Genomic DNA, 144,179 nt, shown 5'->3' on the forward strand with positions numbered 1-144,179 from the left:
GATTCCCTGACGGAGAGAACTCCAGCCTCGCCACTTTGAGGCTTCCTCTCCACCAGGCCTTGGCCTGGAAAACCACAGACTCTGAGCACATATGATTTTGTCTGCCACAGTACAAGACCTGCGCAAACGGGCAGTTTCTGACTACCCAGGCCTCATCCCGGGGTACCCCCAGCTCCCCTTAAGTGCCTGTCTGAGGAGGCTTAAGGCTTCCCAGAGGATTTACTATTTATTATAGCCAACACCTGAGGATCCCCTGTGGCTCAGTGGTTAAGAATCTGCCTGCAATGCAGAAGTGGGTTCCATCCCTCGGTAGGGAAGATCCCCTGAAGGAGGAAATGGCAACCCACTCCAGCATTCTTGCCTGGAGAATACCTTGGACAGAGGAGCCTGGCGGGCTACAGTCCGGGGTCACAAAGAGTCAGACACAATTGAGTACATACATAGCCAATACCTGACGTGGGCCCTGATTGCTGTTTCTGAGGGCATTTACAAAAAGGCCTTACAGCTGTGAATTCTTTCTCTGAAGCCTTGAGATGTGTCTCCCACAACCCAGGATTGGCTTCCTAAAGGACTCGAAAGCCATTTGAAATATCATCAGGAGGTTGAGGGCATCTGTCTCCTGCTTCCCCTGTAGCTCAGTTGGTAAAGAATCTGCCTGCAATTCTTAAGAATAATCCTTGTTTATTTTTCTTAAAGAAAAATTATTCTTATTCTTCCTTGGTAGTCCCTTATCAATTCCCTTGAGTATCAGAGGTACTCAAGACCTCTCTGGGAATGATCTGATTGCTGAAATGTTATTACCATGGCCCACGTGCAGGCTGGTTCTCTCTGTTCTAGCTCATGTGAGTATGTTTCTCAGTCATGTCCGACTCTTTGTGACCCCCATGAACTATATAGCCTGTCACGCTCCTCTGTCCATGGGATTCTCCAGGGAAGAATATTGGACTGGGTACCCAGTCCCTTCTCCAGGGGATATCTTCCTGACCCAGGGATCGAACTCAGGTCTCCTGCATTGCAGGCGGATTCTTTACCATCCATGCAACCAGGGAAGTCCACTCCAGCCCATTGATTTTAGATTAAATTGGCTCAAAGCTCACAGAATTCAACACCCTTTCCAATGTGTCACTTCCTTTCTCTGAGGACTTCCATCGTCATGACTCTCTCTGCCTTCTGAGATCCTGCTTCTTGACACATGTCTTTCCTTTCACCACGGAAGCATTTTATCTGCCCCCCTCCCCTCCGCGTTAATGGAGAGTTGTGAATCCTGGCAGCAGTAACATCAGTGCAAACTGCTGTTAAAAACCCATGTTAGAGACCCTGGGTTGGATCCCTGGTCAGGGAACTAGATCCCACATGCAGCAACTAAGAGTTTGAATGCCATACCTAAGACTTAGTGCAGCCAAATAAGTAAACATTAAAAAAAAAAAAAAAAAAGAATATTTTCTTAGCTGTTTTAAGTCTACCACCACTGAGGATCCCTCACATTTTTCTTCCACAAAGAGTCCAGGCTTACAAATTCCTTACCCCTCCTCACCCCACAGCCTTTCTAGGGCTAAGAAGTTCGGCCCCAGGATCCTCTGGGGTCTTGTTAGAAACACAGATTGCTGGCCCCACCCTGGTGTTTCTGATCTACTAGATGACTTCCCCAATGGCTCAACAAGTAAAAAATCCACCTGCAAAGCAGGAGACATGGGAGATGCGGGTTCTATCCCTGGGTTGGGAAGATCCCCGGGAAAAGGGCATGACAACCCACTCCAGTATTCCTGCCTGGGAAATCCCAGGGACAGAGGAGCCTGGCAGGCTGCAGTCCATGGGGCTGCAAAGAGTCAGACAGGACTGTGACTGAGCAAGACAGATCTGAGGTGGGCACCGAGAGTCCTGAGCCCCCAGGTAGTATTGATGCTGGTCTAGAGACCACTCTGAGAAACCCAGCTTTAGAACAACAAATTCCTTCCCAGTCTTAAAGAGAGCAGCACCTCCATCTCCCCTGCCTCCGCCCACCCCACCCTTCTCTTCATCCTGGCATCAGCAAATCTGCAACCTCAGGTGCGGGGAGGGGGGGAGTGCTTGCATTTTACTGCGAGCACTTATCAGCACCTTTCCCCCAATAAGCACAGTTTCCTTTCTAAGAGGCATGAGGTGCCAGGTTTAAAGAAAATGAGCCTTGTTTTTCCCCCACTGTGTTGCCTCATCATTGTAATTGTCAATATTACTGCTATCTGAATTTATGATGCAATTACTTTGTAGAAAACACTACGCTGAGTACTTTGCATGCATTTTATTCTTCAATCCCGTTGGGAGCTAATTCTCCACAAATCTTTCACATTTCTCCATATTAGGCATCATCAGTCAATTTGCTCAGATTTATTTCCATTCTGGGAGAGCAGAGATCAAGAGTATCCTCCCCCGGGGGACACCCCAGGGATGATGAGGACCACACCCTCCCTGCCCCAGGGAAGACTTGCGGACCTCTCAGGATAATTAATAGAATAGTTCTCTCCGGAGGACAGAGGGCGCGGGTTTGCCAGCAGCCTCTGAATAGGCTGTAGCTCAAACAGTAAAGAATCTGCCTGCAGTGTGGAAGACTTGGGTTCGAGCCCTGGGTTGGGAAGATCCCCTGGAGGAGGGAATGGCTACCCACTCCAGTATTCTTGCCTGGAGAATCCCCAGGGACAGAAGAGCCTGGTGGGTTACAGTCCATGGGGTCGCAAAGAGTCAGACAAGCCTGAGCAACTTTCACTTTCCTGGAGAAGTCTGGGGATTTCCAAAGATGCGTATTCCTGAGCTGTGATGCAGGACCACGGTGCGTCCACATGCACTGACCGCCTCATCGCACCAGTGGGATGTGAGGGTCAAGGGGCTCATGTTGCCTGCTCCGCGGTGAGTGACACACTCTTCAAATCCATGTGAGTACACTGTCCCTGTACCGCCAAATCTAGAGGCATTTGCCAAGCCTATCTAGCAGCTGTCACCCACCACTCCAGAGGAACTACCTGACTCCCTTCTTGGCAAATCTCTAAGACTGTTCTATTATTTCCATTCTTTGGAAGAGAAGAGCTAAAGCTTTATGCAGTTTAATAATATGTCCAATAGTAAGTGACAATGCCAGCTGATAAGTGACAGTGACAAGATCTGATCCCATGTCTGCCTGACTCAAATCTACTTTCTTTGCAATTATACATTTCTAGTGGCAATTCTGAGACCTTAAAAACAAAACAAAACAAAGAATCAGAAGTTCTCATTATTGTATTAAAGCTCTAAGTAACCTCACAGGAAGAAAACAAAATTTTCCACTGTCAGTGTACCCAAGGGATCCCCAACATACCTACCAGTGACAGTTGCTCCTGGACAATCTTCCTTGAAGCCAGGGAGGGGGAAGGGTCAACTCAATGTTTCTGACATCCCCTTTCAAAAAAAATATCTATTTTTATTTATTTGGCCACATTGGGTCTTAGTTGCAGCACACAGGCTCTCTTAGTAGCAGCATGTGACCCCCTAGTTGTGGCATGTGGGATCTAGCTCCCTGACCAGGGATTGAACCCAGTCCCCAGAATCTTAGCCACTGGACCATCAGGGACATCCCTGAGATCCTCATAAAGTCTGCTTTTCCTCCATTTCTCTTAGTAATTTATAGTATTTGTACATCTACATATCCATTTTCAGTCAGGTTTACTGAGGTATAACTTACATACAGTAACGTTCCTCAGTTGTAACTGTGTCGTGATCCCATCCCATGTTATGACACGTGTGGAGTCATGTGACCACCACCATGCTTGTGATGTAGGAATTTCCATCATCCTAAAATGCTTTCTTGTGCCCTGTTTTCAGGAATCCCGGTGTCCCTTCCTGATTCTTGGCAACCACTGATCTGCGTTATGTCTGTTTATTCCTCTTTTCTAGACTTTCATATAAATGGAGTTATAAAGCACGTAGTCATTCCTGTCTGACTTCCTTCCCTCAGCCCAGAGCTCTTGAGGTACATCCATGTGGTTACCTGGAACACTACTTCATTCTTTTTCTTTTTTTTGCTGAACAGTAAACTTTGTATGAATACACCTCAATGTGTTTGTCTTTTCAACAACTGATGGAAATCTGGGATGTGCTCAGTGCTTTGGGCTAATATGAATAAAGTTGCTATTAACATTTGAGTACACATCTTGTTAGAATATACATTTTCTCCCATCTCCTAGGGGCCATCTCCTGGAGGTTCCCATGTGTTCCCAGGATAAAGCCCAGCTCCTAGCATGGCACTGATACTTTTCAAGAACATTTCTCTGTCTTTCCCACTGTATATCTCTAAATATTTTCTGACACAAATTTGTATCTATGCACCCAAACAGTGCTAAGAGCTGGGGATAAATATGAACAGAGAAGATTCCAGTCTTTACAGAGCATCTAGTGGGTAAAATTGACTATAAACAAACCAAAATATAAAATAATTGCAGGGAATTCCCTGGTGGTCCAGTGGTTAGGACTCTGTACATCCACTGTGGAGGGCCCAGGTTCAATTCCTATTTGGGGAAGTAAGATACAAGATACCACAAGTCACATGGTGCAACCAAAAAAAAAAAAAAAAGATTGCTACCATGAGTGCTACAGAGAGATAAGATGACACTACTAGCTGCCATATGGCACTGGAAAACTTGGCTGGAGGTGAGAAGGTCACAGAACAACAGGCTGGGAGATCAACTGGGTCAGGCACATGAGCACAGATGCCATCAAGGTTAATGATGGGCTAGGGAAGAGGGACTCGGTGAGCCCAGAGTCAAAGCCTTTCATGAATCAGGTGGATTCCCAACAGGACAGTAGATGATAAAGCCTGATGTCATTAACTCCTAAGAAATTCTGGTTCCTGAAGGAGAAAAATAAATCATGTGAATATAGCAAAAGGAAGCAAGGAAGATGCTTATCTCTTGGTCTTAAGGTGCACAGGTTTAAGAACCCAGGATTACACAGGACGAAGGACTAAGAGTTGCTATGATTGCTACGGATCAGAAATGAGTAACATAGTCTCTGTCCTGAAGGGGCTGTTAACTCCCAAAGACTTGGGAGGAGAGGGGTGGAGAGGAGATGAAGTTCAGAGTGAGTGTCTTGTGCTAGTCAACAGCTGGAGAAGCTGGGCTACTAATGATAACAGAAGTAAATAGGTGAGAAATGGGAGGACAGATAGTGAAAATTGTAGTTTGGGTCCTGAATATATGGTTCCCTGGCTTCTAGCTTCTGCTCACTTGTGATTGCTCTGAGCTTCAGAAGCTTGAAAGGGATGCTTGACCAGGCATAGCAATGTGCTTGTCCACATACTCAGGCCTTTGCAAAGCCGTTCTGACTCAGTAATTTCCCTGTCTCTGACCCCCCATTCATGATACAAGTCAAATTTCACTTCCTCTTTGAGCTCCCCAGTCACCATTTGTACCTACCCACACCCTAAGTGAAAAAGAGCAGATACTGAATCAGCCGGATTCTCACGGCTTCCTGTTCAGAGTCTAATTTTAGTTCATACCCTCATGTAATTATTTGTTTACATTTCTGTTTACCCTTACTCTCATAATAGCTCCTTCAGGACAGAGATGATGTTACTCATTTCTGATCTATCGCAATCACAGCAATTCATGGAGTGTCAGTCCCATGCCCATCTTACCAACACAAGCTGATAGAAAGCATTAGAAATTCAACTCCATTGGTCTGTTACCTGTTTTGTGAGACCATGTTTTCTCTTATTTATTGTACTTATCTTGCTCAAGTTTCACAGCGTGCTCTTTCCATTAGTACTTTGAGCATAGCTAACAAATCCATGTCATCTTGTTCATCCAGTTTAGAATCCGGTGTGCTGTGTGAGTCTACATCCTGATAAATCCAAGTGTCCACACTCGGTGGCTTGTTCTTTCAATGAAGTTTCTCGCCTCCATTGTCTTGGTCACTTCAACTGCCCTTCTTCACCCAAGTGAGTATAGACTCCCTTTGTTTCAGAATTCAGAAAGCATTCCTTGCTTCACCCTGCTTGTATTTCTTAATGTCTTCACTAGGGCTTAAAATCAGCTTGGAACATTGACTGAAAACGGTTTTGGTTGTCACTGCGTGAATGAGCGGAAAATATCACTCTATATGTGGTCTTAATATTCAAGAGATTTTAGCTGCAAAGTAGACTAGATTTATGATCACTGTTGTGTTGCTTGCCACCTTTAACATATATATCCATTTATTTAGAGAGTACTGACAAATGACAAGGTGTAGACAGATTACCTGTTTCTGGATACATAAAGAGTGTGGAAATTAGAACACAGTCATGGTTAGGACAATGCAAAACACCCAAATCTACTTTAGCACAGATTCATGAATAAGATATCTGGTGAAGAGTATGCATATAGAGCATGACAAAAAAGTGTTAGTCACTCAGTTGAGTCTGACTCTTTTGTGAACCCTTGGACTGTAGCCTGCTAGGCTCCTCTGTCCATGGAACTCTCTAGGCAAGAATACTGGAGTGTGTTGCCATTTCCTACTCCAGGGAATCTTACTGATCCAGCGCTTGAACCCTGGTCTCCTGCATTGCAGGCAGATTCTTTATCGTCTGAGCCACCAGGAAATACCCATTATATAGCATATTGCTTTAAAAAAAATTTTTATTTATCTGGTTTTACCAGGTCTTAGTTTCGGCATGTGAAATCCAGTTCCCTGACCAGGGATCGAACCCGGGCCCCCTGCATTGGGAACATGAGTCTTAGCCACTGGACACCGGGGAAGTCCCAGCATATTGCTTTATAAATGATATAGATTGCTTTTGAAAATAATGAGATCTCATCAGAATGCTCCCTAAAGATGTTCACAACTTCACCTCAAAAAGGATGACTATTAACTTACATGGAAAAAAAGATTCTGATTTAAGGACCTTGAAAGGGCAAGATTATCCCGGATCATCTAGATGTGCCCACTCTAATCACATGGGTCCTCTCCAAGCTGTGGTCACAGGGAGGTGTGAGTGCAGAAGAGAGACCCCGAGAGACGGCAGTGGGAGACTCAAGTCACACTTGCCGACCTGGAAGACAAAGGCCATGAACTAGGGGATGCAGGCGCCCTCAGCAGATTGGAAGAAGCAGAGAACCAGATTCTCCCCCGGAGCCTCCAGGCAGGAGCAGGGCCTTGCTGACACCTTGGTTTTAGCTCCGTAAGATTCCAACTCTGTTGGAAGCCACAGAGTTCATAGTAATTTGACACCTCAGCCATTGGAAACCAAAACAAGACAGTATTGTAAGGCGGATGGAATGGCTTTCCAGAAAGAAAAACCAACCAACCAACCCAGTGAAACCTGGGCTGAGAGTTGTATATAATTTAGATGGAAATGGGGAATGTGACTGGAGAGCATGAATTATCTTTGATCATTATTTTCCAGACAGGCCTGATGATCACTTAAAACAGAGAAAAAGACTGCACAATATCCACCAAGCTGTTCACAGTATTGCTTCAATGGTGGGATTATGGGTAGAGCAGTCCCCCCTTATCCGAAGTTTCACTTTCTGGAGTTTCAGTAACCCACAGTCAACTTCAGCCTGGAATACTAAATGGAAAATTCCAGAAATAAACAATTCATAAGTTTTAAATTGCATACCATTCTCAGTAGTGTTGTCTGGGGAGTGTGTAATTTCCTCGGTTCTGTCTTGCCACAGAAAAAATTTGAAGTGACAGACGGACCAGTGTTATAGCTCAGTTTTATTGGCAGGTAAAGAAAATACATCCTCGAGGCGTGAGGGTGGGCAGACCCAAAAGAGGGGAAGAGAAGAGAAGTCCCAGGCTCAGTTTTGGTTCTTCTTTTTATATGTTTTTTTCTCCTCCCTCTGAGCCTGCCCTATGTAAATTGGGCTAGCCAGGAGTGCTGTTTGTTCTACCTGAGGTCCTCACTCCAGTCCTTGGACCTTCCTTTGTTCTATTTTTGTGGGCTTTTCCCCTCTTTGTCTTTTAGCCACCGCCATTTTGGACTCCTTTCTCCTATTCTAACTACCTAACATTCCCCCCTCGGAGAAGGCAATGGCACCCCACTCCAGTGCTCTTGCCTGGAAAATCCCATGGACAGAGGAGCCTGGTAGGCTGCAGTCCATCGGGTCGCTCCGAGTCAGACATGACTGAGAGACTTCACTTTCACTTTTCACTTTCACACATTGGAGAAGGAAATGGCAACCCACTCCAGTATTCTTGCCTTGAGAATCCCAGGGACGGGGGAGCCTGGTGGGCTGACGTCTATGGGGTCGCACAGGGTCGGACACGACTGAAGTGACTTAGCAGCAGCAGCAACATTCCCCCCTCAAGAGACGGGAGGCCCAATTCTTTGGGAATAAGGGCATAGAAGTCTTTCTGGCTACTTCCTGCTGAACTGGGATGGAGAGGGGCATTGGGCCTCCCCCTCTTGCTAGTCTTAAGCCTCAGAGTCCTTATAGCAGTGTCCATCTAAGGGTGAGTGATATTTTCTGTGGTTGGCTGTAGTTTTATATATTCTTGTTGAACTGGCACTGCATGTTGTAGCTTGTTGACCTGGGCCGAGGCAAAACAGATTAGACAGTTGAAAATATATGGAGCAATCATAAACAGCATCAATATGGTGATAACAGGAATTAGTAGGGGTATTAGTCAACTCCAAATTCCCCTCTCCAGGAGAAGGATTCCCCCAAAGAGAGACTGTAGCCACCCCAAGAACTCTCCAGCTCATTCTTTGAGATCCTGTAGGATCTGAATGTTTTCCTTGAGGACCGTGAGACTTTCTTAGCTGGAGGTATTTACCCAGAAACATCACGTCTCATTCAAGGTGGCTCAAGCCCCTCCTTATTCAGGGATCAGGAGATCTATCTCCTGTCTGTTTTAGAGTACAACCCCTGCCAAGCTGTGTTGGCTTCTTAGCACTATTCTGAGAAATCTTATCCCCAGAAACTTAATTTTGGGGGTGTTCATTAGAATGACACTCATTTGCAGTCCTAAATAAATATCTGAGATCTCCCAGGGGCTCACAGGTGTATTGAGTGTCCTCTTCTGTTTCCTTCCATGGCTTGACTCATGAGTAGTGAATCCAGGAGTCATGTGCTGGGGTAAAAAGTATTACAGGGTAGGGGCCCTCACATGTGGCGTGGAGTTGACCCATGACTTTGGGGACCCATCCTTCCAGACTTTAATTAGGACTTGAGTCCCTGGAGCATATAGTGGTGGTTCTTTAGAATCTTTTGGGTCCTGGTTGACACCTCAAAGCATATATCTTGTTGGAATTGTCCAATGGCCATGGTATAAGACTGGAGGGTCTGAGCCTCTGGATCTAGGAAGAGGTTATTGACATAAACAAAAGGTCTCCCATATAGCATCTCATAAGGGCTAAAGCCAACCTGTTCCTTAGGGGCAATACAGGTGTGGAGGACAGCTATTGGTAAAGCCTCCTTCCATCCCAGTGAGGCCTCCTGGGTTATCTTTTTTATTTGCCGATTTTAATAACTGGCTGGCTCTTTCTACTTTTCCTGAAGACTGAGGCCTCCAGGCACAATGGAGATGATAAGTAATGCCCAATGCTTTAGAGACCCCTTGGATGACCTTAGAAGTAAATGATGTCCTATTGTCACTTTGTAATGACCTGGGCAGACCAAATCTTGAAATGATTTCATGGAGCAGTTGTTTTTTTGTTTTTGTATTTTTACCACCTCCTCAGCCTTCTCAGTCCAGGTTGGAAAGTCTTATCCATCTTGTGAATATATCTATCATGACTAATAGCTATTTGTACCCTTGAGAAACTGGCATCTGGGTGAAGTCCATCTGCCTGTCCTCTCCTGGGTAAGTCCCACGTCATTGGACAGGTTGGGCTAGCTGGGGTCTTTGAACTCCTTGAGGGTTAATTGGGACAAGAGGCAACCACTTGCCTTATAGTCATTTGGAGGCCTGTTCCTCTGAAGGACCTTTCTAGTAATCTTTGGAGGGCTTTCCTCCCCTAAATGAGGGGTGGCATGTAAGGAGTTAACCAACTTCCATTGGAGGTTCCCAGGCAGAAAAAGGAGTCCCTCCTTTTGGAACCACCCTATATGATCTTCTTGATAGCCCTCACTCTTAGCTTTAAGAGTTTCACCTTTAGTATATGAAGGAGTTTCTGGCAGGTTAGTCTGTGGAACTAAGGTGGCAACCCCTATCAGGTCATGGTTCTGTAACGCTGCTCTCTCAGCTGCCTGATCAGCTGCTTGGTTCCCTCGTGCCATTTCTGTGCTCCTTTTTTGGTGCCCTTTACAGCGGGAGACTGAAACCTCAGCGGGCAGATGGACTGCCTCCAAGAGTCTAAGGATTTGATCACCATATTTGATTGGGGACTCTCGGATGGTCAAGTGGCCTCTTTCCTTCCAAATAGCAGCATGTTATGTAGCACCAGAAAGGCATACTTGGAGTCAGTGTAAATGGCTACTTTTTTTCCTTTCCCAGCTCTAAAGCTTGAGTCAGGGCTATGAGCTCAGCTAATTGGGCTGAAGTACCCGGTCTTTAGCTGAGGTCTTTAGCTTTTATGTTCTCAAAATTGGAGGCTATAGCAAGTCCAGCTTTTCTTTTTCCATCAAAGACAAAGCTGCTTCCGTCAGTGTACCAGATTTCCTCAGGATTGGTCAGAGGATCTTCTGACAACCCCTCTTGGGGTTTTGTCCAATGGTCCAAAGTTTCTAGGCAAGAGTGAAAGGGGAGAGAGCCCTTGGGGGTAGGCAGGAGGGTAGCTGGGTTAAGAACCTCACAAGAGGACATATTCAGGCCTGGATTTTCCATCAGCACTACTTGATATCTGAGGATTCTTTAACCAGACATCCATACACGGCCTCTCCCGTTCAGGAGTTGTTTCACTTGGTGGCTGGTAAAAATAGTTTGCCCCCAAAGAGAGTTTTAAAGCATCTTCTATCGGGACTGCAATAGCTGCAAGATTTCAAAGGCAGGGAAAGATCTCTTCCCAATAAGAATAGGACACTCAGGGGCCACCAGAAACTGGTGGGATAATATTTGCCCATCCCAGCAACAAAGAAGTGCTCAAGTGAATCTTTTTGTTAATTGTTTTTCCTGTAGCATGCAAAATAGTACAGGTTTGGGAGGAGAAGGCTCCAGAGTAGGAGGTCAGGACAGAGTAGGTAGCCCCCGTGTCAACAAGAAATTCTCAGACCTACCTGCACATCCAGTTGCACCCTTGGCTCCAGCCCCGTGATGGTTATCTGTGACAGGCGGGCTGGCTGGAGCGGGCCGCTTCAGTCCTGTTGAACCATCCTGAGGGAAGGCTTGGCGCTTGATCTCAAGGCTCTTGGGCCCCAAGGGCAGAGTGCTGCCCAGTGTCCCAACTGATGGCATTTGTAGCAAGCCATTTTAGGAGACTTGTCACTGTTTGGACACTCTTTGGCCCAACGTCCCGCCTGTCTACAAGTTTAGGCATTTGCCTCGTGCTTTGTCCTTCAACGACTCAGGGTTGCTATAGGGCTTCCCTGGAGGGCGGCCAGCATCTGGGCATGCCTTGTCTCTTTCCTTTTCTCCCTTTCCTGGGCCTTGGCCTCCCTCTCCTGTTCTCTGTAATAAAAGGTATTGGTGGCTGTCTGGACCATCTCATCTAAAGAGGCAGCAGGGTTCTGCTGCCGTAGCTGTTGTAACTTTATCCCGATGTCTGAGGTGCACTGGGATAGGAATTTGTCCTTTAAAATCACCTGTCCCCCATGAGTCTAAGTCTAGACTGGTAAACTTTTGGAGGGCCTCTTTTAGCCTTTCCAGAAAGGCCATGGGGTTCTCATTGGACTCCTGAGTTATTGCTGAGACCAGGCGTAGTCCCACAGCTAATAGGCTTCCTTCTATTTCCATGGGTGGACTTCCTGAGGGATGAGTCTTTCTGAAGCTTATTCTACCCAGTACTGTTGCAACCTGAGAGCCGGGCAACCCCAGGTCAGATTGAGATGTAACAACTTCCTGGAGATCGAATCCCCAGGCAGGTTGAGGCATGTCAGGCTCCCGAGAATAGGGTCCCTGGTCAGGTCGAGGCATGTTGACCTCCTGGGACCCCTGAACTGGCAGATCTCCGAGCAGGTCGAGGTGTGACAACCTCCCAGGGACCAGATCCCTAGGCAGGTTGAGGCAGGTTGACCTCCTGGGACCCCAGGCTGGTGGATCCCTGAGCAGGCTGAGATGTAACAACCTCCCAGGGACTGGATCCCTAGGCAGGTCAACCTCCTGGGACCCCCAGGCTGGAGTTGGGCATCGCCAAGGTCTCCAGCAAGACCAGTGCTGGGTAGGATTAAGGGGCTGTAATCTTAACTCATTGCTGGTTTGTCCACCACTGATTGGAATAGATACCATGATGTAAAGCAATCCAAGTCTGTGCCCTGAGACTGGGAACCTGGCAAAACAGCCATAAGCCTATTGCTCTGAGGGAATGTAAGTCACTGATTTCCTCCCCTGGTCCTCCATAAGAGCAGACTAGGGTGTTTCCAATGGTAAACATTTCATTGTTGCAGACCCACTTTAGGTAATAGCAGAAGTAATGACAAAGAAGTGGGTTATCTGGTCCTTTTAGGGATATTAAAGTATTTTAATAATAAGCGGGATGGAGTGATGTTGCCTACAAGGGGGCAGGGTCCTGGTTGTAGGAGTTAGTAAGTGGCTTAAGAACAAATTGATAAGAGGCAACAGACCAGATGGTCCATAAAAGTGGAGTGCAGATTTGATTCAGGGGTATGTTTGTAACTTTAGGAGAAGGGTGGCAAGGGTTTGGGCCCAAACGGCCTGTAGGGCTAACTCCCAAAGTGGCAAACATTATCCTCGGAAGCCCAATTGCCCTTGAAGGGACGCCACCAACAGATGGACTTCTAGCAGGCATTGTGTGCCTGTCACCCGCCCTAGCGGGCTCACTGAGAGATGCTGTTGTTGCACGTGTTGTAGGAAACATGTAAGATGAAGGCCTGAATACCTAGAGAGACTGGATATTATACAGCATTTCTCTCCCAAAGTTCATTTATTTTCTGGCTGTCCCCCCAGAAGATTGTAGAGGCAACACTGTGGGCCCAGACGGGGCTCAGGAAAAGAGCATGAAACGGGAGGGAAGAGGACAGGGCACAACTTTTGAAAGAATAACAGCCCAAGGGCATAAAATAAACTGATTAAAATCAAATGGGTCCAAGATGACAAGTTAAATTCAACTAAACCTTGATCCTCAATCTAAGCTAAATGACATACCCAAAGGTGCCAGGACAGTTCCAGTCACCGTCAAAAGAGGGAGGAGTGGGTGATTCCCCAAATGTTGGAATGATCCTCCCACTCATTAGCATATGAAATCACCCAGCTGGGAAAAAACTAACCACACCACATTCCATGGGCTTTGCGCCCTCCTCTGTGATAGCCCACACCCTGTGGAGTGTGCTTCTCTATGAATCCAAACAAAGCTACCTCTTATCTCCTGCTGTGTCTCTCACAGAAATTTTGCAATGAGACATCAGAGCCTGAGCTTCATTAGGTCCTGAAGCCAGGCACTGGGTTTTGGCGGGGCTCAAGTCCCAGTCGAATACAACTGAGTGACTAAACATAGCACAGAGTCCCTGCCACGTGGGTTTGAGTCCCAATCTTAGGTAAACGGTTTCAAGCATAACTTTCAGAAATGAAAAGATGATGACCTGCCCAATAGTTTGTAAGCAGTGGCATAGATGCAGAGAGGAACTGAAGGACGGGAGGAATAAGCAGTGGGAAAAATGTACTGAGGAATCCCCTTCATAACCTGCTGGAAAATCTGCTAAAAATACCTGACCTATGCTCACAGTTTTCATTGGCCTGGTCCTCAGCACAAACGAGATTAAGGACAGAAGAACCCCCACCCGCTTGGACAACAGCTACTAGAGCACAGAGCCTTCAGAATACACTGGGGAGTAGGCTCTCCAGAGTCCCTCAGTTGCACCCACTGCCATTGGCCTGTCTGCGGGGGGTTCAAGGAAACAAGAAATGAGAGATTGTAAAGGATTTAAGATTTTGTTAGCCATATGTTCTTCCAGCCATAGGAATGAAGGATTCCTACCTGAACAGGAGGTCTCCTGCAATCTGAGACTGGGCCGCATGAGCTTTCTGCTGAGTTTGTTTTTGCTGTTCTGGTTTCCAGCATGCTGGGCTTCTTGTCCCTTCCACTGTGCTGGGATTTCTTTGCGTTCAGCTTCTGCCATGGGAGCTTCACCAAGTCGGGCTTCTGCTGTGCTTGGCCTCCACTTTGCAGGGGCCAAGCCAAGGTTGTTTCAGCCAGGTTAAATCTGAGAAACAGCCCCATATATGTCAGGGGAGTGTGTAATTTCCTTGGTTCCATCCTGCTGCAGCAAAAACTTGAAGTGACGGACGGACCAGTGTTACAGCTCAGTTTTATTGGCAAGTAAAGGAAAATATATCCTTGAGGCGTGAGGGCAAGTCGACCCAAAAGACACAAAGAGAAGTCCCTGGCTCAATTTTGGCTCCTCCTTTTATATGATTTTTCTCCTCCCCCCTGAGCCTGCCCTACGTAAATTGGGCTAGCCACGAGGGCTGTATGTTTTACTTGAGGTCCTTACTCCAGTCTTCAGACCTTCCTTTGTTCTATTTTTGAGGGCTTTTCCCTTCTTTGTCTTTTAGCCACCTCGATTTTGGACTCCTTTTTCCTATTCTAACTACCTAACAGTGTGATGAAATCTTCCTGTCCAGTTTCATCCCCCGACATGGGGTCCCAGCCATAGACATGATCGGCTCCTGACAGTCAACCCAAGGTTTAAGGTCCTCCTACTGACAGAAGGTCAGTAGTAACCTAACACACTGCCTATACCACTGACTTCTCTCCTTTTCATCACATAGGCATTTCATCTTCTCACACTGTCACAAGAAGGGTGAGAACAGTACAATAAAATATTTTGAGCGAGACCACATTCATATAACTTTTAATACAGCATACTTTTCTGTTTTATTGTGAGTTATTATTGTTAATCTCTTACTATGCCTATTGCCATTTCCTACTATGCCAAATTTATAACCTAAACTTTATCATAGGTATGCATGTCTAAGAGAAAAACAGTATCTATGGCGTTTGGTCCTACATATGATTTCAGGCACCCACTGGCAGCTTGGAACATATTCCCCAGAGATGACAGTGGGCACTGTACATATGGATATATATTTCCCCTATCCATTTATTTATATACTTGCTTAGCTTTTTTATTTTTGTACAACAAATATGTATCATTTTGTGTGTTAACAAAATACTTGACAAAAAAAAATGGAAGTGAGCAAAAGAAGAAATTATTTACTGCAAAAAGATTTGGCTCAAAGGTCTTTCATACTGAAAATCATGACCCAAGACCAAGTTTTCCAGTCAGTAATAAATTCTCTTTCTAAATACTCTGAGATGCAACATACACACACACACACACACACATGAATCAAAAATTAGAATTTTAAAAAACCTTCATATAGCACCATGAGCTTTATATTTTCCTAATATTCAAAAGAATATTCTTGATGAAATCAGTGTGGATATTACCAACTGTGATTGTTTTAAAAAACATAGTAATGAGATTTGTCAGCATTTGGAAGTTACAAAATCACATGTGGGTGAAAGGTTCTTTCAGAGTGGGAGACTGATTGACTGAAAAGTTCACTGATATAGTTTCAGTTTCCCCATTCAATCAACCTTTAAAAAGTTATGACTTGTTGAGCTACTGTTGAACCAAAAAGGAAAGTTCATTTACATGAGAAGACTATTAAATACCCTTCCCTTTTCTAATTAAATATCCCTCTGAGATCAGATTTTCTTCAGATACTTCAACCAGAATGACATATCACAAGGGATTACATGCCCAGGATACTGCTAGAATTCAGTTTTCCTCTATTAAACCAGACATTAAAGAAACTGTCAAATATGAAACAATGACATTCTTCTAATTAATTTTATTCCAAAACATGTTTTATGCAAATATTTATTTTAACAGGCAGTGGATTTATTACTGTCATTTTAAAATATTTTAAAAACATCTAGCTATCAATTTCTAAGATAGTAAATATCCACATAAACAAAAGTTTTCAGTAATTTTTAAGGGTGTAAATGGGTTTGGGAGAGGAAGTCTGAGAATGGCTAAATAAAGTCATTAGGAAGTTCTAGAATCTAACAACTTCTGACAGAGAGATGGAAAAATTGTTAGCAAGGAGTCTTGTTTATTTGACACACCTGTTGTCTCAGGAAGGGTTAAGAATATTAGAAGTCAGACTTCCCTCATGGCACAGTGGGTAAGAATCCACCTGCCAATGCAGGCAACATGGGTTCTACGCCTGATCCAGGAAGATTCTACATGCCACGGAGCAACCAAGTCCTTCAGCCACAACAACTGAGCCTGTGCTCTATGGCCAGGGTGGCAACAAGAGAAGCCACCGCAATGAGAAGCCTGTCCACCGCAACTAGAGGGTAGCCCCTAGCTCGCTGCAACTAGCGAAAGCCCACATGCAGCAATGAAGATCCAGTGCACCTGTAAATAAATAAATAAAATCACAATTCTAAGAACAGTTCCAGTTATCCACACAACTTCTAAGGTTTCTAGTTGTTGTGGCAAACTGAACTGTAAATGAATTACTTTAATATAAAAGAGATTTTCCTATCCTATCAGTAATAAAAAGTGCAAAAGTATGAAAGATTTTGATCCCTTGCTTCAGGAGAAGATGGTACTTTATTAAAAGAAGGAGAAAAAAAAAAAAAAAAAGAAGGGAAATTGATACTAGAAGATAAGAGTTTTGGAGCTGTTCTAGAGAAAATAGCCACTAAGAAACTTTGTGATAGGGACTTCCTGGCGGTCCGGTGGTTAGGACGCCCCATCTCCACTGCAGGAGGCATGGGATTGGATCCTGGTTGGGGAACTAAGATCCCATATGCCATACAGCCAAAAAAAAAAAAAGAAGAAATAAACTCTGCAATAAACAGAATTACATATCAAGAAAAGACTGGAATCTCTAACTTGGCTGAAGAGATTTGAAACAAGGGTAATACGTCAGCCAAAATAAAACCTCAAGTTAAGAAACTTCCTCTATTCCTATAGTTTTTATAAAGTATAACATCAGTGTAGATAACCAGAGAAAACATAATTTTTATCCGTGTAAGTTCTTAGCTGCCTTGTCACCACTAGCTGGGCCATGGTCACGGTGACAAATAACAGCCCTTAAACTGACAATCTGTAATACAGAGAGTTCACATATGGAGAACTGGGAATTCATTTCAGGTAATTTAATTTTCCCTCTCTATCCAGCAGGGAAAATGTCTCAGATATTTTCTAGAGTAAATGATCACGTTCCCCTGAAGATGATTCTAGAGGTACAGTATTCTAATGCTAGTTAATTGAGCCGGTGATTCCCTCAGCACTCAGGCTTCACCAGCTACACACAGGAGCTCAATGGACTGTAACACAGTGCTGGCCCGAAAGGGCTACTGAAAAGCTCCATCGCTGCACACCCTTCAGCCGCAAGGATGCTGACTTGATGGTGATCCAGATGGAGGCTGATGGTTGGAACTCACCGATGTCTTTGTACCACTGACCATTTTTTTTTTTTTTATGCTCATTCACTTAAGCCCTGTCACAGCACATCTACTGTCTCATAAGTTAGCAGTTAAAAGAAAATACAAACACTTGTTTTTTAAAAAATTGGGTTAGCGGTCTACTCTCTTTGAGTGAGAATCTATGGATGAAAAAGCATATGATTTAATAATAACTGCATTGCAACAATCATTACGGTGTTGGGTTCCAGATAATTGAGGACACAAATGCAGAAGGTGTTTGTGGATTTTTGGCAATCAGCATCCATTGCCTCTTTGCCATAGAATACTCATTGCCTTTTGAGGACTATCTCATCTCCCATTGAATTTAATCTGGTGGAACTTGTTAGACAGATGTTTCTGCCTTGCCAAGCTGATGGCTTGGCACAGGACCCAAACTTGATGCACCTTCCATGCAACTCAAATCTTGACTAGAGTGCCAGAAACTGAGAATGGTTTCTGATTTATTCTAGAGGCACAAACTAGGAAAAGCTGTTCTCGCTCCCACTTCATTCCTGCCTTTCCCGTTCTCTAGTTACCTGGGCTCCTATCCACATAACTCACTTCTCCAGCCACTGATTCTCTGAATTCCTGATACCGGTCCAGAAAACTTCTTTTTATCAATTAATTGGAGGATAATTGCTTTACAATATTGTATTGGTTTCTGCTGCACATCAACATGAATCAGCCATAGGAATACATTTGTCCCCTCCCTCTTGAACCTCTCTCCCACTTCCCACCCAATCCATCCCTTCTAGGTTGTCACAGAGCACAGGTTTAAATTCCCCGAGTCAAACAGCAAATTCCCACTGGCTGTCTATTTTGCTAAAATAAACAAGCAGCTCCTGTAGCTCAATACCCAAAAAACAAACAACCCATTCAAAAAGTGGACAGAAGATCCAAACACCTTCTAAGAAGACAATACAGATGGCTAATAAACACATGAAAAGATGCTCAACATTGCTTATTATTAGAGAAATGCAAATCTGAACTACAGTGAGGTATCACCTCACACCAGTCAGAATGGCCATCATCAATGGCCATGATGATGTGTGGAGAGAGGGTGTGGAAAAAAGGGAACCCTCTTGTACTGTTGGTGGGAATAGTATGTAATAATATGTAAACTGGGAATTGGTGGGAATAATATGTAAACTGATACAGCCACTATGGAGAACAATCACTACGGAGATTCTTTAAAAAACTAGGAATAAAACTACCATATGACCCAACAATCCCAGAAAACTTCCTTTTTGCTTAAGTTAGTCAGAGCCTAGACATCCAGTTTTTGGCTTGCAACCAAAGAGGCCCCATATAAAGTGTCCACATATGTATTACATTTAAACCTGCTAAGAGGAGTTGTGATTTCTTGCTACCTAAAGAACATTAGTCAAGACTTTCCTGGTGGTCCAGTGGCTAAGATTCTGCGCTCCCAATGCAGGGGACCTGGGTTCGATCCCTTGTCGGGGAACTAGATCCTACATGCTGCAAACTAAGACCCAGTGCAACCAAATAAATAAATAAAAATAAATCTTAAAAAAGTCTTAGTCACGTGCAAGAATGTGCTGGCATAAATCCCTCAAACCTTGGTCAATTCAAATACCCCAAGTATTCATGAGAACAAAGAACTGAAAGAATCATTGCACAACACGTACTCTGCACCAGGCATTGTGTTCAACCCCAGGGCCGATACTGGAAACAGGGAGATAAGAATAAAATGACTGCTTGTCTTCACAGAACATACAATCTAACGAAGCAAACAGACATGCACACAAATAGAACCCATGCAGAGGTCGGAACAAAGGACTGGGCGAGGGGGTGCAGAAGAAACTGCACTTTCCCTCTGCCAAGTAGCTCAAGGAGGAGTCTGGCTTACAATTAATTGGATTTCTCCAACCTGAGAGGGAGAGGAAATGTCTCAGGAAAATTAAAAAGACAGATCATGAAAGACTGGCTTGATTGGGAACAAAGAGAGGGTCCCGGCAGTTAGAAGGCAGAGTGTGGGAGGTGTGACCGTGAGAACAGGAGGTGGGTGAGCTGGTGGGTATGATGCTGGAGCAAGGTTGGGTCTGGGTTTTGGGGAACTGGCTGTGGAGACCCTGGACACGTCCTGGGATTGGAAAGGTAAGCCCACCTTCCAGCAGGAGAGGCAGAGAGTAAATGTCCAGTGATGAAGTGAGTTATTTCACTGCAGCCGTGGTCACTGCTGAAAAGATGAAGCACGCAGCTTGCCGGGGTCACAGGATCTGCCTGAAATTGTCTGTGTGCACGTGACACGTGCCACCCATGTGCACGCACGCATGCGCACACACACGATCCTTGTCTAAGATAATGCTGTCAGGCTGTGAAAAATTGACCACTCTGTGTGGCGAGGAAAGAGCCCTGGGGGGGAGGGAGCCGGGCAAGGTGAAGTGGCAGAAGCCAGGGTCACAGAAGCACAGATCCCCTGTGGGGATGTTGCCTCACGTTCACACAAGCCTCAAATTTAGATACCTAGCTCCAGCTGAGGTTGTGCACACACGTGCAGTGTACATGAGTATTCAAAGCATTGATTTATTAAATAAACATGCCGTAGTTTTTGACTCCCTATTTTATCTTTTGGGGGCTTTCTTCTTCATAGCATCTAGCATTCCACAGTCATTGGGCCCCTCTCACCTCTGCTGGGGGCTGGGAGCTGGTCACACAGGCCTTGTTGGCTGTGGCAGGACTGGACTCCTCTCTCCAGGGCAGTGGGGGCCTCCGAGGGGTTCAGTCCATACCTGAGAATCGCTGTGACCATTTTTCCACATTAATCATCTCTGTTCTCTTTTCACCGTTGCTTGCCAAGGGGAGTATTTTTAGCCTTATGTTACAAATGGGGAAACCAAGGCTAAGAATAGGCTAAATAATTCCCCAGTTCACACTGCTGGAAATGGTCAAGCCAGCAGAATAGTAGAGGCCTGACTCCCAAACTCAAGCCCCCTCCACTGACTGCCTCGTGGCTACTCCACTGCCCGACAGAATTTTAAGAAATCTTGGAATTAGCCTCCAACTAATAAAAATAGATGGAACAAAAAAAAAAAAAGGAAATCTTGGGCACCAAGGAGAGAAGGGCAGCGTTACAGGCTGCACTGCAGCCCCCTCAAATTCAGTATTTGAAGTTCTAACCCTTACTATATGTGATGCGAACATATTTGGAGATGGGGGTCTTTAGTTACAATGAGTGCATAGAGTAGGCCCTTAATAGCATGACCAGGGTCCTCATCAAACGGGGACATTTGCCCTGGATATGTTACAGTGTCTCCGAGTTTACAGTCTACGGCAACTTGACTAGAATGCATATCCTCCTGTTGTGTGAAAATTGTATAAATCTTAATTATGTTGAATTGGTTCATAATGCTTTTCTGGTCAACTATACCCATCTACTTCTCTGTCTGTTGTATTAATTTTTAAGAGTATGATATTGAAACTCCGACTAAAAATCTTGATTTTACATGTTTCTTGTCTTGAGTCATGCGTGCATGCTCAGTCGCTCAGTCGTGTCCAACTCTGCAGCCCCATGGACTGCAGCCCACCAGGCTCCTCTGTCCATGGGGTTTCCCAGGCAAGAATACTGGAGTGGGTTGCCATTTTCTCCCCCAGGGGATCTTCTCAACCCAGGGATTGAACCTCAGTCTTTTGCATCTCCTGCATTGGCAGGCAGATTCTTTACCACTGCACCACCCAGGAAGCCCAATTTACCTATTTAATAAAAATAACTGTAGTATATAGTGGAGCTATATGTAACTTTGTTCTGTATTTTCCAAGTCTCCTGTAAATGTGTTATTGTACTTTCATAATTAAAAAAATTAAAAAAGCTTAAATGAGATATGATACGAGATATGGTCCCTTGTGCATTCCCTCGTCAAACACTAATGGAGCATCCAATATTATGTGGCAGCCAGGATGGGAGAGGAGTTTGGGGGAGAATAGATACATGTACTTGTATGGCTGAGTCTCTTTGCTGTTCAACTGAAACTATCACATAGTTAATCGGCTATACTCCAATACAAAATTAAAAAAAAAAGAGGACGTTTGGATGCAGACATGTACACATGAAGACACAGGTAGAAGGCGGCATCAGAAGCACACAACACTTTGATCTTGACCTTCTAGCCTCCAGAACAGTGAGAAAACCTATTTCTGATGGTTAAGCTGTCCACCTGTGGTGCTTTGTTATGTCGGCCTGGAGCAAAGAAGCCGCCTTGGGAAGTTTGTCACCTTCTTTGCTGCTTCTTTGTGGTTGATTCTGTTCCTTTCCACTGATGCCCCCATTCCTTGCAGATTTCCTGATACAAGCCTCCAGTTGTAGGGTTGTATCTGAGCTTTCTACACCTGGTCATCTTCCGTAAATAAAAATCATTTTCAGGTTAATCTTCAAAACCTTTCCTTCCTATCACATGGTGATGCATAGCAAAAGATGAAGCCATTCAAGTTAATCTTTGCAATCATCAATATTAGCCCTCCAAGCTGAGGTAAAGCCTTTATTCAAAGACATTAAGAATGTTAAGACATAATTAAAGCTCTTAAAGAATGTCAGGCACAAGGAGTTAATCAGAAGACAGATTTCTGAGTAAAGAAAACTTTCAGCATCTTATGAATCATTCTCCAAAACTCATCTAAAAGGCTGAGTCCACGGAAAGAAATATTTTGGCAGATGGATGGGTTGAGAAGCTCTGTGTAAATTTACTCTCATTTACAATCCCATGACTTGTTTGGCTTCACTAATTGAATCAGTTTCTTGTGTATTTTTTTCTCTTAAAAACAAAAAATCCAAAGACAGAACTAACCTAATGTCTTTAGGCACCTGTATTTTGTCTTCTGGAGACTTTTTAGTGTGATAATTCACTCAACCCCTCTGTAATTCTTTATTAAGTTTTATTGTGGTTTAAACTCTCCATCTGTAGACAATGTATTATTTCCCCCTCCTTGCCAGCAGGTCTTATAGTCCCCAGTAATCTGTTTTAGAGCTCCTCCTGGTGGCTTAAAGCTATTATGACACCTCCATCTGTGGCCTCTGCATCCATTTCAGCTCACGGGGATTGCTAAGACCTGCTCACCCAAACAGTAACAGAAGTTCTGTTTGCAATAGACTGCAGCAGAATGACGCTCAGCTTTACAAATTAAGAATAACGACTCAAAGTGTGACTGTCCGCAAAGGACAGGAAAGTTCTGCCGGGGCAGGTTACAATCACTCTAGCAAATGCTGTGACTATAAAATAGATTCTGAGATGGTGACACAGGGAAGGAAATGTGGTGTCTTAGTTGAGTCAGTGATCAGAAGAGAAGATTTAATCAGGGCTTAGGAGAAGCACATTTATTTTGGGCACTAAGTCAGAGAAAATGTTTTCCTGGTGGTTCTTATCAGGAGGACAGGAGCAGTGGACTGAACAATGTCTTTAAAAGTATCTACTGTAAACACAATAATGAATTGCCCAGGGCTGCCTCTTATAGAAAAGATCTCAAGAAAGATCCATCACAGTTCAGTGAGTAACTTTCTGGGTGGGGAGCCTAAGCAACATGGCCACCATAACCAACACTAGGGCACTCTGACCTTGGTCCAGCGATATGAGTAGAGGAAGGGTTAGACTGCGTGTCCTTAGGTATCCTCCACAAAGATAGCTTTTCTCAACGACGTTTGATAAATATTTTTAAAAGGTCTACCAGAATAATACACGCATATGGTAAAGTAGTGTGAATAAAATTCATATTTTGTGGCAAGACATGAAAAATTTAAACATAAAAAATTTCCTCTTCCTTTTGGCTTTCTCTCTCCCCACCACTGTGCACTGTATATCTGCATTATGCATCGAACTTCCCCCCAAGGGCAGAAATACCTGCTCAACCAGCATCAACAAGACAACACCTTAAAGGAGAACATTCCTTCTGGATCTCGTAAGGGACCAGAACTGGATTGTTTTAAACTGTCAATAATGCATCATTTGGTGTATAGCCCTCTGTCTCAGAAAAATCACATAACTGATTCTTGACCTCTTGTGGGTGTAACAGTTTTTGGAGCTTTCTGAGATTCTGTTTCCGAGTTATAATCTCAACTTGGCTCCAATAAAATACTCCATTTATTTCTTAGATTGACTGGTTAATTTTTCATGGACAGTACCAAATAGTAGATAATAGCTTAGACACAAGCAACAATTTCCCCAGATCCTCCCCACCCTTTAGACTCATTCTTCAGAGGCACTTATTATTGGATTGGCTGAAAGTTTGGAAGAACTCAAACAGCTCTTTATCTTGCATGATCTAAATTTCACAGCATTGTGTGTAGGTGTTTTCCCCTTATTCCATGGACCTGTTCAATTGGTAGATCCTGCCCTTCTGGACTTACTATTCAGATGCTGAGCCTAAGGAAATGATTCTTTAATTTTCTTATATTTTCTCTCCTGTTTTCTAGTCTTCTTTGTTCTGCTTCCTGGGGTATTTTCTCAAGTTTATTTACTAACCTTCCATAGTCAATTGATCCTTTGTGCCTCTTTTCTCTCTTTTCTATTTTTACGGGCATATCCTAATCCATTTATTATGCTTTACAAACTGCTTTTACTATTAACATTGAAGTTTTTTCCCAAGAGCTCTTATATTTTTCCTTATTATTCTCTTTGATGGCATACTGTTCTGTTTTTGTGTGGTTATAATATCTCAGTTCTTCCTGAGTATACTAAAAACGCATTTACAAATCTTTCTATAAGTTTTCTGTCTTTATATTTGATTTTTATGCTGCTGGGTTTTCTCCTATTCTAGTGATTCATGATTGACATTCTTATTTAAGAGAAGGCTTAAGGACCCCCAAATGCCAAAATGAGATTAGTTATTTATGCTAGGCAGCCAAAACCCACACTAGAGACTTTAAAACTCTCCAGAAAACATTCATATTTTTAGTAAATAGTCTTCTGGATTTTCCCCCAGTATTAAATGCTAAATTTCCTAAATACTTTGAGTGGTTAGGTAGGCTGGGGAACTAGAGGGTACATCCTCTGTGGTGGTGTTGTTTAGTCACTCAATTGTGTCCTACACTTTGCAACCCCATAAACTGTAGCCTCCCAGGCTCCTCTGTCCATGGACTTCTCCAGGCAAGAATACAGGAGTGGGTAGTCATTTCCTTCTCCAGGGGATCTTCCCAACCCAGGGATCAAACCCGGGTCTCCTGCATCGCAGGTGGACGCTTTACCACTGAGCCACCTGGGAAGCCCATCCTTTGTGTACCAGACCTTTCATCAGTTCCCTGGTTCTCACTCCTGTCCTACGTCAGGCCTTCTCTGAGCCGAGAGACTCATCCAAGCTCCAGGAGGCAGGTGGCTTCCAGCTTTCCTGCAGCATCCTCGGAGGACAGTCCTGACGGCTGCTCCTCTGCTTGTCACCTGACAACATGCTCCCTTCCTTTACATGGTCCACCAGTCTGTTGATATCTCTCATATGCTGTTGATACTTCTCATACTCATTGCTGTTATAAAATATTATCCTAATGTGTTTCTATCATTTTACTTCATTTAGAGGAATAGAAAAGTGCTCAGCTTTTTCCATAAGGACTCAATGGCAGTCAGCTTCAGACTATGCGGTTATATACTCAACTATGTCACCTCAAAACTCAAATGCTGAAACCAGCTAGAAGCAGAACGAATCCTGCTCTGCGCCCTGAGTTTTGGCGCACCATGCTGTACTCTAAACGAGCAAGTGCTCTGCCAAATTAAATATGTTCTGCGGAATGTGATATTTATTGCTTGGCCTTTAAGATATTTATTTTGTGTGTGAAAATAATTTTTACTTATAATGGCTGAAAAATGCACACAAGTTGTAGTGTTGAATCACACAATCTAAGATGAATGCTTAAAGGGAAATTTCACAACAGTTGCTTAAAGTATCTTTTAGAAAATGTTTGAGGATATAGAATGTGTGGTAGCCAACTTCTGAGATGGCTATACTAGATTTCTGTGGCTGTTATTTAAAAAAAATTCCTGAAGGCTTGGTGACTTAAAACAGAAATGTATTTGTTCATAGCTCTGGAGGCCAGATGTCTGAAATCTATCACTGGGTCAAAATCAAGGTGTTGGTGGGGCCACGTGTCCTTTGAAGGCTCTTGGGTAGAACACACTCTTTGCCTCTTCCAGTTTCTAGTGGCTCCTAGCTTACTTTGACTTGGGGCCACATCTTCAACTCTGTCTCTGCTCCATATGTATATGACCTTCTCCTCTGTGTGTCTGTGAAAATGCCATCTACCACTCTCTCACAAGGACATTTGTGATGGCATTTATTTGTGTCATTCACCTGGAATATGCAGACTAATTTTCCCATCTCAGGATTTTTAAAAAAATATTTATTTAATTTGGCGGTATCAGGTCTTAGTTTCAGCATTTGGGGTCTTCACTGTGGTGTGCAGGCTCAGCAGTTGCAGTGTGTGGGCTTAGTTGCCCTGCAGTACATGGGATCCTAGTTCCGTGACCAGGGATCGAACCTGTGTCTCCTGCTTTCCAAGGCAGACTCTTAACCACTGCACCACCAGAGAAATTCCTCAGGATTCTTTACTTAATCACATCTGCAAAGACTCTGCCTTATAAGGTAATGTTCACAGGTTCCAGGAATTAGGACTTGCTAGTTTTTGGACCTGGAGAAGGAAATGGCAAACCACTCCAGTGTTCTTGCCTGGAGAATTCCAGGGACCGGGGAGCCTGGTGGGCTGCCATCTATGGGATCGCACAGAGTCGGACACGACTGAAGTGACTTAGCAGCAGCAGCAGCAGTTTTTGGACCATAAAGAAGGCTGAACACCAAAGAATTGAAGCTTTTGAACTGTGGTGTTGGAGAAGACTCTTGAGAGTCCCTCAGACTGCAAGGAGATCCAATCAGTCCATCCTAAAGGAAATCAGTCCTGAATATTCATTGGAAGGACTGATGCTGAAGCTCCAATACTTTGACCACCTGATGCAAAGAGCTGACTCATTAGAGAAGACTCTGATGCTGGGAAAGATTGAAGGCAGGAGGAAAGGGGGACAACAGAGGACGAGATGGTTGGATGGCATCACTGACTTAATGAACATGAGTTTGAGCAAACTCCAGGAGATAGTGAAGGACAGGGAAGCCCAGCATGCTGCAGTCCATGTGGTCACAAAGAGTCCGACACGACTGAGCAACTGAATAACAACAAATTTTTGGTGAGGAACGAGATTCTGACCCCAGTCACAAGGCATGGTTTCTTTCTGCATGACCAAGCAATTCTCAGACACCAGCTGGATGTCCTGCAAGTCAACTCAATTCTGACACTGTTGACCTAGAGACAGCCTCAGATCCCCCAGGGTAAGGGCTCAGTCCTACAAGATTCTCCCCTCCCCCATCCCACCACTGACCCAACTTCGGAGGCCATTTGCAAATCCAGGTTGTCACCTGTGCTTCTGACCAACTAGTTATAGATTGAGAGTGTGTTAGTTGCTCAGTCGTGTCGGACTCTTTGTGACCCCATGGACTATAGCCTGCCAGGCACCTTTGTCCATGGAATTCTCCAGGCAAGAATCTGGAGTGGGTAGCCATTTCCTCCTCCAGGGGATCTTCCCGACCCAGTGATCAAACATGCGTCTCCTGCCTTAGAGGCAGATTGTTTACTGTTTAGCTACCAGGGAAGCCACTGAGGGTTCCAACAAATCCCTCTTTATTTACTAGGTCACCAGTTTATTATAAAAGGGTTTAACTCATGAACAGCCAAATATAAGAGACAAATAGCCCAAGACATGGAGAAAGGAATGTGGAGCAGTCCACCCTCCCCACAAACCCATGTGATCACCACCTGGAAGCTCTCCCAACCCTGTCCTTTGGGGTTTCTATGGAGGCTTCATGACACAGGTGTGATTGATTAAACCACTGGCCACTGATAACAGTTCAATCTTCTGCCCAACCGTTCCCTGGAGGGTTTGGGGGTTGGTGACTATAAATTCCAACCCTCTAATAACATAATTGCTTCCTCTGGTGACCAGCCCTCATGCGTAGGTTACTTGGGGCTTTCCAAAAGTTATTGCATGAACAGAACAAAAGATACCTTTATGGTACTTCTTAGGAAATTCCAAGGGTTTTAGGAGCTCTGGGCCAGAAATAGGGATGAAGACTAAATGAATGTTCTGATTATAAATCACAGGAGAAGAATGGAGTGACAGAGGATGAGATGGTTGGATGGCATCACCAACTCAATGGACATGAGTTTGAGCAAACCCTGGGAGATATTCAAGGATGGGGAAGCCTGGCGTGCTGCAGTTCATGGGGTCTCAAAGAGACCAACAGGACTGCGTGATGAACAACAATAATAAGTCACAATCCATAAGCAGCATGATTCTTTCTGTTACAACAGTCCCGGTAACGCCCCTCTCCTAGTGCTCACAGCCTTGTTTAGTTCTCTCAGATGTTGTGACCAGTAACATAGAGCACAAGTGATGAGGTCAGGTTATAAAGGACTGCAGCTGCCATCTCAAGTTCTCTGCCCCCACTCCAACCCCTCATCACTCATCATCTGGAGGAGTCCAGCTGCCAGGTCTTAAAAGACAACTAGACAACCCAATGAGAGGCCGTGTGGGGAGGAAACAGGACTTCTAACCCAGCAGCAACTGTGCATCCCAGCTTTAACTACCTGAGTGAGCCTCCTCGGAAATGGACTTCAGATCACTGCATCCCAAGCAGCCAGCTTGACTGCGACTTCACGAGAAAACCTGAGACAGAGCCACCCAATGGCTCCCACATTCCTGACCCTCAGAAGCCATGAGATGATTAATGCTGTTTGAAGTCACTAAACTTTGAGGTTAATTTGTTAAGCAGCAATGGATAATACAGAAAGACTAAATTGGTGTGCAGTTAGGGATTGGTAGAAATCTACTGACACTGTGAGAAGCCTCATAAATATCATTACAGTTTGTATTATTGTCCAAAAATTATATAAAAGATAGAAGAGTTATAGTAGGAAGCTTGTCTTGATAGCATGGGATTTTAAACACCAAAAAGAACAACTGACAATGCTGGAACTGTGCTGTTAGGGGGACCATGCTATGATGATTGTGTTTTCCTGATTTCATTTGGGCTCCTATTTTCTGGAAGGCATCCCTTAAATGAGTATTGATGTCGTTGAGTCACTAAGTCAAGTCCAACTCTTTTGCGACACCATGGACTGTAGCCCACCAGGCTCCTCTGTCCATGGGATTTTCCAGGCAAGAATACTGGAGTGGGCTGCCATTTCCTCCTCCAGGGAATCTTCCTGACCCAGAGATTTGTCTCTTGCATTGGCAGGAGGATTCTTTACCGTTGAGCCAATGAGTACAGATGTAATCTAAAAACTGCAAGTTTAAACAAAAATTAGAAACTATTTTACCTTTTTAATTTGTAAAGAAGAAGACAAGTTAAAACTTAATTTTGAAGGACTGGATTTCTGGTAAGAGTACAAACTAGTGTACTACTTCTCTAGGGAAATTCAGCAAATGTATGAAAAGCTTAAAAATATGCTTTATTATACTTTAATTTTTCTTAATAACCTTAATAATTTGTTAAGATTCAGCTTATAGAACAAATTCAGCAAGAGTGCAGGTTATGAGATCAATATGTCAAAATTAGTTGTATTTCTATATACTTGCAATGAATAATAAAATGAAGCTCAGAAAAAAATCTCATTTAAAATATAAAAAATGAACATACTTAGGAATAAATTTATTAAAAAACTAGAAAACATATACTCTGAAAACTATAATAAAGCAATACAGAAGGAAAATTACTGAAAGAAAATACTAAAAGAGTATCTAAACAATTGGAAAAACATCCATGTTTATGGACTGGAAGATTTACTGTTAAGATGAGAATATTCTTTAAACTGATCTACAGATTCAGTGCAATCTCTATCAGAATTCCAGCTGACATTTTAGAAACTTACAAACTAATTCTAACATGCATATGAAATTGCAAAGGGCCTAGAATAGCCAAAAACAATTATGAAAAAGAAGAAAGAAGGAAAACGCATACTTCCCAATTTCAAAATTAATATAAAGCAATGATAATCAAGACAGTGAGGTAATGACATGAGAAAGGTCAGATATATTGATCAGTAGAAAAGAATTAAGGGTCCAAAATAAACCTATACATCTATAGTCAGCTGATTTTCTATAAGGGTGCCAAGACTATTCAATGAGAAAAGATTACCCTTAAACAATGGTGGTGGGTAATACAATATGTAAAAGAATAAAGTTAGATTTTTACTTTACACCATATCAAAATAAACTCAAAACAGATCAAAGTCCTAAATGTAAGAGCTAAAACTATAAAATGCTTATAATAAAACACAATGGTACACTTATGATTTTGAATTTGGCAAAGGATTCTTAGATATCACAACAAAAGCATAAATAACAAAAGAAAAATTAGGTGAACTGGACTTCATCAAGATTAAAACCATGTCCCTCGAGGACACCATCACGTAAGTAAAATGACAACCCACAGATGAGAGACAATATTTGTAAATTATGTATATAGTAAAGGCCTAGTATCTAGAATATATAAAGAACCCTTATAACTTGATAATGAAAAGGTAAATAACCCACAGAAGATATATAAGTGGCCAATAAGCACAATCCAAAGATGCCTGACATCATTAGCCATCAGGAAAATTCAAGTCAAACATACAGTGAGATGCTGCTGCTGCTGCTGCTAAGTCGCTTTAGTCGTGTCCGACTCTGTGCGACCCCACAGATGGCAGCCCACCAGGCTCCTCTGTCCCTGGGATTCCCCAGGCAAGAACACTGGAGTGGGCTGCCCTTTCCTTCTCCAACAGTGAGATACGTTAAGGGTGGGATGGAGGTGGGGTGGAGGGAGGTCCAAGAGGGAGGGGATGTGTGTGTGTGTGAGTGTGTGTGTGCGTGTGTGTGTGCATGTGCGTGTGCGTGTGTGTGTGTGTGTAGCTGATTCACTCTGTTGTACAGCAGAAACTAACACAACAGTGTAAAGCAATTAATATTCCAAAAAAAGCAGTTATCCTTGGTGGGATTATAAATATTAGAAAATTTCTCTTTCTATACATCAGTACTTTCTACAGTGAGTAGCTATCAATTTTGTATTGAGAAAAATACTTAAATTACTTTGTTTCTGCTATAACACAATCAAAAAATCTCAGAGAATGTGACTGCAGTACTTGAAGAAATTCTCAAAGAAATTTTAAGCAAGAATCCAAACTTTCATAAAGAAATAATCTCAGTACAAGGCTCAGTAAAATGTGTAGTTTTGGATGACACAACCTAGTGTGCCCTTCAAGATGAACTGGCCTGATTAAAAAGAGTGAAATAATGCATATGCAGTAACATGGACAGACCCAGAGATCGTCATACCGACTGGAATAAGTTAGACAGAGAAAGAGACATATTGTATAATATCGCTTAATAGCAGAATCTAAAAAGAAAAGATACAAATGAACTTACTTACAAAATAGATTCACAGATTTAGAGAATGAGCTTAGGGTGACTACGGGGAAGGGATAGTTAGGGAGTTTAGGGTGACATGTGCACACGCCTATATTTAAAAATAATCAATGAGGCCCTACCGTATGGCACAGGGAACTCTGCTCAACGCTGTGTAGCAGACGGAAATGGGAAAAGAATCTGAAAAAGAATAGATACTAATGGAATCACTTTGCTGTCCACCTGAAATCATCACACTATCGTTAATCAACTATACTCAAATATAAAATAAAAAATGTTTACGAAGATTAACTGGCTGGAAAATCCTGGTAAGTAAGATACTTTGTAGAATAGACAGTAAGCTTTAAACCCATTAAATGTTAAACAATATTTATGAAAGTACAACTGTGAACTAGTTTATCTGAATATTTTCTTCTTAGTAGCAATGAAGATTGTTTTAAAGCCACTCCTCAACTGAAACAATAAGCCCCTGCTATCTGTGTCTGGGCACTTTTATCTAAGGGTAAGTGTTAGGTGAAGAGTGAAGGAACTACCGTATCTAGTTCATCCCAAAATGTCACTAAATTAAAAAAAATTTTATTGACATGTAGTTGATTTACATATAGTTGTGTTAATTTCAGGTATATAGCAAACTGATTCAATTATGTGTATATATATATGTATATATTCTTTTTTAGATTTTTTTCCATTATAGGTTATGACAGCAAAAATGTCATTAAGCCTATAAGGATATTCAAAAGAACAAAGAAGAAAACACCGTGTGTTCTTATAAATAGAAATGTAAGGTAGCTATGAGTATGTGGGAGAAGTATAGATATTTATATAAGACTTACTGATAATCTCTCAAACAAACATTGTTTCATCCATATATAGATATATTATTGCTAGCATAAGGGTATAGTTACCTAAAATCACTACCCACATGTCATCAATTTTTTTCTTTTTATTGTTGCCTATTCCAAAAACAGGAAAGTATTTATAGCCTGTAACTGAAAGTTTTTTTTAATATCAGTGTAATAATGCTTTCTTTTGCTCTTAGGTGCCTCAGTTTATACAATAATTTATAAGGTCACCTGACCTATAAGAATATGATTGTGGCATAATTTAAAATATCATATTTTTGTGGATTTAAAATTACATTACACATTTCTCAGTAAGTATATTAAATGTGAATTTTTCCAAATATGTGGAAATGCAGATGGGGCCAGTGAGAACAGAAATCAGGAAGTAATTCTGTTATAACTCAATCAGTTCAGTTCAGTTCAGTCACTCAGTCATGTCCGACTCTTTGTGACCCCACGAATTGCAGCACGCCAGGCCTCCCTGTCCATCACCAACTCCGGGAGTTTACCCAAACTCATGTCCATCGAGTCAGTGATGCCATCCAGCCATCTCATCCTCTGTTGTCCCCTTCTCCTCCTGCCCCCAATCCCTCCCAGCATCAGGGTCTTTTCCAATGAGTCAACTCTACGCATAAGGTGGCCAAAGTATTGGAGTTTCAGCTTCAGCATCAGTCCTTCCAATGAACACCCAGGACTGATTTCCTTTAGGATGGACTGGTTGGATCTCCTTGCAGTCCAAGGGACTCTCAAGAGTCTTCTCCAACACAGTAGTTCAAAAGCATCAATTTTTGGCGCTCAGCTTTCTTCAGAGTCCAACTCTCACATCCATACATGACTACTGGAAAAACCATAGCCTTGACTAGACAGATCTTTGTTGGCAATATAATGTCCCTGCTTTTTATCGGTCATAACTTTCTTTCCAAGGAGTAAGCGTCTTTTAATTTCATGGCTGCAATCACCATCTGCAGTGATTTTGGAGCCCCAAAAAATAAAGTCTGACACTGTTTCCACTGTTTCCCCATCTATTTCCCATGAAGTGATGGGACCAGATGCCATGATCTTAGTTTTCTGAATAGTAATTAGTAAGCCAACTTTTTCACTCTCCTCTTTCACTTTCATCAAGGGGCTTTCTAGTTCCTCTTCACTTTCTACCACAAGGGTGGTGTCACCTGCATATCTGAGGTTGTTGATATTTCTCCTGGCAATCTTGATTCCAGCTTGTGCTTCTTCCAGCCCAGCGTTTCTCATGACGTACTCTGCATAGAAGTTAAATAAGCAGGGTGACAATATACAGCCCTGATGTACTCCTTTTCCTATTTGGAACCAGTCTGTTGTTCCATGTCCAGTTCTAACTACTGCTTCCTGACCTGCATATAGGTTTCTCAAGAGGCAGGTCAGGTGGTCTGGTATTCCCATCTCTTTCAGAATTTTCCACAGTTTATTGTGATCCACGCAGTCAAAGGCTTTGGCATAGTCAATAAAGCAGAAATAGGTGTTTTTCTGGAACTCTCTTGCTTTTTCGATGATCCAGCGGATGTTGGCAAATTGATCTCTGGTTCCTCTGCCTTTTCTAAAACCAGCTTGAACATGTGGAAGTTCATGGTTCACATACTGTTGAAGCCTGGCTTGAAGAATTTTGAGCATTAGTTTACTAGCCTGTGAGTAGTTGCAACTGTGCGGTAGTTGTAGTTAGCATTTATTAAACACCTACAGTGGACCCAGCACTATAGGCACTTTGCTTGTACCATCTCTTTTAATCCACACAATAAGCTAATGCAGTAGGAACCTTAGCTCAGAATTTGTATATCTTGTTTAGCATAACCACACTCTTGGTAAGTTACAGTTAGACTCGAACCAGGTGTGTCCATCTCCAATTCTAGGGGTTTTCCCTAATACCTCAGGGGAATGAAATGAGACCTTTCTGATCATCTTATAGGCCTGGCTAATTCATGGGTATAGCCCTGGCACTAATGTTGGGCAATAAGTTAGACTTTAGCATCAGATACAGGTTTATGCTACTCATTATGTATATAATTTGGGGAAAGTCAAATAAGTATACCCATTTCCTCATCTGAGTATATGGCAGAATACTACTGACTTCACAAAATTACTGTGATGAGTAAATGTAATTACTGTCTATAAAGTCTCAGCACTCCTAAGTAACTGCTGGCTCTTATGATAATGAGAAAATTATCCTTTCGAATCCACAGAATAAGATCCCACCGTGTGGTCATCCTGGGTGTCCAATGAAGAGAAATGAAGTTCTGACTGTGAGCCATCTTTGGAGTTAGAATATCCTGACCAGGAAGTGAGGCCCTGGAGGTTGATTCTGGACTGGCTAAGTCACCTGTGCGTCTCTGGGAATCTCAGGCTTGGACTCTGGGGCATCTGCATGTCACTGAGGACATTCTTGTCTGGTGTAGAAACGAGGGCTTCTTCCTCACAGAGGGGCTGTGTTCTAAGCAAGAACGTGCAGCAATAAGGCAGTCCAGCTGGAGACCCCAAATACCCAAGGTCTCGTGCCCGGAGGTTCACACAGCAGAGTGACCGCATCCAAAAGGTCATTGGGAGCTTTGCTCTGAGCTATAATTTCCTCAGGACTTAAACAAAAACGGACCGCATGTTTCAGTCTGGTCTCAGTGCTGCTGTGGGAAACTGCCAAGACGTTCTGCCTTCATGCTCTGCTGGGAATGGGAAAAGACAAGAGAATGTGCCATGGTTTAACAGTTTCAGTTATAATACGGTACAAAATGCTGTTCTATGTATATCTGTGCTTCACTGAAAAGGGTGGTCAAACGTTTTAGGTTGGTTTTCAACTCAAAGTTTGCTCCTGATGCTGACACAGACAACACTGAAGTAAATCTATGCTTTCTGCCTCATTTCATTTATTCATTTATTCACTTGTTTAACAAAAATATAGGAATCACCAATAATTGTAAACCAGGGCTTTTCCCAAGTGTTGTGGACATAAAGCAGATCCTTGCCCCATAGAAGACAGACACATAAAAAGGAAGATGGAAATCTGAATAAGTTACAACAGCTTTTAAATGGGGCAAAAAAAAGTTCTTTGAGACTGTAGTAGTAATAATTCTCCATGATAAATACAGAACCACAAACAACAGGATTCCTTCAAATGGAAATAACATAGATGTTAGACATACCCCAAAAGACAAATGCCCAGTCCAATAACCCTAGTGTGCGTGTGTGCTCAGTCACGCAGTTGTGTCTGACTCTTTGTGACTCCATGGACAGGAGCCCAGGCTCCTCTGTCCATGGGATTTTTCCAGGCAAGAATACTGGAGTAGGAAGCCATTTCCTCCTCCAGGGTATCTTCCTGACCCAGGGATCGAACCCATGTCTCCTGCATTGGTAGGCAGATTGTTTGTCACTGAGCCACCTGGAAAGACCCAATAACCCTAGAGGAAGATCCTAATAGCATTCTAATAGCATTCCTGCTTGACTTATGAACATCTGAGGTATAGAGAAGTTAACTAGTTTGTACCCAACTGCAGAACATGGATTTTAATCCACATACGTACGACTCTTAACCCCTGTGCTGGACTAAAAATGATTGCTGTTACCACCTTACTTGTGCGTAGTTTGGTTCTTATTTGGAAAAAAGATAATTTATTTGGTGCCCCAGGTATAAAAAATGATTCCTGATCGTAGGACTGTACTGATTACTAACTAATACAGTAGTTTTTAAATTGTTATTTCAGATGGCATTAATATTTAAAGGTAAAATACGGTGGGTACTTTTTAGAGGAATATCTGGCATTTTTGGCAACTTGAAGAGGGTCCTGTTGACCCTCCCTTTTGGAATTTATGCCATTGTGTAATCTCCTCTTCTTGAGGGCTGGTTCTAGTCACTCTCTTCTAACAAGCACAATATAGCAAAAGTGATTTTTGATGTAAATAAATAATTGAATCAATCAGTCAAAGAGGCGACAGCTTCTTCTCACAGTAGAATTCCAACTAATAAGTATTTTAAAAGTGGGAAATAGAGAATCACAGTAGGCAAATACCATAGTAACAAATGTCACAGACAAGAAAACTGCTGGATGCTAAATTGATTTACAAAATTTTGAGCAGAAGTAAGGCCTAGTCTCAAATTATCTCCCCCAAGATATTACCTGTTCAGTGAGAAAGAGAGTAACTACAGTGGAAAATCCAGCAGACATCCACCTAGCCAAGTGCTTAAGTCAAACATAACTGGTGATAAGACATTACTTTGGAATTTTAAAAACAAAATATGAAACTGAAATCATTAAAATAGACTATAATAAAATTAAGGATATTTACTCATCAAGATACTGCAGGAGACTGAAAAGGCAAATCACAAAATAGAAGATATCCACTCATACATGTGACAAAGGTCATGTCAGAATATGTGAAGCACTCCAGAAACCAGCATGAAAGAGACAAACCGTTGAAAAAGCGGAAATCACAATGGCCATGAAACATGAAAATGTTTTTAACCACACTGATAATCAAGGAAACAGCAACTAAAACCAAAATGAAATAATCATGAGCTCACAGCAAACTCTTCAAAATAAATGAAAGAGAGACCTATCAATAACACCTGTGGTCAGGATATGGACCACTGAGAGGTCTCATATTGCTGGTGGAAGTGTAAATTTATATAGCTTCTGTAGAAAACCTGTTGGCATTAGGCTAGTAAAACTGAACAAAGCAAATCTCTAAGACAAAGCAAATCCACTCTTATGTTTACACCCTTCCCATACAACTTCAGAACTGTATGCTGAGACAGGCACTGAAACATATGAATGAACACATTCAAAGGAGAATTATTCATAGTATCCTCAGCTTGGAAGCACTGAGATGTCCACCAACAGCAGGATGGATAAATAATTCATGCAATGGAATATTATGTAGCAACAAAAATGGGATCATTATATACCCTTCAATGTAGAAGAATCTTAAAAACCCATGGTTATGGGGAAGAAGGTAATCTCATACACATATATCACATATCTTGTGATTTTATGTAGGCAAAAACTAAAACATTTTTATTTAGGGATACTCAGTTTGAAGCTAAATTATAAACAAAAGCGAAGGGCAACCAGGGGCCTTCTGGGGTCCAGAGAATATTCTATTTCATAATGTAGGTAGTGGTCACATAACTATTTTATAATAGCTTGTTAAATTAATACATTTATTTATTTAAAAAAGAAAGAATATGATATCCATGTTTTTGGGCAAATGACAATTTCTGAGTGCTACAAAAATATTTAATGATGCAGTGTGTTCAAGTATTTAATTTTTAGAATCATAAATACTTAAGACTTTTCTGAACTTTGATAGTCATTTTTTTTTTTTACCATAAGTGCTATAGACAGAAAGATTCCTCACAAAATTTGTTGACAATGACAATCTGTTTTATCAAATTTTGCAGAAAATGTGGGCCAATTTCTTTTATTATAACCATATGTATTGTGAAACTAAAAGTCAAGATTTTCCTTCATTTACTCCATTTTCAGCAAATGCCTCCAGGCGTAAGTGAGGGCTGAAAAGCGGGGCCCTCCAGGCATAAGCGTCTACCAATCAGACTGTAATGAAAGCTTTCAGAGGCGGTACTGCTTCAGCTGGTCCACTTGATGGCACTAAAGTCACATGGGATGTGCGCTAATCCTCTACAGACATTTGCTGCATTAATGTGTTTTCTATGTGTTTTCATAATCTTAGACCTTGTGAAATCTAAAGGTCTTTTTTGACTTAGAGCTCTGAATATATTCAGTAGGGAAAAAAAGGATTAAAATTTCTTAAAGAATTAAAGTTGGTTTTGAGCATTAAAGAAAGATATATTAAAAGTCTCAGGACAAACAGGGCTTTTCATGTCCTCTTTACTCTTGCCTTTCCCACATCTCCAAATAATGCACCCTAGGAAGATGAAATAAATAATTTTTGGGTGTAAGATTTTAGAAGCAGATCTCATTGGCTCACTGAAGTACCCTTCCCATTGCTCTTAGATGGCATGACAGATATGCATATGCATTATAGCACTTCAAACTGAATTCTTTTGTGAGGAGAATGAAATGGAGATGATTTTGCCCCTGTGGTCAGCTTGGTGCAAGCTGACCACAGGCTGGGGGTTGCAACAACAGACCTTATTTCTCACAGTGCTGTAGGCCGCAGAGTCTGAGATTAAGATGCCGGAAGACCAAGTGTCTGGCGAGGGCCTGCCTCCTGGTTTGCAGGTCCCCTCACACGGCAGAGAGCAGAGAAGGGAAGAAGGCTCTTCTGACTCTTTCTACAAAAGGGCACAAATCCCATTCATGAGGGCTCCATTCATATGACCCATTGACCTGCCCTCCCGCTATGCCATCATGGAGAGGATGAGGATTTCAGCACATGGATCTTGGGGGACACCAACACTGTTTAGGACGCACTGCATAGCAGACACAGGAAGGGGAGGAGCCTCTGCACCCTGGCACTGAAGATGCAGTTTCACAGGCTCACTTCCTTCTCAGAGGAACATCTTTGTTTGGCTCTTAAAGCAGAACAAGGCTTCTTTGCTATGACTCCTCATCTGTAAGCAGTGGGAAGTGGTTCTTTGCTGGTGAAGAGAATTGGGACACTGAAGAAATGGGAGAGGCTACCGCTCCTTTTCCTTGGAGGAGGAAATGGCAACACAGTCTAGTACTCTTGCTTGGAAAATCCCATGGCCAGAGGAGCCTGGCAGGCTGCAGCTGCAGTGATGGGGTCACAGAGTCGGACAAGACTGAACAACTGAGTGCACTGCTCCTTTTGGGTGTCTTTATTGAAAATAGAGTAATTTAAGTGGTCTTGACTTCTAGTTTCACAGTACATATGGCTGTAAAGAAAGAAATTGTCCCACCTTTCTCTGAGTGAAATAATTTTGCTTTATGTGTATCAAGGTACGATACTGCAAAACAATCAGGAAACCTGTGAGTGCTACATGGAGCATCAATAGTGACCCTAAAAGAGAGCTATGGGGATCTCTGTTCTTACATTAACTGTAACTGGTCCTTTCCCTGACTTGTTAAAGTAAAATAGTTCACCTAAGTGCTTTTTTAAAAAAAATCCTGCAAGGAATCCCCCTTCTGTGTGAAGACTTCGAGATGCTGTTTGCCTGTCAACGGCCTCAGGAGATGGTGGGCTCTGTTTCCGGGGAGACAGGAAGCTTCTGGAAAGAAGGAACTGTGCCTTATGTTTATCTCTAGTCCTTGCAGCAGAAACCCAATGACTTAGATGGTTGCTCAATAAACATGACTGTGACAACTGGATTGTCATTATGTTCAATCTAACATCTGATCTTATATTTTCTTCCTTCCTGTAAAGGTCTGGTTGTCTAGTGTGTCTATATATGAATTAAGGTCATCCCAGCCTAAAGGTAGAAAATTTGATAGAAAATGAAATGCTTTGTGTGCATACTTTTAAATCTAAATGCTATACTTTTAAAAATAAAGCACCACTCTGCACTTTCCTTACCACTTCCTTCCTCTTTTGCTGCAAAGTACCAGCAGCTTTGTCCATAATAGTTCAGATAACATTTATTTTCCTCAAGAATTGAAAAAGTTTGTGAGCACACCTTCAGCATTATTTGACAATATTAAGCAATTTTAGTTGTCTATGGGGTTTTAAAATACATCCTGTAAGAAATAAAAGATAAATGTATTTGAATAATAAGAATTTAAAAATAAGTAGGTCTTTTGGACTTAAAAAAAAAAAAAAAACCCAACACAGGCTAAAAAGACACACAAAATCTGATCCTTTTTAATCTTTATAGTTCTTGAGTCATCAAGCATTTGTCAAAATGCCAAAACAATATTATACACAGGCGGGATGTTAAGTATAACCTGAATTCAGGCAGGCAGAGCTCTGTGAGCCAAATTTGTGTCCATGGGCCTATACAAATTCTCTGAAGTATTAGACCAATAGGAAAGGATCACAGGGTATATTTCCTAAAATTTAAAAATATGTACTTTAAAAGCTATGAATAAAAAAATCTTCTGTCTGTTTTTTAAATTAAAGCATAGTTGATTTACAATATTGTGTTATTTTCAGGTGTACAACAAAGTGATTCATATGTATATGTATTCTTTTTCATATTTTCTATCATAAGTTATTACAAGATATTGAATATAGTTCCCCGTGCTGTACAGTAGGCCCTTGTTGTTTATCTATTTTATATATAGTGGTGTATATCTGCTAATCCCAAACTCCTAATTTACCCCTCCCTGCCCCCTGCCCCTTCAATAACCATTGTTTGTTTTCTAGTCTGTGAGTCCGTTTAAATTTTGTAAATAAGCTCATTTGTATTAAAAAAAAAACCACCTATCTTTAATGACAGTTTCTCCTGATGTAGAAAAAAATCTTAACAGGCAATATCAAATATTATCATGTGCTTTACGAATTAAAAAATGTACAATAATTTTATCATATAAGAAAAATTGCTAAGACATGGTTCCTATGGGTCTTTCTGACTTGCTTTAGAAATGCTTTCGTATTTTGATTTTAAATGCTGTCTGTTTCTATATTTTAAAAAAAATCAACACAGAGAGGAGAAAAGGTAGTCATTGTTTGAGTCTATAAACTAATATTTGGTGCAGATAAAAGTCTCTTGTTCTGGACGTGTGCCCTCACTGCCTTAGCATAGTGCCTGAGACACAGTCAGAGCTCGATGACTATTTACGGAAAGAAGGAACCACTGCACATGGTGGGTGCTACTTTCTCTCAAGTCCTTCTGCTTACTTCCACACTAAAGTCGCTGCCCCAGTTCTGGTTTTCATCATCTCTGGTCTGCTTACTGTACTCAGTTCAGTTGCTCAGTCGTGTCCAACACTTTGCAACCCCTTGGACTGCAGCACACCAGGCCTCCCTGTCCCTCACCAACTCTTGGAGTTTACTCAAATTCATGTCCATCGAGTCAGTGATGCCATCCAACCATCTCGTCCTCTGTCATCCCCTTCTCCTCCTGCCTTCAATCTTTCCTAGCATCAGGGTCTTTTCCAATGTACTAGCCTACTAAATTATCTCTTTGGTTGTTGTCCATGTTTTCTCTTATTCATTCTCTACAATATAACTTTGACTTTTCTCCAAAGCAAATTAGGTCATAATAATAGCTAATATTTATTAATCCCTAGTATGTGTCAAACTTCACATGTATCATGTAACTAAACTCATGTAGCAACAATGATAAGAAGGCATTAAGACTCCTGATACTACAGCTGAGTAAACTGAGGCACAGAGAGGTCAAGCGGAGAGGCCGGTCTGGCTCTGGCAGGGCTACCTTTCTGTGACGTTATGCACCTGATGGAAGCGGGTGATTGATGATCTTAGTTTTCCTGGAGCCGGTTCAGTGCAGCACTGAAAGTCTGGTGTCATAAGAAGGTCCTCTGTCCCAGGGCAGCTGAAGCAGTTGGTTACCCTCCACACAGCATAAAAACTTTATACTACTGTACCTCCATCTCTCCCCTCCCAATTCCTGTACTATTTTATCATACATTCTACTTTTCCCTATGTTATAAATCCCATACTACATTTCTAATATTTTTCTTAGTCAATTGTTCTGAAAAGAGATTTAAATAATAGAAAATTCTTTTCTGTTTTCTGTGCTCATCAATTCTTCTTTTAGGGACTTCCCTGGTGGTCCAGTGGCTAAGACTCCATGCTTCAACTGCAGGGAGCACAGGCTTGATCCCTAGCCAGGGAACTAAGATCCCACATGCCAGTGTGACGCGGCCAAAGAGAAATAAATAAAATAAAATAGGACAGCCTGGTTAAAAAAATCCTTTGTGTTGATCTAGATTTCTATCTGGTATTCTTTTCATTTTGCCTAAAGGGTTTCCTTTAATATTTCTTATAGTGTGAGTCTGCTGATGATGCTAATTCAGCTTTTGTGTATCTGCAAAGTCTTTATTTTGACTTTACTCTTGAAAGAAAATTAAAGAGACAAAATTATAGAGTTACAACTTTTCTTTCAAAATTTTAAAGCATTTGATCTACAGAATTCTTTTTTCTCTTATCTACAGAATTCTTGCTTGCATTATTTCCAGTTTTATTGAGATACGACATATAATATTGTATTAGTCCAGTGTGTACATGATTTGCTATATGTATATATGACAAAATGATTACCGCAACAAATTTAGTTACAGACAACCACTTTACAAAGCTACAATTTTTATTTCCTGTAATGAGAACTCATAAGATCTACTCTTCTAGCAACTTTCAAATATTCAGTACTCTATTGGTAACTATAGTTACCATGCTGCATATTATATTCTCAAGCTTTTATTATCATATAATTGAAAATTTATACCTTCTGATCAACTTCACCAGTCACACTTGATCCTCCTTCACCTTTCTCCTCTGGCTATTATGAATTTGTGTTTCTTTTTTCTAACTTTAAGATGCCACATATAAGTGAGATCATACAGCTTTTCTGTTTGATTTTTTCACTTAGCATAATGCCTTTGAGATCCACCCATATTGTCAAAAATAGCAGGAATTTCTTTTTTATGCTCCCAAAATATTTGACATATATGTCAAAATATGTAGACATATACCACATTTTCTTTATCCACTCATCTGTTGATCAACACTCAGATTGTTTTCATGTCTTCGTTATTGTAAATAATGCTGCAACAAACACAGGACTGCAAATATCTTTTTGAGATGATGTTTTTTGTTTTCTTCAGATAAATATTCAGAAGTGGAATTACTGTAGTTATATTTTTAGTTTTTGGAGGAACCTCTACTGGTTTCCATACTTGTTGCACCAGTTTGCTACTGCTACTGCTAAGTCACTTCAGTCGTGTCCAACTCTGTGCGACCCCATCCCTGGGATTCTCCAGGCAAGAACACTGGAGTGGGTTGCCATTTCCTTCTCCAATGCATAATGCATAAAAGTAAAAAGTGAAAGTGAAGTCGCTCAGTCATGTCTGACTCTTCGCGACCCCATGGACTGCAGCCTACCAGGCTCCTCCATCCATGGGATTTTCCAGGCAAGAGTACTGGAGTGGGGTGCCATTGCTTTCTCTGACTCCTTCCCACAAATAGTGCACAAGCGTTCCCTTATTCTACAAATCTTTGCCAACACTTATTTGTTGTCTCTTTGATAATGGCTATTCCGGCAGGTGTGGGGTGATATTTTCATTGTGGTTTTGATTTGCATTTCTCTGATGATTACTGATGTTGAGCATCTTTTCATGTGTCTGTTAACCATCTGTATGTCTTCTCTGGAAAAATATCTATTCAGGTCCTCTGCCCATTTTTAAACTAGCTTTTTTTTTTCTAATGCAGTATATGGGTTCTTTATATATTTTGGGTATTAACATCTTATTAAATGTCTGACTTGCAAATATTTTCTCCCATTCTGTAGGTTGTCTTTTCATTTTGTTGATGGTTTCCTTTGCTGCCCAGAAGCCTTTTAGTTTGATGTAGTCTCACTTTATTTTTACTTATGTTGCCTTTGCTTTTGATGTCAAATCCAAAAAAATCATTGCCAAAATATATGTCTGGAAGCTTACCCCCTGTTTTCTTCTAGGATTTTTATGGCTTCAGGTCTATTGTTCAAATTTTAAGTCATTTTGTGTTGATTTTTTTGTCTAGTATAAGATAAGGGGTCCAGTTTCCCCAGCACCATTTATTGAAGAATTTCCCCATGTATATTCTTGGCTTCTTTGTTGTAAATTAGTTGACCAAATATGCATGGGTTTATTTCAAGGCTCTCTATTCTCCTCTATCGTTCTATTTTTATGCCTATAGCATACTGTTTTATTACAATAGCTTTGTAATATGGCTTGAAATCAGAGTACGATGCCTCCAGATTTGTCCTTTTTCTCAAGATGGCTTTACTGGGGTCTTTTGTGGTTCTACATGTGAAATAAATGTGAAAGTAAATGCCACTGAAATTTTTATAGGGATTGCTTCAACCTGGAGGTACTTTTTGATTAGAAGGATGACATTTCAAATTTTACCTTTGGGGTAAAATTCTTCTATTCTTATAAACAGAAGACAGTTAAATTACTTGGAAACAGGTGAATCCTTTCACGTCTTGATTTTAATGTTTGTCAGGCAGAATTTGAACTGCATTCAGCCTAGGAATAACTTCCCCCACTAGTGAGATGAGACCCTCCCAGGTACTCTTCTCAAAGTCCTATGGATATGAAGTTTTCCAGTCTGGCTGGTGGGAACAGGCACTATTCCTGGCCCACTGCAAGTGCTGGACTCCATTACCTCTGGTCTGTTGGATGGTTCTTTTCTCAGTCCCCGAGAATTCCCTTTTTCGCATGTTCTGATCTGGACTCAGCTGAATATTTAAGGGGAACCCTCTACTGATCTCTCACTGCACAGCATTCTTTTTTTCTAGTATTGTTCTATGAACACTAGCTGCCTTGGTCTCCCCAGCCTTTCAGCCTCATCTCAATCCAGCAAGTCCTCTGGGTTTCCCCCAGACCCCCATCCTGCACCACTGCCCAGAAAGTCTCTCAAGGCAATAAGCTGGGACAACCGTAGGGCTGACCTCACTTGTCTGTTTCTCAGGGAATCACTGTTCTTTGTTGCCTTCCTGGTGTGTTATGAACCAATACTTCATACATATTTGTTTATTGGCTGTTTCAGGTGGAGGATAAGTCCCGTTTCTGCTTCTTCATTGTGGCGGTGTGAGACCAGAATGTGTTGGATAAATGATCATAAAATGTTTGTTCTCCCTTCTTGTGGCTCCACATACTAGCACACAAATTTAGTGACTGTTGACATGTTTTTGAACTTAATTCAAAACTGTTTTCATTTAGTCAGGTTACCAAACTTATGTTTTTTGTTTATATAGACATGATATAAATGAAAGGGCTGAACATGAAATGATTAACTACAAAGCTTAGCTACTTAACAGGAACAAGATAAGCAAGATAGCTCTCGGTTTACTTATTAATGTCCATCTTACTAGTTGCTTTACTGGCATTTTGAAATAACTACTTATAATTATGCAAGAATACTTGAGGTGATCTGTCTAAATGTGATCTAGTTGGGTAATAAAGTAATTCTTTTGAATGGCTAATATCCATTTACATGGACAGAATTATGATCTATGTAATCTAACTTGAGTTCATCCGGTGTTTACTGGATACATTCTATGTGCTAGGCACTGAGCTAAGTCTAGAGACAGAGATGAATAATAAATAGCCTCTGCCCGTCTACCCCCACCCCCCAGGAGCTCAGAGGGAGGCAGAACTGATAAGTGAGTTGACAATGTGGTAAGTACTGCAATTATACTAATTACAGGTTGCTATGACAGCACAGAGGTGGGGCACCTCACACAGCCCAGGCGGGTGTTACGGTTGTGAGTGGGAAGGTGTAGCTGATGCTGTGGTTGACCGTCTCTCTCCTCCTTCCTTCTTGGAAGAGCCCTGATTTGATGATTCGCTCTCCTTCTCCCTGGTGGGGCCAGGAAGTCAGTGCTCATAAGTCTAACTCAGTCACCGTCAATCACTGTACTTCTATGCTCATTTTCAATGATTGTTTCAGATGAGGGTATGTGACACCCCCAGAAAGAAAATGCAAAAGTAATTCTATAGATGGGTCTCAGGACAGGGTTTTCTCCTGATAGAAGGAACTGTGCAAGGAGAAACCTCTCTTCTGGCTTTGATCACAGTTGTGTGACAACATGGGCCTTCCCAGGTGGTGCTAGTGGTAAAGAACCTGCCTGACAATGCAGGAGACTAAGAGATGCTGATTCGATCCCTGGGTGGGGAGGATCCCCTGGAGGAGGGCATGACAACCCACTCCAGTATTCTTGCCTGGAGGATCCCATGGACAGAGGAGCCTGGTGGGCTACAGTCCATAGGGCCGCAATGTGCCGGACACGACTGAAGTGACTTAGCACACACGCACATGAGACCTCATGATACTTGAGTTGTGTCATTCATGTTCTGATTATGAAAGGACAGCCTTTCTGTTCTTCAGAGGACTGAAGAGCAGAAATAAGGAAAGCTGTTGGGTCCTTGTTGACATCATCATGTCGCTAAATTACAAACTTGGAATCTTCTGTCTCTATCTTTTCTTGTTATTTTTTTTCCCTGATGTGGACCATTTTTAAAGTCTTTATTGAATTTGTAATGATATTACTTCTGTTTTTTTTTTTGGTTGGGAGGCATGTAGGATCTTAGCTCCTCAACCAGGGATGGAACCCACACCCCCTGCATTAGAAGAGAAAGTCTTGACCACCCAATCGCTGGGGAATTCCCTCTCGTTGTTGTTATAATGAGACAATAAATCCTTATTATTTAAGCCACTTTCAGTGGCTTAAAATAATAATTCCATTATATGAAGTCAAAAGTACCCTAACAGATATGGAAGGTTACCCAAAGAAGTGATGCTTGGGTAATGCTGTAAAGGACCAAAGATATTCAACCCTGGAGGATGAAGGAGAGGGAGAGGTCACCCCAGGCAGAGGGAAGCGCTTGCTCAAAGGCTTAGAAACACAAAGCAATATGGAGTGCTTGAGAAAGTACAGGCAGTTCTGTACTGGACTCCTGTTCTGGTAATTCAGATTTTCTCACTTGGGTAGAATGTCTTTTGCACATAGTAGAAATCCAATTACTATTTGTTGCCTGATTGCTTTTATAATGTTTTCTTTAATTATATTGAATTCAGTCCAAGAATGTCTATTGATGTGCCAGGAATTTTACAGGCACATATGGTAGAATCTGACTCTTGTCTGTGGCAATATTCATCCCAACTTCCTTTTAAAATGCTAAAAACTAAAAACTACACTTCCCAGACTTTCCTGAGAGGGTTATGATCTATTTCCCATCAGTTAGATACAATCACTAGGACTTTGACTTTAAAGAGCATCCCAGTGAGAGAAGAATGCGAGGCATTGGTGTCGTGGATGTGAAAGTGGCAGAGATGCTGTGTACACAGGTGTGCTCCAGGTCCCCAGGTTTGTAGAAGAGGCAGCAGTCACCTTGGTGGCCCACGTGGGCAGTGTTCTATTGGAGGTTGTTCCCAGAACCTCAGGGGCGAGCGGCGCTGACCAGAATCACCTTGCTCTGGGATTACAGGATTTACAGTCTGTATAGCAACGACTACTTTCCACAGCACTTTTAAAGCACCTCTCTTGTGTGAGGTTAATCGGGCTTCTGTGACACTCATAGGGCTTTAACGTACGTTCTTTTGACAGAAATCGAGGCCCCTGGGAAGCTAAGTGAGACAGAAATAAAACAGTGATTGTTGAGACTAGAATTCAGGCTTTATAACTCCTAATCTAATGCTCTTTCCTCTCAGTGTCATTTGGAGAATGGGCTGTTCTACAGGGACCCCTACTGGAATTACATCTATGCATCACTGAAAACTTGCCATATGGTCAGACCTTTCTAAAAGATATGCTGGACCCATTGACATGTAGGCAAAAAGCTTTGTAGCCCATTACTGATCATCCAAACCATCCCTTCTCACTTGAATAGCATGTTTAATGGAAACCCGTCCCCTAAACGAGAAGTACATCATGTTACTATTACATCCTCCACTACCTTCTTACAGACCATTATGTGGCTCCATCATATAATGGAAACACTTATATTGACAAAGAAAAATGAAAAGCTGCTCTAAAAGTTCAAATACTTAATGTGTGTTTGATGAGAATATACAAAAGCAGTGGTGATAAAGTTTCTAATTGCACACTAATGCAAATTTTCAAGAAAAAAGTGACTTAATTTTTTCATATTGTGCTTTGCTTCCTCAATAAAGAGATATTAAATGCTTCTCCTTCCATTTCTAGAGGTGCTAAAGATAGCTATAATAAATGTTGACAATGGGAAAAAGATGTGAGCAAAATAAAAAGAGAACATGCAGGCTTATGCAATCTGAATTCCGTGGACCAGTCCAAGGCTCTGCCAGCTCCCCACATCAACCTATTCTTACAATGGGGATTGCAGACAGAGATCTTTCAGCTGGAAGATAAACACAGTATTATTTGACCAAACCTTTTCTAGGAAAAGCAGACTAAGATGATGTAAGTGACTTTCTCCTTCCCTACTATGCTATTTATTGGCTTCTCCACCTTCTTCCATTTCCTACCACTCCTCTTTTTCTTCCTCCTCCTCTTTATGTATGAGATTCATGCACAATGAATGAAATAAGACTCTTGCTCAGGGCAGGTTAGGAAATCTGCTGACACTCTAATAGTCACATATGTATGAAAATATGAGAAGTCATGGCAATTTCATTACGGGTGCATAAATTAACTACTTGTCTGTGTCTTCTGGCCTCTGTTACAAGGAACATTTTCAGTGGTGGTGGGGTTGTGAAGGAAAGGGTAGAAATAGTGAACATATATTGAAATTCACCATAGTTCAGTTGCTGTGTTAAGTATGTATTTTCTCATTAAAATTTCACATTAGCTTCTGAGACAGTTACTATTATTATCACTATTATTTGACATATGATCTACATATGATTTGAGTTACAAAATCTTGACTGAGATCAAGATTAGACAGGGGGTTTCAGACTTGTGAAGTCTCCACATCTGTGCTCTTTACCACAAAACTAAATTTATCAAAATGAGGCTGCCTAACAAATTGGTTCTAAATAAATTCAGCAAAGTTTCAGGATACAAAATCAATACACAAAACCCAGCTGCACTTCTATACACTAGTAAGAAGCTATCTGAAAGAGAGAAACAGAAAAAGCAATCCCATTTGTAACAGCATCGAAGGGAATTAAAATATCTAGAAAAAACCTTAACCAATGAGGTGAAAGATCTGTACACTGAGAACTGTAACATACTGATGAAAGAAACTGAAGAAGACGCAAATAAATGGAAAGATATCCCATTTTCTCAGATTGGAAGAATATTGTGAAAATGTTCACACTACCCAAAGTAATATATTAATACAAGTTCAATGTAATTCCTAACAAAATCCCAATGCCATTTTTTTTACAGAAGTAGAAAAAAATTCAAAACCTTAAATAATTAAAGAAATCCTGAGAAAGAACAAAGCAAGTGGCTTTGTTTCTGATTTCAAGTTACATTATACAGCTATAGTAATCAAAACAGTGTGGCAATGGCATAAAAACTGACAAATAGATCAATGGAACAAAATAGAGAACCCAGTAATAAATCCACATGTATGCGGTCAACTAATTTTTGACCAAAATCACACAATAGGGAAAAGATAGACTCTTCAATAAATGGTGCTGGGAAAACTGAATAGCTGTATGAAAAAGAGTAACACTGGACCACTATCTTACACCCTCAAAAAAAGATGAACTTGAAATGGATCAAAGACTTAAATATAAGACCTGAAACCACAAAAATCCTAGAAGAAAACACAGAGAAAAGCCCTTTGACATTGGTCTTGGCAATTATTTCTTGAGTAAGACACAAAAACACAGGCACCAAGAGCTAAAGTACATGGGACTATATAAAACCAAAGAGCCTGTGCACAGTAAAAGGGGAAAAAAATCTATGAATTGAAAGGGCAACCTACCAAATAGGGAAAGGCAATAGATATTAGGATTAATATCCTAAATATAAAAAGAACTCAAGTTACTCAATAGAAAAAAGTACTGGGACACCAGAGAGGAAGGAGAATCTGGACCTCTTATTTCTCCTGCTAATGCCTCCTACTGGCGGATCCAGTGGCAGGCAAGGAGCTTCAGTGATATAGTCCACAGGGGTCACATTCTCCATGAAACATGCACCAAAATAAGAAATCTTCAATAGGAGAGGCTACCTGTCCATGCTGAGGCCTTTCCTCAGTCTTCAAAGAAGATACAGTCAATTTAGTTTCTGAACACTTACTTAGGATAATTAGCCTTGAGTCTCCATAACCAGACAGTTTCTGCAAATACACTTCCATTCTGGAAGCTTCTCTGTATGATCACAAAAAATACTCCTTCCTGGGCACAGGTGTAGACTTGCCTCTTACACATACTCATATCTCTAACCACACCAGATATGAGCCAAGACAAGGATATCTCCTTAGATGTCTGACGACCTGGGAGTTAAGTACCACATTCCTCCTTCCAGATGAATTCCTTTTTTAGAACCAATTCTCCTCCCAAGCGGTAAATTCTGATTCAAACACTCTTCTCCATGTGCTAGACACACCTTGGGCCAAACAGCCAGGACTCACCTAACACAGGACAAGGCATAGGGTCAGACCCAGGTCTGTTCTGTAAATCTATCCACTCACGAAGGCATGAAAACCCCTTTCTAGCACTTTTTCTGTCCCCTCATCTATTCCAATCCTTTCCCCATACACTTGATAAATAAGAAGAATTGGAAACCAGGACATCAGAGCATGTTCAATTTTTGACAGATTACCGAGTTGTTCTCAGTACCCAGATTGGCTTTCCACATCTCAGGGATAATAAATGTTAGTCACCATCCCCCTCTTACACAGCAGATGAACAATTTCAGGAGAAAGGCTTCCCTCACACTGTGCTCCTTCTTCCAGCAAATGTTCACCATTTCAGACATTTCCCTGAGAACCACAGCAGAGCCTCTCTGTAAGAAGGCAGTTCTCCGGGGGTTATTTATCAGACTAGACAGCCACCATTCACTCTGTTTAACTGTGTGGTTATTCAACACTGAAATTTCCTGATCCTTTTTCATGTTGATTGAGCATAGCATAATTAAGAGAGAATAAAAGATAGCTGACTTATCCAATTTATATGTCTACTTTATCTAAACTGCAGTCACAATCATAAGAAAAAACAGAAGATGAAAGATATGTATGTGTTTACAAATATATATAAAGTGGGGGGAAAAAAGAACCAATAATTTGGAGCACCAAGTTTAAAGCTTAACTCATTGTTTCTTTAAGAATCTATCTAACAAAACAGGATAAGTCACAGGATTCAATCACCCTGAGTGAGTTTAGAGTGTGTCTCTGTACTCCACTCCACACTGGGCTTAGATATTGTTTGATTGACTGCCTGTCCTGCGGAGGAAAGATGCTATTAGATTTCATTCCTCTAAAGATATGCTCCTTCTTTATCACAAATTCCAAGGTTGACTTTTACCATGACTTCTGGAGCAACGGTAGAATGTCTCTTAACTTTGATGGTTTCTCTGTGTGAGTGTAATGTAACAAAGAGGATAAACCAGAACTCACCCTGTGTCTGCAGTTGGCTTAGTTTGTCATGGACAAGAATGAGAGAAGAATTCATTGAGTCATTGCCTAAAAATTCCTTCTGGGCCAAGGAAAGGAGAGTTCCTGGCATATTACTTTTTATTTGGGCTTCCCTGGTGGCTCAGAGAGTAAAGAATCTACTTACAAGGCAGGAGGACCTGGGTTCAATCCTGGATCCAGAAGATCCCCTGGAGAAGAGAATGGCAACCCACTCCAGTATTCTTGCCTGGGAAATCCCATGGACAGAGGAGCCTGGCAGGCCATAGTCCAAAGAGCTGGACACAACTGAGTGACTAATACTTTTACCATCTTTTACTTTTTGTTTGTACTTCAGTTCAGTTACTCAGTTGTGTCCAACTCTTTGCGACCCCATTGACTGCAGCATGTCAGACTTCCCTGTCCATCACCAGCGCCCAGAGCTTGCTCAAACTCATGTCCATCGAGTTGGTGATGCCATCCAACCATCTCATCCTCTGTCATCCCCTTCTCCTCCTGCCTTCAATCTTTCCCAGCATCAGGGTCTTTTCTAATGAGTCAGTTCTTCGCATCAGATGGCCAAAATATTGGAGCTTCAGCATTAGTCCTTCCAATGAATATTCAGGACTGATTTCCTATTTCTACTTTTTCTCAGATGACCACATCTCTACCCTGCTGGCCCAGCTTGCCATAGGGACAATGTGGGTGGCAGTAAACATTTGTTTTGGGGTGAATTCTCACCTTCCTCTGCCACACACCCAGAAGTGGTGGTAAATGTGTGTGGAGAATTTTAACATGACCTGAAATCAGTCCCCTGTTTCAGTACCAGAAATAATAGAAAAACGGGCAGGTTAACATTCAGCCCTACGGCATTTTTCGATAAGCAGGGAACTAGTTTCACTGCTTTAGCCAAAAAGTTTTCTAGGAAATACTTTTGATTGGTTTTAAAACTGTGGAAAGTTGAGAAACTAGCTTCTCTCTCAGAACTCTGGAGCTGACCAGCCTCAACTCAGCCACACTCTTGATTTGCGGGATGAGAACGTCCATGTATATAAAGCTTCTGAGATCAACCATTTTCAGGGTAATGGTAGCACAGTTGTTTATATCAATACACAACTCACCCAATTCCAATTAGCACAATAACCGGGCCACAATATGGCTAGCCCAGATAATTTTAACATTCCTATCAAATTAACCTTTAACGAGTGATTTGAGGATGCTGTAATTGGCCTCTATGGCAACCAAGAAAAAGACAACCAAACTGTGACTGACTCAGCTGAGCCCTGTAAGCACTGCAGTAAAGCGCTGCTTAAAATGCCCATTTGCAGAAAGGCACACATGTTGGCAGTTGGCCGTATTAGCCTCGCTCAAGTGCAGAGAATTACATAGCTTCCTTCAAAGTCATTAGGACTGCTAGCTCCTTCTTAATTAAACTAAACCCTAACTCAAGTCACATTCACTTCAGCAGTCTTTGTTTTTCAGTCAATTAAGTCAGGTTTTTAACATCTAAATTTTCCACACATACTCTCTAATGAGTTTCATTTTTACTCTGCTTTTCAAAATTCAGATAGAAAAGGCATTTGCATTGTTATTAATATGCTTTTCAAAAAAGTGCGTTTCAGTTTATTTTGAATGGCCATACATTTTCCCCCAAGTTTGGGTGGAATCTTTCTGCATCTGGATTGTCACATAGACCAAATCAGTGTATGAATCTACTTCCACAGCTGTTCCAAATGTTATCACTACCATCACCATCATTAAACTCCTTACTATGCATTGCACATGTGTAAATAATTTGAGTAAAGTGAACTTATTTTTAACACATAGAAGCATACTCAGAACCCAAGTTTTGTATGTTACTTAAAGACCTAATGTACTATCAGAATGATTTATATTAAGGTTCTTATTTTTTGTAAGACGAGCTACAATGAATCTTACCAATGAGGTATTTGTAAGAATACAGCAATCCTTCTCGTGGATAATATTGTTTGGCTGTATTTTGATTGTGTTATTATTTTTTTTGGAGAAAGAGGCAGAGTTGATGAAATTTATTTTCAGATTATATCATCTGTTCAGGGTTTTCTGTTTCTACACTTTCCATATGAAGTATAACATTGTGAAACCAAATCCCCTGATTCTGCCCCAGCACTGATGATATTTCACCTAAGACACAGGGAAGCTTTTTCTGTCTATTGGGGCTGATGCAGATCATGAATAATAGACTACTTGGTGGTTCTGGAAGGCTGAGGGTTTCTTTCCAATTCTGCTGTTCAGTATGGGTTCTCCCACGTGGAAGGGTGAAGTGGGGCCAGGAATGAAAAGTCCTAAGGCAATGGCATGGAAATTCTCAGCGTTCCCTTAGTCTCCCACATGTTCAAATCTCTCAGAAATTTAGCTTCTGTCATCATCCATTTGACAACCAAGAACACATTTGTATCCAAAACTTTGATAGTTCTGTAATCTTCTCATCAGTTCTCCACTCACCCTCTCCCCAAATCAGCAAACTACCCTCCAGCACCACACCAACCCTGACACTGATCCAAATGGAGACTGTCTTTTCTAGTACTGTAATATATAATGGAATTTGAGTAAATGTACAACCAAAGGACGAAACACTACAGACGCAGAGGTAGAACAGGCTCAATTTCTTTCTTTCTTTTTTTTCCCCTCTTTTGGCCCTGTCACAGTGTGTGTGGAATCTTAGTTCTCCCAACCCACTTCAGGATTCTTGTCTGGAGAATCCCATGGACAGAGGAGCCTGGCGATCTACAGCCCATGGGGTCGCAAGAGTTGGACACCACTTAGTGACCAAATGACAATGATGACCAGGGATTGAATCCATGCCCCCTGAAGTGGAAGCACTTAAGTGGAGTCTTAACCACTAGACCGCCAGGGAAGTCCCCAGGCACTATTTCTTAACAAGGTCAAATCATAGAATTTCCTGTTCACGATCAGAGACTGCCAGACGGCCATGTATCTGTGCTACCCCTTATCTGGGCCTACCCAGGTAAGATGGGCTTTAGAACTCTTGAACCTGAGTTCTCACCTGCAAAGTAGCCTAACCTTGGGGATAAGAAAAGGTCTACTAAGAGTGGTCTGGAAGCAGGACAATATATCCACTCTGAGTGGGTGCATTTTCTAATTTATAAATTGTGCTTTGATGATAATTCTGCAATTCTCAAGGCAGCAAAAATAAATATGGCTTCACTGGAGCTGACTGGCCTCACTGTTCCTGAGATTCCAGTCACCTCCGTGGCGAGGGATTTGAACTTGAGGACTGCCATTCCAGAGATGGTGCTGATGGCAACCCCACCCCCAACCCCACCAGTGGAGCAGAGAGGCCAAAGGGCAAATGGCGAGGGGAGGGGCAATCCCATGTTTGTTTAAGTCATTGATTTTTCATATGACAAACCAGGCCAACTTAGTAAAGCTATTTGAGTATATCAGCAGTGGTTTCCAGAAAGTATTGTTACCACAGATGTTACTGCAAGATAATCAAAAGAACACATCTAATTTGGGGATGTAGAGTACTTATTTCTGTTGCTGATTCTATCATTTGAAGCTTTCAAAGCTGAAAGCTTTCATGATTAAGCACATATTATTCTCCTGGAAGATATTTCTTTTTTGGCAGATAAGATAATGGAACAGATCCACTGTTTGTCAAGAGGAGTTACTATGTCATTAAAAAGCCTTTAACACAATGTTTTCTCTCTTTTCCAGGCTGGTTGAAAAGATTTGAATGCAAAAGCACAGATATAACAATAACAGTACAAAACCTAAATTGTCCATGGAAAAGCTTAAACCAACTTAAAATTTTCCATTTGCCAAATGCTCTTCAAGCAATTTAAATGTAATTCAAAACATGCACTCAGTAGCCACAGATGTGTGTTGCCTCAAAATGTTCTTTGTCTTGGTTGCATACATCCAATTTCTTTCTAAAAATTGTCTCTATTACAGCAGGAGGAAAAAAATACCCAAATTCAATTACAAAATTGATATGATTAAAATCTTTTTTGTGTGTCTTACTCCTGGAAAAGTATTATCTTATCACCACAAAAATCTTTATTTATTTTGTTCTTTAGGACCTATGAACAATGCCAGAAGGGCCTTTTGCAGTGTAGCATGAGTTCATTCAATACAAAGAGTTCTGAATTCATGGAAATGCTCTGAAACACCACTAGCCCTGGGAATAGGGACGGAGGGGCTGCGATTTTTGCTCGTGTGTACAGTCAAGATGGACAGGGAGGCCTGGTGTGCTGCGATTCATGGGGTTGCAGAGTCTGACACGACTGAGCGACTGAACTGAACTGAAGAGTCAAGGCCATCAAAACATAGTGTCTCCTTGAGCATCTTTCAGGAGATAATCTATACTGCTAGGAATCACCACCCCTCCATGTCAGCTTCCTCCAACACTGATGTCTTTTGATGAATTTACAGTTTATTATAGTAACTGCAATAATAATTGACAGTTTATCATAAACTTTAGAAGATGCCTGAATAGGGAAAGTTATGATTTCTGGGACCTTTCAGAGGTGAGTCAAGATTCATGATTGGTATAGACCAAGATACGCTTCTCTAAGACCTCCCTTTGGCATCTCTCATCTAGGCCCTGTGCTCTATGGAATGCTTTAACCAGTGTTCTCCCTAGCAAACTGGGCTGCTGGGTATGTGGGTCACCCTCCCCCCAATCCAGAGAAGGGTCTAGAAAGAGAGCTGGCTCTTTGGGGGTGATTCTCTTCTATAGCTTCTGGGGCCTCAGGAGAGTGAAGGGCCCCTGAAGCATCTAAGGCACCCCCTCCTGGGTCCCCCACCCTGACTTGGAGGAGGGTGGTGACTGAGACCCTGACCTTGGCCTGGGTGGAGACTGGCAGGCTTGGGAGCAAGGGTGTAACTTCTTAGAGCCTCAGGAGCTCAGACTGGTGAGAGGTTAGTAGTATCAACCCTCAGGCCTGTTAATTCAATGAGCTGCTACCTGCAAACACTCAGCCCCAGGCCTGCCCTGCAGGGACCCTCCAGGCCAGGAGCTGCAGTGGAAATGGTGTCTGTTCTGAAGGGAATGTGGGGCATGGGTTGGGGGGCTGGGGTGGGTGGACCCTTGCTGCAAAAATATTTAGCAAAATCCCCATGAAATGTAACAGTGGGCAGTTTCTCCCCTCTCAACTTCTGTGCAACTAACACAATGGTTCAGTTTGACTTGTCAAGGCCAATGCTGGACAAAAATCACCAACTCTAATCCCCGCTAGGTCTCTGTTGGTCTTCCATCCTCACTACAAAGCTCATTAACAATCCGTGTGGGATAAAGATAGAACCCAGAGAATAAAATAAAGTCTTACCTTGTTTTCCCCTCTGTCTCAGTTCAGCTTCATTTGCTCCTGGGATGCTGCATGGAGGCCTTGCCGCCAGGCTCTTCCCTCCGGAATTCCTGGTTCCAAATGGAGGCTATGCCATCTCCACTCAAGATGGCGGCATTGGCATCTGCGGGTTGAGTGCAGCGGGGCTGCACACGGCACCTGGATCCAAGATGGCGTCAGTGAACTGAGTGGAGGGGCCTATGCCAGATGCCGTGATTTGGGGCTGTGAACAGCACAGCTCTGTCTTTCCCTGGAGAACACCACCCCTTCCCCCTCTGACTTCTAAAGCAGCCTCTCCCACAGCCTGCGTGGCGGAAAGCCTGTGCTCTAGCCAGAGAGCTCCCACCTGTTCATCCTTTAATCAAAGAATAAAGCCTTCCTTTGCTTCTAAACCCAGGTTTGGTCTCCTATTTCTGCCAACAGACACCGAGCAGGAGGGCCTTTATTGGGGCCAGTGTGGAAAAGGGCGGGTCACACTGTCTTCCTTTTGGAGCCGGTCTCACATTGGGTAATGGGAGGTTTACAAATGAAGCAGTAGGTTTGCAATTCCTTCTGTCTCTTCCCATGGGATCTCTTCGTAATCTTTGTGCAAACACCCTAGTGGTGTCCCTGACAAAAAAGCTAAATGTTTTTTAGGCGATATCGTTTGTGCAGGACTGACTGCTTGTGGGAAACGAAGCTGGGATCTGTGGGGCACGGTGTCCCTGGAATCCTGGATTTTCTCACAGAAGCTGTGCGACTTCCTTTGATGGAAAAACGTCCTGCCTGAGAAGGCGCTCCTCGGTGACAGTGATGCACATCTCTCAGGTTGCTGTCTGAGTTAATGTGGCCAGAGGAGGCCTGCGATGGCTGGGAAGACCCCCAAGACTGCGTGAGGGTGACAGACCTCTCTCTACTTTGTGTGTTGACTCACAGTGACCTGTATCTTTGATATTATTACTAAAGCTTGACTCTGGATGAGGTCTCTGAATCCACGCGCATCTGTGCTGAGAGTCTGAGCCTGTGTGCTGTCCTGTAGCAAAGTGAGCTCTCTGGACACGTTAGTCGTTTTCTTTTTCTCAGTTGATTTCTTAGTTGATTTACAATGTTGTGTTAGTGCCAGGTATAAGTGGTTCATATATAGAATCTTATTCAGATTCTCTCCCATTATAGGTTGTTACGACACAGTGATTCTTAAATCACTCTGGACACTACAAAGTAAGTACAGTGCTAGATATTTAAATTTTTTCCTCCCAATATTTGTTGAATAAATGGAAAATGAATGAACGAAGACTTAGTCTTCCTATAGTCATAGGAAACACCTGAAGATATGAAAAGAAATGAAACACTGAAGAATGACCTTTCACAGTGGATTTGCAGGGGGAGGGGGGAGACGAGGGTCGGGAAGGTTCTGGAACTCTTCAGACCTAGAGTCTTGTTGTCTTGTATGGATTTACTGGAGCAGTGCAGGGGTGGGGTGGGGAGGGGAGTTTGTTAGCTCTTTTAAAAGATATGCCAAAATGAAATTTTCTGGATTAAAGTTATTATTTTTTACACTTAAAAAGCATGAATTTTATAGCATTTTATATCACAATCTAGGATTAAAGTTAAGGAATAATTTACCTGATTATGCCTTAACCTGAGCCTGCAAAACATTTACTGATTGGCCTGAGTGCAAATGAAATGGTTGGATGGCATCACCTACTCAGTGGACATGAGTTTGAGTAAACTCCAGGAGTTGGCAATGGACAGGGAGGCCTGGCGTGTGGCAGTCCATGGGGTCTCAAAGAGTTGGACATGACTGAGTGACTGAACTCAAGAGTGCAAATAACTTTTAAAAGGAAATTTTGTATAAGAAAACAACTTATTACAGTGATAGAGAGATCTCTTAGAAGAAATTTTAGAACTTAAAAAAGCATGAGTCAGCCAAGACCTACTGAACATATTTTGGAATTACAGATTCCTGGCAGTGTATAATAAGCCAAATCATTGTACCAAGACTCCATCTTAACTTAGAATGGATTCTCCATTCTATGCAGATCAAGATTGGCATCAATGAATGGGATATTGTCAGTCTTATTGGAATAGACTCAGGGGAAAATAAAACTGTCACATCTGTTCTTTTCTAAAGCCCTGTGTACTTTCTACCTGACAGAGGAGAAATGCATGATACTTTCAAGCTTTTAGGCTGCAAGAGAGAGAACCAGCACAGACTTCACTGAGGACTGATTGAAGGTTTAAGATGTTATATTTGGACTTACAAGGAAACAAAGCTAAACAGATTAAGTTCTTTGTAAATTAGACTTAAGCAAAGCAATCAAAACCCTCCCCAAAAGAAAACATCACTGTAAGTTATGTTCACGTCTGTTTTGTTCACCTTCGTATTTTAGCTCTACTGTCTGGCAAAGTACTTGATATATAATTAAGACTCAATAAATATTTGTTGAATTAAAATATGGAATGATCAGCCTAGTTACCTTTCCTCTTTTGTCTTAAACTTAAAATATTTGTGATCATTAGAAACTTTCTACATCCAGTTAATCTTTCTGTCCTTGAGCCCTATTATGTGAGAGCAAAAATGAGAAGGCACATTTGTTTGCTGTTAGTGCTGTATTTGTGAAAATTTCCACAGAGCACACAGGATTCTGGGCTGTGTGGTGGGAGCTACAGGCTAGCGAACTTCAGAGAAAGATATTTAAGGCAAGCAATCTTATAATTATGTTAGCAAAGATTTGTAAATAGAAAAGAGCTACAGCCTGCCAAAGTATTTTTAAGAAGAGACATATTGTCGATTTGTTCCACATTTAACAACTAATATAAACAAGAAAATTCCTGCCTTTTGTCATGAGTCAGACATTCTGTCCTCTAGAATAACAGCAACTTCTTTGGAAAACACATCTGGTTTCTGAGCCCAGCTCTGTCCATCAATAAAACAGATGGTTTTGAAAGAGAGACCAGAAGGCTGGACCATGGATTAAGCTCAGGCATTTTTCCAAGTAGAATTTCCTTCTTGGTAATTGAAAGCTTGAGATCTTCCTTGAATATTGAAACTCTATTTCATGAGTTTATAATGTGGCATGGAATATTAGACTTAGAAATAGGAGTGATGATGAAAACACAGAATTTGTTGTCTAGATTTAAGTCCTTAAGCTCATAATTTTGGCTGCTTAAATCTTATGAAAGCAATGTGCAAGGAAAAATGTCATAAAAATGCACAAGTCAAAATTTACATTCTGACCTCCATCTTTAGGTAAATGGCTTACCATTTCTGGTCTTAGTAGACACCTCTTCAAAGTAAAACTTAGGCAGGTGATTCCCAAGGCTCCTATTAGTCTTAGAATTCTATGACTCAAACACACTCGACAGAATTCTGAAAGGTAAAATCTTTCTGAAAGACTATACATATCCAATATATCAAAAGCCCTAAAAATGATATTGACTCCACAATTCTGCTTTCATAAATACACTCCAAGGAAATAAATGGACACATGTACAAATTTGTATGTAAAAGGCTATTGCAGAGTAATTTACAATAAAAATTGGGGGAAGCAATAAAAATATTCATCCAGAGAAAATTCATATATAAAATGTATGATGGTATATGGTATAAGCTTGAAAAAATGTTTTCTACATCATTCTCAGCAACATTTTCTTCTTACTAAATGGCATGACCAAAAAAACAAAAAACAAAGTACTGTGGATGGCATTTGGGAAATGACTTTCATGGTGAGCAGCCTACGAGTAAAGGTTTGGCTCTGGGCTTTTGGACGTTCTCCACACTTGGGACTTTAGCAGAGGGGCCATCGGGGTAGGACCCTACTCTAGTTGTGACATCTTGGGACTCTGTGTTGAGGCAGGAATATGGGGAAGGAGCTATGATCTCTCATGAGCTTCACTTGCTGGATTGCCATTAATGCTTGGGAGCGGCCTGGGTAAAAGTGGAGGTTCAGGTCGCATGGTATCTAAAAAACTCAGCCTTCAGTCACAGTTTCTGTCAATAACCAGCACCAAAGGATCCAGGTGTGTCTTCTTAGGTGGGCAGAGCAAAGACAATGGTAGGATTCAGACAGGGGTTCAGGAAAGAGGCCTCCCCATTGGAAGCAGGGATCGGGATGGGCAGGATTCAGGAAGGAGGAAGAAGTTGCCAGAGTAGGGGAGGAGCTCAGACAGATGGGTCACTATATTATTTTCTGAGACTGGGACACATGGGGGAGAGAGGTGTGTGGACAACTGACTTCAGAAATCAAGTCTAAAGTCACCTTCTCAGGTCAGGCAAGGGGGGAGGTTACTGAGGGACAACTCAAGCTCAACTCAGAACCTCATTAGCTGTGTCTTCAGTCCTAGTTTAGGCTTAATGGAGAGGGCATCTCCAGGCTGGTTCCCAGTTAGAAGGTGTCAAAGGTAGGGAAGCCTGGTGGGATGGTGGGGTGATGAGAAGGTGTGATGCTGTGATCCTGTAATGTGGTCTCTGTGATCTTTGCTGCTGCCGTCATGATGCTCCAAGCTTGCTAAATTCATAACAGTCAGTCTATTCAGAAGTCAGTCCAAGGACACTAATGGAGCCAAGCAAGACCTGGTGAGATGATGAATTTGCTGGCCCATTTTCAAACACCACCATGTTTCTCAGTCCAATGAGGTTTCTCATTTTACAATTGTTCTTGGACCATCATGTAGCAGCAGTGTGCCTTTGGAGGCATCTACCAAATGGACTTCCTTCAGTAGTCCAGTGATTGCCTAATTTGACAGGCATCTATTGAATACCCTCCATGTGCCACAGACTGGACCATGAGAGCGATGAGTCTCATACAGCCCTTAAGGTGCACACTCTACTCCATAAATGCCTGGGTGACTCTTTCCCTCTGTGTCCCACATGTTCTGTGCAGAACCATCTCTTCATCCACACTTGGCCTCATCTGCAGCTTCCCATGTTCACTGATACAGAGACCCAAGAGATTTCACTATGTGGCCCAGCACAGTAACAAATGCTAGCAATGACATAGCACTTGAGACAGGCTGAGCCGTTTCCTAAGATTTCATGTTATTAAATCACACCATCCCAATGAGGCAAAGTATTCATATTATTCCTACCATTTGCTCAAGGTCACAGGTACCATGTGGGAAGCTGGGATTTGAACCCAGACTGTCCCATTTTAGAGTACAAGCACTGAACAATTACTCCATCTTACCAGTGCGGGGTAAAAGAAGTCTCGACCACTGAGGAATTTGTAACCTGATTGGGGATGACAAAGCTGAATTGCTGAGATTCAACAGTGGTTGACAGAGCACTGAGTATGTGCTTAGACTGTAAAAGTTGTAGAAGCTGAAGAAAGTAAGTTCAGTAGCAGGGAAAGGCTTATTGGAGAGTAACTTGGAAAGCTAATAGGTTTGGGGAGATAAAATTGCAAGGTAGGGTGTCTGGTGGCATGGCAGTCAAGAGCAAGTGGGGGGCACTGCCCAGAGCCCTCTACAGGCCAATATCTGGTACCAGGCACTGGATCCTGGAGGAGGGTGCAGGCAAGTTAAGTTGTGGTTTCTCTTTTCTTGCCCTCAAGGACAAAAATATTTTAGATGAACATCTTTTATTCATGCCGTCCTATTTCTGAAAAGCTAAAAGTAACTTAACAGGGTCTTATCAATTTTAGAGAAGAAAATCTTTTCTGCAGAATTTTCAAAAACCGGTTGGCTTATTTAAATTTTTAAATATTTGAGTTTAAAAAATAGAATTGCTGTCCCTATTACATTCAATATATATTTTTATCTGTATGAAATTATTCCACAGTCAGGACTAAAGTAATTACTACCACTGGGGTTTCCTTATTGAAAACATATTTGAACTTGATCTCTACTTTAAACATCAATAAGAGACACTAAACAGTTGCGTAGGGAAGATAAAGTCTGTTGTGATGATACCAAAGCATTCAGTGTGATTTACTGAGGGAAAAACATACTAATGCTGGTGTTATCAAAGTCAAACAAAAGAAAAAGTAACATCTATAAAGTGATGCTGAAGCTGAAACACCAGTACTTTGGCCAACTGATGAGAAGAGCTGACTCATTGGAAAAGACCCTGATGCTGGGAAAGACTGAAGGCAGGAGGAGAAGGGGATGGCAGAGGATGAGATGGTTGTATGTCATCACTGACTCGATGGACATGAGTTTGAGCAAGCTCTGGCAGTTAGTGAGGGACAGGGAAGCCTGGCATCTTGCAGACTATGGGGTTGCAAAGAGTTGAACATGACTGAGTGACTGAATTGAACTGATCAAGTGTGTCCCACATGCCAGGATTTCTATTAATTTTTCATGCACTGTCTGCTTTCATAGTCAGAAAACCTGAGAAGGGGAGTCATATCTCTCTTGAACAGAGAAGGTTTCAGAAGGTTATTTTCTCCAAATCACATGCGTGGTAGTGAGAGCACAGACTCAAACCCAGCTTTCTGCCTCATGTACCCCACATTCTTAAAAACCACAGTGGGTTGAGTCCCAGATGCAGTCTGGCATGACCCTGATAACACCATGGCTGCCTCCCTGGTCAGCACCCAGCCCCGGGGTTCCCTCTTGCTGTGTAGACATGAGTGTTTCTGGGCAGTCTGTGAAGCCTGCGGTGTGTGGATGAAATAGCTGGCAGACTGGCTGTCACATTCAGAATTCTCCTTGCACTCTTTGCTGTCATCCCTGGACATTTAACAGCTTTGTCAAGGTTACAGACAGGAAACCCAAGGCTTTCCTCTTCAGCCAGAACCCTGCCTTCTCCTCTGTTGGACTTTTCCACTGGATCTAAGTGAAGCTCATTTCAAGATGTGGCCAATAGACAAACAGGTCTATCTGGAAGGACATCACCAATTCCTCTAACTCTTCTAGTAACAGAGACGGGGTCTGTGTGTATTATATAAGAACTGGAAGTGTGGGAAGGAGCCTGATTGGCTCAGCGCTGTGCCTGCGGCCCTGTAAGTCTGCTCCCAGCCACAGGGCTCTGCAAAGTCAGAGCTCCTGGAAATTTTATTGTTTGATTTGGCCACGTGTGTTTCGATACCTCAGAAAAAAAGAGGACAGCTTGGACATGAGAAACTGGAGAGATTGATGGTAAAAGGAAAGAGTGAGTTGAGATGTTCATTAGGCTTCAAAATGAAAGGCTTACCCAGATTAACTCAAGATGCTTTGGCAGTTCTTTTTAAAGAGAACTTCTCCTTACGACCAGACATTGGAGGGGGGGGTGGGAAAAGAATATGCATTTAGTAAAAATATATATTTCAGGGAATTCCCTGGTGATCTAGTGGTTAAACTCGGCACTTCTGTGGCCTGGGTTTAATCCCTGATTGGGGAACTAAGATCCCACAAGCCAGGTGGTGGGGCCAAAAGAAAAGAACTACACACACACACACACACACACACATGTATGTGTGTGTGTGTATATATATATGTATATATATATAATATATGTGTATATATATATATATATATTTCAGTGTACATACACTTCCATTCCTAGGGGTATTTTGAAACTCAGGGCTTTAATTGCCAGGCTACCAGGCTTTAGACCCTGGTGACTCTTTTCTAATTACACCATACAGATTTAAATAGATCAACAATATAATAAATTTTACCTCCTAGTTACTATTTCTATGTATCAATTGCTCCATTTGTCAAATGGAAATAGTAATAGTACCTACTTCATATTTTTTAAGCGTTAAACTGAAAAAGAATCCACATGTACAAGTGCTTAGCACAGTGCCTTATTGATTAGCACTTAGTAAAACAAACCATAAATGAAGTCGTCACAAGTGATATTATATAGAGTGGGTTGCCACGCCCTCTTCCAGGGAAACTTCCCAACCCAGGGATCGAACCTAGGTCTCCTGCATTGCAGGCAGATTCTTTACCAACTGAGCCACCAGGGAAGCCCATATTGTCACCATTAAAAAGTGGATATAAGACATCTGGATCCCTTAATAAATGAGATCTGACTCTAAACCCAGAGTGGCTGTACCCTCGTGTGTCCTTTATGTCTTTTAGACTCTAGGCTTGGGAACCCTGTGGGTCTAGGCAGTGCCCACTGTGATTCTTCTGGCAGCTAACAGCCCTTAGCAGGGGCCCAAAGCACACAAGTTAGCTGAATTTTACATTACAAAGTCTGAGGCACTCTTCTTAGTATTCATCCATCAATGCTCTCAGACAAGTTTTAAAATCTTTTGACTTTACTGCTTGTCTTTTTAAATAACTTTATCTACTGTTATAGAATGGATTGAAACAATCTGATCATAAAATCATCACTGCTAAACAACCTATCTTTTTAAGCATGATAGGATCACCAATGAGGAATGGAGCTGACCTCAGTTTGGGGGCTTTTCCCACACTGTGTCAACTTAATCATGAAGAAACCCACAAAACCTCCCTTATCTCAGGAAAGTGGCCGATGTTAATTGTAAAGGTTTATCTTCTTTTAACTGTCATCTAGGAGAGTAGTTTTACTACCTTATCATAGCTCTATTATGACAAGAAATGGAAAATTCACGCCTGCACATATTGCTTATGAATATGTGGCAGGTCTAGATGCATCTTTTATGAAGATGGAACATTTGGCTTTGCGTTTGGTAGTGTGGAGAAGAACACACCTGGGCCTGCACCCTAGGCGATGTCCAGGTTATTATTACAAGGGTTTCACTAACTCTGAGTAGTTTTCAGGCACCTGGATCCTCATAAATGGCTCAGGCCTCACTGATAGTACTTTATTTCTATGACTTTTAGGAGTTAGAGATAATATGAGCTAGCTGGGTTTATAAAGCATATGGGAAATATATGCAAGTAAAGCCTTAGAAAAGGGCTTCCCTGGTGACTCAATGGTAAAGAAGCTGCCTGCCAATGCAGGAGACTGGGTTTGATCCCTGGGTCTGGAAGATCCCCTGGAGAAGGAAATGGCAACTCATTCCAGTATTCTTGCCTGGGAAATCCCATGGACAGAGGAGTCTGGTGGGCTACAGTCCATGGGGTCACAAGGAGTCAGAAATGACTTAGCAACTAAGCAACAACAAGAACAAAAGCCTTAGAAACCAAAGCTGTTAGTGCTTTCTGTCACTGTTGCCACTCCTGTAAGGGCCAGATCAGATCTTGAGAGCCTGCGATGGCTGCCATCTAGTCCAAGGTCTCCCTTGGAACACATCACTGGTTCACCCTCTGTTGGTCTCAAGTCACCTCTTGGTTTCTGTTGGAATAAATGTTACTCTTCTGTAGCACTCAATGTAGTAATTGATTAACCCATATCAGTCTTCTGTGTTTTTATAAGGAGCTCGTGAAAGTGAAAGTCGCCTCAGTTGTGTCCAACTCTTTGCAACCCAATGGATTGTAGACTGCCAGGCTCTTCTGTCCATGGGATTCTCCAGGCAAGAATACTGGAGTGGGCTGCCATTCCCTTTTACAGAGGATCTTCCTAACCCAGGGATTGAACCTGGGTCTTCTGCATTGCAGGTGGACTCCGTACCATTCGAGCCACCAGGGAAGCACTAAGGAGCTTATAATTATATCTAACATTTATGCTCTCCAAGTATCTCTTTGAAATTTATCTGCGTTCAATCTTGCTCAGGCTTTTCTAATGTTTGAAAGGAATTGGATAGGAAAAGATGACTTGGCTTTTAGTACAAAAGCCACCAGAGAGCTTTTGGAATGTTCTCTTGTGCACTAGTATCTTCTGACACTCACTCAGCAGGTAAACTCACGTGGAAGAGAGCCGTGTCTAATGGGACTGTCTGATTCTATTTATTTTTTGTTATCATCTTGCAGGGCTGTTTTTGGTATGCAGTCTTTTGAGTTGCCAGTCTCCAAAAAACTGGGTAATCCAGTGCAGATAATTTCAAATTTGCCTCAAACACCTAAACAATGACATTTTCTATGTGCCAACTTGGGTGTTTGCTTTTGAGAACATCTAGAAAGCTAAGGAGAAATGCTTCTCTTCTAATCAGTAATTTAAATGTCTTTAGGTTTCATTTGGTTTTATTCTTTAACATTAATTTAAATGTATTTGGGTTTTATTTCATTTTATTGCTATGCATGCAACTTTTACTACTCTGCCAAAAGTATGAATTTTGCACATTTTAATTTAGGTCTTAATGTGTATATGTGTTGTACAAGCCAAATAATAATTTTATGTGTGTTTTTGGCTGAAAACCAGGAAGCAAGCATTTGTCTCAGGAGCCTAGACTATTTTTTGGAGCCCTAAAGAACTTCCCTTAAAAAAAAAAAATTGCCTAGAAGCTTTTGATCTTCTAATGTTATTGATAAGATATTTCATCACCATCCCAATATATTTTTACATACTTGTCATTCAACAGTTTCCAGGTTGGCATGGAGATGCTGAAACTCCCTCCCAGGACTTGCAAGGCTGCACATTCTCTGGCCCTTGCTTCTGCTCAGAACTCCTGGTTGAGTGAGTAAACTCATGCATCTGTCACTGTAGAAATAGAGCATTTGTATTACAATCACAGACAAAAGCTAAAAAGATGAAGTAACCACAGTGAGATATCACCTTATAGCCATTAGGATGGCTGTTATCAAAAGAGCAGAAAATCACAAGTGTTGGCGAGGAGATGGAGAAGTTGGAACCTTTGTGTCCTGCTTGTGGGAATGCTCATGGTGCAGCTATCATGGAAAAGAGGGTGGAGGTTCCTCCAAAAGTTGAAAGTAGCATTACCATATGATCCAGCATCCATTCTGGATATATGTTCAAAAGAACAGAAAGCAGAGACTCAGACATTTGTATACCCATATTCAGAACAGCATCATTCATACTAGGCAGGAGGTGAAAGCAACCCAAGTGTCCACCAGTGGATGAACGGATAAACAAAATGTGGTCAATCCATCCAAGGGAAGATTATTCACCTATACAAGGAAGGCAAATCTGCCACATGCTACTACATGGATGAACCTGGAGGACAATATGTGAAGTGAATAAGCCAGTCACAAAAAGACAAATGCCATTATGATTCCACTTATATGAGCTGCCTAGAACATCACGTTTATAGAAATGGGGAAAGGTTGGTTGCTAGGAGGTGGGGGGAAGGGAGAATGGTGAGTTGTAATAAAGTTTCAGTTTTCGAAGATGAACAACTTTCTGGAGATACATTGCACAGCAATGTAAATATCCACAGCACTACTGAACTGTACACTTAAAGATGGTTTAAATGGTTAAGTTTTATGCCATGTCCATTCTATCATAACATTTAAATAAATAATGCATATTCACATTGAAAAAAGCCTTACAAGATTACCTTATTTGTCCATTATGACCTAACAATTTTATGACTAATAAAGAACGGATATCATAAAGTGTGAAAGAACTCGCTGGGAAAGATCGAGGGCAGGGGGAGAAGGAGGCGACAGAGGATGAGATGGTTGGATGACATCACTGATTCAATGGACATGAGTTTGAGCAAACTCTGAGAGAAAGTGAAGGACAGGGAAGCCTGGCTTGCTGCAGTCCATGGGGTCACAAAGAATCAGACATGACTTAGCGACTGAACAATAAATCATAATAACAGAAGATAAAGTAGAAGATACATGCAAGTTCTTAATATTTTTTCCTGTCTCCAGTGGATCAGTTTTACTTACCTCAGTCTGGAGGCCACCGGTTTTACAGTACGTCCAGAGGCTGATGGTAATGGACACAGAGCCACACCCCCAGCTCCCTGTAAGGAAGGGCACGTGTCACTGTAGGCAGGGTGCTTACTGGACAGTCTGCTGTCAGCCACCCTGGGACCTGCCTGCTATGAGCAGCCACCTCACTGGGGTCACGTCCCTCCTGGGGTGTTGGTGACTGAGTGTGATGGGCGGGGAAAGCATGGCCCTTTCAGCTGGCTGTGGGGCACAGGTGGTCAGTGCCCTCATTCCAGACTTTCTCGCCCTGTGGCTGAGGTTTTGTCTGGCCTGCACTGTGGTTATTTCTTTCTCTGCCTGAGTCTACTTTCACTTCCTTCCTTTCACAGGTATGGATTCCTAATAAAAAATTTGCACCCAAATTCCATCTCAGCATCTGATTTCAGAGAATAGACCTTGCAACACATATCAAGATACTATTAAGGATGGGGGTGGAGGAGGGGTGGAGTGGGAGTTTGGGGTCAGCAGATGGAAACTATTATGTATATTTAGGATGGATAAACAACGAGGGCCTACTGCATAGCACAGGGAATTAAATTCAATATCCTGTGATAGACCATAATGGAAAAGAATATAAAAAGAATATACATATGTGTATAATGGAATCACTTTGCTGTATAGCAAAATTAATATGTTTTTATTATGTTTAATACATTTGATTAACATTGTGAATCAATTATGCTAAAATTAAAAAAATTTAAGTATAATTGATTCACAATTAAATTGATTCACAAAATTAAAAAGATACTATTAAGGTTAATGTAAACTGATTCTTTAATTTCTAAACATGAGTGAACAAGTTTTTAAGTTACTTAGTGAAATGATGAAGTCCATTACATTTGAAGAATAAAACAAGTGGGAGTTCTGAACAGGAAAATTAAGGTCTTTTCTGATTAAGAAATACACACATACACAACACATACACACACAAAAGAACCAAACTAACATTAAAAATAATGTCACAAAATGAATAAGAACCTTTGCTCTGTGAAAGTTGCAGTGTTTGTGCTTCAGGTAAACATTTTTATACAAAGCAAGTATGACCAGACATTAATATTTGTATATTTCTCCCATATTGTAAATGTAGACATGATCAATGGGTTTGAAAGAAGAGCTACCCATACATATCCTAAGATGATTGGAGAAGGAAATGGAAACTCATTCAGGTATTCTTGCCTGGGAAATCCCATGGACAGAGGAGCCTGGTGGGCTACAGTCCACGGGGTCACATAGTCATACACAACTTAGTGACTAAACAACAATCCTAAGATGATAAATAGCTTAATCCATAATCAGGCCAGCTCACAGTTAGAAGGAGAGGAAGATAAAATGTGAGGGAAAGTCCAAGGTGGGAGCTACCAGGCAACTGAATAGTTATCTTTAAATATAGTTTTTGGAGTAATTAGAGCCATATTTCTGATTCTTCTCTCTGCCTCTATGATAGCTTGTGGAATTACAGAATTTCTCTGAGAAATCCCATGCATCTGAGAAATTTTTCCAAACATTACAGTCTCTGCAGATGTGTTTTGTGCTCAAATATAATTTAATTTCTACTTCCCTTTGACTTTATTTATGTGGATCTTATAGGACCTTCCACTTGTAGAACATTCTTAAACATAAACGTATTTAAAACCTTCAAAATCAGAAGTCAGTGGTTTGTGATCATGAAAGAAAGAAGAGATCTAACAACCGAATTAATTATACTTCCATTTGGCTATTGAATGAGCTAAAAACTCAGCCTTCCAGGTTTTTCTAAACTGTGATAATGAGAGCTGATATTTACTCATGCATGTATCATATGTACTTTATTAGGATTATCTCAGTACTTCAAAACAACCTGCAAAGAAGGAATTATTATAAACTCATTTTACAATAAGGAAATACACAGCTTAGAGGATTTAAACAACTTGCCTAAAGATATAGGGGATGGAAGTGAAAGAAACAGGAAGGAAACTAAGTGGCTGGCTGGAATATACATGTGAATGTAACCAGCCAGTTCATCAATTTGCTGTTTAATTTATGGTTTACATTGTATGAATTGGTATTTTAAGTAAATGTTCTGAATTGTGGGATTGTAGTACTTTGGACTGATCAGTCAGTCAGTTCAGTTCAGTCCCTCAGTCGTGTCCGACTCTTTGAGACCCCATGAATCGCAGCACACCAGGCCTCCCTGTCCATCACCAACTCCTGGAGATTACTCAAACTCATGTCCATTGAGTCGGTGATGCCATCTAGCCATCTCATCCTCTGTCATCCCCTTCTTCTCCTGCCCTGAATCCCTTCCAGCATCAGGGTCTTTTCCAATGAGTCAACTCTTCACATGAGGTGGCCAAAGTACTGGAGTTTCAGCTTCAGCATCAGTCCTTCCAATAACTTTAGTTAAAAAAAACTACAAGACACTTAAATTAAAAAATTTTTTTCCATTAAAAATGTTGCAGTCTTATTTAAGGAAGAAAATATCCAAAGCGGTTACAGTGAATAAATTGTTTTTTGGATGAATCACCTAAAGGAGAGAGGGGTGAGGCATCAAATGATCCATCTAATAATCTAATCTCATTTACCAGGGAGTTGATGGTTTTAATTTCCTGAACTTTGAAGTTGACCCAGCTCGTTGCCGGAAACGTCATTGTGGGGCACAGAAATGGCAAATACATGCCATCTGTCCTGCCTGTCCTCCTTGCCACGCCGGTGGCAGACAGTACTAATAGATCACAGCACCCACAGAGCCCAGAGGTGGTCAGGAATCTGTTTCAGCTGAGTCCATAGGAACCAACTGACTGGGAAGACTTTTAGTGAGAACAAAACTGTTTTTGGTCCTCTAGCACTTTGGGGGACTGGAAGAAGGGAGTTCAGAGTGCAGCTCTGGTCTATGGGGCATTTAAAATGAGTGATTTTTTTTTTTTTTTTTTCAAATCTTTGAACAGTCTCAGCTTCCTCTTAAATTTTCTAACCAGGGTTGTGGCATTTAAGGCAGAGAGGTTTTAGGGCAAAAGCTACTCTTTTCACTTCCTTGATTCCTTATTAGGTAACTGGACAGTTAAATAGTATTAACACAATCTCTCTTAGACTGATAAGAGCTTAATATACTGATCTTCTGACTAATACATTTGCAACTTTAAAGGAATCTTTTACCTGCTATTCAGCTTTCATAAACATTTATGTGCCAGACATGTTAGGTGATTTCAGAATAGCTGGCTCTTGGAAACACAATTGCAGTTTTGGTTCCTTTGTGGAACTCTGCAGGCTAACGGGGACAGTTATTTTGAAACAAACTTTTTGGCAAACCTCAGATAACAGCTCACTCAAGGTCCCTGAGCTTGTGGGTAGGCATGGGCTGTGGCTCAGGACTAAATAGAAATAAATGTTCTCAGCAGGGAGCAGTCATTACCAGTTTAATGAACCAGAGTTCTGTTTATAGCTCTGTGAAGGATCATAATGTGTAAATTTAAATAAACCACCATGGCTTTGATTTTAAGTGTTAATATGTAAACTATTAGTCTCTTCCTAAGTTTGAAAGTAAAATATACGAAATTTGAACGTGTCTATCAAGTTTACTGACAGGTGGCAATACCCAATGAAAGACACCAATAGAAATGCAAACAGGGTTCCAAACAAAGACATTGCAGGATCTGAGGTCCACATGGGTTAGTTATGTTCTATCTCCTATAGGGTTGAAAGAAGTGAAAGTGTTAGTTGCTCAGTCATGTCTGACTTTTTGTGACCCCGTGGACTATACCTCTGTCTGGGATTTCCCAGGCAAGTACTGGAGGGGGTTGCCATTCCCTTCTCCAGGTGATCCTCCCGACCCAGGGATTGAACCTGGTTTTCTGCATTGCCGGCAGATTCTTTACTGTCTGAGTCACATGGGGTTATAGGGTTGATGGCTTTCATTAGTAAGTTACATTTAAACATACATTTATATACACTTGCATATGACACATCTTTTAAGTTGTAAACCAAAGCAATGAAAATGTCCTTTGAGATCAACTTCACGGTCTCTTCTCAGAGCTCCTTCTGTAGGACTCTTCATCAATTCCCCTTATTTTCAACATTTTCTATTGACTGTAGACTTCTGCATGTGGGGACATACTGGCCCTGTTCACTGCTGTCTTTTGAGAGCCTAGTTCCGTGCCTGATCCATACCTGGTGCTCATGAAATGTTTGCTGGATAAATGGATGAATGACTTTGAGAAGTATAACCACGGAACAAAGGATCTTGTATCAGGACTTCTTTTCCTGTGCTTAATGAGTTTTTCCTTAACAGCTAGTTTAATTTTTTTAATTAGTAAATTCAATTGTCTGATCTCCAGGTGAGTTCCGCTTGGGATGAACTGAGCCAACCGTCTTGAAATTGGGATCCAAGTACTTTCTGAGGAGGGAAAAGATTTTCCAGGTGGTCCACAGACAAAAACACTTTAAAGGAATCAACATGCAGATCTTTCACTTCCACATATGCTCTTTCTCTTAAAATTAGTTTTCCTGAGAACACACATATAAATCACCTCCACGGTTATGATCATGTTTCTTCACTTTTATTGTAAAAAGGCATGTTTCCCATTCAGTGTGAATCCTACCTAGAGTGGGAGAAGCTCAGGTGACCATAAAACCTACCATCCAAACCTCAGGGGTATTCCTGAGCAAGAAACATAGGCTCTACACATCATTAACTTGGGATAACTAACACTGACAAAGATGTTTTAAAGATAATGCTATTACAATTCCCTTCCCCCCTTCTCTGAATACTTGGCTAAAATGTGCCTCTTAGTGAAAGAGTAGCAGGTAAATTAATAATCACTTGTTGTATATCGGTAAAAAATTTTAAGATATTCTTCCCAGATATTGATCAAGCAAACAAATATAATGAGCGAGCTAGTGGTTTCTAAAATGTTGTTAGAAAAAAAGGAGGATGTAATTGAGTTGTCAGTGGATAGATCAAAAGAGATTTGCAAACACGTTTATAGCAGCATTATACATAATAACTCAGAGTTATTAACCCAAAGCTCCACCAACAGTAGGATAAACTGTGGCAGTGGTACAGAGAAATGCTACGTAGCAGTGAAGAAAAGCAAACTATCACTACACACAACACACGTGCCCCTTGGGCTGCAACCGCAGACCTGCAGGCAAGCTTGGTGGTTGCTCAGCTTCGAGCCTGAAGAAAGAGCCCGGAGAAAACAAGGCGGACAGGAAGGGCTTGTTGAACAGGAGATCTCACCCAGAGTCCTGCAGGGACACCCTCCCACTTACAGCCGATGGCTAGCAGATTGGACGTGGAGCCGTCTTCTCTACTCGGGGAGAAGGAGGCTACCGTTTACGGGCGGAACTGAGGTCAGGAAGACTCAGTTACCAGGGACTAATTAAGCCCTATAATTAAGAGGATTTGGATAGTCATGTGGGTGAAGCCAGGAATCTACAGAGAGTGAGAGGATGGTCATCTGGAGAGATCTGACCGCACAAGGACTTTCACAATTTCAGAGGATACATACTCGAGGATTCCATTTTGATGAAGTTTATCAACAAATAAAACTGATTTATGGCATTAGAGACTAAAATAATGCTGCCTTAAAATAGACAGCTTATGGGAAGTTTGGCCTTTTATACAGTTCATGAGGTTCTCACAGCAAGTATACTGGAGTAGTTTGCCATTCCCTCCTCCAGTGGATGCAATGAACATGAACTTGTGCAAACTCTGGGAGATGGTGAGGGACAGGGAGGCCTGGTGTACTGCGGTTCATGGGGTTGCAAAGAGTTGGAACAATAACAACAACAACAACAAATGTTGCTGTATAATACAGGGAGCTCAACCTGGTGCTCTGTGACAACCTGGGGAGGGGGGGATAGGGTAGCAGGGTAGGAGGGAAGTTCAAGAGGGAGGGGACATATTTATACTTATGGCTGATTCACGTTATTGTTTGGCAGAAATCAACACAACATTGTCAAACAATTGTCCTCAAACAAAAAAGAACAATAGTACTACCTTTGGGGGGAATATAGGCTAGGAGGGGACATAAGAGAGACTTCCAAACAGATGGAAATAGTCTAACCTTGATTTGGGGAGTGGTCACATGGACCTATCTATATTTAAAATCTCCCTGAACTGTACACTTGAGATTTGTAAACTTTATTGAGGTTACATGTTAGCATAAAAGAAGAAACTGATTTATTTAGTCAATAAAGGTGTGCTTATGCACAATTGCTAGGTGCGGCTGATCTAATACTGAAGGTACAGATAGGATAACCATATCCCGTGAGCCTTTCTTTGGCCATAATTACTAACACCAACTTGTACCCCCCTATCGCCAGTTAGCGATCACTATGTAACAAATCCATCTCCAAACTTAGTGGCTTAAAGGAACAATAATTTCCCAAGTGGCACTCGAGGTAAAGAATCCGCCTGCCAATGCAGGAGACTCAGGAGACACAGGTTCGATCCCTGAGTCAGGAAGACCCCCTGGAGGAGGAAATGGCAACCCACTCCAGTATCCTTGCCAAGAAAATCCCATGGACAGAGGAGCCTGGTGGGCTACAGTCCATGGGTTGCAAAGACTCAGACACGACTGAGCGACTAAGCACACATGCAGTTTTAATACACTTCCCGATATCGAAGGTCAGGCACTCATACAGGCTCAGATGGTCGAGTCTTGTACATCTGTTTGTCTTGAGGGCAGCTGTTGGTGGTGTCGACTGGCAGGAGGGCTCAAGAAGACTCTCCTCCCAGACTGCAGCAGGGAGGCTGAGAGAGGAGTCAGTGGGATGACTGCCTGGAGCCCTCCACGTGGCCCCTCTGGAGGGTGTCTCAGGGTGGTAAGACCTCTAACGTGGTGCATGGCCAGTTGGAAGCCACGTGGGCCTTTACAACCTGGCCGTGGGAGTCACATGGCGTCTCTTCTGACTCACTCTGCTCATGTTCAAGTAGGGCAGACATAAACCCCAGCTCCAGTAGGAGGAGTGTCACAGAATTTATAGTCATTTTTTAAAAAGCACAATGCATACTTACAGACAGGATCCAAGGACTTGTCAATTCTCCATTCTGAATATCTTTCTCACATCCTTTCCTCTTCTCCATCTTCACTATGACTTTGTTAGCTCAGATTCTCAGTCTCTTATCTGTACTTCTGGATGATGCCCTTAGTTGATCTCTTGTTCCTAGTTTCTCTACCTTTCATTTGATCTTACTGGATGTTAACTAACGTCCCATTCCGTGTCTGTCAAGCTTTTGCTAAAAAAAAAAATAAATAAAATTCTTAATAAATCTGTCTTTATTTACTAACTAAAATTCAAACTCCTTTGCCTGCCAGTCAAGGCCCTTTGTCACCTATGCTCATCTAACCTCCAAACTTATCTTCCACAGGCTCTTTCATGGGTTTGAACTCTCACCAAACATCTCTTTTCAATTTTCTCTCTCCAGGACCTGCCCTTCACAGACTGAATATAACTCACAGGGTTTATTCTGCGTCTTCATGGGCCTTCTCGCCCCTCGGACCCTACTCTCCCACCCAAATCTCACAGTTCTCTAAGGTCCTGATAAAAAGCTTCCTCTGGCTGGAATAAGAATGCCTGGACTAGAGGGCTTAGTCCAGCCAGTAAACGTTTACGGCAGGCTTCTTTATCAGGCTCTGTTTTAGGTCCTGAAAACACAGGCAGATGAGGTTCCCAGCCTCCGAGTTTATAAATCCTTATTTGGAAGGAATGCTGTCCTTCGATATCTCATGAAAATTCACTGGTTCTTTTCTTGTGCTACCTTTGGAGGTGGTGTAAATGGAGTAACTAAATAGCCAGGTCCTAAAACTGTATGACCTGGGGCCTCAGTTTTCTTTTCTGTAACGTATGATAATAGTCATATCTGTCACATAGTAACCATAGAAACCATGAAGTTCACACATGTGATTAAATTTAAAACACCTAGACTAGAGTTTGGCAAACAGTTAGACCTAAATTAGCTTTAGTAATTATCATCATCATTATCACCACCATCGTCCTTAGTTACATATATTTTTTCCTCTCCTCTCGCCCCATTAGATTACAAACTTATTTTTTTTAGAAGTGGACAACATATCTTATGTATTTATAGTGTTTGAAAGAGTGAGAGCTTTTAAGTCAGGCAAAGATGTTTGAGTCCAGCTCTGCATCTCACTAACTGTTAGACCTTGGGCAAGTTAGCATTCCATACTTAATTTTTTTCATATGTAAATTCTGAATAATAATATCTAAGAGAGAGTTGTCATGGGGATTTAATGTGGTAACATTTGTAAATCATCTGATATTTAGGATGTGACCCCAAATGACAAGGATGGTTAACAATGATAATGATGATAAAATAACTCTGACAATTCCTCAAACTCCCTCTATTTAATATGATATATAATTTAGTATATACTATATATAAGTAATCTTTTATCATTCACTGTAAATAGTAAACATCTTTACATTTCAACCCATATGGTTTTGCCTTATCTTTTATAATCATTACATAGCCTTTCTTTATATATGTGTGTGTGTGTGCATGCTAAGTCGCTTTAGTTGTATCTGACTCTGTGCCATCCTGTGGACTGTAGCTCACAAGGCTCCTCTGTTCATGGGATTCTCCAGGCAAGAATACTGGAGTAGGCTGCCATACTCTCCTCCAGGGGATCTTCCTGACCCAGGGATTGAACCTGCATTTCATGTCTCTTGCATTGGCAGGCAGGTTCTCTACCACTAGTGCCCACTGGGAAGACCTAATATATGTGTACCATAATTTAATCAGCCTCTTACAAATGTGTTTCCAACTTTTCCCATTATATGCCACACTGTAATCAAATGAATTACATACACATGTTTCCACCCTATCTTATTATTTCTTTAAGACAAGTGATTAAAAGTAAAGCTGCTTGGATAAAGGAAATATGCTTATAGGTTTTATGCAAACTGACTGGTTAAATCTACCATTATTCCCCCAGTAGGGACCATCTCTGTTTCAGACATCTTTGAAACATGAGACTTTGATCAAGACTTTACACCTTCCTCAAGATTTATTTTTCATCTATTCTTTTAACCTGTCAATATATCCCCAGTAACCCATGCTTTAAACGAAAAAAAAAAAAAAAGATGTACCTGTTTTTATTTCCTCTGGACTGTGGACTTTTTGAGGGAAAAATCTTTTTTTTCATTTTGGTTGTGTCCCTGAGTCACTGGTCCATTTCACTGGAATCTAGAGTAAACACTTCTCTTTCCTCAGCAATTCTTTGCTGCTTTAAGGTTGATACAGGTCTTAAACAGTCACCTACTTATTTGCTAAAGAGTGGGTGAGAAGAGAGAGAATTTCAAATGCTCAGAAATTAAAATTTACATTTAGAATTTCCTTTCCTTTCAACTGTAACTTCTTCTCTTCTGTTGGTATTTCCCATGCAGATAGATTTAGGGGAGCTGAGCGCTGCACCCACAGCTGCAGAGAAGAACAGAGAAGAGATGAGGAGGGGCAGTCTCAGGGGCTGCCAGGCAAGCACAGAGGTGACTGTCCCATCTCACCTAACCAGGCACTCCTAACCTGAGTCCCGTCAGTGTGCTAGAAAAGAGTTTGAGATCCTATTGTGTGCCAGACATTAATACCAGACTTTTTTTTTTTTAACTTATTTTTATTAGTTGGAGGCTAATCACTTTACAATACCACAGTGGGTCTTGTCATACACTGACATGAATCAGCCATGGATAGTGCCAGACACTAGGCAAAACGCTCAGACCAACCAAGGTGATTTTACAGAAAGCCAGGAAGAATTTTTCCTTACAATAGAACAGAAATGGAATGCAAATTTTAGACAAAACAACCAAAAACACAATCCAGAGAGAGGAAGCTGCTTTAGTAAATCACTGTATCTGAAAATTTAATTCAGACATAAAAGCAAGTTTCCTCCTTTAGTCTCATGATCACATGGTTCCTCCAGGGAGATCTTAAAATTCCTCTGGATGGTCGTTCATAAAGCAGTCTGTGTAAGTGGTAGGGCATAAAAACCAGGTGAGGCACTGACGAGCCAGAAAAGAGGCTGGTTCTATTGATTCTCCTTCAGTTTTAGGAGGGCCTTTGATTTGTGCTTTGAGGGTGTGTCAGTCAGAGTCCTCCAGAGAAACCGAACCAATGGGGTGTGTTGTGTTGTGTGTGTGCGTGTATGTGTGTGTAGAGACAGACAGAGACACATGCACAGAGAGACTGAACTTATTTGAAGGAATTGGCTCATGCAATTGTAGAGGCTGGCAAGTCCAAAATCTGCGGTGAGGCAGGCACCCTGGAGCCCTAGGGAAGTGCTGATGGTGCAGCTGAAGTCCGAAGGCCATCTGGGGGCAGAACTCCTGCTTTATCAGGGGTGTGTTAGCCGCTCAGTCGTGTCTGACTCTTTGTGATCCCATGGACTGTAGCTCTCCAGGCTCCTCTGTCCATGGAATTCTCCAGGCAAGAACACTGGAGTGGGTAGCCATTTCCTTCTCCAGGGATTCTTTCCGACCCAGGGACTGAACCTGGGTCTCCTGCATTGCAGGCAGATTCTTTACCATCTGAACCACTAGAGGACCACAGTCTTCCACCCTTAACACCTTCAACTGATTAGACAAGGCCCACACACTTTATGGAGGGTGATGTGCTTTATTCGGTGTCTACTGATTTAAATGCTAATCACACCTGACCAATACCTTCACAGTACCATCCAAACTGCTGTCTGACCTGAAATTGGGTATCAGGGCCTAACCAGGCTGACACATGAAATTAATCATCATCACAAGGGGTGTAATTTCTTTTCAAGCAGGACTGTCACTGAGTGAAAGCGGAGAAGGATTGGTGCCCTTAGGCCTTCAGGGTGATGAATCTCTGTAGGAAAACAGACCTGCCATGCAGGAGAGTCATTGGCCTCAAGGAGGGCTTGGGCAGAGGGACATCCAGGCTGCATCTGTCCTGAGCAGAGAGAATAACGCTGGCCAGGAAGTAGCAGGGCCTGGAAAGAGGGCAGATGTGGGAGAATGAGCAGGGTGTGAGGAGGAGCACATTCCACTAGGTCTTTACCTGCAGAGAAGAAAAGAACGAGATGCCCTAGGGTGGCTCCAGCAATCAGGAAGTCCCATCCTTACACCCCTGAGTTTCCGAACGCCTTAGCCAAGGACTCCTTCCTGGGATGGCGGCCAGCAGTCAGCACCATCAAGGTGAAGGGTCTCTAACTGAGGGGGCTTCTGAACCAACCAGTTCAACCCTTTGTTTAAGAGAAGTGAGGTCATGGCAGGTCCACCACGGGGCTGCTTGGAGTCTTGGCCTGCTCCTCACACACTGGGGCTCTTTCTTATTGTGGGTGATTTTTATCCACTTGGGGAGCTACAGAATCAGATCTGTCCTGAGGCTTGGATATTGGATCTATTCCTTCCCATACCCATCACCATCAACCAGGATGTCAATGCTGGAGGATCCTTTAGTTTCCTGTTCAGGGGCTCCTTTCCTTAATCTTCAGGACACAGACCCATTATTATTCTGTAAATTTAAATTTTCCAGTTAATTTTTAAACTTCATAAAGGCTAGTTTTAATCAAAGATATTAATAATGAATGTTAAATAGACATGTCTATTTCACATAAGTCCTTGTCTCTTCAAATTATCACTGCCAAAAGGTTGTAACTTTCATGTCTATTGATGTCTGTTATCTTTCTAATACATCACAAAATAAATGTCATGTCACATGAGGCACCAGGAGAAAAGCAAGATATCTATGTATGTGTCTTTTTATCAGTAAAGTAACCTTTCTGAAAAACCGCCACCACTGCCCCCAGCAGATTTTCCTTGACCAAGATTGTATCACACCTTTCAAACCCAGACACACAAACACATAATAAAGTATTAGAACTTTTGGTAAATTGTGTTCTATCCATCAGGTAAAATAACTGAACTGTGAAATAAGCGCTATTTTTTCAGATCCTAAAATTTTCCCTGTTAAGGCCAAGACCTGAGCCCCATTCCACAGCTGAATAAACTGCCAATGATGGGACTTCCTTGGTGGAGCATGGCTTAAAAATTTGCCTTCCAAAGCAGAGGATATGGGTTCAATCCCTGGTCGGGGAACTAAGATCCCACGTGCTGCCAGGCCAACTAAGCCTGCACACCCCAAATACTAAGCCCGTATACCACAACCAGAGAGAAGCCGATGTGCCACAAACTACAGACCCTCCATGCTACAAATAAGGCTTGATGCAGCCAAATAAATAAATATAACACAATTGCCAATGATAAGGCTATGAGTTGAGTGATAAGTGAATGTGAGTCTTGCTTTCTCTAATCCCATTAAGACAAATAGAGGAGCTGGCAAAAGATCAGCTATAAAAAACCTTCAACCACTGCCAGAGTGAAGTTTGCCCTTCCAGGAGAAGGATTCACACTGGCTTCTGCCTTCCCAATAGAGTCTCTTAAGTAAAGTGTTTTATAGGCTTTATCTCCATCAGAATTAAGCTGTTGCCTCAAATGACTCTGGACTCCAATGAAAGCCCTCACACCTTATCAGTTACGTGAGGCTAAGGCAGTAGGATTCACATTTTAGAATGGAATACCAGACCACCTGACCTGCCTCCTGAGAAGTCTGTATGCGGTCAGGAAGCAACAGTTAGAACTGGACATGGAACAACAGACTGGTTCCAAATCAGAAAAGGAGTACGTCTAGGCTGTAAATTGTCACCCTGCTTATTTAACTTGTATGCAGAGTACATCATGAGAAATGCTGGGCTGGATGAAGCATACGCTGGAATCAAGGTTGCCGGGAGAAATATCAATCACCTCAGACATGCAGAAGACACCACCCTTATGGCAGAAAATGAAGAAGAACTAAAGAGCCTCTTGATGAAAGTGAAAGAGGAGAGTGGAAAAGTTGGTTTAAAACTCAACATTCAGAAAACCAAGATCATGGCATCTGGTCCCATCAGTTCATGGCAAATAGATGGGGAAGCAATGGAAACAGTGAGAGACTTTATTTTTGAGGCTCCAAAATCACTGCAGATGGTGACTGCAGCCATGAAATTAAAAGACACTTACTCCTTGGAAGAAAAGTTATGACCAACCTAGACAGCATATTAAAAAATAGAGACACTACTTTGCCAACAAAGGTCCATCTAGTCAAACCTATGGTTTTTCCAGTAGTCATGTATGGATGTGAGAGTTTGACTATAAAGAAAGCTGAGCACCAAAGAATTGATGCTTTTGAATTGTGGTTTTGGAGAAGACTCTTGAGAGTCCCTTGGACAACAAGGAGATCCAACCAGTCCATCCTAAAGGAAATCAGCCCTGGGTGTTCATTGGAAGGACTGATGCTGAAGCTGAAACTCCAGTACTTTGGCCACTTCATGCGAAGAGTTGACTCATTGGAAAAGACCCTGATGCTGGGAGGGATTGGGGACAGGAGGAGAAGGGGACGACAGAGGATGACATGGCTGGATGGCGTCACCGACTCAATGGACATGAGTTTGAGTAAACTCTGGGAGTTGGTGATGGACAGGGAGGCCTGGCATGCTGCGATTCATGGGGTCACAAAGAGTCAGACACAACTGAGCGACTGAACTGAACTGAACTGATTCATCGGAAAGATGATGCTGAAGCTGAAACTCTAGTACTTCTGCCATCTGATGTGAAGAACTGACTCATTTGAAAAGACCCTGATGCTGGGAGGGATTGGGGGCAGGAGGAGGAGGGGACAACAGAGGGTGAGATGGTTGGATGGCATCGCTGACTCGATGGACATGAGTTTGAGTAAATTCTGGGAGCTGGTGATGGACAGGGAGGCCCGGCGTGCTGCAGTCCATGGGGTCACAAAGAATCGGACATGACTGAGCAACTGAACTATCATTCTAAGAGTTGTGTAATCACAATGATTTGCCATGAATGGCCTCCTAAACAGAAATAGAAAGTAAGGTGGCCTGTTTATACTTTCTGTCTGAATTCTCTTAGGCCCACCCTGATATTTTTGGTTCTGATGTACACAGGCTTTGTTTATTTCCGTGGTTATTATGGTCTTAAAATCTCTTTAGACCTTTGATTTACTGATTCCTTATAAATGACAAAAGATACTTATTTCATTCAATCTAGAATATATATAAAAATAAAGATATTCATCGTGCCACAAATGACTGAAAACATACCTCACTGCTGAAGAAACACCTCTGAGAATAGACAGAAACGTCAGAGAAATAGTGCTTCAGGGTTGGTTGCCTCTGGCTGATGGTAATGCTGAGTACATCCCAGACAATGTTGACAAGCCTGATGTGAAGAACTGACTCACTGGAAAAGACCTTGATGCTGGGAAAGGTTGAAGGCAGGAGGAGAAGGGGACAACAGAGGATGAGATGGTTGGATGGCATCACCGACTCGATGGACATGAGTTTGAGTAAATTCTGGGAGTTGGTGATGGACAGGGAGGCCTGGCGTGCTGCAGTCCACGGGGTCACAAAGAGTCAGACACAACTGAGCGACTAAACTGAACTGAACTGAGTGTTTATATAGGGCTTCCCAGGTAGCTGCTAGTGGTAAAGAACCCAGCTGTGAATGCATGAGGGGAAAGAGACATGGTTTCAATCCCTGGAGTAGGAAATGGCAATCCATTTCAGTATTCTTGCCCGGGAAATCCCATGGACAGAGGAGCCTGGAGGGCTACAGTTCCTGGGGTTGCAAAGAGTTGGATACAACAGAGCGACTGAACTGAACTGATGTTCACAGGCAAAAGTCTCAATATACCATCCAGGGAAAGGATGCAGGAGGAGAAGAACCAATGTAGAAACCACTAAAATGTCAGCTATTACAGGAATAAGAGAAAGAATAGGAATCATCAGGAGATCTGGATAAAGGATGTCCAGAGAGGTATGGGGAGATAAGAAGAAAAGTGTTTTGGAGAACACACGCCTAGAACATTCGAGAAGGATTGGCAATCAGCTGTGCTAACGCTACTGCATTAGGGGGAGGATGAAGGCCAGCATTCCCCTAGCCATTGCTTCATGAGAGTGTATTATTAATATTTGTGGCATGTGGTGCTATAATAGATGCTAAGAATACAGAGAAAATCCAAAAACTAACTTACCTTCACATAACTTTCAACATTGTGTGGGAGAGAGATGAAAATGGTTTAAATGCACTAAAGTAAATGGCACAATGAAATTATGTGAGAGGAAGAGGGCAGGGAGAGCAGGAGTCATGATGATTTCTTGGCAAAGGTAAAAGGTAATATTCAGCTACATTTTGCTGTGGAACTTTCATGTGGAGAAGGGAGGTACAGGTGTTACCAGTGAAGGATGCAGGTAAAGGAATGTGTGTGTGGGGGGTGAGGTCGTGGTGCTTAGAGAGGGGGCAGTTAAAGTTATATTGCATATTTCTAGTACTTAAAATCATTCCTTCCTCATAGTATGTCTCCTGTAAATTCTGAATGGAATTCAGAAAGAGGAAGGGTTAAACCCCAATTAGGAAGAGGACTCAAGCCTACCAGAAATACTTGCCAAAAATTTCATGTAGTTTAAAAAAAAATCCACAGAGTCACTATGGTATAATCTTTTAAGAGTCACTCTAAGGAAATAAGATCATATAAATGGAATTTGGAGATTTAAAGTAGTGAACATCTGGCCATTATTTTAGCCCAGTGTTAAAAACACAGTGAATAATTTTGTTGTTGTTGTTTAATAAGTGAAAGGTTGATAGATTCAATTGTCCGACAGCCCGTGACAGGCCACTTGTGAACAACTCTGTCTCTGAACCGATGCGCAGAAGTTTTGGCCTTAATTTAATGTACAAATGACTCAATTCTCCAGACTCAGTTGTAATTGTTCCTGGAACAATTTCTAGGATTGAAAAAACTCTTATGTGGAGCAGATGTTCTAATGAAAGATTTTCGTATCCCTACAAAACTACCTCTCTTCTTCCATAGCAGGGGTTATGTTTCAGGGAGAGTGTGAATGCAGAACGGCTTTAAAAATCAAGCCAGAAAACCTGGAAAGTACCCCTATTGGTTGAGTTATATTTACATAATAGAAACCCCAGGCACATAAAATCTCAGATGCTGTAGTGAAGCTAACAGACTTAAAAATTTTTTTCTTTTGGGTTCTCTTGGATATATATATATATAGGTTTTCATTAATCTCACTCGATATTATCCCAGAAAAATATGACTCCTTAATTTTTTTCAGAAGAAAAAAATGAATAGTGAATATTTTTATGTTGGTTAACCAAAGAGATTTGAAATATGGTATACAATGTTGGTGGCGGGAACAGACATGTGAGGGCAGGATAGAGGTCATCTGGATTAGCAAAAGACAGAGTGGGAAGCAGGGGTTCCGAGCTGTTCTCTCTGCTCTGTCACCAGCGGTTTGCTGTGTGTCTCTTGGGCTAGATGTTGGGAAAGACTGAGGAGGAGAAGAGGGGCAACAGAGGATGACATGGTTAGACAGCATCATTGACTCAATGGACATGAGTTTGAGCAAACTCCAAGAGATAGTGAAGGACAAGGAAGCCTGGTGTGCTGCAGTCCACGGGGTCGCAGAGAGTCAGACACGACATATCGACTGAACAACAACAAAAGGCTATGGATCTGGGGATGGGCTGCACCAGGCCAGTGAGAGCCCTCCATGGTGCTCTTAGAGGTTAGCTTGTACCAAACTGACTAATCAAATGAAATCATCAATCACAGGAAAGGTTAATAGGACAGGAGCAGACAACGTCAATTCTCACCCCGTTCTTGGAGGGGAGCCACCCTGAACAGCTTGCGGGGATCGGGGGAGGCCAGGGCGGTCCACCTTTGAAGTCTGTGGTTTTGCACTTGCCATTGCGTTGGAGGTACAGGCCTGTGGGTGAGAGGGAAGGGTTTACATCTGCGGCCATGAGACCCGTGGGGTCGGGGTTGGTGCTAACACTGCTTCTATGAAGCTTTTGTTCACAGTCCCCTGGGTATTCAAGACAGACCAGGATCCCACATGGCAAATCCTATGGAATAATTTCTGACCCCTGAATTTCACTCACCTAGTTTCGATTTCACTACGAATGGATGGTGGTTCATCATTGAAAAGGAAGGATTTATGTGCACAGAGCAGTTTCAAAAGTGGACTCAGGAGCTGTTATTCTGTAGCATCTTTCTGCCAGTCAGCTCACAGGGCTTCGTAGAAGATGAGAAACTAGACCTTGAAGGTACTTTCTGCCTTGTGCAGAGAGAGAGTTTTCTGATTGATCAGCTTTAGAGCATTCCTGTCATCAGACTGTAAAACTTTGGGCCAACCAGAAGCCTGAGGGGAAACCCTCTGGCAAGACTCTTTATACAGATCTGTGTAGAAAGTTCAGTTCAGTCCAGTCGCTCAGTTGTGTCCGACTCAGCGACCCCATGAATCGCAGCACGCCAGGCCTCTTTGTCCATCACCAACTTCCAGAGTTTACTCAAACTCATGTCCGTCGAGTCAGTGATGCCATCCAGCCATCTCATCCTCTGTCGTCCCCTTCTTCTCCTGCCCTCAACCCCTCCCAGCATCAGGGTCTTTTCCAATGTGTCAACTCTTTGCATGAGGTGGCCAAAGTATTGGAGTTTCAGCTTCACCATCAGTCCTTCAAATGAATATTCAGGACTGATTTCCTTTAGGATGAACTGGTTGGATCTCCTTGCAGTCCAAGGGACTCTCAAGAGTCTCCTCCAACACCACAGTTCAAAAGCATCAATTCTTTGGTGCTCAGCTTTCTTTATAGTCAAACTCTCACATCCATACATGACTACTGGAAAAACCATAGGTTTGACTAGACGGACCTTTGTTGGCAAAGTAATGTCTCTGCTTTTTAATATGCTATCTAGGTTGGTCATAACTTTCCTTCCAAGGAGTAAGCACCTTTTGATTTCATGGCTGCAATCACCATCTGCAGTGATTTTGGAGCCCCAAAAAATAAAGTCTGCCACTGCTTCCACTGTTTCCCCGTCTATTTCCCATGAAGTATGTAGAAAGACAGAAGGTCAAATACGAGGTGCATTCTCCACAGCAGTGCCCAGCCAAGGAAATGAGTGACTGGGGAACTCTGGTGGAGAGAAGCACCTGGAATTGGGTTCTGGGACCCAGGACTAATCCTCTGACATCTGTGTTCTCAAAACACAATGGAATCTTCTTGTTTTCTGGCTGGACTTCCATAGAGACACGTTTCCTCAGAGTTACTTGTAGTTCGGGTGTTAGTTGCTCAGTCATGTCCAACTCTCTGTGACCCCATGAGCTGTACCCTGCCAGGCTCCCCCATCCATGGGATTCTCTAGGCAAGAATACTGGAGTGGGTTGCCATGCCCTCCTCCAGGAGATCTTCCCAGATGAGGGATCGAACCTGGGTCTCCCACATGGCAGGGAGATCCTTCACCATCTGAGCTGCCAGGGGAGCCCAGGTAGGTTTCCCTAAAGGAGCAGGTGGCTGATAATAACTGGATAGATTTTATTTTCTGACCTGATTAATGTGATGTCAGATAATTGGAGGGGTTTCCCTGGCGGCTCAGGGAGTAAAGAACGCCTGCAGTGCAGGAGCCCTGGGTTAGGTGCCCGGGTTGGGAAGATCCCTTGAAGAAAGGAAAGACAAAATAGGCAATTAAAAAAAATATGGCCTTATATGTTCAAGTTTTTTTTTTTTTTTTAAAAGTCTTTATTAAGATAACTGTCAAATGGGGACTTCCCTGGCTGCTCAGTAGTTAGGACTCTGCCCTTCCACTGCAGGGGGCATGGGTCTGCTCAGGGAACTAAGATCCTGTGTGCCTTGCAGAGTGGTCAAAAAGAAGAAAAAAAAAAGTCAAATGACTCAGTGACTGTTGGTAAGAAAAAGCCTTTCAGGTACAAGCCCTTATGCTAGGTGTGAGTGGTGCCTGGGTTTTCTTTTGAATCTCACATGGCTGAAGGTTGGCTTATTTCTGAGAGGAACCAGGCTCCATCTTTAACACAGTTTCTTTTTATTTATTAGTACATCTTTCATCCAAGAAACCAAGAAGATGAACAATGCATTGTTTTAGCTTGGGTTTCCTAGGAAACCGCCCCTGGAATAGAGCTTCGTGTGCAAGAATATGGCAGGGGAGAGCTCCAGGGATCTGTGCAGGATGAAAGAAGGAGGACAGCGACATGGACACCAAACAGGCTGCAGCTGGTGCTGACCCTGGGGAGCTCTGGGGTGGGGACAGTCCTGCAGGGTCGTTCTGGCTTGAGGCAACCACAGGCTCCAGCCACTGGATATGCATTGCCCCTGGGCAGGGGCCATGAACTCAGGTGAGGCAGAGCAATTCCCAAAGAGGGACTTGATTGAGAGCCCAGAAGCTAACACTCTCCACAGCTAGAGCGTGAGGCTGGAGTCATGCAGGGGAGGCAGGCGGTACATCACGGCAGCCAACACTTGGCTCTCAATTTTCTGCAAAGCCTGGTGCAGTTCTTCCCCAAGGGACTCTTCTTTTCCCACCAATATTTTGCTTAGTCTTTTTGTGCAGTATGTGTGTGTGTGTGTGTGTGTATGAGACACATCCAGCTTTTATATATCCATGTCTACTACCATATCACATGATCTGTGGCTGTATCTACCCAAGTGTGCTATGCTGGGGTGCTCACATGTTGTGGGCCTTTCTGGGTGTTCAGAGGCATGCAAAGCCTTCAGCGGGGAGGTGCTTTTGAAATGAGCTTTTAAAGTATCTGATTTAAAGCCTTCTGCCAGGCCTGGGTGTGGCCTTAAGGACCACAGCGTCCCGAGCGTTCACAGCCACAGGACGATGAGCGAGCATTTTCACTCTGAGAGCAGTTTGTGGTGGACCCGTGGTGACTGGACAGGGATGTGGGCTCTCAGACCAGAGAGACACACATCTCATCTCTTGGCTCTGAGGTCTCGGCTGCCTGGAACTGGTGAGTTCTAGAGGCTGTTCTGCGGAGGATGGCACACAGCCTTGATCTAGCCCCTGAATGACCCATTTCCAAATATCTTTCACAGACGAGGCCCTCAGATCTGCCCAGAGCTTTCTGTCAACCCCCCAGCTGCCAAAATTCTTTCTGATTTACTGAGGAAGAGGATGAGGCTCTGTGAGGTTAAACCCACACGTCCAGGGACTGCATGGCTCTCGGCCTGCCAGTCTGTATTGTGTGGTCCCATTTGTTCTGGTGTAATTGTGAGCATCACCCCTTTACATCAACACGAATTTCTTAATTCGGATGATGTGTGATCTGGTTCTTGAGTGGAGGCCTCTTGACACCAAATCTCACAGGCTTCCTCTAAGGCCTTGAAAATGGCCTTAGGGAGGTGGAGCTTGTCCATGGCACGTGGCCTAAACAATCTGGAATGGTCCCATCTACATGCCTAATGTCCTTGGCTCTGCCTGCGTCTCCTGTCTTTCTCCACAAGACAGACCAGGAGTAACTGGCATTGAACATATTTTCCACTAAGGGTTTTTTTTTCCCCCCCTCAAACATATAGGAGTACAAAAATTGGAACCCAAAGACACACTGGTATAAAGCAGAGAGATGCCAGTTTTTACTAGGCTATCATTAATCTAGTATTAATGGTCTAGTAAACCTAGTAAAGGCCCTTTTGCATTCTTTTCTAGACTAAGGCCATTTGGACCTGTGCTGATTTTTTTAAATTAATTTTTTTATTGAACGATAATTGCTTTACAGAATTTTGTTGTTTTCTGTCAAACCTCAACATGAATCAGACATAGATATACATATATCCCCTCCCTTTTGAAAATCCCTCCAATCTCCCTCCCCATCCCATTCCTCTAGGTTGATACAGAGCCCCTATTTGAGTTTCCTGAGCCACACACACACAATTCCCGTTGGCTATCTAATTTACACATGGCAATGTAAGTTTCCATGTTACTCTTTCCATACATCTCACCCTCTCCTCCCCTCTCCCCAAGTCCACAAGTCTATTCTCTATGTCTGTTTCTCCACTGCTGCCCTGTAAATAAATTCTTCAGTGCCATTTTTCTAATTTCTGTATCTGTGCATTAGAATGCTATTTATCTTTCTCTTTCTGACTCACTTCACTCTGCATAACAGATTCTAGATTCATCCACATCATCAGAATTGACCCAAATGTGTTCCTTTTTATGGCCAAGTAATATTCCATTGTGTATATGTACCACAACTTCTTTATTCATTCATCTGTTGATGGATATCTAGGTTGCTTCCATGTTCTAGCTATTGTAAATAGTGATGCAATGAATGATAGGATACATGTGACTTTTTCAATTTTGGTTTCCTGGTGGTATATGCCTAGGGTGGGATTGCTGGGTCACATGGTGGTTTTATTCCTAGTTTTTTAAGGAATCTGCATACCGTCTTCCATAGTGGCTGTATCAATTTACATTCACACCAACAGTGCAAGAGCATTCCCTTTTCTGCACACCCTCTCCAGCATGTATTGTTTGTAGACTTTTTGATGATGGCCATTTTGACCTGTGTGAGGTGATATCTCATTGTGGTTTTGATTTGCATTTCTCTAATAATGAGTGATGTTGAGCATCTTTTCATGTGTTTGTTAACCATCTGTATGTCTTCTTTGCAGAAATGCCTGTTTAGGTCTTTTCCCCACTTTTTGATTGGGTTGTTTGCTTTTCTGGTATTGAGTTGTATGAGATGCTTGTATGTTTTGGAAATTAATCCTTTGTCAATTTTTTCATTTGCTATTATTTTCTCCCATTCTGAGGGTTGTCTTTTCACCTTGCTTATAGTTTCCTTTGCTGTGCAAAAGCTTTTAAGTTTAATCAGGTCCCACTTGTATACTTTTGTTTTTATTTCCCTTACTCTAGGAGGTGGGTCATAGAGGATCTTGCTTTGATTTATGTCATTGAGTGTTCTGCCTATGTTATCCTCTAAGAGTTTTATAGTTTCTGGTCTTATTTTTAGATCTTTAATCCATTTTGAGTTTATTTTTCTGTATGGTGTTAGGAAGTGTTCTAATTTCATTCTTTCACATGTAGTTGTCCAGTTTTCCCAGCACCATTTATTGAAGAGGCTGTCTTTGCCCCATTGTATATTCTTGCCTCCTTTGTCAAAAATAAGGTACCCAGAGGTGCAAGGGTTTATTTCTGGGCTTTCTATCTTGTTCCATTGGTCTATATTTCTACTTTTTATGCCAGTAGCATACTGTCTTGATGACTGTAGTTTTGTAGCATAATCTGAAGTCAGGAAGGTTGATTTCTCCAGCTCCAGTTTTCTTTCTCAAGACTGTTTTGGCTATTCAGGGTCTTTTGTGTTTCCATATGAATTGTGAAATTTTTTGTTCTAGTTCTGTGAAAAATGCCATTGGTAATTTTTTTTTTTTTAATTTTTTTATTAGTTGGAGGCTAATTACTTCACAACATTTCAGTGGGTTTTGTCATACATTGATATGAATCAGCCATAGATTTACACTTATTCCCCATCCCGATCCCCCCTCCCACCTCCCTCTCCACTCGATTCCTCTGGGTCTTCCCAGTGTACCAGGCCCGAGCACTTGTCTCATGCATCCCACCTGGGCTGGTGATCTGTTTCACCATAGATAGTATACATGCTGTTCTTTTGAAACATCCCACCCTCACCTTCTCCCACAGAGTTCAAAAGTCTGTTCTGTATTTCTGTGTCTCTTTTTCTGTTTTGCATATAGGGTTATCGTTACCATCTTTCTAAATTCCATATATATGTGTTAGTATGCTGTAATGTTCTTTATCTTTCTGGCTTACTTCACTCTGTATAAGGGGCTCCAGTTTCATCCATCTCATTAGGACTGGTTCAAATGAATTCTTTCTGACGGCTGAGTAATATTCCATGGTGTATATGTACCACAGCTTCCTTATCCATTCATCTGCTGATGGGCATCTAGGTTGCTTCCATGTCCTGGCTATTATAAACAGTGCTGCGATGAACGTTGGGGTGCACGTGTCTCTTTCAGATCTGGTTTCCTCAGTGTGTATGCCCAGAAGTGGGATTGCTGGGTCATATGGCAGTTCTATTTCCAGTTTTTTAAGGAATCTCCACACTGTTTTCCATAGTAGCTGTACTAGTTTGCATTCCCACCAACAGTGTAAGAGGGTTCCCTTTTCTCCACACCCTCTCCAGCATTTATTGCTTGTAGACTTTTGGATAGCAGCCATCCTGACTGGCGTGTAATGGTACCTCATTGTGGTTTTGATTTGCATTTCTCTAATAATGAGTGATGTTGAGCATCTTTTCATGTGTTTGTTAGCCATCTGTATGTCTTCTTTGGAGAAATGTCTGTTTAGTTCTCTGGCCCATTTTTTGATTGGGTCATTTATTTTTCTGGAATTGAGCTGCAGGAGTTGCTTGTATATTTTTGAGATTAATCCTTTGTCTGGCCATTGGTAATTTAATAGGGATTGCATTGAATCTGTAGATTGCATTTGGTAGTATAGTCATTTTCACAATATTGATTCTTCCTACCCAGGAACATGAAATATCTCTCCATCTGTTTATGTCATCTTTGATTTCTTTCATCAGTGTCTTATAATTTTCTGTGTACAGTTCTTTTGTCTCCTTAGGTGAGATATTTAATTCTTTTTGTTGCAATGGTGTTTTGAGAATTAAAGATATTTAATTCTTTTTGTTCCTGGAATGTGAAGTCAAGTGGGCCTTAGGAAGCATCACTATGAACAAAGCTAGTGGAGGTGATGGAATTCCAGTTGAGCTATTTCAAATCCTGAAAGATGATGCTGTGAAAGTGCTGCACTCAATACGCCAGCAAATTTGGAAAATGCATCAATGGCCACAGGACTGGAAAACGTCAGTTTTCATTCCAATCCCAAAGAAAGGCAATGCCAAAGAATGCTAAAACTACCACACAGTTGCACTCATCTCACACGCTAGTAAAGTAATGCTCAAAATTCTCCAAGCCAGCCTTCAACAGTACGTGAACCGTGACTTCCAGATGTTCAAACTGGTTTTAGAAAAGGCAGAGGAACCAGAGATCAAATTGCCAACATCTGCTGGATCATCAGAAAAGCAAGAGAGTTCCAGAAAAACATCTATTTCTGTTTTATTGACTATGCCGAAGCTGTTGACTCTGTGTATCACAATAAACTGTGGAAAATTCTGAAAGAGATAGGAATACCAGACCACCTGACCTGCCTCTTGAGAAACCTGTATGCAGATCAGGAAGCAACAGTTAGAACTGGACATGAAACAACAGACTGGTTCCAAATAGGAAAAGGAGTATGTCAAGGCTTTATATTGTCTGTCACCCTGCTTATTTAACTTATATGCAGAGTACATGAGAAATGCTGGGTGGGATGAAGCACAAGCCAGAATCAAGATTTCTGGGAGAAATATCAATAACCTCAAATATGCAGACGACACCACCCTTATGGCAGAAAGTGAAGAAAAACTAAAGAGCCTCTTGATGAAAGTGAAAGAGGAGAGTGAAGTTGGCTTAAAGCTCAACACTCAGAAAACTAAGATCATGGCATCTGGTCCCATCACTTCATGGCAAATAGATGAGGAAACAGTCAAACAGTGGCAGACACTTATTTTGGGGGGCTCCAAAATCACTGCATATGGTGACTGCAGCCATGAAATTAAAAGACGTTTACTTCTTGGAAGTAAAGTTATGACCAACCTAGACAGCATAAAAAGCAGAGACATTACTTCGCCAACAAAGGTCAGTCTAGTCAAGGCTATGGTTTTTCCAGTAGTCATGTATGGATGTGAGAGTTTGACTATAAAGAAAGCTGAGCACCAAAGAAGTGATGCTTTTGAATTGTGGTGTTGGAGAAGACTCTTGAGAGTCCCTTGGACTGCAAGGAGATCCGACCAGTCCATCCTAAAGGAAATCAGTCCTGAATATTCATTGGAAGGACTGATGGTGAAGCTGAAACTCTAGTACTTTGGCCACCTGATGCGAAGAGCTGGCTCATTTGAAAAGACCCCAATGCTGGGAAAGATTGAAGGCAGGAGGAGAAGGGGACAACAGAGGATGAGATGGTTGGATGGTATCACCAACTCAATGGACATGAGTTTGAGAAAGTCCAGGAGTTGGTGATGGACAGGGAGGCCTGGTGTACTGCAGTCCATGGGGTTGCAAAGAGTCAGACACAACTGAGTGACTGAACTGAACTGAACTGAATCTTTACTATTGTTTCTTTCATTTCTTTTTTGATTTATTTCTGCTCGGATTGTTATCTTTCCTTCTACTAATTTTGGGTTGTTTTCTTTTTCCAGTTGTTCCAGGTGTAGAGTTAGGTTGTCTATTCAATGTTTTTCTTGTTTCTTGAGGTAGGAGTGTATTGCTGTAAACGTCCCTCTTAGAACTGTTTTTGCTGCATTCCATAGGTTTTGAGTTGTCTTGTTTTCATTGTCATTTTTTTTTCTAGAAATTTTTGGATTTCTCTTTTGATTTTTTCAGTAACCTGTTGGTTATTTAGAAATGTGTTATTTAATCTTCATGTATTTGTGATTCTTACAGTTTTTTTTGTTTTTTTTTTTTGTAATTGGTATCTAGTCTCATAATGTTGTGGTCAGAGAAGATGTCTGATACAATTTCAATTTTCTTAAGTTTACTGAGGTTTGATTTGTGACCCAAGATGTGGTCTATCCTGGAGAATATTCCATGTGCACTTGAGAAGAAGGTATATTCTTCTGCATTTGATGCAATGTCCTGAAGATATCAATGAGATCCATCTCATCTAATGTATCATTTAAGACTTGTGTTTCCTTATTTTGTTTTGATGATCTGTCCATTAGTGTGAGTAGGGTGTTAATGTCTCCTACTATTATTGGGTTACTGTTAATTTCTCCATTTATGTCTGTTAGTGTTTGTCTTATGTATTGAGGTGCTCCTATATTGGGTGCATAGATATTTACAATTGTTATGTCTTCCTCTTGGATTGATCCCTTGATCATTATGTAGTGTCCTTCCTTATCCCTTCTTCTTTATTTTAAGGCTTATTTTGTCTGATATAAGGATTACTACTCCAGCTTTCTTTTGCTTCCCATTTGCATGGAAAACAAATATGTGGGGAGGAAAGGAAAGAAAGAAAGAATAGATATGCAAAGTTACATAGACATAGATGAAGAAGATTTATATATATTAAAGATTAACTGCAAGGGAAAAAGAAGAGTAGGAAAGGCAAACCAAGGAATAAATGTAGAAAAAAATACAATAGGTTTAAAAAATTAAAAGTTAAAATTATAAAGAAGAGAAAAGAAAAAAAAATGGAAGAAGAAAGAAAAAAAAAAAAGAAAGAAAAAACTCCCCAGAACTGCAAAAGCCCAGCATAGATGCAGATGTGTATAACAACAATAAAAAGTATGACTGAATATACACATATACATATACACCCATAAGCAAAATCAAAACAGTCCAGCAAAAATAAAGTACAACAGATTGACCCGGCTAACAAAGGAAACCAAAAATTATATTTACCAGAACAAAACTAACTAAAGCACAAACTGGAAACAAAACTAAAGCAAGGTGCCAAATGGGGAATAAAGCAATGAAAGTAAAACTAACAAATATGTGGAGAGGAAAGGAAAGAAAGAAAAGAAAGAAAAAATAGATATGCAAAGTTAAATAGAGGTAGATGAAGAAGATTTATACACATTAAGGATTAACTGCAAGATGAAAAGAGCAGTAGGAAAGGCAAACAAAGGAATAAATGTAGAAAAAATATAATAGGTTAAAAAAATTAAAAGTTAAAATTATAAAAAAGAGAAAATAGAAAACAAAGAAGAAAGAAAAAAGGAAAACTCCCCAGAAGTGCAAAAGCCCAACGTAGAGGCAGAGGTTTAAAACAACTATAAAAAAATGTGACTGAGGAAAAAAACAACAAAAAAAAAGCTTAAAAGCTTAATTAGATTTCACAGTGCCAAGATAATTGACAACTACAACAGGGGTGGGGGGAAGGAAAAAAAATCCAAAAGAATCTACAGAACAAGTCAAAACATAACAATGAATGTTTTTATTTCTTCTTCCTTTTTTTTTTTTAATGAATGTTTTTCTTGAGTCACTGCTGTCAGAGTCCTTTCCCTCACTGGGAGTCACAGTCCACCTCACCCCCCTAGGATGCCCTCCAACACTGTGCTGATCTCTGGACCTGCTGCGGGGGCAGCTCAGATTCTAATCTGGTCCTACTCCTGTGTATTCTTGCCTCCAGTGTCCCCAGCTATCAGAAGTAGTGTGTTTTCTTCAGTGGGAGCTCTCAACGACCTTTTATATATTCCATAGACACAGAGTCTGCCTAGTTGATCATGTAGAATTAATCTGCAGCCTGTACAGCTGGTGGGAAGGTTTTGGGTCTTCTTCCTTAGTCACACTGCCCCTGGGTTTCAGTTGTGGTTGTATTTCCACCTCTGCATGTGGGTTGTCCCCTGGGGTTTGCTCCTGAGGTTGCCCTGGAGGACTTGAGTTTGCCCCTGTGAGGGCCAGGTGTGGAGGTGGTGCAGCTGCTTAGGTTGCAGGGGTTCTGGCAGCACCAGGTACTCAGGGGAGTTGGCAGCTAGGGCAGCAGGAAATATAGTGCTCCAGAAGGATATGGCAACCAGAATTGGCCAATACACTCCAGTAGTCTTGTCTGGAGAACCCCCTTCCCTGACAGAGTAGCCTGGCAAGCCACAGTCTAAAGAGTTGCAGAGTTGGACACTACCGAAGTGACCTTGCACACGTGCACAGGCACAAGACTTTTTTTTTTGCCTGTGGCATCTCTGCCCCAGTGAGAGCTGAGCATGAGGGTGGCCCAGCTGCTTGGCTTGTGGGGACCCTGGCGGTGCCAAGTGTGCATGGACACAAACTGCCTCTGCCGCAGGAGTTATGCCCTATCAGAGTCTTTTTTTGAGCCTCTTGTAGCTGGTGATCAGAAGGCCTCTTTGGCCAGTCTTTCTCTGTAGTTTCACCCGTTCAGGCACTTTGAGGGCTCCCTTGTCTGGGGTCTTTCTCTGTTGTTTGGTGCATCAGGCACATAGAGGGGCCCTCCTGGCTGGGGTCCTACTCTGTAGATTGGCATGTCAGGCAGTTAAAGGGGCACCCTGGGTGGGGTCCTACTCTGTAGTTCAGAGTGTCAGGCGTTTGATGGGCCAGCCTCTCTATTGTTCAGCTGCCAAGGCTGGCATGAGGGGTAGAGAGGCTATGGTGATGGTTCCAACCCCTTCGCGTGACTCAGCAATATCACCTTGCTTCCATGGCTGCCTGACTTTCCTCCACAGGCACTTTCCGCCACGACCTCCTCCCTCACATCCCCTGGATCTGTCTCTCTGCAGTCAACAGCAGCCCTTGCCCTGGGATTGCTCCACAATCCCTAAACTCTAGCTCCCAGCCACTGCACCTTCCAGGGGATCTATATCCCTGTCAGGGGTATGTATGACTGTGGCCAGGACTGTCTGATTCTCATTCCATTTAGGCTGCCACAGATCAGCTCTTTCACTCTCAAGCCTTAAATGTTTCTCTTCTGACTCAGACAATTGCCCCAATGTGGGGATGGGACCCCTGCTTCAGTTCCCCGACCTGCCGAGGGCAGGTCCAGTCCTACTAACACTCCTGTTTTTCCCCCTAGTACCTTGTCCTACCAAGTTTTGCTTGGGTCTATATATTCTTTTCCGCAGGCCTTGTCCACTCTCAGCTGGTGTTCTGCATGCACTTCTGTATCTAAAGGTGTATTCCTGATGTATCCATGGAGAGAGATGTACTCCACGTCCACCTACTCCTCTGCCATCTTGTTCTCTCTGTGCTGGTTTTTATAAAGGAGCTATAATGGGCTTCCCTAGTGGCTCAGATGGTAAAGAATCTGCCTGCAATGTGACAGACCCTGGTTCAATCCCTGGTTTGGAAAGATCCCCTGGAGAAGGGAGTGGCAACCCCCCCGCTTCCAGTATTCTTGCCTGGGAAATCCCATGGACAGCGGAGCCTAGTGGGCTACAGTCCATGTGGTCACAAAGAGTCAGACATGACTGAGCAACTTTCATATGGTCTGAGGAGAGGATTAGCAGTTTAGGCTCTGAAAGTCATCTTCAACCATCTGCCCAGTGAGATGCTTGGTGTTTTCCCAGGAAACGGGACCGTGAACACAGTTGCCAGTGAGGAGAACCCGCCCTGCTTTGCTGGTGTGGCACTGCTGGTGCTCTCCTGGTGGCAGCTGTGGGCATGAGGCTGGCATTTGGAGAGGGTCTCAACAGTGAGAAATGCACCAGCATCAGCTGCTCCGTAGGAGAGAGAACAAACAGCACTACAAGCCACAGATAAACTTCTCAAGAATTTCCCTCCTTCAAATAGTCCCAAGAGTCATACTGGAGTGGGTAGCCTTTCCCTTCCCCAGGGGAGCTTCCCAACCCAGGGACTGAACCCACGTCTCCCACATTGCAGGCGGATTCTTCACCAGCTGAGCCACAAGGGAAGCCCTAGAATACTGGAGTGCGTAGTCTTTCCCTTCTCCAGTGGATATTCCTGACCCAGGAATCGAACCCGGGTCTCCTGCATTGCAGGCGGATTCTCTACCAGCTGAACTATCAGGGAAGCCCTATAACTTCTCTGAGGTCTCGCCTAGAAGAGATGAGGCTTATCCACACAGCAATGAGCATGCATGCTGTGTGCTAAGTCACTTCAGTTCTGTTCAACCCTTTGTGACCTGATGGACTGTAGTCCTCCAGGCTCCTCTGTCCATGGGATTTCCCAGGCAAGAATACTGGAGTGGGTTGCCATGCCCTCCTCCAGGGGATCTTCCTGACTCAGAGATCGCACCCATGTCTCTTAAGTCTCCTGCATTGGCAGGTGGGTTCTTTACCTCTAGTGTCACCTGGGAAGCTCAGCAGAGAGCATATATTTCTGTTTTTTATTCAAAATGGCACCCTCCCCCCTCCACCTCCCTTTAATGGAATAAACAAAGAGGCTTTCTGGTTACAATTTAGTTTAAATTAATTTGAGTGGTCTTAAAGAGACAGGAATTTCTGAAAAACAAAAAACAAAAAACTTAAGATCATGCTTTTCAATAGTTTCTCCATCACATGGTTGAAGGAGAGAGATTTTTTTTTTTCCATAAGTGAACTTTTAACCTACTGGGGTGACAGAAGGAGAGAGAGGAGGTGGGGGAGAAGAGAGATAGGGAGAGAGAGGGACACTAGGTCTCTTTTATGTGTGTGTGGAAAAAAAAGAAAAACAAGTATCTTTTGCATTTTCACTTTTTCTTAATACACCAGCTAACTTGGAGAATTAGAACGCTCCCAATTTTAACTAGCAAATACACCAAAAGTAAAAGCCAAAGGCTAGAAATGCTCTGGCAAAGCTAGCTAGTAACCTTCTTGTCTCAGGTTTAGAAATGAATGGAAAATGTCACTTACCCTTCAATAAAAACAATGGATTGTCATTTTGGTTTCCAAGCATGCTTTCCTATACAGCTTCAGAAGACAGTTTTCAATTAAATAAATGACTCACTTAAGAATTAAAAGCATTGGAAAGGCCAAAAGAAAAGAATGGAGGGGTCAACTAACTGTTGCTATTCTCCTGAATTACTTTCCTGGTGGCTTCAGAAGAGTGAGGTCTCAGGTTAAGCTTGCCATGGATACAGAAAACTGTCTCTGAGTGATGTTTCACCAGAATTAGTTAGATCAGTGATCACTTAGCGGGAAACAATCTGCCTGCAATGCAGAAGCTACAGGAGACACAGGTTCTATCCCTGGTTTGGGAAGATTCCCTGGATGAGTGCAAGGCAACCCACTCCAGTATTCTTGCCTAGAGAATCCCATGGACAGAGAGGCCTGGTGGGCTACAGTTCATGGGGTTGCAAAGATTTGGACACGACTGAAGCGACTTAGCACACATGCACGTGATCACCTAAAATAGTTCAGTCACCACCATCCCCTCCAGCTCTTAACAAATGACCAGATGACGTGTGAAACAGACATTATTACCTTATTCATGAACTCAACCTATTCTGTGCCATCTTGTCCTCTGGTCCCAGCTGGAGCCTTTGGGAAAGAGAGCAAGAGGTGAGTGTGTGCAGAGGGCATCTTAGTTGGGATCAAAGACTTGTCTTTACACTTTCACTCACCTGTTTTGATATGACAGCTTCAAATGATCTTTCCCCAAGTGCCTGGTTGTGGAACAAGCTATCTTAGAGAAAAAAAAGAATAATATGTCCAAGAAACTATGATGTAAAGAATTCCAAACTTGTTGTAAGCAGCTGCCCTATATTTTGGTTTCTCTTTTAGCATCCTTCTTTTATATTATTTTGAAGTTTAGCCTTGGTCCCATTCGAGATGCTGTGAAATTCAGAGCAAGGACTGCTAGAGTCAAAACTTTTCTTGGGATAGAAAACAACAATCTGGAAAATTTCCCCTCTTTTTTTTTTTTTCCTTCAGCCCAATCACGATATATCAAGGGGGAAATGTAATATTGTAATGAAATAAACAGAAGGAAAAGTGCAAGTCTGACTATTAAAGCCACAGTTAGACTTTGCCCAAAGATTTTGAGACTCTTTTTATTATGGATGACAGTAATGTTGATGGCGCATGCACAGACTGTCTAAAATTTACTTGTTCCAAAGACCTGCTGAAATCTACTCAAAGCCCGATTTCTGTGTCCCATGGAAATCCACTCTTGGGGAGAGGATGGGAGGATGGTTCTCACACCTCACTAGTGCTCCTACTGCAGGTTCCCACCTCTGCTGACTTCGGGAGGTTTCTGATGATCTTGTCACTTCATGCAAGCTGTCACTTTTCCCCATTGCACTGACCAATGTGGAACTTGGCTCCTTTCTGTGATAGCCACAAAAACTATGCGTATAAATCCTTATGTGTATAGACTTAATGTTCCTGGACTTAACTATTTGCATTTAGGATTAAAATTGAGAAAACTCAACTTGTGAAATCTTCAAAATATACAGGCAGACACAGCTGATAATATGTGTTAAGTCGCTTCAGTCATGTCTGACTCTTTGTGACCCTATGGAGTGTAGCCCTCCAGGTTCCTCTGTCCACGGGATTCTCCAGGAAAGAATACTGGATTGAGCTGCTGTGCACTCTTTCAAGGGATCTTTCTGACCCAGGGATCGAACCCGTGTCTACTGGCGTCTCCTGAATTGCAAGCAAATTCTTTACCGCTGAGCCACTGGGAAAGCCCAGCTAGTAACATAATGAGAACCAATATACCCACATCCAGACTTACAAATCTTAACTTCCTGTCATCTATTTTTTGGATACATCCTTTTCAAATAAATAAATCATTATACAGTTAAGGTTCCAGTCCAAGTCCCTCCCTGATCTTCGTCCTTTTCCTCCTTCATTAAATCGCTGCTCTCATAAACTGTTTATAAGAAACATTATTCTCATGGCTGCTTTTATACTTTTACTCATATATGTAGCAATAATGAGCATAGATGATGGTGCTTCATGGTTTTAACTTCACATGATTGAACTGTATATAACATTCCTTAGCTTGTCTTTTTTTTTCTATCCAGTGTTGATGCACACAGCTCTGGTTCATTCCCTGGTAGCCGTATGGTATTCCATTGTAACAACACTAAGAGCCACCACTGGATGCTGCACCTCCTCCCAGAGCCTTAAGGCTCATATTCCTTGCTGACTCTGACATTTCTTCCTTTTAATTCATCTCTATCACTTTTTTTGCATAAAATATCCTCTGTCACTGAAAATTATCTCCTTTCTATTTTTGGTCAATTCAGTTCTTTTTAGCCCTTGCACCTAAACTCAGCTCCTGTTTTATCTTTGCATGTGCAATTTCTGCAAGACAAAACCAACTGAATCAACCTCTCTTAATAGGACCCAGCCCCATTAGAAGGTGATTGTGACTGTGAAAGGAATTTGATTTCCTCATGCTTTTGGAAAAACTCAGAGTACAATGATTTGCTATATCTTTTGGTCTAGGGAATCATCATGTGATTGTGAGATTTTTGTCTTAAAGAATAAAATACACTATTCATTCCTTCAATAATCACATTCATAAATGTTTACCTGGCACTGTACTCAGTGCTGGAATGGTCACAAAGATGAATAGAATCTAAGGAACAATCAATCTAGTCAGGGAAATAAACCCTTAAACAAATACAGTACTTTAAAATGCTTTCCTCCAAGAATGGAACAGAATGCTGTGGAAATATTGAGAAAAGAAGGTTAACTTTATTGAGAAAGCTTCAGAAAAGAGACAGCAGCAGGAAGAATAATTGCTATAGCAGCAAGAGCCTGGGAGTCTAGTGTGGTTGGGATTGGCAAAGAATTTGGTGGCCAGATTTCAGAATCTTGGAAGGAAAAATTGAGAAGCAGTAACAAGGAAGGTAGAAGGGTGCCAGGTTTTGCGTGGTTGTATGCCCCAGGCTCAGCTGTTTGAATTTTAAGCTATAATCAATGGGGACCCACAAGAACATAAAAAATGAAGGCATTATAATATTAAATCTGGGTTGTGAAAAAAAAAAAAAAACCCAGCAGTTGCATGTAAACTTGGAGATCACTTGGGTCATTGTGGTGGTGCTCCAAGGTAGAATGTGGAGGGACTGAACTGAGGGAGGTGGGGAGGATAGAAGGAAAGTAATTCAGCAAACTTGAGAAAACATCAGGACTCACCATTGTTAAACAGAAAGATGGTCCTATATTTGTGAGCAATGAAAGGAAGAAAAAGTCAAAAATCAAAAGAATCCAAAAAAAAAAAAAAAAGAATCCTAGCTAGTGAGGTCAGGTAGGTCAAGATGCTATCCTCCAAGGAAAGGACTTTGGGAAGACAGACAAGTCTTTGTTGGAAGGTCATGAATTTGGATTAGGTAACTTTTCATGTCAAGTGCTCATAAGAAACCAGATGGAGTTGTCTGTCTGTGGTCAGTGGAATTATGGCCTGGCATTTGGGGGAAGTAGGACCGAAGGGAAAGACTTGGGGGAAGGTTTCAATATTGTTCAAAGCAGCAGAGAAACCTGGGAAGATGAATTCAGAATACAAGGCACCTGCTGTCAGGGCACCCTTCAGGATACTGATCAAGAGAACAGTCAGTGACAAGGCAGCAGAAGAGGCTTTGGTTGAATAAGTGGAGGCTGGTGTGTTGGACAATGAACATTTCCTTGCAATTATTTGTTCTCTCAGTCTTCCTCAGCAACAGAACTCGGGTTTTATCTAGGGAGCAATGAGCATCCAGGGACAGCCAAGTTTGATTGTTCTGGCCAATGGGATGTACGTGGAAATTTACTGGAGATTTCTGGGGAAGTATTGGTGTCCTACTAGGTACTACTTCTTCTCTTTGCTCTTCCTCCTTCTTTCTTAGACTTCCTAGAACACCAAGTGAGGCCACAAGAAGAGGGATGGATGCCTCCATATTCAGGATGCTGGGGAAGATGGCATCGCTGAGCAATGGACAGCTCCGACCTCTCTGTCCAGAAAGTTCTTGCTGTGTAAGACCAACAGCGTGAGTTAGATAATTTAGAGATATATGAGTTGGGTGTGATTTTTATCACAAGCAGCTGATTCCTCAAGCTGGGATTAACCCTGGGCATTGGCAACAGAGAATCTGAGTCTTTGAAGTTGATGGCAAGATTGGCCTGCCCTTGCTTTGCATGCTTGTCCTGTGGATGCCTGCATGGAAACCTCTTGTGAAAGCTGTAAAAATGCAGACACCTGACCTGCTTCCTGAGAAATCTGTATGCAGGTCAAGAAGCAACAGTTAGAACTGAACATGAAACAACAGACTGGTTCCAAATCAGGAAAGGAGTATATTGTCACCCTGCTTATTTAACTTATATGCAGAGTACATCATGAGAAACGCTGGGCTGGAAGAAGCACAAGCTGGAATCAAGATTGCCGGGAGAAATATCAATAACCTCAGACACGCAGATGACACCACCCTTATGGCAGAAAGCAAAGAACTAAAGAGCCTCTTGATGAAAGTGAAAGAGGAGAGTGAAAAAGTTGGCTTAAAGCTCAACATTCAGAAAACTAAGATCAAAAATTTGATTCTTTTGAACTGTGGTGTTGGGGAAGACTCTCGAGAGTCCCTTGGACTGCAAGGAGATCCAACCAATCCATCCTAAAGGAAATTAGTCCTGAATATTCATTGAAAGGACTGATGCTGAAGCTGAAATGAGGACACGACTGAGCAACTGAACGGAACTGAACTGAGGGGCACCACTCTAGGCTAACTACATCAGCTTATCTGGGAACAGAGCTTGGGAATCTTCTTTTAATATACTTTGTTATTGTTCAGTCACTAAGTCATGTCTGATTCTTTGTGGCCTTATGAACTGCAGCATGCCAGACTTTCCTGTCCTTCATCATCTCCCGGAGTTTGCTCAAACTCATGTCCCTTGAGTCAGTGATGCCATTCAACCTTCTCATCCTCTGTCATCCCCCCCCTTCTCCTCCTGCCTTCAATCTTTCCCAGCATCAGGATCTTTTCCAATGAGTCAGCTCTTCTTGTCAGGTGGCCAAAGTATTGGAGCGTCAGCTTCAGCATCAGTCTTTCTATTGAATATTCAGGATTATTTCCTTTAGGATTGACTGGTTTGATCTCCTTGCTGTCCAAGGGACTCTCAAGAGTCTTCTCCAGCACCACAGTTTGAAAGTATCAGTTCTTCAGTGCTCAAATTTTTTTATGGTCCAACTCTCACATCCATACATGACTACTAGAAAAGCCACAGCTTTGACTATACAGACTGTACACTAAGGTTGAGAAATACAGCTTTAATTTATGATACCTCTGTACTACTTTCAGAGTCATACATGTAGTCATGTATGCCCACAACTATGGGCAGCCAGTGAAAGTGACTTTGTATCTATTACACTGGGATGAGATTTACACCTATATTTGGATGGGCTAAAAATAATTAAAGGGCCAATTAAAAGTCTAGTGGTCAAGAAAGTCAGATTTGGATGCTGTCATGCTCTAACTTCATCCTATAAAGCATCAGTCCTTGGTGACTTTAAAAACTCTGAAGGAATGGGAGAATGTGAGGCTACTGAATAATCAAGGGGGAATAAGCAAAGGACTGAATCTTCTCATCTTCCTGGCCATCGAGCCTACAGGCACCAAGATACTTCTGGGAAGACAGTCAGAACAATCCCCATAGATGAAAGAGAAATGGGGGGACAGAAGCTGGAGTTGGAAGCCAGCCAGTTGGTTAGTTACACCAGGTATGTTTTGAGGAATGAGTCAAGTCTTTACAACACTATATAGTTCTTGTTTTGAGTCACTAGAGAAGATTATTATATATTTCTACTCACCATTTTAATCCTTAAATAACAGGAGATAATTTTTAAAAATTCTTCTTTTAACCCAGGAACATAAAGTAACATCTAGCAAGTAGTTTATGTTGACTCTGCACAACAACCAAAAGTGGGTAAAGTTTTGTGGTTGTTTATTTGTAGTTTCTCTCTTTGAATATGCCTTCTGAAGAATTCTTTTTTTTAGTATGTGTGTTGTCCAAGTGGAAATATTCTCCACAGTAATAACATCAAGATAAGACCAAGATAAAGCACTGGCATTATTATGTTTGGCAGCATCCGCAGTATTTACAGTGAAATCGAAATGATCAAACTAACCTCACAGAAAATGACAAATACTCAACAGTTGTCAGCAAAGATATGTGAGTTTAACTTGTAAAGTGATTCTAAGACCACTTTGTGAAAACATAAATTCCCTCATGGGCTTCCCAGGTGGCACTAGTGGTAAAGAATCCTCCCGGCAATGCAGGAGACATAAGAGATGCACATTCATTCCCTGCGTCAGGAAGATCCCTTGAAGGAGGGCACAGCAACCCACTCCAGTTTTCTTGCCTGGAGAATCCCATCGACAGAGAAGCCTGGTGGGCTACAGTCCGTGGGGTTGCAAAGAGTCAGACACAACTGAGCAATTGAGCACATACACACAAACTCCCTCACAGAGCACTCATCAACGTCACTCTAGTACTGAAGTCTTGTTAGGTGGCAGGAATGATGAGTAAAGGCTGAAACACCAGTAAACTCCTTTACAGCAACAAAAATGGGAAAACACAATGCTTTAGGCAACATGCTAAAAACAGGCTCCTTTTGGTGAAATGAAGCTGTTTGAATAAATGAAACTAATCGTTTTTATCGAAACCATCTGCACCGTGGAACGGAAAGTTGTACAGAAAGGTCCTGAGAGACTTCTGTTCGCTTTAGTTCAGTAAGAAGAGGGGAGAGAGCACATGGAGCTTGTCTTCATCTGAGACTTCAGAAAGTTAAGAAGCGAAGTGATGGTGGAGGCCAACCCGTGCTGGTGGCTGGCGACCTGGCTCCCCGCTGGTCCACATGAAGAGCACGAAGGTTCTGAAAATGCAAGACCAGACACCATTCAAGAAACTGCAGGTTAAACAGTAGCAGAATCTTTGCCCTGTAAGAAAAGGAAGAATAGAGAGAGAGAATGAGAGAAAGAGAGAGAAGGAGAGACAGAGGGAGAGGGAGAGAGAAACCCCATCTAACACTTCTGCTGTGTTGGTCTGCTGAAACCACATCTTGAAACCAGGTGTTAAAAATGACCCAACTCGACAGCGAGAATGGCTTTGTAGATAAGTGTATTTTGTAATACTACCCGGAAACTGCAGTTTCATTTAGATAGACCATTCTTCCTTCCTTCTTGTATGAAGATCTTGCCAGGACCAGATTTAGGTTTCGGTGGGTCTACCTTGATAAGAAAACAAACAAAACAAAATGCAGAATACTCCATGGAACTGGTTACAATTTATGGAGAGATGGATTCTAGGGGGTCTCCTCAGACTTTGGAAACTGGATAAAACTAGGTCAAAGGTAAATCCATGACTGTTGGTGCAAGCAGCTTTCATAAGGTACAATGTGTGTATGTTTGAGCATCACACCAATAATGCTGAGTTTCTGGAATGCCTTTATCCATGGACTGAGCACCCTGGGGTGGACAGCGTTCTCTCCTTTGTCGTTCTCCTTGGTTCCTGTGCAACCACAGCAGAATCCTTGACAAGGCACTGGGCCCTCCTCTTGCTGTTGGCTTCATCAGTTTTAATCTTTGAGTTAGTTTATTCCTCACCTTCCATACCATTTACTCATATGATGGGAGAGGGCGAAACCTATGAAACTATGAAGAAAAGTTTGCCAAATGTTCTCCTGCAAAACATGCTTTAAGTGACCTGTTGCCCCTGCCCTCACCCTGGATTCTCTTGGATTCTATTAGAAATGATATTACTTTTTTTGAACTAAAAGGTTGATGCTGTAGTCTCTGAGCTTCATTTGATCTGCAGCAGGGTGCTTTGAGCTTCCCTGGTGGCTCAGTGATAAAGAAGCCACCTGCAATGCAGGAGACACAGACATGGGTTCGATTCACCCCCTGGAGAAGGAAATGGCAACCCACTCCAGTATTCTTACCTGGAGAATCCCACAGACAGAGGAGCCTGAAGGGCTACAGTCTATAGGGTCGCAAAGAGTCGGAGATGACTGAGTGACTAAATAACAACAACAACAAGGGGTGCTTTGACTCCAGCGATGGCACCACCCCTTCCAGGTGAGGCTAAGGAAACATCAGACCAGGCAGAGTGATTGCATTTCGACCCAGGTCAGTGCGTGGCCTCATTTCTGGGTGGGCAGTCCCTACAGCAGCAGCTCTTATGCTAGAAAACGGCCACAGAACGCCTAAGTCTAGGGCTATTTTAGGACTTAGAACACTTGGTGATTATGGCCATAGATTAAGTTTTAGGTGAGCTCTGCTGTCAGATTTCCCTCTGACCATTGCCTGGGCATCAGTATCCCCGGGAACGAACACCCTGAGCACTGAGCTGGCCTGGTGGGTCCCGTGGGATCATGAAACACACAACTGCCTCCTGTTCTCAACAGTGAGTCCCCCATTCCTCTATGTGAGAGCTGAGGGGCTATTATTTCACCCACCATCGAGGTGCATGGGTTAGGGGCAGGGTCTGTGGATGGCCATGGAGGAATGGCACCATCTTGGAGCTGACCAGTAGGATGTGTTTGTCTATGCCTGGGAGTTTGACTGGATTTGATTGTAATTCAAACGTCAGGCATTAGGACTGCATCAATAATAGAGACTTTCAAAGAGAGTTATTTGGAGCTTAAATGTTGACAAACACCTGCTTTAAATGCCCATCCTGAAAGCTTAGCTCCTAGGCCAATTCCTCCCTGCCCACCCCCCAACACACACAGTGTAATGCAAAGTGCCAGCAGAGGAAGGGTTAAGAGATGACATTGTCCTCTTGCATCTGCTCTGCCTGTTGCAACTGGAAAAGGTTGGGATTAATCTTCGTAAAAGCAGTCATATTGGAAAGACGAATGTGACTCTCACCATAACACTGGGCCCTTTATAGCCTGATGTCTAACTGCATTGGAATGTTATTCTTTCCATTGCCGTTATGACTGTACTTAGATTTGAAACTACTGGGTCTTGTTCCAGTACAAATCTCAATCTGCCCTTTCTCTTACAGACTTCAAAACATCCCTGTCTGCCTTATCCTACAGGTTTCCACTGAATCAAGATGCGAGGAGCATTTTGTATCCTACTGAGTGGCTTCGTCCCCTTTCAGAGTTCCAGGGGGGAGCCCCAGTTCACAGGGCACAGGTGGCTGGCCAGCGGTGAGCTTTTCCTCAGCGTCCCACTGTGGGGTGTCTCCCCAGCCTTACGGCTAATAAGGTGTATGGGCCAGTCTGAGGAGACCAAACATTATTTTGGAAATCTGGTGGTGCTAAGCCTTTGATCGCCGCTTTCTAACTGTCTTGAAAACCTTTAGACTTCCAACAGTTGCACGCTGTGGTTTTGTGTCTGTGTGAGGTGACTAACAGCGCCGGCACTCTTGTGTGGGGAACGTATTCACCCAGCACCCAAACCACCTACCGGCTTCCGGCAGCGCTTATCAGCCCAGCCATCGGCCACGAGCTGACATTTCAGTGCTCAGAAGCTCCCTACCCCCACCTTTAAAAAAAAAGTGACAGGAGGAGAAAAAGGCTCATTTGGCAATAGTTTGCTCTTGCTTTTTTGGCCTGGAGAAAGACATTGAAAGTGGTAGAAGATTGTTCAGTAACAGCTGGCGAGCACCAGGGTGTGAGGCTGATTTTCAGATATGACAGGCACTTACAGGAATGCTGCCAGATACAGCTGTTTAAAAGGCTTAATAAACAGCAAGTCAATACTAATCTTTGCCAAATTAATCTTTTCCCTGACAGCCCATCACAGCAATTATGTTTAGGCTTATTGTAAACACACAATTGTCAAACAGGGACACTGCAGCCTTAAAATACTGTAGTTTGGTTTTTAGTCTCTGTTTGGGAGTGATTTTTTCTTTCTGTACATAGAATTATAAGTCATTCCATTTCATTTCCAGTTACTATCTTTTTTTTTTCTTTCTGGCCTCATGTCAGCGTGAATGAAATTTCACTTTCAAATGTCTTTGCTAGCAAGCTGTTAATACAATGAGCGATGATGACACTGGAGGAGGCGTGCTGGTGTGTGCCGCTAACAAGGCACAGTTCCGACCAGTGCTGACATGTAACAGGTCACTGTCCTCAGTGGTCTCCAGGTCCCAGGACAAGAATTCGCCTTCACTTCCTACCTCCTACAAGGTAATCTTGTTCTGGATACAAAGGACAAGATGTTGGTTGCATAAGAAAAGAGAAAACAGAGTCTCAAGTCTCTGCAGACATGTGCTGCAGAGCCTATACATCTTGGTTTAGAATGACCCCTCCCTCCCCGCATCCCCTGCCTCCCTCCTTCAGGACTGTGACATCGAGCGGCTCCCCACGCCCTTCCTACAAGCAATAGTCTCGTGTGAGGGAAGGCTCGCCTATACTGGGACCTGGTTCTAAATAAACCTAGGGAAATCTCCTTTGAGCATCTTTGAGAAAAAAAAAAAAAAGGACAGTTACCAGGAGAGAAAGCGGGGGTGGGGGGTTGGATGAATTGGGAGATTGGGTTTGACATATACACACACTATATAGAAAACAGATAACTAGTAAGGACCTACTGTGTAGCACAGGAGCCTCTTCTCAACACTCTGTAATGACCTATACGGGAAAAGAATACACAGAGAGTGGATAGATGTATATGTATAACTAATTCACTTTGCTGTACGGCAGAAACTAACAAGGCACAGAAAATCAACTATACTCCAATAATTTTTTTTTTTAAAGTTAAAAAAAGACCACTTTCTTACCTTGGTGTAATTTAAGTAGAGCCAAGGAAATGGAGTCTTTTACTGGTTTCATCAAGTCATACTTGCACTCGGTAATTAGAAAAACAATTCAGTGTCCTGTTCATCAGTGTTTTAATTTAGCATTCTATAAACTTGGCTCCTGAAATCTCTCTCCTGCTCTCAACACTCCTACTTGTCTGACACCTTTTTTTCTCCTTGGCTTCTCATTTTCTCGATGTGACTAGAGTATATTCCATCTTGTAGTTTTGTAACTAGAAACTCCTGTTTGATTATGCAGACCAAAAGACTATACCATAACTCATTCTGAAATTCTTTCTTTTGGTAACCTTAGGTTTATTAATGAAAAATTTCCATTCTTCTTCACCTCCCAATTCTTGTCTGCAATATTTAATGCCCTTCTATATTTAAAGAGCTTTTAAATCATATAATGGCTGTTGAGGGTAGTTTGTGATGTACCGCTGGTGCTTCTACTTACCATTGCATTTATTGTGCACCTACTATGTGCAGTGTGGAGAAGGAGGTGGCAGCCCACTCCAGTATTCTTGCCTGGGGAGTCCCAGGGACAGAGGAGTCTGGTGGACTACAGTCCATGGGGTCATGGAGAGTTGGACATGACTGAAGCGACTTAGCAGCACTACATGCAATGACATTCCAAGTTGCTTTGGAGGTAAAGAAATCTCTCTGTTTTAAAACAGAGAGATCTGTACTGTTGGGTGACTCACATGAATTCATACATTAGGTGACTCAGTGTAGTAAGTGTCTGAGGGTTAAATTTATGATGTGAATTCTGTACCTTGCCTTGCCATCATTTCAATGTTCGGCCATCAGCAAAACAGGTGGATTTCTCTGTTTCTGTAGTTACCTTAAAATGAGAGTTATGAATGGAATAAGAAAATGCAGATCACATCTCCTTTCAACAAATAAACATTAAGAGAACATCTATGTGTAACAAAACTTTCATGTTCCAGCAGATAGCCTATTTATTACAAATTTCCACTTAATTTTTTTACTATAACAAAGAAATAGGATGTTTATTGTGGTTTCCTAGAATCTGGAAATTTGAAATATTCTTTGTTTGGTTGAACGTAGCTGTCGGGACTGACTGGAAGTGGGGAACCTAGCAGACAAACAACATTACTTCTCTGGGTCTTTTCACCTCAGACTTTGTAAAGAACTTCTAAGTACATTTGAAGTTATACTGACATTATAGCTAAAACCCCATCATCTCTAATTCCCAACCATATTGGGTGGAACCACATGAAGTTGCCATTTTTTAGGTAAAAGAGTCGTATATAGGCAGTTTCGTATGGCTCAGTCTAATTACCTTTCAAACATGTGGGGCAACTCTTTTGCAAAGGGTTCCTTTGCACAAAAGATTCCTTTCCTCAGGAAAGGAAAATTGACTGTTGATGTGCTTATCTTAAATTTTGAATTCATAAATCAAAAATAATTTCTTAGTAATGAATCTGAGTCAGGACACATGGTTCTTTGTTGTCACAGCCGTTGGTGGATCACTGATGCCTTGATCAGAAAGGACTCCTTCTCTTCAAGGCAACAAGGTAAAAATGATCCCAGAGACCAGCTTTCATCTTTAGCCATGTTCACTAGTTTGACAAACTCAAAGTTGTTATGTGACTGATTTTCCATTGTCAGCTCACTCACAATGGAATGGCAATTGGGGTTTTGGATTATTTTTTCTTGTGGACATTCCAGAGACAACTCAACCTTCTCCTAGCTGCTGTCAGACCTTTTTTTCTCTTTTCTTTTCTAAAGAGTTATAACTATGACTTTGGTGTGTTGGGAAAGATATTCTATGTTCAGCACTATCGCCAAGTCTCTCAGAATGCCTTTCCTGGAAGTCTGGGAATCCTATGGAGAGCTACGTAACAGAGAACTCGGTGGACACCATCACTGTTCCTTATGGTTACAAGTTGGGAGCTGTGGGCCCAGGCCGGATTCTGGCTTCCTGAAAAGTGGAGGGTTTCTCAGGCAACATCTGACAGAGGGTGTTCTCAGTGTTTCAGGAAGGAACACCTGTGGCTGGGGTTCATCCCTTCTGGGCCTAATCACTTCTGCCATGAATTTTGGGATCTCTCCTTTGGCTGGGTCTGTCTTTCAGAGACTGATGGATGTTCAAATAGAATACGGTCATGCATCATAAGAGTTTTTATTTTTATTTATGATGTATTTTCTTTTACTTTTTTTTTTTTTTTACTGTTTTTGGTGTTGAGTGTCAACACTCTCTCTACCCTGGTTGCACACCTGCTCTAGAAAAACTGTAAACAACATTGTACTTTCCTGTAGAACCCACCTGTCAAAGCTGGTTGTTCTCATCCCGGTAATTAGTTTCTCAGTTTAGACTTGACACAAATGAGAATGTTACTTTAGCATAATATAATAAATAAAAGACATTAGGTAATTAGTAGTGCTGGTATATTTCTAAAATACTAAACAGACAAACAATAAACTGTGAACTTAATCACATGAGTTCTTATACAGTTTCAAGACAGGAAAATTAGAGCTCTCAGCTACAGTCATTTTAATAATCACATTGGATCTGCATTATTTATTAGTTATTACATGCTCAACTGATTCAAGGTTGTACAATGCCTAAAATCATTTCAAAGCAAGCATACCTTTTGTCTTTTGAATTCTGACTGGATTACATAATGCATATATTTGTATTTAGTTAAATTGCTAAGTTTATTTCACACTCCATGAAAAAGACATCAGCCATTCTCTTGATTTCCAACCAGACTGGTTTTCTTGATATAACTCTGTAAGGGCGTAATTTGCTCTTTCTGATGTAAAAGCTATGCCAGCCTTCAGCCAGATTCTCAATGCTTTTGGTTCTTTAGCAAATCCCTAGTACCCTCTGAGTACCCTCAGAATTCTCTTGGAAGACCCAGGAGTTCTGGAAAGAGAGTAGCTTGTGGAGTACAAATGGCAACCAGATCCTCAGTTTCTATCAAATTTCAAACTGGGAATGCGTCCCCTTTTTCCTGTCTGGTTACTCACCGTTCATTTTTAGATATTCTGGACAGGGTGTTTTCCCTTTCCTCCTGTCCCCAGTTTAATTCCTAAACGTTTTCTGAATTTTGTGAAAAGCATGCAGCTTGAGTAATTTGACTGATTTGACTTTAATTATTTTTTGGGAGGGGAAGGGGGAGGAAGTTTACAGAAATGACTAAAACCAGCTGAGAACCAAGAAGCCACCTTTTCCTCTCAGGTAGGGAGCTCATCTATTCAGTCTTGGAGCCTGCATGACTTTTAGGGCAATCTTCTGTTCTATTGTATGAAGAAAGAAATTCTTAAATATCACAGTTTTTCATTTGCGTCAACCAAAGAAATATAGAAATAGAGGCTGGTTACTTAAATTTGCTGCTAAAATGAAAAGTAGGTTTGGCTTTATTCACTGTAAAAACTAAATAATAAAGTATTCACACCAAGCGTGAATTTTTTTTTTTGCCAGCAAAAGTTAAAACATCAAAGAAACCTCTTTCAAATACTAACAAATTTACTTACAAACACCTATATTTATTATTTCATAAATAGGCGCAACAGTTTCCATAAAAAAAGATTAAATACAGACACATATGAAGAAACAATAATACAGAGCCCTATGTAAAGGTTATAATTTAGCTGTTTTCAATCTCTTTCTGCATCTAATAAAATACCAGGTAAGCATTTGGCAGTTTTATACATAAAAGGGCTTAAATGACATTAACTAACCATTACACAAAAAGTGATACAAAAAAGCAATTTTTCTGCAGTACAAAATAAATGGTGTTTGCGCTTCCCCTCACACTAGTTTCTTTTTGTCTGATCAATGAGACAAAGCCAATCTGTTTTTAAATTAAAATCATTTGGGAGTACGTTTTTTTCAAATATTTTGAAAATATAGAACTATTAGTTGTTTTAAAAATGAAGTAAAAATATGAATGTTTGCCAATTTAACCCCTATTGTGAAATCAATAAACTGGAATGAGCCAGTTTCAAATCACAATTTAGCTACAAAAACATTCACATTTTATACTCTAGGAGAGTGTGACATAGATGCTATTTACAAACTTGCTATGACTGCTACATCAAGCCATTTAAAAAGTCTTTAGTAGTTTCATATAAACACCCATTATGAAAACCAATGGAAAATCCAGGACTTTTATCCAAGACATCTATAGTTGCTAAGGCAGTTACTATAGCGCAGCACTTCACAGCAAAAAACCAACATAAAATCTGAATGGTCCAAAGTTCCTTCAGGGAAGAAGAAAAACAATGTCCATAAAGGATTAAAAAAATAATAAAGATAAAGAAGCATGACTATTTCTTCCAGAGTGGGTGACCCACAAGCTCAAATGGTCCTAAGTGCTTAGCAACTGGTATTTTTTCTAATAAAATGGAGAACTGCCTTGACTCTACAAAGCAATCCATGGTGAAAAGACTTCCCTGAATGCCTCAGTGGAAAGAAGAGGTGTCTGGAGTTTCAGGTAAGGTACAGTGCTTTGTCCCTCTGCATGCCCCTGTGTGGAGAGAAAACAGACAAGCAACCGGTGTTAACAGGACAGCCTTGCTATGGGTGACCACGGGGGATGTGTCTGTCTGCTCTAGCTTGAGGGTTGGGGTTGGGCATGGGGAAAGTGCACAGTGAAAGCCAACAGGATTTAAAGGCATTTACTCTTGGAATGCTTAAAAATTTCTGGTTTTGCGAACATGGAACCATTCCAGATTATCTTTTGGAAAGCTGGAAGAAATAAAGGATCGTTCCATGACATGCCTGTTATGAGAGCTGTCTGCCACCAGGTGGCGATGGCCAGCCGCTTACCCACTACTGCAGTAGTCGTTATTCCAGTCCACCGGCTGGGTGGGAGGATTTCTGCACCCGGAGCGCACATACTCCATGGCCTGGGTGACCACTTGTGCAGCTGTAGATGTAGGATTGATTATGGCCTGATAGTCCGGTTGAAGATTAAATCCCTGAAAAGCAAAGCAAGTCCACAAATAAGGATCAAAGTGCCTTGTTAAGAAGAAAAGCACCTAAATATTTAGCCACTGTTTGCAAACACTACTGCCTTCTTGCTTGTGCCCCTGCAAGGGCAAGCTAATCCCAAGAACCATGAAAACTTAAAACAAAGATGGAAAAGAAGTGCCCACACTCCCATCTTTCTCACCTTTCCTTCCTTTAGCCATGTGTTACTTGACTTGTACTCTTGAGCAGATACATTGAATTGAGAAACAATGTAAAATTTAGAAAAGCCAACTCAACCAAAACAAAGGGAAAAGGCCCTAAACCCCTCAGAGTTTATGTTTTCTGTCTAACTAAGGATACATTAATAGTTAATCCCCAGAATATGCAACAGAATCTTTTCTGAAGGATTCAGGCAGCAGGTGGCTGAGTGTTTTATTAGACTACACCTATTCACATATTGTTCTCAAAACCCTTTTTCTTCATTCAATCACAAAGGGACCATCTGCTTCTTCTTTTATTTGTACTTCTTTCTCAGCTAAAAATTTCAACCAAAGCTTTTTAACAGTTGTTGGACTAATACAGGGAAGGAGATTCAAAACAACTTGCCACTGGAAAACACAGAGGAGGAAAAGTATAAGACAGAGCAAATATTTTTTAATTGAAAAGTCTATTAACTGGCAAATAATAATCAGACTTCAGGAAGGTTCTTTTAACACACTGGTGTGGTGAAGTGTTGACTTTTAATCCTTGCAGAGCTATTAAAAATTCAAGGACAGAATCTCTGAAGTAGATAGCTGTATCTGGTAAACAAAAAGCATTATACACTAAGAGTTATTTTTAGCTTATCTGGTGAATTCAAGGGCTGCATAAGCAAGCTTTGCTGGAAATGACCAAAAAAAGCAACTTAATTAATCTCATGGTTGTCTCTTTTTGCAGCAGATTTCATACATGGTTTTTACCCACTGAAAAACCAAGAGATTTAAAAACAAATCATTTTCCATTTATTTGCAGGGAGCTTCTTTTGAAGGAATAATATTGTTGAGATTTTATCTTTTTAAAAAATTCAGCAGAATGATCAGAGAATTGATTTTGAACTAAGGCTATTTCCTTAGAGTTTTATTCATTTGCAGGTACCCTGGGTAAAGACTCAAAGACATCTACTATCAAATGTCCTCAATTCTCAATATTGGCTTTAAGGTATTAAATTATTTTCCATTCAAGGGATAAAGACTTCAAGCCAATGTCCAGGCAAACGCCCAACAAAGCTGCTCATGAAAGACAGAGCACTGAATGACTGGAAACAAATCACTGAAAAGTGGAGTATTCAGTCAGCTTGGTTATTTGACCTCACACAGCCTAGAAAGAGTAGTGTTTCCTAAACCAACAACTGGTTTGTGAGAGGGAAGTTTGTTTATGTAGATACCACCTGCAGCTCCAGCCATAAACATTTTCCAAAGCAGGGGTGTGTGAGAAGCGAGAGGAATATAACTGGATGTTTGGTACTCCAGCCCTTTCCAGGCTGATGTCCACTCTTTCTCCAGACCATCTTGCATCTGGTCCTGTAATGTCTTAATGGGGCTTACTGTGCAGTTTTCTGGATCTCTTTCCCAAGTGTCTTGTGTAATGCTAGGCAGACAAGCAGGAAAAGGCCCCCAGGGAGAGGAACCTCAGGCTGATTTTTATTTCAGCCCCCTCATCAGGGCTGCCCAGTGACCAGAGAGTGTGTTGCTTACTGGATATTCTCAGGGTCAAGACCATAGTAGTGGCTCAATAAATCATGTTTTCCAATAAATGAATTTTAACATCAACTATTTGATGCTACTCTTCGAAAGGCCTGGTGAATATAACTGTGTAAATACCAAGGCTTTCCTATCTTTTTAATGTAAAGTTCTCCACATTGGATTTTTGCACAGTCAACAAAACATAACTTAAAAGTAAGTAAGTCTGAAAACTAGAGTAGTTGAAAATATCTCATGTTAGGTGAAGGTATGGAAACATATGAGAAAGCAAAAAATAAATAAAAACAATCCAACCTGCTTCTATCCAACACCACACAATAAAAGAACAGAAATGACCATTGCTTTTTTTCTATCCAATGAACATGGCCCCTCAAAGTTGGGAAAGAGAGTATCAGGAGAACATTAATTTTTAAGTGATCAGTTTAAGATTAAATGGGTAACTTCAGTTTATAAAACCAAAATGATGTGTTATCTACAAAGCTCAAAGATTTAAAATTTAGCTGACTTCAGTGCCTAAATTTAAGATCACTAGTATTAAAATAAACATGAACCAAGGAAAAGACAAACAAAGCCTGAAGAACATAATTTTACTTGCTTTCAATTTAGGAAATGAAACTTTTTTCTGATGACTGTATTAAGAGATGCTGAGGTCAAACCCAGAAATAACGGTATTTTTATTATTGTTGTAAGTATGAAACAACAATGATGATAGAAAGTTTTGAAAAAATGTTTGCTTAATGATCTAATTAAACAAGACTGAATATTTTGCATTTTAATGCTCAAGAGAAAAATCACCAACTGTTTTGTAGCATGCCTGGAATTTTAAATTTCATTTTCTGGTGCCAGATTGAAATAAAAATAGGAAACATGATAAAGATTAATTTGATGTCAGAAGGGACATTTGCTCTTTAATTAGATTTCTGTAGCCCTAGCAGTTTTGTTGTGCCACCATATCAAGTCCTAAAAAAGCCTGCAGCAATACCAAACCGTGATCCTCGTATCCACACTTTACTGGGAACTAATTTCATTTCCTGCCTGTCTGGAGAGGTCTTTTCAACAGGCATCAATGTTTTTGTCTTCACAACTGATTTATTCATCAATCTCAATGTGATTTTTTAAACCTTTAAATTACACCCAAATCCTAAAGCAGCTGTTTATTACACAAGGAAATTGAAAATCTGTCTGTGTGATATCATACAAAGATTTTTTTTCTTAAGGTTATAAAGGAAGTTGACAGATATTAATGATTTTTTTTCTCTTGACCTCATTCGACAATATAGTGAACAGGAAAAAAGGAAGAAAACTGGACTGAAAAATAAACCCTAGGTCTATGGGTTTAGTGTATAAAATATTATTCTATAAAAAATAAAACTATTACTCCTAGTGGATGATATGACCATTTTTAGGATACATTCATTTTCAAAAGGATAATAAAATAGCTAAAGTAATGCTGAAATATGAAACATGACTGTAAAAACACAGTAGCCATGAACTTTCCTGTTCTTTCTCTTTTTCTTTTTTGGTGTTTGAAAATGGGAACATGGCCAGGAAGCAAACACCTTCTCGATAAAGATGATGAATCCAACAGGTCTAATTCCAGCCATCAGCTTTCTACAACCCACTTTGATGACATGAACATTGGCCCCACAGAACACTCTGATTGTAATAAACTGAGTGACATGGAGGCATGACTGACACTCTGGATCTGATTTTAGGATTATCAATTCATTGAGACTTCTAGTCCTCTTAACCTGCAGGATTCTCTCCAGTGATCTACCCTGACTCTGACCTCATTGCCCATCACTCTCCGTTCCTCACCATGCTCCTCACTGGCCTCCTTTCAATGTCCTGGATAAGCTATATTCCTCCCAATTGGCCCTCCAGGCTGGAGTCCCTTCTCCTTGCTATGCTCCCTGCTAGTATCCATACCACCCCCTTCCCACCCTCTGATTCTGAGAGGCTGCCTCCTCTTCTCTGCCTGCTCTTGAGAGATGCCTTCTTTATCCGTCCCAGCCAAAGGCCTGTTATTCCTTCACACATCCTGTAGTTTGTCCCCCTGTTTAATTCTTCCCATGGGATCCTAATGACTTACCTGTTTATCTTATTCCCACTGCTCCCCTTCTCCATTCCACCCCCAACTCTGATGTGAGCTCCATAAGGGTAGAAGCTGCTCAATTTCAGACAGCGCCTGGCATGTGTTAAGGGGTTCAATGAATCTTTTTTGAATAAATGAAAAATTTTTAAACTTTTAAGGATTTGAGATTCTACAAACTAGCCTGTAATTTCTTCTAATATTTAAGCTTCTGCAGCTCATTTTTTTTATTCCTTCGTTTGTTAACTTGTCCCTTCAGCAGTTATTTTATTGACTACCTACAGTGATCAAGGCATCATAGTGATTTTAGTTACCATGGTCTCTGCAGCTGCACTGACTCTCCATTTTGGGTTCTTGCCATTTTGTCTTCTATTATTAATGTAAGTTAAAATCAAGTCCTATCATCTCAATAAGAAAACTTTCTGAGATACACTAATAGAACTCACTTAAATATTGATGAGTAACGTGTCCAATGTAATCTGCCCTATTTTTCCCTATTAAGATTCTATATGGAAAGACACATCTCCTGAGTTTCCAAATGTGGCCCTATATAATTCAGAAATGTTTGAAAACTATTCAGGGTCACATCTAGCTCATCTAAGGTATAGAGTATAAATAGACAATGAACTGTCTCTGAGTGGATAAATTAATAAAAAGTGTTCTCTCTTCACAGAGCTCTGGCCCCCAACCTAGGGAGTGGACCACATCTTCTGTATTTTTTTCTCTGAGAAGAAACACCCCTCACTCCAGCACTGAGAGAAAAACATGGGCCCTCAGCTGGATAAGTTGAGGTACCCTTAGGCAGAAGTCAACCCACCCCACTGAAGGTCTCTCAGCTCTTCACTCACACACTACTGGTTCATTAAAATGCAAGGAACCCACAAATGTCCCTTTTATCAAGAGTAATGTCTGATGGAAAGAAGGACCCTATTAATGTCACTCACTGGTCACAAACCTGCTGTAGACAAGGAGGTCGGTCTTTCCCAGTGAGTCTACAGCTCATCTGTTGAACAGGTAAGTCAGTCATCTGAGCTTTATCAATATCCTTGGCTTGGGGACCAAAGAAGACTTCGGTAGAGAGATGAGTCCTTTGCTCTCCATGATCATTTAATCTCAGAACTAACTAGGATTTACAGAGCCTCCCAAGTCTTAGGAGAAACTGTTAAGAATTGACAAGAACAATTAAGAGTGAGAAGCAGTAGGCCTAGCATTTAAGAATCAAGGGAGGGGATATATGTATACCCATGGCTGATTCATGTTGAGGTTTGACAGAAAACAACAAAATTCTGTAAAGCCATTATCCTTCAATTAAAAAAAAAAGAATCTAGGATCTGACTACTGAACAGGGCTAGGTTTGAATTCCAGCTCTGACCTATGGGCAAGTTAGTCAACTCTGCTGAGCTCTGTCCTCTCACCTGTGAGATGAAGGCAAGGTCAGGACCTGCACTGTGAATTTTCTGAAATCAAAGAGGAGGTAAGGTAATGTATTAAGGTTTGCAATTGTTACCATTTGGAAATCCTGTCTATAATAACAATAATAAAAATGGATTTAGGACTATGTATATCTGATTCCTATTTCTGCCTCCCCTCCACCCCACTGTGGCCAACTATAGACTATATCAGAGGGCTCCTATATCACTCTTATAGGAAGACTTTGCATATTTAATTATAGACCTGGGAACAACAGTCATTGGATTATGAAAGTGATAGGTTAATTTGATATGATTTATAGTTTCTACCTTGACCTGTTTCTTTAAAACACATTTTTAGGATTTTTAAATGCTTTATATTCAGCTTACTTTACATCGTTTGCTCCTAATTCTCACATTTTAAAATAACCCTAAAATCCAGAAGGAAAATGAGTTCAAAGACAAGTTAAGCTAAGATTGCACACAAATGGTTTCCATAATTACGGGGTAGACATGGAGGCTTCTAAACCTCCTGTGTTTTCTAATCTATGTAGAAGCCAGATATCCATTTTAAAATAAAACTCTGGTTAGGTTAACATTTTCATTTCTTAGGACTTTTAAGGTTGTACCAAATTTGATACTTCTGACCAGAAATAGTGGGCCTGATTTCATCTTGCAGGATTTGTTGGATTCAACAAGTGTATCATCAAGAATTTCTCATTTCTGAATAATATACTGATTATATATGCATATGTGTATATGTATGTGTGTGTGTGTATGTATGTACGCATATATGGCAGACTTCTCAACCCCAAAGAGATCTTTAGCAGTAGTGGCATCTGAAAACAACAAATGCACCTCACTAAAAGGCAGAAAACAGGGAGAGTGACGAGAAAGATGGGTACCGTGGGAAAGAAGTCAGGGATTATGAAAGGCAGAAGCTGTTGTGATCCTGCGAGGCTGCCTGACTCACCCCTGCAAGTTAATTTTCAGGAAGCAGGTATTTGCTGAAGACCTCTCATTCTCTCCCCACTTACAGAGAAGAATGGAACCCCCACCCAATCCACCGGAGGAACAGACGCCCCAGCACCTCTGAAGGGGAGCCCGGGGCCCAGCCTGCACATACCTGCTGCATGGTGGGGGAGTGTAAGGCGGGCTGGACCTGCATGGGGAGCTGGGTCCCCAGGGGCTGCTGCATGGAGAGCGGCTGGTGCTGCTGCAGGTTGAGATGCTGGTGAAGAGGGGGGCTGATCTGGAGGGGAGGAGGGGGGGACACGGCCATGTTGGCTATAGAGACAGTCACTGGCATTTGGTTGTTGGCCTTGGGTGCTATGCTCCTGGGGAGACTGGGATGCATGGCAGTTAGGTGAGGGTTCATTCCTGGTTGTTGGTGGTAGTGGGAACTTAGGTACAGAGCTGAGTGGGCCTGGCTGGGCCCGGGGAACACGGATGGCGGCTTGGCATTGATCAGCTGCGGAGGCTGAGCCGACTTCACGTCAACAGGCTCGCTGTAGCTCTGTGGAGAAACAAACAGGAACTGAGTTAAGAAGCGGACACGCAGGCGCTGCTTTTTCTTAGCAAGATGCTCTGTGAGTTCACTCGTGAACAGTCACATGGATCAACACCTGTTACTACTCTTGACTCCAAGAACTCCTCCATCATCACTTGCCACATGACCTTATGCAAGCCTGAGCTCATTCCACCTCTTTTATGCAATCTGAAACAATGTATGTTGACATTTTTTCTTTGCTTAAATGTTAAGCTCTAATTTGGTGCCTTTTCTCATCATCCAAAGATGAAAAGATGAGGGGTGCGTGTGGTGGATGCAGTCAGAGTCCTACCAGGAACTACCAGTGTGGCTCACTTGGAAGGGAAGTCAGTGAGGGAGTTTTTCTGTTGACTATATGCTTCGCTTTTTATTTTTCCTTTTTATATTCTCAAAGACCTTGACATTAGATATTGCACAAAGAAAACAAAGTTGGTTGATGGAACTGGATAAGGAAGAAAGAGTTCAAAAATGCCTTTCTGAAGTCATATAAAACCACATTAATATATCTTCAAAGTAACTGTGGAACTCATCTTGATTTTTTAAAAGAGTTGGTGATGAATTGTCCTCAATAATGAACTGGATAAAAATAATCTCTCTTAGAAATTTTAGACTCCATCATAAATTAATACAATTTTCCCCGAATTTTTTTACACACCTTCAAATGGTCATTTCCTAATAATCTTTTTAATTGACTTAAAATCTAGACATTTCAGTGGAAGCTGAAAAGTATCAAGAGTGAACCCCAGGGTGTTTTTTCTTGGGCATGAACCTGCCTCCTACTTTTGCTGAGAGGAAGAGACTGCAAAATAAATGGTAAAAAGTGAAACCAGGTGGAGAAAGAAGATGCCAAAATTTCCTTCTGGAGAAAAAAAGTCACTTGGTCAAAACCAGGTCCTGAGGGTGAATCTGTGCCCTTATTCAGTGCCTCTGATGTCATGCTTCTTCCATCAATAAGTCAACACAAGCCTCTCACTACCCAGCACAGCAGGGCCTTCCTGGGCTTCCCCTGCTCAGTCTCCTTGCAGCTCGGGCACTTTTAGGAGCCTGGTTCGTCACATACAGTGACAGGAAACTCCATGTAGGGACTTCATTGCACAAGTCAGCCAGCAACACAACTCGCTTCCTCCCCACAGTCTAGGGGATTGAGTGAGAGCCACAGGAAGAACGGTTATGTGTGTGTGCTGACTGCAGGAGGCCAGGCTGGGGTGCTCACATACTCTCTGCATAGGAGTGACCTGAACGACATCTCTAAAAATACATCAACCATGGAGATGTGGGGTCCTGCGAGACCCTGATTACTCCACGCAGAGTAGATAGTAAGGTGAGCCCTAAAGAACTCAAGCTCCTCCAAAGAACCTTCTCGTTATATTTTTCCGTGTTAGTAGTGATGCAGTTTTCTGAAACAGAAGTAGACATTGACTCCCTGTCTTCTGCATTAACATGAAACAGGTCAAAAACTGTCCACAAAAATTTTCAAGGGAAGGCTTTGGATCAAGAGTTTAACTAAATATAGTACCTAAAAGGAACTTTCAATTGATAAAAAAACTTGAGTCATTTTCTTTTTTTTTTTTGCTTCCATTTAAAAAGTCTTATTGCTGGAATGCAGAGCAGTGAACAATTAAAGGAAAAGGTCAAATGAGTGAACTCAGGCTGTGTAAACAGTGACTTGTTTTACATCAGAATAACACAGACCGCAGTGATATGCCTGAAAATCATCCCATATATGCCAAGAAGATTATGTACTTGTACTTGTTGCCTGTGTGTTTAAGTCATGTGGGAAAGTGTTTTCATTGTGTTGCATTCTCACTTCTTTTCCCAGTTGTGGAAGGGCTAATTTCATATTTAGTCACACACTGTGCCAATTTCATACAGAAAAGGAACAATCACGCAACGACCAAGAGAGCTACAAAAATCAATACATGTTAGTGCATCTTACTTTTTGTTTTATAGTTGCTTAAACTTTTTAAACAGAAGAAAAATCACTCACAATTCCTATACTATCAAAATTATAAAACAGATGTTGTTGTAAAACGTTTTCACTTTTTATTTCTGAAGCCAATAATCACATCATTATCTAGTGACACGGTGTACACAGAGCAGTAGATAGGTATCCTGAGTGTGTGTGTGCACGTGTGTGTATGTGAAGACAAAAAGACATGTTCAGATATGTTCATACATTCATCTCAGGCATTCCAACAATATTTAAACAAGCCTAAAATACATGAACCGTGAAATTCCAGATGTTCAAGCTGGTTTTAGAAAACGCAGAGGAACCAGAGATCAAATTGCCAACATCCGCTGGATCATCGGAAAAGCAAGAGAGTTCCAGAAAAACACCTATTTCTGCTTTATTGACTTCGCCAAAGCCTTTGACTGTGTGGATCACAAGAAACTGTGGAAAATTCTGAAAGAGATGGGAATACCAGACAACCTGACCTGCCTCTTGAGAAACCTGTATGCAGGTCAGGAAGCAACAGTTAGAACTGGACATGGAACAACAGACTGGTTCCCAATAGGAAAAGGAGTACGTCAAGGCTGTATATTGTCACCCTGCTTGTTTAACTTCTATGCAGAGTACATCATGAGAAACGCTGGGCTGGAAGAAGCCCAAGCTGGAATCAAGATTGCCGGGAGAAATATCAATAAGCTCAGATATGCAGATGACACCACCCTTACGGCAGAAAGTGAAGAGGAACTAAAAAGCCTCTTGATGAAAGTGAAAGAGGAGAGTGAAAAAGTTGGCTTAAAGCTCAACATTCAGAAAACTAAGATCATGGCATCTGGTCCCATCATTTCATGGGAAATAGATGGGGAAACAGTGGAAACAGTGTCAGACTTTATTTTTTTGGGCTCCAAAATCACTGCAGATGGTGACTGCAGCCATGAAATTAAAAGACGCTTACTCCTTGGAAGGAAAGTTATGACCAACCTAGATAGCATATTAAAAAGCAGAGACATTACTTTGTCAACAAAGGTCAAGGCTATGGTTTTTCCAGTGTTCATGTATGGATGTGAGAGTTGGACTGTGAAGAAAGCTGAGTGCCTAAGAATTGATGCTTTTGAACTGTGGTGTTGGAGAAGACTCTTGAGAGTCCCTTGGACTGCAAGGAGATCCAACCAGTCCATCCTAAAGGAGATCAGTCCTGACTATTCATTGGAAGGACTGATGCTGAAGCTGAAACTCCAGTACTTTGGCCACTTCATGCGAAGAGTTGACTCATTGGAAAAGACCCTGATGCTGGGAGGGATTGGGGGCAGGAGGAGAAGGGGACGACAGAGGATGAGACGGTTGGATCGCATCACCGACCTGATGGACATGGGTTTGAGTAAACTCCGGGAGTTGGTGATGGACAGGGAGGCCTGGCGTGCTGTGATTCCTGGGGTCGCAAAGAGTCAGAGACGACTGAGCGACTAAACTGAACTGAACTGAACTGAAAAGTGGTATACTGCGTTGGCTAAAATGTTTGTCCAGGTTTTTAGGTACCATCTTACAGAAAAAAGCCAAATGAATTTTTGGCCAGGCCAGTACTTATGTTACATTTAGAAATTACTAACTGTCATAGGTACAGATGCTCAGCAAGCAGGTGGGCTGGCTTCATGGACCAGAAGCCAGTTCTGGTGAGCAGTTTTACGGACAAAACAAGTTTTAGGGACTTTGCCCCCAACACAGTTTCCAAACTGTATTAGAGGGAGTTGTGGAAAAATAAATGTCCTTCAAAAACAATTTTCCATGACAAAATACGTGTGGGAAGAGCACTGGGTCACGGGAGGTTAGGAGGGCTCCTCTCCTGCAGGACTTGTCCGAGCCTTCAGTGTGTAATGCACACTGTGAATTTAGAGGGACTATCAGAGAAGTCTTTCCTCAGGGGGTCATTTCACTGAAATAGTTTTCAACTGGAAACTAATTCAGAAGATGAATTAATAAATTACACAAACATATCTAAAATGATAAATAGAACATACATTTCAATTTGAATAGTCATATCTCTTGCCTCAAATAAACTAATTTGTATTGCCCCCAAATACATACTTAAATCACATCTGTCTAGGTGTAATATCAAAATTATCCTTTGTTTCATGTTTACCAGAATACTATCTATACAGAGAATTTCATATTCTAGGTGACACCATTTCCTGAAGGAATTAGCAAATTGATAACTTCTCAACTGTAGCCTAGAATTGCTAAGGCATAGGGCTTCCCTGGTGGTCAGACAGTAAAGAACCTGCCTGCAATCCAAGAGACCCAGATTTGATCCCTGGGTTAAGAAGATCCCCTGGAGAAAGGAATGGCAACCGACTCCAGTATTCTTGCCTGGAGAATTTCATGGGCAGAGAAACCTGGTAGGCTACAGTCCATGGAACTGCAAAGAGTCGGACATGACTGAGTGACTAACACTTTCAGTTTTCTTCAGACACAGTAAGGCACAATTCAAAATAAACCACAAATCAAATTCTCCTGAATTCCACTTTCTAAACTGTGTAGAGATAAAGACAGACACACAGACACAGACAGAAACCTACTTGAGACACTTTATTGCCAACTTTGAGAAGATTCCCTTTTCTCATGGTAACTAAACATAAAATCAAGACTGCCAGGAGAAATATCAATAATCTCAGATATGCAGATGACACCACTCTTATGGCAGAAAGTGAAGAAGAACTAAAGAGCCTCTTGATGAAAGTGAAAGAGAAGAGTGAAAAACTTGGCTTAAAGCTCAACATTCAGAAGACTAAGATCATGGCATCTGGTCCCATCACTTAATGGCAAATAGATGGGAAAACAATGGAAACAATGTTTATGTTTTGGGGCTCCAAAATCACTGCAGATGGTGACTGCAGCCATGAAATTTAAAGATGCTTGCTCCTTGGAAGAAAAGTTATGACCAACCTAGACAGCATATTAAAAAGCAGAGACATCACTTTGCCAACAATGGTCCGTCTAGTTAAAGCTATGGTTTTTCCAGTAGTCATGTATGAATGTGAGAACTGGACTATAAAGAAAGCTGAGTGCCTAAGAATTGATGCTTTTGAACTGCGGTTTTGGAGAAGACTCTTGAGAGTCCCTTGGACTGCAAGGAGATCAAACCAGGCAATCCTAAAGGAAATCAGTCCTGAATATACATTGGAAGGACTGACGCTGAAACTGAAACTTTAATCCTTCGGCCATCTGACATTAAGAACTGACTCACTGGAAAAGACCCTGATGCTGGGAAAGACTGAAGGCAGGAGGAGAGGGGGACGACAGAGGATGAGATGTTTGGATGGCATCACGGACTTGATGGACACGGGTTTGGGTGGACTCCGGGAGTTGCTGATGGACAGGGAAACCTGGTGTGCTGCAGTCCATGGAGTCACAAAGAGTTGGACATGACTGAGCGACTGAACTGAACTGAAATACAAAACATTTTGTCTATTCAGCCATTTGTTTGTCATTTGTCTTCTCCATTCTAAAGCATGAAGAGATCAGCACTGTTAAGCCTATTTTGAAAGAGTAGTATTTTTTAATCACTACAAGGACTATAACAAGTCAAACAAATTTCCAAAACTAAGGATTTAGACAATACTTGAAACAATTTTTAACACACACAGAGAAAAATTTTTAGGAAGTTACATGTTTTCCCTACACTTTTGAAGTCGCTGAATATGACAAGATAAGTAATCAAAGTAGCCATGTGCCTAAACATGGCAGGCACTGGACTGGGAGTTCTCTTCCTGCATTCTCTCTTCACCATAGTTTCCTGCACCATCAGGAAAGGATGTTTTTTGGGGGGCTGCATGGCTTGCGGGATCTTAGTTCCCCCACCAGGGACTGAAACTGTCCCTGGCAGTAAGAGTGCTGAATCCTAACCACTGGACTACCAGGGGATTCCCAGGAAAGGATTGTTTAAAGGTCGGGAGTAGAATCTTGTGTGTCCCGTGCATCTGTCACAGTGCCAAGTACAGAGAAGACAAACATATTTGCTGAGTGACTGAATGACTGTCCTTGAACAATACTGGGAGCAGTCACTGCTGCCCTTGCTGAGACTCCTGACGAGACATACCATTCCTCTTTCTAAGGAGTAGGTTTTCAAATCTTTGAAAACTCATAGAATATCAGATTGCTCTTCACCGTCTGCTCTCATCATGAACCACACCCTTTCGGAAGAAGTGGGAGATTACAAGCCTAGCTTTGCTCTTTAGTTGGATCCCATGGGCTCTGCTTCCCACTGGGCTGGCATGGATGGCAGGAAGCAGGGAGGCTTACTGTGTTTCACCCCTATCTTGAGAATTTGTATCTTTATGTAGAGATCCACTCATTTAGGCAGGGAAAAATCTTGCTTGGGCCTCACTTCTCAATAATTCTTAATCAGACTAATAAGCAGTCACAGAGTTGTTTCACTGTTTTGGAAGATAGGCAAAATGAGTTCATTTTCCATAGCAAAGTGTCATGAATTCATAATCTGATTAAATGGAAATATGAAGAAATCCTAAGTTTAATATACTCTCACCATCACTTTCTTCGAATTAAACTATGAAAGCAAGGCTTGCTGTTGTTGCATTAGTTGCTAAGTCGTGTCCGAGTCTTTCGCGATCTCATTTTGCAAATAATGATATTGTATATGAAGATTATTATGTCTGCCATTCAGAAACTAGAATTACTTCCTCATTCAAACTAAATCATTTCAATTTGTTTCTAATTCCAAATGCATTAACCACTTTTACTTAGTGGTGTGTGTTTCGTGTCAGTCACCTGCCAAATGCAATCCCATCAGTGTATACACAACTGAAAATCAGCCCTTGAATGTGACATTTTCATGGGGGTGAGTGTGTACTTGCTACTGGTTTATGAGTAAGTTCTAGTTCCTGTTTTCTTTTGGGCCACTGATTCTAAAAGATGTTTTCTATAAGCAAAATGGTGTGTGTGTGTTCAGGGAGAGGGGCAAGGAGAGATGTTTTGGGTCTTTCCAGTAGTCTTTCACAAAGGATACAACTCTATAAACATCAAACTACTTCGTATTAATCAAGTTGTTGATTGCCCGAGATAATTTCAATCCCATTTACTTTGTATTATGAAGATAATATTGCATAGTGTATAAATGCTCCCTTTCTAGGATGATAAGTGCTATAAAAATGAAAGATTGACAAAGCAATTGTTATTTAAAATAGCAAAGCATAAACATAAGACATAAAGCTCAGTGGAAGCAACAATATAGGAGTTGCTGAACCAAATCAGATTAATAGTCCATCTAATTTGGTTCTTGTTTCCAGCACTGACCAATACTTGATGCATTGGAAATTAAACAAAATTTATGCACTTACTCAATTGCGCATTGTTACTTCTGGAAGGAAAATTTCTTGGTACTTGCAGGTGATTAGCTTACACCCTGAAGCATGAGATTTTATTATCTTTAAATCACGATCTGGGCTTACAGAGCTGCAAATTTTATGTGAACAGTCATAAATTGATCCATCCTATTTTCAAATTCAGAGTGTCTCAATAGCTCTCCTTGGCATGAATTCTATAAGTTACTCTCATCTTGTAAAAAGAAATGATTTGGTTTGAATTTAGTCCCTTTTAATTGAACTGAGGATTGTATTTATTATTGGTCATGACAATAAACTGAGAACTTTCTTTAGTTCAGCTTTGTCCTTTACCATCCATTATAAAAAGATTCCATCAATTCTGTAAGTTTTGGCTCAAATCAGAGACAAAATCTCCAACTTGGTGTGTGACCTTGAAGTCATGAATCTGATTACTTACACTGAACATACCAGAGCATACTTGTCCAAATGTTGTCTCTTTCCAGGCTGGAGCTTCTGAGCAGCTGTATGCTTATTTCAATAATGCTGCTTTTACTTGGAATAAATATCAGGGAACTTCCCTACAGGATTCTCCCCAGTGCCCGTGAGACACCGCTTTACATATCCTTAGCCAGCTCTCTGTCTTTGGGTGGTGAATTTGGTTTTTGGAAACAGCTAATGGTCACTGGAAGCCAAGTCTGTGGGATGTACATGGGTGATATTTGAGAAAAAGAATGAGGTGTTAAAACAATGTTACAAGATTGATTTGCTAGTGGCTCATAATTTGCTGAGTACAGTTCTAAAAGAGGAGTTTCAAAAATCTTTTGAACTCTGGGGGCAATAATAAAATAAGTTTGTAGCCTCCCTAGGTGACACCTTTGAATGCAACACTCATTTTGGGAATATCAATTCTGGTCTATGCGGTAAAATGAAACTAGTTCCAATTGCTTTAAAGTTATACATTGTTTTTCAATCTGTTGAGACTCAGGTCTGAGGAGTTTCTGAGTCTATGTAAAAACTCTGATTCCTTAAGCTTTACTTAGACCAACTTCAAATGACCTTAAATAGCATGTAAAACCACTCCAGCCCAGAAGCCATAGGCTCCACAATGGCATATATTCTTAGTCCTCAGACTCTTTGTACGCTTCCTCGATTAAAGGGTCATAAAGGCCATTTCAATTAAGGAACCCTCATAGGTGATTTTTAAAAACTGTTTAGATCATTTCTTATCTTTATAAAAGAATATATCTATGAAGCAAATTTTTCTTACATTAATGCCACTTAAAAAATTTCTTTATATCAAAGCAGCTGTGTAGACACCTAGAATATGATACAGCTAAATCCTGAATCATACACAAAACTTTCCTACTTCTTTGTGCACCTATCAATAATGTTAAAAATAAACTTGATAATAATAATAATAGCTGGTATTTATTAAGTACTTTCCTGTGTTCAAGATGTCAAACCATGCAGTTTATATGAGTTTCCTATTTTATTTTTATGGAAAGCTAATGATGTAGGTCCCATTATCTACTATTTGATACACGAGTAAACTGAGACTTTAAATAGCTGAAAAACGGGCATAAAGGCAAGCAGTTAGGAAGTGAGAAATCTGGAATCTGAACCCAGATGGAGCTGCCCTGAGTGCCTGAGGATATTTCTGCCCTCTGAGGACTCTTTCTGTGCAACATTGGTGGTGCCTTGGAGGTTCTTTAATGTTCCCCTTGGTGCCTGTGGAAGCACAGATGCTGAAGAAGCCTTCAAGATCTTCTCCAAAACTTCTTTATAAACCTTTGCTTCCTGCTTTTAAATTTCTCAATGGAAAGAAATTGTTTGCCTAAACAATCTAAGAGTTTGGGAATGCTCCCTGTTCAGATTAAATTCCTTTAGGGTGACATGGTATCTCCATTCTTTTTCTGGAATTGCTGCCCATGCCTGACACCCGTCATGGGGTGAACATGCCCGTATCTTTCATGTCAAATCCACTCTTCTCTGCTACTATCTCCTGCCCTCTCTTTCAACCACTTGGTGACTCTTTCCTCTGAAATCTCTCCAACTTCTCTCTTTATAGAGTGTAAAACTGAAAAGTCAGTTCTTCCAGGCCTAATCCAGCCTGTGTCTACAGCACCCAATGACCCCTTTCCTGTGACCCTCAATGCGCATGTTTTTCCATGGTAGAGTGGCCTGTGCCCGAGCAGATCTAACTGTGGGAAGTTGTCACTGGTTCCACATGACCAGGCAAAGCATGTGTGCAGCTAAACAGCATGGCACAGAAGGGAGCTCCTCAAACATTCTGCAGGCCCCAGACTCCTCTGAGGGTCTCGGGCCAGGCTCTGGTGGTGGGCAGCCTTCTATCCCTCAACCCCAGCATCATTTAACCAGAACGGCTTTACTCTTGGCTAGCTAATTTGTAAGAGTTGGCATAGAATTTTACTGAGGATAAGAGGTTGTAGGTCTAAAGATATAAAACATGACAGTCACTCAGAGTAGAGAAAAGCCTATAAGCTTTGGAACGAGAGAGTGAGGGGTCTGAGCTTTCCCTCTGCTACCGCCAGCCTCTCCTTGGTCTCTTAGACTTCAAGTCATATAGTCTCTGCCTAGAGACTGTGCAGAAAATGGGGCTAAATCTTACTTTGTAGGGTTATTGTGATGATGAATAGAAATATATGTAAAATACTGAGCACAGCATGTGACACATAGTAGCTACTTGATGGCAAGGTGCCATTTGTATGTTTGTTCCAGAAGAAAATTCAGTGTCCAGCTGGGAGTGTGTCTGTATTGTCATTTTCAAGTACGAAGGTCAGAATATGCTACTACAACTGAGTTTTTTTTTGGGGGGTGGGGTTAACTTCAATTTTTATCCAGGTCTGACGTCATGTTAACTAGTATGCTGGGTTAGGTGGTATATAACTCATTTAAGCGAAAATGTAATTGAAAGGAGAGGAATACTGTTAATCCTGTGACTCAGTCTCATGGGTGGAGCCAATGTTCATTGACTGTTCCTATTTTTTGATTATGTTGTGTAGCAAGCATAGTTTCAAGCCTCTCAAGTATCACAGAATACTTTACTTTGATCTGCTCTGCTCATCGCTGGGCTCTCAGCACTGAGCCCTGTGCCTGATGTGGGGCAGGGGTCGTGCATCCCTGGCTGGGGTGCAGAGTAGGGCCTGGAGTGAGAGCACGGAGAAGTAGCCAATCTGACACTGCTGCGTGTTAGTGAGGGCAAGAGCTGCTGGCCCAGGAATGCAAAGCCACATTGGATGAAACAAATGCACTGCATAGAACACTGCTACCAAAATGTGCATGGGTAAATCAAGGAGGGGTAAATCAAATTTGAGCATTCTTTGGCATTGCCTTTCTTTGGGATAGGAATGAAAACTGACCTTTTCCAGTCCTGTGGTCACTGCTGAGTTTTCCAAATTTGCTGGCATATTGAGTGCAGCACTTTCATAGCAACACCTTTTAGGATTTGAAATAGTTCACCTGGAAACCCATCACCTCCACTAGCTTTGTTCGTACTGATGCTTCCTAAGGCCCACTTGACTTTGCATTCCAGAATGTCTGGCTCTAGGTGAGTGATCACACCATCGTGACTATCTGGGTCGTGAAGATCTTTTTTGTACAGTTCTTCTGTGTATTCTTGCCACCTCTTCTCAATATCTTCTGTTTCTGTTAGGTCCATACCATTTTTGTCCTTTATTGTGCCCATCTTTGAATGAAAAGTTCCCTTGGTATCTCTAATTTTCTTGAAGAGATCTCTAGTCTTTCCCATTCTATTGTTTTCCTCTATTTCTTTGCACTGATCATTGAGGAAGGCTTTCTTATCTCTCCTTGCTATTATCTGAAACTCTACATTCAAATGGGTATATCTTTCCTTTTCTCCTTTGCCTTTCACGTCTCTTCTTTTCATAGCTATTTGTAAATCCTCCTCAGACAGCCATTTTGCCTTTTTGCATTTCTTTTTCTTGGGGATGGTCTTGATCATTTGAAAAGATCCTGATGCTGGGAAAGAATGAATGTGGGAGAAGGGGACAACAGCAGATGAGATGGTTGGATGGCATCACTGACTCAATGGACATGAATTTGAGTAAACTCCGGGAGTTGGTGATGGACAGGGAGGCCTGGAGTGCTGCGGTCCATGGGGTCACAAAGAGTTGGACACGAATGAGCGACTGAACTGAAATTAAATTTGCCTCAACAATTTAGTTAAATGGACACCGAGTTTTGGCTGATACAGTATTTCACTGACTAAAGGACCATAGGAAACCACCAATAAACAAAAAGACAATCTATGGAATGGGAGAAAATATTTGCAAATGATGAAACTGATAAGGGGTTAACGTCCAAAATAAACAAACAGCTCATACAACTAAATATCAAAAAACCAAACAATCCAATCAAAAAATGGGTAAAAATCTAAATAGACATTTCTCCAAAGAGGACATACAAATGGCTGACAGGCATATGAAATGATGCTCAATGTGCTTATTATTAGAGAGATGCAAATCAAAACCACAATGAAGTACCATTTCACATAAGTCAGAATGGCCATCATCAAAAAGTCTACAGATAATAAATGCTGAAGAGCATGTGGAGAGAAGGGAACCCTCCTGAACTGTTAGTGGGAAAGTAAATTAGTGCAGTCACTATGGAAATCAATGTGAAAGTTCCTTAAAAAACTAAAAATAGAGCCACCATATGATCCAGCAATCCCACTCCTGGGCATATACTCAGAAAAGATGAAAACTCTAATGAAAAAAGGTACATGTACCCCAGTGTTCACAGCAGCATTATATGCAAAAGCCAAGACATGGAAACAATCCAAAAGCCCATTAACAGATGAGTGGTTTAAGAAGATGTATTTAAGAAGATACATATATATATATGTAATGGAATACATATATACATATGTAATGGAATACATATATATATGTAATGGAATATGTATCTAGGTGCCTATATATATATATAATGGAATAGTACTCAGCTACAAAAAGAATGAAAGATTGCCATTTCCAGTAATGTGGATAGACCTAGAGAGTATCATACTTAGTGAAGTATGTCAGAAAAAGACAAATATTATAGGATATCACTTATAGGTGGAAACTAAAAAAAAAAAATGAAATGGTTCTATATATAAAACAAATAGACTCACAAATGTAGAAAACAAACTTAGGGGAAAGGGAGTGGGGGTTGGGGGTATAAATTACAAGTATGAGAATGATGGATACAAACTACTATACATTAAATAGATAAGCAGCAGGGATTTGCTATATAAAGTGGAACTATATTTAATATCTTGCAATAACCTATAATGGGTTTCCCTGGTGGCTCCATGGTAAAGAATCTGCCTGCCAATGCAGGAGACGTGGGTTCAATCCCTGGGTTGGGAGGATCTCCTGGAGAAGGAAATGGCAACCCACTCCAGTAGTTTTGCCTGGAGAATCACATGGACAGAGGATTCTGTTGGCTACAGTCCATGGGGGTCACAGAGAGTCGGACACAATTGAGTGATTGAACAACAAGAATAACCTATAATAGAAAATAACCTGAGAAATATATATGATTGAATCACTTTGCTATTCACCTGAAGCTAACACAATATTGTACATAGACTGTGCTTTAAGTGAGCTGAGAAGAGAGAAAGTAGGTGTTACACCTGACTTGTTGGGCAGGGCGTGTTTCAGGGAAGCAGGTGAGGTGCACCATCAGGATCTGGGAACAGAACAGCCCAGCACAAGGACTGATGAAGGCAGGTCAAGTGCCGGGCTCGGGGACTTGCTACCTGTGTGATACTTTTCCTCTTTTGTGAAATGTTAATAATCAGGCCTACTTTGAGGAATAAGATATGGGAGGTGAGCGAAGTCATTCACAAAAAGTTATCTCTTTTTTTCCCTTTAACTTTTTATTTTGTATTAGGGTATATAGCTGGGTAACAATGCTGTGATTGATTCAGGTGGACAGCAAAGGGATTCAGCCATATCTATACATGTATCCACTCTCCCCCAACCTGCCTCCCATCCAGGCTGCCACATGACAGTGAGTAGAGTTCCCTGTGCAGTAGGCCCTTGCTGGCTATACGTTTTAAATGCAGCAGTGTGTACATATTGATCCCAAACTAACTATCCCTTCCCTCTATCCTTCCCCTGGCAACTATAAATTCGTTCTCTAAGTCTATGAGTCACTTTCTGTTTCGTAAGCTCATTTCTTTTTAGATTCCACAAATAAGGGATGCCACGTTATCTTTTAAAACATAAATCCAACCCAGCCATCCCCTACTGGAACCCACTCAGTGGTGTCCCTTTGTACAGAGTGTGAAACCCAGCTCCTTTCACTGACCTGCAGGGCCTGCGTGACTTGGCCATTAACCATCTTCCCAGCCCAGCTTCATCTCAAACCACCCTCCCCTGTTTACTCAGCTCCAGCCTCACTGATTTCCTCAGTCTGAGGAGGTATTTTGTCCCTCAAGCCTGCCTGTGCCACACCGCCTGGCCAGCTGTCCTGGGCCCTCTGTGTCCTGAGAGCTCCTGTCGCCCCCTGTCTCAGCTCCAGCGTCACATCTTCAGATTGCGCAGGAGACCGTTCTGGCAGATGCCTTCATTTCCCAGAAGGCTTTGACTCACAAAGATCTCGGTCATTTACGAACTTCTATTTTCACTAGTGATCTCCCTGAACAAGAGAAAGCTCTCTAAGTGTGGGGGACACACCTGCCCGTTTTTCTGTGTCCAGCAGTCGTCTACGCGTGGCCCAGTGCTCGGCACAGACTACGTGCCCAGGGAAATTTACCAAATGATCGCATGAATGAGTGAATGGGAAAGATAGAGCTTGGCTGGCACACTGTAGTTATTTGGAATTGTGACTGTTATTATCATGTAGCATTTTATGACTGTGTATATGGATCTTCAGCTCTTTCAAAATAGAGAAATAATTTATAACTTATTAAAAATAACACAGGAAAATATATATGTAAATATGAATGGCTGTTATTTTCCTTGTGATAATTTTAAATGGAAAAGCAGTAGGTTTTTACATAAGCTTCTGCATGCAATCAGTGGATAGGCCAGTAAATTTTCTGCAAGTGCATGCAAGGTTATACTGCAAATAGCCCATTCATATCCAACACCAGACGGCCATTTTTCTAACCTGGAGAGGGTGTTTATAACTTTTCTTCAATTTGTATACATATTGATACAATAGATAGTTGTACATAAATAGACATTCACCAGCTCCAGCAAAATTCCTGCTGCCAAAGAGAAGAAAAACCTCAGAGTAAGCTGCAAAGAAAGTGCTTGGTTTTTTAAATGTAGAAATGGCAATTCACAGCATTTATACAAATTGCCATGTACTGAGGGTTGCAACTCCAAGAATGAATAGTAAGAAAAGTTGCAGCTAAGAGCAAATCTGAGAACTCTTGTTTTGAAAGTAAAGGCTTAGTCAGTCCTATAGCATTCTGGCAATCTGCATAATATTAACCAGAGTGTTTTGTATTGGGACCAAGACTTTATGTATTGATTTTTTTGTATGTAAAATGTCCTGACTAAAACTTCTCTTTAAAATGCTCAAGAAGAAACTTACCTTGGATGAAACAAGAATTCATATGCCCCCTCACATAAGAAAAGCAATGCCAAAGAATGCTCAAACTACCGCACAGTTGCACTCATCTCACACGCTAATAAAGTAATGCTCAAAATTCTCCAAGCCAGGCTTCAGCAATATGTGAACCATGAACTTCCAGATTTTCAAGCTGGTTTTCGAAAAGGCAGAGGAACCAGAGATCAAATTGCCAACATCCACTGGATCATCGGAAAAGCAAGAGAGTTCCAGAAAAACACCTATTTCTGCTTTATTGACTATGCCAAAGTCTTTGACTGTGTGGAACACAATAAACTGTGGAAAATTCTGAAAGAGATGGGAATACCAGACCACCTGACCTGCCTCTTGAGAAACCTGTATGCAGGTCAGGAAGCAACAATTAGAACTGGACATGGAACAACAAACTGGTTCCAGATAGGAAAAGGAGTACGTCAAGGCTGTATATTGTCACCCTGCTTGTTTAACTTCTATGCAGAGTACATCATGAGAAACGCTGGGCTGGAAGAAGCACAAGCTGGAATCAAGATTTCTAGGAGAAGTATCAGATATGCAGATGATACCACCCTTATGGCAGAGAGTGAAGAAGAACTAAAGAGCCTCTTGATGAAAGTGAAACAGGAGAGGGAAAAAGTTGGCTTAAAGCTCAACATTCAGAAAACTAAGATCATGGCATCTGGTCCCATCACTTCATGGGAAATAGATGGGGAAACAGTGGAAACAGTGTCAGACTTTATTTTTCTGGGCTCCAAAATCACTGCAGATGGTGATTGCAGCCATGAAACTAAAAGACGCTTACTCCTTGGAAGAAAAGTTATGACCAACCTAGACAGCACATTAAGATTGCTGGGAGAAATATCAATAGCCTCAGATATGCAGATGACACCACCCTTATGGCAGAAAGTGAAGAGGAACTAAAAAGCCTCTTGATGAAAGTGAAACAGGAGAGTGAGAAAGTTGGCTTAAAGCTTAACATTCAGAAAACTAAGATCATGGCATCTGGTCCCATCACTTCATGGGAAATAGATGGGGAGACAGTGGAAACAGTGTCAGACTTTATTTTTTTGGGCTCCAAAATCACTGCAGAGGGTGACTGCAGCCATGAAATTAAAAGACGCTTACTCCTTGGAAGGAAAGTTATGACCAACCTAGATAGCAAATTAAAAAGCAGCGACATTACTTTGCCAACAAAGGTCCGTATGGTTTTCCAGTGTTCATGTATGGATGTGAGAGTTGGACTGTGAAGAAAGCTGAGCACTGAAAAATTGATGCTTTTTGAACTGTGGTGTTGGAGAAGACTCTTGAGAGTCCCTTGGACTGCAGGGAGATCCAACCAGTTCATCCTAAAGGAGATCAGCCCTGGGTGTTCATTGGAAGGACTGATGTTGAAACTGAAACTCCAATACTTTGGCCACCTCATGTGGAGAGCTGACTCATTTGAAAAGACCCTGATGCTGGGAAAGATTGAGGGCAGGAGGAGAAGGGGACGACAGAGGATGAGATTGTTGGATGACATCACCGACTCAATGGACATGAGTTTAGGTAAACTCTGGCAGTTGGTGATGGACAGGGAGGCCTGGCGTGCTGCGGTTCATGGGGTTGCAAAGAGTCAGACACAACTGAGTGGCTGAACTGAACTGAACTGAACTTACATCTTGGGTATATTAATCTGCATGATACCAAATGAGTATATAACCCAATTGTTGGATGGATTTGTTAGTTTGGTGCAAAAGTAACTTAGGTTTTGTACTGTTGAAATTTGCCATTTGATATTGGAATACATTCTTAATTAAATGTGGTTATGTTATACATTATTTTAATGCACATTTCTCACTTTATGTTTTTTTGCTAATGAGTTATTACTTTCTGTTTATTTTATATTTATTCTAGATTATAGAAACGATGTTAGACAAAAAGCAAATTCAAGTAGTTTTTTCATTCGAGTTCAAAATGGATTGTAAAGCAGCGGAGACAACTAGCAACATCAACAATGCATTTGACTCAGGAACTGCTAATGAACATATAGGGAAGTGGTGGTTCAAGAAGTTTTGCAAAGGAGAGGAGAGTCTTGAAGATGAACACCACAGTGGCCTGCTACTGGAAGTTGACAACAACCAGTTGAGAGGATCATCGAAGCTGATCCTGTTACAACTACATAAGAAGTTGCTGAAGAACTCAAATGTCAACCATTGTATTGTCATTTGGCATTCGAAAGAAACTGGACAGGTAAAAAAGCTCAATAAGTGGGTGCCTCATGAGCTGACCACAAGCCAAAAAAATCGTTTTGAAGTGAAATATTCTCTTATTCTATGCAAAACCAATGAACAATTTCTCCATTGGATTGTGATGTGCAATAAAAAGTGGATTTTATATGACAGTTGGTGATGACCAACTCAGTGGCTGGACAGAGAAGATGCTCCAAAGCACTTCCCAAAGTCAAACTTCCACCAAAAGAAGGTCATGGTCACTGGTGGTCTGCTGCCAGTCTGATCCACTACAGCTTTCTGAATCCTGAGAAAATCATTATAGCTGAGAAGTATGCTCAGCAAGTCAATGAGATGCACTGAAAATGGCAACACCTGCAGCAGGTATTGGTTAACAGAATGGACCCAATTCTTCTCTATGACAATGCCTGACTACACATTGCACAACCAATGCTTCAAAAGTCGAATGAATTGGGCTATGACGTTTTGCATCATCTGCCGTATTCCCCTGACTTCTCACGACTACCACTTCTTCAGGCACCTCAACAACTTTTTGTCGGGAAAACAACTTCCACAACCAGCAGGAGGCAGAAAATGCATTCCAAGAGTTTTCTGAATCCCGAAACATGCATTTTTATGCTACAGGAAAAAATAAACTTATTTCTCTTTGGCAAAAATGTGTTGATGGTAATGGTTCCTATTTTGATTAACACAGATGTGTTTGAGCCTAGTTATGATAATTTAAAATTCATGGTCCAAAACTGCAATTATTTTTATACCAACCTAGTAGTATCGGACCAATCAAACCCTAAATATTCATTAGGAGGACTGATGTTGAAGCTGAAACTCCAGTACTTTGATCACCTGATGCGAAGAGCTGACTCGCTGAAAAAGACCCTAATGCTGGGAAAGACTGAGGGCATGAGGAGAAGGGGACAATGGATGATTAGATAGCATCAGTGATTCAATGGGCATGAGTTTGAGCAAACTTCAGGAGATAATGAAGGACAGGAGGCCTGGTGTGCTGCAGTTCATGGGGTCACAAAGTCAGACACAACTGAGTGACTGAACAACAACAAATAGTATTTTGCACCTTGTTTTTCTGCTATAATTTTACATACATGCTATGAATTTTATAATTATACAGAAATGTGTAATGGTATCAGCAGAAAATACAAACAGCTTAGAAAAGAGAAAAATTAGAAAGTGTAAGATCCATAGTGAGATAATACAGATAAGGTAGGAATTTTAAGGTTAAATAATAATATTCAGTTTTCCCACAATGTCATACTTTAGAAGTGGAACAGGCTGCGTGAGGCCAACAGAGCTGAAATTTCTTATGCATTTGTATTTTGTGCTCCTTTTTCTTCTGCACATCATATATTCCATATACATATTCCCCAAGGAAAACTAACTTACATAATTACTTTAGAGTTGTTGGAGGGGAGTGGGTATTTGTGGATAAAAGAAACAGTATTTTTCATGGGTGAATGGACTAAAGTCCAGAGCCTCACCCGATGCTGAGCCAAATACCAGCTACATCTGGACTTATGATGACACAGTGTCCAGTCTTCACAGCCTCAGCCTCAGTAGCCTCTGAGACTACTCCCTGAGAAATCTATACAGGGAAATATAGATTTAATAACCCAATACCAAACAGAGTTAACTCCTGAGTTTTTATTATAGCAAGGGCTCATATTTGAGATATTCCAAAGCATAAAATAATTGTAAGGGGTGCTTTCATTTTCAAATGAAATGATGCATCTTCCCCCCATCTGCTTGCTTCTTTTGGCAGGTGTACATCCTAATGATGTTGTAATGAGGCTACAATTAAAGACAGTTGCCATCTCCTCAGCAAAGACCAATGGGATGGGGTCGGGGTGCTGGGGGTGGAAGACATTTAAAGAGTGAAATGTGGTGAAACAGAAAGTTGGCTCAGGATTAAGAATGTGCTGCAACTAACCCACAAAACAAGTAATCCACAGGCAGGCAATATTATACAAAAGGCCCAAAGGATGTTGTTATGGTCCTCTAGATATGAACAAATATTTCCATAACATACAACTTTGCTTAGGATTTACTTTTTCAGCAAAGGAGAGTGTGCAGAAATGCTGAAGTAATCTTTTGTGCTTTCAAATGACCATCATGATCTGAGACGAGATGGCCATAACCCGTCCCAAGACCACACAGTTGAACGTTACCTTGGACACCAGGCTGGCTCTGTATGCTGCTAGTTGCTTCAGGTACTCCTTCTTCGCAGCCTCTGTTTTCTTTTTATAGACCTGCAACAACAGAGTCTTAAATTAGAAAGCGCATCTGCTTTTGTTTCCAGAGAAGTACAATGCAGAATGATAACTGCATGTGTTCACACACACACACATACACTCACACACAGACAGAAGACAATAATACGTATCTCCCCAAAGATAGTGTTTTCTTACTGAAGCAAGTTTTTAAGAAGTATGGCAAGAGATTAGATAATAAAAAGATTAACAATAGTAAAATTTCCCATTTTGCATAAAGCATATGAAGAGATATATCTGGGTTAGTCTGACAGTGGAGGCAGTTGGTTTGGAAAGATACTATGGCTGGAGGTTCCCAGGGAACCACATATGAGTAAAGAAGCCATTCATACCTATATAAGGGGCAGATAATGCTACAGTACACCCAAATCCTGACATATATCTCCTTGCTAAATAATGTTATAGTGCACTCAAATCCTGACATATATAGAGCTTCCCTCGTAGCTCAGCTGGTAAAGAATCCGTGAAAGACACTATGGCAGGAAGTTCTCAGGGAATCACATGTGAGTAAAGAAGCCATTTGTACTTATATAAGAGGCAGATAATGCTACAGTACACCCAAATCCTGACATATATCTCCTTGCTAAATATAAAAACAAGGACAGAATTCAAAGATGATCGATAAAGTTCAACACGCTAATCAAAGAAACAGTTATGGAATTTGCAGGTTCATCACTATTTTAAAGTTTTGTGCCTTGAAGTTCTATTTTCAAAGACTCAGCAATCAGTGATGGCAGTCAAAGTCACATTTGGGAGTGGGCTGGGGACCCTGAATGGCTGAGGACTGCACGTGTGCCGTGACGTGTAGCCTGCTCTGGTCGTGCCCTTTCCAGAAAACACAAAAAAACACAATGGATGGTATAGATGTGTGGATGCCGCAATAAGAAAAGGTAAAAATGCTCTGAATTGAGTTTCAATTTACAGCAGCTTTTCATTTTTCATAGGAAATGATCTTGCAAATACAAGTAAAATCATCCTAAATTGAGCAAAAACACTGAAAAACAACTTGCTGGTAGGCTAAAGGTCACATCGCTAAGCTAACAGAAAAAAAAGTTATTAGAGTCGAAAATGAAAGATAAGCAAAGTGAATACATTTCGTCTGCTAACATTAAGGTAATTCTTTCAAGGCTTTAGAGCCTGCTTTTGTTGATCTTTTGAAATCAGCCCCGAAGAACAAAATATTTTTCACCGTTGGATGCATTTTCATCGATACGACTATTTTAAATTTCCCACATCTTGAATTTTATAGCAAGGAATGAGGCGTGGCTACTACTTTGTAATGCTGAGCTCAAAACCAGACACAGGCCAGCGTGGAAAGTGGCTTTAGAATTAGTCAAGTATTAAATATAAATTGTGTGTAAAGACCAAATATCTACCAAAGTCGGGAGAAGTCAATTTATGGTTTCTGATGTGGAAGGTGGTTTGCTGAGACCAGTCCCTGACTGTGAAATTTAAGGTGTGAGAGATATTACCTACTCATAAATATTTTAATTAAAGCAGAACATTTTACTTAAAGTAAACAAATGAGTAACCTTGTCAACAGAATTATAAAGGACCCTATGAAATGAATGTGCTAATTGTTCTCCCTTAGGGAGTGCTTCAGCCTAGTCTTTCATATTTGGCATTTTGGTATATTATAATAAAGGTAACTATAATAAGGCCAATTATGAATTCATACAATAGTATCACACAACCACTGTGTCATCTTTACAATATATGGAACTAAAGAAATTTAAAAGAAATTTTTTAGTAAGAAGCCAATTAATCAATTACAGGAAAATTAATTCAATTACAGGAAAAATTTTAATTTACTGAGCTAATTATTGGAAGTCAAATTCAGATTCTTTTTTAGACACCCATATATGAAAACAAATAAACACTAAATTCCAGCAAATGTCTTTGAACAGTATGATTCATGTATATCATATGCTTTGGTTCAGTCAGAATGAGAAACACGGAGCCCTCTTCCTTTTTGATTGATTTATTTCTTTCTTCAAAGACAGATTTCTGTTTGTAGTTCTCCTTCCAATCTCTTCCCCAAGACATATTTTTTATTATTAATGACCTTAAACTGACAATGTTTACATTTACTTTTAATACCTTAGAACGGTTTCCAGAGGGTTTTACCCCCACACAGACAGAAATCCCATTCAGGACTTTGAAGCAAATATTTAGCAAAAATATCTTTGATGGTAGTACACTTTTGTAAACTTGAAGCATTTCTATCATGTTTTTTATTCATATGTTACTCTAGGTGACCTCCTTGGGCAGCTAACTAGCGTTCATTTAGCTTCCAAAGGCAAATATTACACACGTGGGTCCACAGCATTGCCTGAAGCCTCATTTTCTAAGTAGCACAGGTAAGACAGTGTTCAGATGGACTGACTGTAACATCTATCATCCTTCTTGCCTTCCGTTTCTATTGAAAAAACAGCAGTGTTACTACAGTGGGGCTCCTAGTGGTTAACATCCCGCAAGGTGTTAACTTTCCTGAAATTTGTTTATTAACAACCACAGGAGAAAGGTGGCAACTCTGCGTGTTTCAGGCTGGATGTATGCCCCCTGGTTTCAGGGGAGATCGATGTCGTTACGGGATTCCTGACTAGCATTCAGAGCACCTGGTTTCCTCCAGATGGCTCCCTATCGGCTATTGATGACCGGCTATGCGGGATCATCCTACACGTGCCTAAATACCACTTTAGGAAAGAGGACACTCATCACGTCACATTACATGGCTTGATGGGTCTGCTTTTCTCTGAATAGCTGCAGATCTTCAGAGGGAGAATTCAAAGGGTGCTGATTTCAGGAGGTATGTTTCTGTAATTGTGTCTAAAGTGGGGTACCCTGGATCAGAATTAAAATCTGAGGTGGCTTCCCGTACAGTAATTTAGAACCTCCACCTTTAAGAACTAGCTAATGGCTCAAATCTTATTCACCCTGTATGTCCTTGTGAAGCTACCCTCTAAAATTGCAAAAGGATGTTTTCTGAATCCTATATTTGATGGAGATGTCTGAAGAAGGACCTCAAATATATCAGAATGATAAAAAACATGTACGAATTCCACATACTGAAATTCTTCCTTTAGAACAGATAATTAAAAATCTTTAGTAAAAAGTTCCACAAAAACGTTTCAAAGCTCTATTTATGGATGGAGAAAAGTCTTTCACTTGCAGAGACTGGAGATGACACTGACTGCATTTGCAATGAGCAGTCCACTGCAATGATCAAACCTTCTAACCTAGGGGATGGGTCCGATTTACATCAAAGTTAAGTTTGGGAAAGAAATGGTCTCTCTCTCTCTTTCTCAGGGAAAGACAAATATTTTAAAGAAATGTGATTCACACAGTAAATATTAGTACTCAGCTGAACTACAAAATGGCTTCCAAATGGTCTACAGCTGTTTGAAATAAAGTGCAAAGTTGGCCAGATGAGGATTTAAAAATCATAATACATCATTTATCATTTTCCCCAGCTCATCCAAACACTTTTGAATTCATCCTGTCCTAACTTAGTTAGTTGCTATGGTTTGTTATTCTAAGAAAGCTACCATACCCTATCTAAGGATTGCATCTCAGCGGTTAAGTTAAAACATATAATGGCTAAACTAAAACAGACCTCAAATGGCAGTTCTAGAGAATCCAAATTCTGTTCATGTAACCTAGTGATTCTATGAATCATTTTTTTAGTTGCACTACATTCCAGAATGTATACACATTTTTATAAGCGAATAATCTCTAACTAAAATCAGCAGTTCAGTATCAGTGACTACGGATGCACTCAAACAGAAAACATTCTAATATAACCTGTCATTTTGCTTTTTTCACTTTCTGCTCCTTCCCCAAACAATCCATCTAACTTATATAGAAAAGTAAAATCTTACAAATACCATTTAATTCCTTCTTCCTTCCTTCTTTTTGACTCTGGTCCTTAGTTAATCTCTAGTTATAGTTTATTTCAACTCTTTGCAGTAATAATAAGAAAAAACACAGTTCTTCTAATTCTGGATTTTATTCAAACACTATAAAACTAAAGGCACTTTTCTTTTTGGTTAACTTCAAATGCAGTTTTTCCCCAGTATAATTTCATATTTATAGAAAA

The 144,179-nt window shown here is 41.5% G+C and overlaps 1 protein-coding gene and 2 long non-coding RNA genes across 6 annotated transcripts in view; 1 reads left to right on the forward strand and 2 right to left on the reverse strand.

The window, feature by feature from the left end:
• The first annotated feature begins 2,510 nt into the window (after positions 1 to 2,510).
• Positions 2,511 to 56,393, forward strand: LOC122679599. Of its 2 annotated transcripts, none has more exons than XR_006336452.1 (3): positions 2,511 to 2,906; positions 5,812 to 5,941; positions 56,276 to 56,393. It is a non-coding gene; the product is annotated as an uncharacterized LOC122679599 (long non-coding RNA). The 2 variants fall into 2 exon arrangements; XR_006336453.1 differs by lacking the exon at positions 56,276 to 56,393 and adding an exon at positions 34,028 to 34,109.
• LOC122679598 lies at positions 33,479 to 77,192 on the reverse strand. The gene is made up of 6 exons (XR_006336451.1): positions 76,984 to 77,192; positions 74,888 to 75,109; positions 67,846 to 67,922; positions 66,556 to 66,688; positions 56,254 to 56,430; positions 33,479 to 34,498 (listed from the first exon to the last, which is right to left on the reverse strand). It is a non-coding gene; the product is annotated as an uncharacterized LOC122679598 (long non-coding RNA).
• Positions 77,193 to 111,469: 34,277 nt separating this feature from the next.
• TOX (thymocyte selection associated high mobility group box) overlaps positions 111,470 to 144,179 on the reverse strand; it is a 307,028-nt gene continuing 274,318 nt past the window's right edge. For 2 of the 3 annotated variants that reach the window (XM_043880201.1, XM_043880204.1), the window contains exons 6-10: positions 139,979 to 140,059; positions 120,280 to 120,669; positions 119,160 to 119,201; positions 113,770 to 113,921; positions 111,470 to 113,467 (exon numbers count right to left, since the gene is read on the reverse strand). In XM_043880201.1, coding sequence (XP_043736136.1) covers positions 113,431 to 113,467; positions 113,770 to 113,921; positions 119,160 to 119,201; positions 120,280 to 120,669; positions 139,979 to 140,059 — 702 coding nt within the window. In that variant the 3' untranslated portion in view covers positions 111,470 to 113,430. The remainder of the gene's footprint in view (positions 113,468 to 113,769; positions 113,922 to 119,159; positions 119,202 to 120,279; positions 120,670 to 139,978; positions 140,060 to 144,179) is intronic. The other variant, XM_043880202.1, reaches the window with a different exon arrangement.

The sequence above is a fragment of the Cervus elaphus genome, chromosome 21 (assembly GCF_910594005.1).
Source record: "Cervus elaphus chromosome 21, mCerEla1.1, whole genome shotgun sequence".
In the NCBI taxonomy this organism is placed as follows: Eukaryota; Metazoa; Chordata; class Mammalia; order Artiodactyla; family Cervidae; genus Cervus; species Cervus elaphus.